This window comes from Chrysemys picta, chromosome 1 (genome assembly GCF_011386835.1).
Source record: "Chrysemys picta bellii isolate R12L10 chromosome 1, ASM1138683v2, whole genome shotgun sequence".
NCBI lineage: Eukaryota > Metazoa > Chordata > Testudines > Emydidae > Chrysemys > Chrysemys picta.
The window spans coordinates 65890534-66034712 of record NC_088791.1 but is presented as its reverse complement, the minus strand read 5'-3'; the positions used below and the strand labels follow the sequence as shown (position 1 = coordinate 66034712).

The 144179-nt window shown below is 41.8% G+C and overlaps 2 protein-coding genes across 4 annotated transcripts; both read left to right on the top strand.

Moving 5' to 3' along the window:
- The first annotated feature begins 57849 nt into the window (after positions 1–57849).
- RAP1B (RAP1B, member of RAS oncogene family) lies at positions 57850–135829 on the top strand. 3 transcript variants are annotated; one of them, XM_005280021.5, is made up of 8 exons: positions 57850–58503; positions 98222–98308; positions 110473–110541; positions 113688–113744; positions 119991–120131; positions 129465–129608; positions 131430–131545; positions 134590–135829. In XM_005280021.5, exons 2-7 carry the CDS (start codon positions 98252–98254, stop codon positions 131514–131516), a joined length of 555 nt encoding a protein of 184 aa, XP_005280078.1. In that variant the 5' UTR covers positions 57850–58503; positions 98222–98251; the 3' UTR covers positions 131517–131545; positions 134590–135829. The 3 variants fall into 3 exon arrangements, with proteins under 3 accessions (XP_005280078.1, XP_065426872.1, XP_065426821.1); XM_065570800.1 differs by having other exon boundaries at positions 57855–57929; XM_065570749.1 differs by lacking the exon at positions 57850–58503 and adding an exon at positions 74288–74336.
- Positions 135830–139440: 3611 nt separating this feature from the next.
- On the top strand, positions 139441–141614 carry LOC135976115 (uncharacterized). Its single transcript, XM_065570673.1, has 2 exons — positions 139441–140123; positions 141003–141614. The coding sequence occupies exons 1-2, from the start codon at positions 139586–139588 to the stop codon at positions 141503–141505; spliced, it is 1041 nt and encodes a 346-aa protein (XP_065426745.1). The 5' UTR covers positions 139441–139585; the 3' UTR covers positions 141506–141614.
- The last annotated feature ends 2565 nt before the right edge of the window (positions 141615–144179 follow it).

The following is a 144179-nucleotide window of genomic DNA, read 5'->3' as shown; positions in this document are numbered from 1 at the left end:
AGATGTTTCACTAAGTTGGCTGTGTCCCAGTATTATTCCCTCTTGGATATGGAGTACTTATAATAGCCATGAAACTTCTATGTAACTCTCGTCACCAGTTTTTATTAATTTTATAATCGAATTCCTTTCTGCTATGATTCCTCTACTTAGATAATAATACATTATGATGTGTGAAAACTAGTAGATATTTAGATATTTATATGGCCACCATCACCATAGTATATGAGCAGCACCTCCTAGTCTTTAATGTAGTTATCCTCACAACCCTCCTGTGAGATAGGGTTGTTATCCCCATTTTACAGATGGGGAACTGAGGCTCTCAGAGGCTAAGTGACCTGCCTAAAGTCGGACAGGAATAGAATAAATATGTTTACAGCGTCCCCTATGGTATGTGGAGGCCTCTCCTGGCTGCTGCTCTTTGCTGTCCTGTATTTTGCCACTGAGGGAGCATACCTGATGAAGTAGCAGTCTACTGGCCTTCTCCAGTGCTCCCCCAAACTTCTTCTGCTGATAACCATGAAGTCTCTTTCCTCATTGGTCCTACATGAGTAAAATATAATCTAAGGGTAAGTTGGGATCTGAAGAATGAATGGGGAGCTAAGGGATTTGACACAAACTAGACACACAATGTTTTCCGAACAGGTCAGTCAGTTGGAATTTTGAAGGCCCAGAAGTTTTTTGCCTGGGACTGTCCTGAAGTCTTGCCCCTCCATTTCAGGAGACACAGAAATAGCTTATGCAGCTCTCCATTTTCTTGGCTTATCTGTAGGGACAGAACTAAATTAATTGTTAAACTGTCCAATTTCTTGATCCCACCCTCCAACTAGCCACAACCCTTTCTGGTGAATCGGTTTTTCCTTTTACCTACTGTCCAGTGAAAAGATATTTGAGGGATCTTCTGATTAGAACTGGTAGGGAATTTTTTGATAGGTTCGTTTTTTTATCACAAACAGTGTAGATTTGGCAAAACCAAATCTTTCCAAGGGAATGCACCAGTTTTGATTGAATCTTCATCAGGAAAGGTTTCTCGGGTCCAGGATGGAATTTCTGCTCAGAATGAGAAAACTACATATCTTCCCCAGAATAGCTCAATCGAGAGGGCACTGGGTTGTGAGGATGGGAGAGCAGTTTCAAGTCTCTGCTCTGCCTCATTCAGAGACTTGAACCTGGCTCTTCTCTTTCCAGTGGTGCCCTGCCTATTCTGAGCTTTTCTTTCTCTTGAAAGGTCTCTGTTTCAGCTCAATGCAGAATGAGAAAAAAAAATTGAAATCTCAAATGTTCCTGGGACAGAAAAAATGTTTCCTACTTTACTTCTCAGGTTAGTAGAATTTTTCTGTGCATTTATCAGTCAGCACTTATTTTGAATCCTCTAATTATCCCTTTGACTTGTTTCGACTCATTTTTATACAACTCCCAGTCCTCGTCCATACAACAGTGTTTATATTTGCTAGAATCCAGTATCTACTACTTGTTTCTATTATGCTTTTTTATATCTACTTAAGCACTTTTCCTGTGGTATCGTGGCTTCTGTTCCCCATTTCCTACTTTAGACTAAACAAGGAGGAACTGTAATTGTTGCACCAACAGTTTCTTGATTATACCCAACTTGGGTGCTGCAGACTTAGCTACTTGCAAACTGTTGAAAGTTTTAGTGGGATTAGTGTAATTGTGGGTGCTTACTTCTAGTGACCTATATAAAGCAAAAGTGGTGCAAGAAGCCATCATTATTGTGCAACCTTCTGTCTTTAGTCAATTTTGCTCCACTTTCACTAGAATTTATTAAATCATTCGTCTTTGCTCTCTGATTATTGGTTGCCAGAAGAGTAGCCACTAAGAAAGCCTGCAATAACCAGGTGAAAGAGAGGGTGTAATAGCCCCTCTCTAGCTCCACGAATGCATAGCTTGATATCCAGAACCACGATCAGCCACCAGGATAAAAGAGAGTATACGATAAGACATGTGCTTCATTTTTTCCTGTCTTTGATCTTTTAATTCTAATATTCCATTTCAAAGCAGTACTGGAATAAGAAACAACAACTGAGCAGTCATTAAAATCTGTTCTTTGTAGGACTCTTCTGGACTAGCTGACCCTAACATTTCCATTTCCTAAGAATATTGTAACTATGGTAATACGTAGACTGAACCAACATCATGCATCAGAACACACCAGATTTCTGAGAAATTCCAGTCAAGGTATTAATTTTGTGGTTTGAGACAAGTACATGGAATATGTCTGTAGCTGTGATAAGCCATCTGAGGAGTTTATTTGTGCTCAGCTATATTAAATATTGCATTATGTACATTATAGGTAATGTTGCCTCCTTTTCCCTTCCTTTAATTTCCTGTGGTGTGGCCATGGGGGACTGCCCGTCACAGACACGGTGAGATGAGATAGGTCACTAGGAATTGTTTCAGGAGGTATGTTGGTAGTGTTAGCTGTCCTCTGTTGCCTCAAATAAAGGGTAACCTCTGAGACTTACGTTTAACATTTGTTAACACTCCAGATAAACACTAGTATGGAGTTCTTAATAGACGATTCATGGTTCTGAACCAGGGATCTGGGGCCCTCTGGGGGCTGGGAGCAGGTTTCAGGGGGTCCACCAAGCAAGGCCGGCATTAGACTTGGTGAGGCCCAGGGTAGAAAGCCAAAGCCCTATCACATGGGGCTGAAACTTGGGGCCCCAAGCCCTGCCATCCAGGGCTGAAGCTGAAGCCTGAGCAACTTAGCTTTGCAGGGCCCCCCTGTGGAATGGGCCCCTGGGCAATTTCCCTGCTTGCTACCCCCTAACACTCACTGGCTCTGGCTTTTATATGCAGAAAAACAGTTGTGGCACAGGTAGGCCGTGCAGTTTTTTTAGCATGTTGAGAGGGCCTCAGAAAGAAAAAGTTTGAGAACACCATGTCTAATTGATGCTATATTTGGGGTCGGAAAGGAATTTTCCCCAGGTCAGATTGACAGAGACCCTGGAGATCTTTTGCCTTCATCTGCAGCCTAGGGCATGGGTCACTTGCTGGTTTGAACTAGAGTAAATGGTGGAATCTTTGTAATTTGAAGTCTTTAAATCATGATTTGAGGACTTCAGTAACTCTGCCAGAGGTTATGGGCCGATTACAGGAGTGGGTGGGTGAGGTTCTGTGGCATGTGATGTGCAGGATGTCAGACTGGATGATCATGATGGTCCCTTCTGGCCTTTAAGTCTACAAGTCTAAGAAAGTTGTAACCATCTGTGTTAAAAAAAAATTGTCTCTCATTTTTTCTTTAATGGTTAAATATCCTGGTATCACATTGTCCTTTCCCCTTCCCATTATTCTTCACATATGTGCTAGTGGAGAAAACTCAGGTCTCAGAAGAAGAGAATGAGTGAGATCCTCATCCCCATTCCAAACACTTTATGATGGGTAAAACAGCCAGAGCAGAATAAAGGGGCCCTAAAAGCCCTGGTACTAGCCGGAGGAAAATTCACTTCTGAAAACAGCTGTAAATCTGCCTTCCAGTGACACCCTTACCAGTCTTGGCATGGTGGGGGAGGAGCAGTAATTCTGGGCAGCACTGCAGCCCCTAGGGCAGCGGGGTATATAACGTAGGCTTCCCCCATGCATGTCTATATTATGGCTGTAAAGCAGTCCAGGATTGGGACCGTCTTGCCCCTTGCCTCTGAGTGTTATGCTGTCCTCTTAGAGGCACAGCACAGAATCTTACCCATTATGTTTCTAGACACACGGTGGTGAAGGATTGATTGTTTTAAAAATATTTATTGAGAAGGCAGGGGAAAGAATGGGATCAAGGGTTGATAGGAGGTGGCTGGGAATCAGGACTCCTGGGTTCTAGTCTGGCTTGACCACTGATTTGCTATGTGAGCATGGATAAATCACTTAACACCATGTATATCTATTAAATGGGTATAATCCTTAACTCCCATGCAGAGGTGCTGTGAGGCTTATTTAATTTTATAAAAATTATTTTAGATTCTCAGATGAAAGTGGCTATGTTCCTACACAGCAGTATTAATAGCCCACATCAGGCTATTCTGATCTTAACACTAAGTAATGAGCTAATTATCGTAAATAATGTGAGGGGCCAAATTCTACTCTAGAGTGCACACACTGACTTCAGTGGGAGCCTCACTGCAAATCTGAGATCAAAACTTGGCTTGCAGTTGGGGAACATCTAGGGTCTAATGCTAGCATGTCATTGGTTTTTAACTAATTTTATATCTTTAGAAATTGCTTACAATTTATACCGCTGAAAATAATTGCAAAGAATTGCATAGGTTCTCTTGTTGAATAAATCTAAATGATCTGTTTTTTTGGCTCTCCAAAATTCGCTTTTTAATTTTTACTTGTTTTGACATATTTGTACTGCTGAAGTTATTATTGCTGAACGTTCTTGGGTGTCATAAATAGTCAGCAGGCAACTTAATTAGTCATGAGTGTACATTTCTGAATGTCACATGAATTCCTCCTTTAGAGCGCCTGGACTATCAAGTTAGCAGCTTCAGGAAAACTTTTCCCTAAACCACACAGAACGTTAATAAAAGATAAAGGTTCTCTCCACTTAAAAACAGAAAACCCTAGATAATCATACTGCCCATGTGTTAAAGGGCCTGTGCCTTGTCATTTCCTTATACTTGTTTAGATTATATGTCCATACATGCAATATGTGGATAGATTATGGATTGTTTCCTGATTTTCTGGGACCCTGCAGCTTCTCCTAGAATTGGAAAGGAAATGTTAAATTCCTTTAAATAGCAAGAGATGATACTGATACAGAGTCAGGGTCAGTAAATGCAAAAAATGCTAGATAGCCATTGTTAATATTGGGCAAATACAAATAAGCTACTTCTTGATCTGGAAATTCACAGTGATCACATAAAAGTAGTAAAATAGGCTTCATATTCTTTTTTTTTTAATAATAATTTTGCTACAAAAAAACCCCCCATGGTTCAGGTGATACACAGAATCTGAAAAAGTCTGTTCCTGCAATCTTCCTGACTGTGGAGTTTCCACTGAAGGAATGGGAGTTCTGCTCACGGAAGTCTTGCAGGATTGAGACCTATCTTTGTCCCTGCATCATTCAAACTATCTCTCATGACAGAAGAAAGACGTACATTTTTGTTTTCCAGTATTCTTTCACTGAGCTATTAATATATTTGGTACATAAAAATTATTGGAAACTGCAACTTTGTGTACCCAGTGTCACATAAAATCCCTTACATCAGGATACATGAAATCCTGGTTTCAAATTGAAATTCCATTGTCTTCCCCAGCACAATGGCTTTGATCCTGCTTCCATTGAAGTTTTGTTACTGAGTTCAACAGAAGCAAGAACAGACCCAGATTCGTCACTCATTATTACAATTAAAACCACCAGAGAGGAGCCTGCAATAGAGAAATGGGGAGTTCCAATTCTGTAACCTGTTTCTTCCCTCCAGTCCATGGAAGTCTTCTCTGTGTATAAACTCCCCTCTCCTCTGTGCATAGGTGCTGGAAGTAGGGGTGCATGGGGTGTTGCTGTGTGACTTGACATGGTTTCCATCATATATAGAGTTTACAGTTTGGTTCACCCCCACTATACAAATTGTTCCAGCATCCCTGCCCCTGTATAGGTTATTGTTGGCTACGGGAAAATGAAGACCTTAGTTTCTCTCAGCTAAGTTTCTCTAAACTAACTTACCAAGAAAATAGAACATTCTCTCCAGTATTAAGTCCTACTCTAAATATATGAAAGAAGAGATCAAGATAAAGCAGACAGTACAGGATTTTCTTAATTTAACAATTGTCTTTATATCTTAAGATGTTATACAGGGCCGGCTTTAGGCCAATTCAGCCCGGCCCGGCCCCCGCGGCGCGGCCCGGGTCGGCTTCGGCCCGGCCCGGTCAGCGCGGCTCGGGTCGGCTCCGGCCCGGGTCCCCCCCCCGGCGTGGCCCCCGCGGCGCGGCTCGGGTCCCCCCCCTGGCGCGGCCCCCGCGGCGCGGCTCCGGGTCGGACCCAAGCCCGGCAACCCCGGCCGGAGCGCGGCTCGATTCCTGGGGGCGGGGCTTGCAGCAAGCTCCACCCCCAGGAATCAGGCCCCGCTCTTGCTAAAGCCGGCCCTGATGTTATATAGCATATTTTGTAATGCATTTTATAAATCCCTCTTCCTTCTAGCTTGTAACTTACGTTGAATTTTGAATAATCAAATGTCTAGTGCTAAAATACATGTTTAATCTCATTGTTCTTGTGTTTCGTAAAAGTAGGAAACTGAACAATACGCTGGATTTCTTGGAACAAACGAGCATAGCTCTTGGGGCCCGCTCCAGCTCCTATTGTTGTCAATGACTCTAGTTTCAATCAATGCTCCATTAGGCCCTTATGTTCAATAAAAACTACTTATTGCTGAGGGCCTGATCCAGCTCCCTTTAACTTTAGCGGAAGCTGGACATACCCTAATGGTGTACCTGTGCTCATTCAGAATCCAGACTTTGTATTTCTTTATACTTACTCTATCCTTTGTTTCTTACTTGTTGCTGGGTTAAATACAAAGCTTTTAAAAACCCCAACCTATGGCCAGATCGTGCTAGTGATTTAGAATTAGAACTCTCTGTTGAGAGCAATGGGAAGTTCTGATTAAAAATCAGTGGTACAATATGACCACAGGAAATCTGCTTTTTGAGCTGGTAGGCCTAACTGGGCATAGCACACAGTCAAAATAAGAACATCCTTCACCAAAACCCACTAATTCTTAATAAATGTGTTGATTTCATAAAGCACCTAACATACTTCTGGCTCTATATAAATTTGTGTTTAGATGATCTATTGTTGAAAGTCTGAGCACTGTGTTAAGGCGCTGATTCAACTCCTTTAAAGCTATGAATTTTTTTACACACAGATGGATATTAAAGATGCAAGTTCACTGTAGCTGATGTGGTCAGCTACAATCTCCTCTGTTCTCTGTTTGTTCTCTGTCTTTTGAATGATTTTCATTTGTTACTTTTAATTATTTTGCTGTCCCAGGAGAAAGAGTAAATAATCTATTGGCCATCAGCTTCTCCTCTGGCTCTAAACTCTATGCCCCCTGAGGCTTGGATAATGTGAGCAGATGCCCCATGCCATGAGGGCTAGAGAATAATATGATCAGAAGAGGTAGGAGGGAATGAGGTGGAACAAGGCTGCTCTCTTGCCCATGATCATACAAATGTCTGCGCCAGCATTCTTCTGGACAAATTCCCACACTTATTAGGTTAGAGGGGGCAGGAGGATTAGAGCCATTTCACTGGTCAGCCTATAGGTGAAATGACAATAGGGACCAGGTCCAGAAGAAAAAAGGTGGTTTAAGTGTCCCTTGTTTCTCTTTTTTAAATGAGAGTTGTACACATATGCGAACAGCACTCCCTGCATAACACAATATAAATATTAACAAAGCTGATCACTTCCATATCCTTGTACTGTACCCTTCCCGTAATGTCGTTTTCACAGTTTTCTGCAGACTGACTTAGCACCCCCATATATTTGTGTTAAGGAAGTCACAGCTGCAGGGTTTTCACTCCACACAGCTTTTAGTTTCAGACAAGGAACTAAAATAGTGTTCGCGTGGCAGCATTGCTGCTGACTCACTGAAGCACTGCAGCGATGCTTCCTAAAATCATCTGAATCTTAATGACCTGTTTCACATTCCGTTTGACCTTCTTGCCTACGAAGATGTAAATGAACCTTTTCATTTCTAACACCTACCAGCTATAAAGCTGAACAAAAAACTCTTCTCTAGCGTCAAGAAGCTACTAAAAATTCACCTGCTTCTTCAGGAAGCTATGCTCCATAGGCCACCCCCAGCGCGGTATGTGCTCTCTAATATCATACTGTCTTTTTCTTTTCTTCTTTTGTGCTTGTGTTGCAGACTGTAAGCCCTTTGGGGAAGGAGTTGTTATCTATTAGGCACTGACCTCTTCCTGTACAGCATAATGTACATTTCCAGCTCTATAAAAAATTTTTTAAAAGTGCTGCTTTCATTTCAGCTATACACTGAGTTAACTCCCTAGCCTTTGGGTAATTTGCAGCAAATGTACTTTTCTTCCCCAGTGTTTTATGAGTTGCTTCCTGCTCTGTAGCCCTTGTTACTATTAGGTAACAGAGATCAGGTAGAGTATTATTACTAGACTTAAATATTTTGAGGGTTACAGTTTTAATTTTTCAAAAAATTCAAATGTGCCTGCATGTGAAGGGAAACCCATCCCTATCCCCAGAGAGGCCTTGACTTGATTAGCACTTGCATTTAGCGCAGACAACTCATTATTAATAGTATTACCTATTTCTAGTGAATCTGACTGAGAGATCTGCAAGGTTACTAGAGTTAATTACTACAAAACAATATCGAAAATTGTCCAGAAAATTGTATGGATTAATATTCTGGAGGATAATACATTACTTTGAGAGTGATTGTTCAGGTGAACGTCTGAGCACTGTCAAATATCCAGTGTCTCTCTTCAGTGGTAAAAACAATGTTCATAGCTATAGCCTGACCTTGTAGAGTACATTTCAATTACAGGGCCTACGTGAGTTGATCTGTCCCACATAGGTAAAGCTGCATAAATAAAGTATTTGCAGGATTTGGGCCCATACTTGGATCCATTTCTTCTCCCTTGAGAAGCTGTTCTAGATACTGTACTATCTTTCCAATTGAGATTAACAAACCTTTCCAAAAATAAAATCTGCAAGTTTAGTGATGTGTTATCAAATTCAGGGCTGTAAAATAATTTTCCCCTTAAGCATAATGAAAGGGATTTGAGATTGGAGGTGGGCATGATCCTCTGGAAAAGTGAGGCGCCATCATCTCTCATGGTCAGATGGCTGTATCCGAAATAATGAGTTTCCTATGACTGCCAGGAGTGGATGATGGTGGCCCTCATTCCTGGTCATCCTCTTCATGGATTCATCTAAGCTTCTGTGTGTCATTCCTTTAATGTCATCCGTTTAAAAGAGTGGAAAATGCTTATGTAGAAAGCTGCTTTTTAATTTTTGAAAAAATTAAAACAAACTATGCTGTGCTTTTTTTGGGGGGGGGGGGTAAACTTTTTCATTATAAACTTTCTTGGAAATAGCTTGGCATACTACAGTCTGAGTCATATAGGATTTGATCTCCCTAATATGGTAGTAAACCAGGAGTAACTCCACTAAGTCACTGGAATTAAACTGGTGTAAGCAGAATCAGAATCGGGCTCATAGAACCTAATATCTTTCTCTGAACCATATGAGAGTAGCTTTTGTCCGTGTGTGTCTTTTGGAATTAATTCTGATTTTATGACTAATGCCCAGCACAATGACTATAACAATCCTTGGAATCAAACAGCAGTCTAAATCCATATATGAGTATTAACTGCCACATCAACCACAGATTGGGAAACAGGTTTTGTTGTATTACATTAAGTCTGAGACTCTTTCAGGCACACACTTAACACACGGTGGGCTTGATTCTGTTAATGGTACTAAGAGCAAGTAAAGGTTGCAGGATCAGGCCTGGTGTTATTTCACTAATGTCTCAGTCTCATATCTTTCCTAGCCTCTACGCTGTCACACAACCGAGTGTTAAAGACTACCAGGAGACTCTTTATGCCATCGCTGTAAATGTCTGTTCACCAATCCTGTGATCTGACTAGCTTAAAAGAATGGTCATTCCCGGATAAGTAAACATAGGTACTGCAGAACATTAAACAGTAAATTACCCTATTCCCAGTCAATTCCTGAACATCTCTTATCATTTGCCTACAGTATTGGTAGGTAGTACTGTACCAACTTGCTTTCATTATTCAGTCATTTCCATCAGGTTTATTGCAGCCCCTGCTGTTCTTCTTCATTATCTCTTATCCTCTGTGGGCCCATGTATCATTTTGCAGGATCCAAGGTCGGTTCTTAAAAGCCAGTTTTCCTCCCTGAGCTGTTACTTCTTTTTTTTCTTTTTTTCTGCCAGATTTGATGCCTTTCTGCAGGTTCCCTGTGCATCTTCAAAAACTCCAATTCATTTCAAACTTTCTCTGCTCTTAGTGGCTGCACTCTGATGTACTGACACATCAGGAAACGGGACAGCAGGATGATTTCTTTAATTTGAATGTTTCATGTAGTAATAAGATATATATTAAATACACCTAGTATTGCCAATCCAGTGTGCATAAAAGAGATGCGTTTACCCTAAGTCCCCTCCTCAGCTGCTTCCAGATTTTACTTCTCACTGGTATCCTCATGCTCTAAACTTAAAGGGAGAGAGGGAGGAAGAGATATGCAGTTTTTTAAACAAACAAAAGGAAAAAGCAAGGAATCTGAAATCATGACAACGGAGTTTAGCAATAATGCTGATATAATCACTTTTTAAAAATACAGAATAGCAGTTCTAAATTTCTAGCCATAATAGATTCATAGAGCTTAAGGCCAGAAGGGACCGTTGGGATCGTCTAGTCTGACCTCCTGTATAACACAGGCCACAGAATTACCCCCAAAATAATTCCTAGAGCAGATCTTTCAGAAAGACATCCAATCTTGATTTTAAGAATTGTCAGTGATGGAGAATCCACCACAACCCTTGGTAAACTGTTCAGATGGTTAATTTAGCTCCCTGTTAAAAATTTACACCTTATTTCCAGTCTGAATTTGTCTATCTTCAACTTCCAGCCATTAGATTATGTTATACTTTTCTCTGTTAGATTGAAGAACCCATTATTGAGGGGCGGCATGTCTAATAGGCAGGGGAACGCTGAGCCTGCCCAAAAAAGCCCCGTGTGGCCCTGCCCCCGCTCTGTCCGGAGGCTCCCTCCCCTCTTGGTTCTAGTTGGCCCCAGCCCAGGTAGGCTACTCCTCTTCCAAGAAGGGAAGCCTGTTGGGGCTGGGGCTAGGCTGGGTGGGACTTGGGGCTGCCCAATGCTGGGGGGGCCCTGGCACTGGGGCCACACCGCCCAGCACTCCAGGGCTGGGGGGGAGGCTGTGCGCCGCCCGCTACTCCAGGGTTGCAGGGAAGATCCACGCGCCACCCACCCGCCCAGGGCTGGGGGCCATGCTGTCTGGTGCTCTGAGGCTCAGGGGGGGTCGGACACCCACCCAGTGCTTTGGGGGTCTGGGCCACATGTCACCCGGTGCTCTGGGGCTGGGAGGGGCCCACCTGTCTGCCTAATGCTCTGAGGAGCCATGTGCTGCCCTCCCGCCCAGTGCTCTGGGAGGCTGGGCCACGTGCCACCTGCCCCCTGGTGCTCTAGGGTTGGGGGAGCCCCCCAGCACTCTAAGGGTGGGGGGGCTCACGGCTGTAGGGAGGAGGATCTGGCCTTGGGGGGAAAGGGTGGGGTGAGGCCTCAGGCAAGGGGGGGCTTGGGGCTAGCCTCTATGAGTCGGTGGTTCAACCAGTGCCCACGCCATTATCAAATATTTATTCCCCATGTAGGGGCAGGTCTACACTGGGGGGGGGATCGATCTAAGATAGCAACTTCAGCTACGTGAATAGCGTAGCTGAAGTCAAAGTATCTTAGATCGATTTACCTTGTGTCCTTACGGCGCGGGATCGACGGCCGCGGCTCCCCCGTTGACTCCGCTACCGCCGCTCGCTCCGGTGGAGTTCTGGAGTCAACAGGAAGCGCATTCAGGGATCGATATATCGCGTCTTAATGAGACGCAATATATCGATCCCCGATAAATCGATCGCTACCCGCCAATACGGCGGGTAGTCTGGACGTACCCTAGGTACTTATATACTGTAGTCAAGTCACCCCTTAACATTTTCTTTCTTAAGCTAAATAGATTGAGCTCCTTGAGTCTATCCCTATAAGAAATGTTTTCTAATCCTTTAATCATTCTCATGACTCTTCTCTGAACCATCTCCAATTTAGCAACATCTGTCTTGAATTGAGGGCACCAGAACTGACACAATATTCCAGCTGTGGTCACACCACAGCCAAATAAAGATGTCAGATAAGCTCTCTACTCACTTGAGATTCTCCTGTTTATGCATGCCAAGACTCCATTAGTTCTTTTGAGCCACAGCATCACATTGGATTCTTATGTTCATCTGATTATCCACTAGGACCCCCCAAATCTTTCCCAGAGTCACTACTTCCCAGGATAGAGTCCTCCATGCTGTAAAGTATGGCCAATATTCTTTGTTCCTAAATGTATACATTTACATTTAACCATATTAAAATGCATATTGTTTGCTTGCACACAGTTTATCAGTCACCTAGATTGCTCCGAATCAATGTGTTGTCCTCTTCATTATTTACCACTCCCCTAATTTTTGAGTTATTTGCAAACTTTATAAATGATGATTTTATGTTTTCTTCCAAGTCAATGATAAAAATGTTAAATAGCATAAGGCAAAGAACCCACTGAAAACACACCCACTCTATGATGATTCCCAGTTTACAGTTACATTTTGACATCTATCAGCCAGTTTTTAATCCCTTTAATGTTTGTCATGTTAATTGTGTATCATGCTAGATGTTTAATCAAAATGTTGTGCGGCACCAAGTCAAACACCGTACAGAAGCATATTACATCAATGTTATTACCTTTATTAACCCCACTTGTAATCTTATAAAAAAAAAAGATATCAAGTTAGTTTGACAGGATCTGTTTTCCATGTTTTGTGCATTAATTACATTGCCCTTCTTTAGTTCTCTATTAATTGAGTCCCGTAACAGCCACTCTATTACCTTGCCCTGGATCAGTGTCAGGCTGACAGGCCTATAATTATCCAGGTCATCCCTGTTTACCCATTCTAAAAATTGGCACTCCATTCGCTACATTCACTACATTTCTTCCAGTCTCCATTGAACTTCCCTAGTATGCCAAAATTTATTGAAAATCAACATTAACAGTCCAACTTGCTCCTCAGCCAGCTCTCTTAAAATTCTTGGAAGCAAGTTATCTGAACTTGCTGATTTAAAAATATCAAATTTTAGTAGCTTTAGTGAAATATCCTCCAGAGATACTAGTGGAATGGAAAGAGATTTATCATCACCATAGGATGAGACTATCTCATCTGTTTTTTCCTCAGATACAGAACAGAAATATTTATTGAACACTTCCACCTTTTCTGAATTATTATGGATAATTCTACATTTCCACCTAGTAATAGACAAATACCATTGTCTGGATTCTTTTTGTTTCTATTGTATTTTAAAAACTGCTTCTTATTGTCCTTAACTCTGCGAGCCATAGATTTCTCTTTGTGTCCCTTTGCTTCCCTATCAATTTTCTACAATTGCTAACTTTTGATTTATACTAATTACTATCAATTTTCTCTTTCTTCCATTTGTTGTATATTATTTTTTATTTTATTTTATTTTTAACAGCTCCCTTCACTTCCCCTCTAAACCAGGCTGTATTTTTAACCAGAACAGCCATCTTCCTTAATTGTGACAGGTTTCAGAGTAGCAGCTGTGGAAGGTGTTCTTAAATGATTCCCAATTATCATTCAGATGTTTCTGATTGAAGTCTTCCTCCCAGGTGATTTGGCTGATAACTGTTCTCAGCATTGTGAAATTGGCTCTGCTAAAGCACCAAATATATATGTTACTGGTCTGAATTTTACACAGCTTGCACATTATGAATGTGTACGCTGGTACCTAAGCTATCATTAGGCGCTTTAAGCTTGCTTTCAGAAGTGGCTTAAAAGGTGAATTGCAAAGAAGTGCTTGAAGCTCTTCTTGCTCCCTTCTGATTTGGAAACATGGCCCCAGCACTTTATTTATTATTTCAGCTTGTTTTTACATTAGAAATATCAAATTCTCACTATCCTTTTTCAGGGAGAATTTCTGCAAGCTCTTCAGAAGACCCCTGGTGTGACCTCACTACAGGCTGAAACCTGAGCTACAGCTGTCTGAGAGGTGATTCTGCAAACACTTATGCACATGTGCAACTTTCCTCATACAAATAATCCTATTGTCTTCAATGAGATTACACACGGGAGCAAAGCAACTCATTTGCAAAGGTGTTTACAGAATCAGGGCTCAGGCCCTCATTTAAGGAAAGGGGGACAATGTTGAATCTGGAATATTATCTATCTTTTGGTTTCATACTGTCACTCCTCACTGTAGTGTCTGAGTGCCTTTACATAAAATCAATAGCAATAGAGAAGTCCTTAATGGACTTCATGGACTGCTGGCGTTTGAGAGATCAAATTGTGAGTAGCATTTATGGTGGAAAAACTTTCTCAAAGAGGAAGTTTTGGCAATGTTTCCTAAAGTTGGTCAGGGTCTGAATTTGCCTAGTAGCCTCTAGAAGATTGTTCCATAGCCAGATTCCCTCCACCAAGATTCTATAACTCAGCATCCTTAAGACTTGCTGTAGGAAAGAACAACATTCCTATCCCATTCACCTTTGTCCTGGGAGGTTACATTTGCAGTATGATAAAAGGCCAGCGGCACAGCTGCAGCTTGTGGGGCTTGGGCTGTGGGGCTATAAAATAGCAGCATAGATGTCCAGACTTGGGTTCTGGAAACCTCGCCTCCCCATGGGATCCCAGATTCTGGGTGCCAGCCCGAGCCCAAACATCTACACTTCAATTTTATAGACCTGCACCCCAAGCCCTGGGAGCCTGAGTCAGATGACCCAAGTCAGGCATGGTTCTTTTATTGTAGTGCAGACATACCAGGAGACATCTGGATCAGATATCAACATCTTATGAAGTCAATTCCAGGTCCTCCAAAGATCTTACTGAGATCCTCTAACATTTCAGATGTTTCTAAAATGAGATTTTTGTTGCATAGATCACAATGGAGCATTAGAAGGCACAAAACATAAAACTAATTTTAGTTTTACAGCTGCCCTTTAGAGCTCTAGTCACCTGAAGTTTAATTCCTTGAATAGTCCAGACATATAGAAACATTTTGCCTGTTTCATGTTGATACTGTCTATAAATGCAGTGTTTTCTGTATGTGGTAAAGCAAAGAATTGGGAATTTGTGCAAACCTTGAGCCAAAGACAAAAATTCATTGAATGTACTTCTAAAGAAAAATAATAATTTGACATCAGACTTCACTTTCCTCCCCATAGTCATAAAGTTGCTCATTCCTCTCTGACTGCTTTTAAGTTCAAAACATTCTCTGGGTTTTTTTAGTAAATGACACAAAGGAGAAATGGTGAAAATATAGTTTCTCAATAGACAAATATCAGAGGGGTAGCCATGTTAGTCTGAATCTGTAAAAAGCAACAGAAGGTCAGACTTGCATCTGAAGAAGTGAGGTTCTTACCCACGAAAGCTTATGCTCGCAATACTTCTGTTAGTCTTAAAGGTGCCACAGGACCCTCTGTTGCTTTCAATAGACAAAAGATTTCACAATTCTTAGAAAGTTTGAACATTTCAAAACATTAGAGAAGTAAAAGCATTTTCCCTTACATGTGTGTACCTTTCTGTTTTGCGAATTTATACACATAGTGCAAAAGCCAGATGAAGAAATTCTTTTCAAGCAGTAAGCAAGAGAAATCCTTAAATTAGCTCTTCCCTTGGCAGACATTGGTCACTTCCTTCTCAGGATATTTTGAAAGGTTTCCTGTCCATTTTAAATGGTGTGGCATTTGCTTTCTGTATAGCCTTGCCCTTGTTCAATGCTTTGGGGGGGTTGTTGTTGTTTTTAATTCTGTCACTGTTCATGAACAAGTGGAAAAATTGAGCAGAGAGAACTAAGTACAATAATTTAAACAGGGTCCCAGATTTTTTTCTCCACACTGGACCAGGAATGTTCTAGAAGCTTTAAGAATGATCTGGAAGCTTTACAAATGATCTATAAAGCAAACAAAGTGTGGTCTGAGCACAGGAATAGGAGTCAAAATGCCTAGTTTTCATCTCCAACCTTGATTCACTCTGTGACCATGGGCAGGTAACTTAACTTCTCTGCCTCGGTTTTCTCACCTGGCTTGTAGAGAGGCTCCATACATTTGTAGGTATTTGTAAAGCCCTTTGAAGATGTAAAAGCACTATGTGTAATATTAAGGCAACTCAACAAAACTGTAAGGCATGGACTGGATTTGCTACTAAGGGTTTACTAGACCACCTCTTGCAATAATGGTGGTATCTATCTATATACCTAGTGAGACAAAAGAATCAGAAATTCGGAAACAATTTCATACATCACCTTAGGTCTTAGAGCAGAGATGGAAACCAAAGGTCTGAAGGGAAAACTAAAATGCGGTCTTAGTTTCTGGTTAGGTAGCCCCCAGCCTGGATGTTGGGGGAATGATCCCATTCTCCTCACCTCCCACATGCTACCTCCTCTAACCCCGTCTGGAATAGAATTCTGTACCGATTTCATCATCCATAATAGAAACAAATAGTGCTTAAAGATTTATAAAACTCAGCTTTCAGGAAATTGCAACTTGGCATTGGTGTGTAATTTGCCAGTATTAAGGCTAGCCCCATATACAAGCTATTACCTATACAGAAGAGAGAAAAGTTACAAGCTCCTGACTGCTGTGTCTAAGTCTCCACATGACATTCTATTATCATGGGTTATTTGCATTTAATAAAACCAAAACTGAATCTAGAAAATATGCTAAGAGCAGAGCGGGAAATGCTGAGCTGTTGAAAGTCAATATGGGGTGGTACATAATGATGGATTGAGAGCAGTAACAGGAATTTAACATAATGAGGAATATCTTCTTTTTTTTTTTTTTACTTAATCCTGCTCATATTTAATAAGTATAAACTTTCTGATGACTTTCACTGTTCATCTCCTGAGAGATTGGACCGTAGTGCTAATAACGAAAACCTGTGGTGTTTAGCTGCCTAGGGCTTCTATTGTTTAATATTGTTTAGGATTCCATTCAACAGCAGTTCCCCTTTTGTCTGCTAACTTCATAAATAATGGATACATCTTGCATTAGAGATTAGCAAAGATTGTAAAGCTACCTTTTTTGGCATGTGTAAGATTTGGGTAGCTTCTAAAATATTGATATAGTTGTGCAAGTTAGTGCACTCATATTTTTAAGCAAGGCTAAAAAAATTCTAATGGTTCAATTATATAATAGAAAAGGCATGGATCTGAAAGCAGACTTCTGCCACTCAAAAACTTCAGAAAATGTGATCCTTTCATCTGAAGTCTATGGGGAAAATAGTTAAATTACTAATTTTGTGATATTCTTATAAGAAGAATCTACAGAGATCATTGTGGGTTTCAAAGCAATTATGGTTGGAGGTCATGAAAAGCCTTCAGGAAACATTACCAAGGTACTGCACCATCTGAAGAGAACGCTACCATGCCAGAAATTTACAGAATTCAATGAGAACAGAGGCAGGAAGAGGAATTTTCAAAGTTCCTCTTAGCCCTGATCTACACTGGGCGGGGGGATTGATCTAAGTTACTCAACTTCAGCTACATGAATAACGTAGCTGATGTCAACGTACTTAGATCGACTTACCGTGGTGTCTTCACCGCGGTGAGTTAACTGCTGCCGCTCCCCCATCGACTCTGCCTGAGCCTCTCGCAGAGCTGGAGTACAGGAGTCAACAGGAGAGCGCTCAGGGGTTGATTTATCGTGTCTAGACTAGACACGATAAATCAATCCCCACTGGATTGATCGCTGCCTGCCAATCAGGCCGGTAGTGAAGACATTACCTTACTCTTTTCATTCTTTTTTATTTTTGTTTGTTTCCTTGTTTGGTTTTGGGTTTTTTTGTTTATTTACATAATACTTTGTACTTACGCAGCACCTTTTATCTCAAAGCAGTCGTCAATTAAGTCTCAATACTCCTGTAAAGAAAGCTTTTAGAAAAATCATGGATGATTCATTGCACATTTTGATAGTCACCAAGTTTATCAAAATGTGTGACATCTGGGTTTTTTCTCCCCTTGTCCGCCATGCCACTTTATTTAGTTGTCTGTCTAGGCATTTGTATTGCACTTCTCATCATGGTTTCTGAGAGCACTCTGTTCCCTGCCTGACATAAGAACATAAGAATGGCCATAGTGAGTCAGACCAAAGGTCCATCTAGCCCAGTTTCCTGTCTTCCGACAGCAGCCAATGCCAGGTGCCCCAGAGGGAATGAACAGAACAGGTAATCATAAAGTGATCCATCCCCTGTTGCCCATTCACAGCTTCTGGCAAACAGAGGCTAGGGACACCATTCCTGCCCATCCTGGCTAATAGCCATTAATGGACCTATCCTCCATGAACTTACCTAGTTCTTTTTTGAACCCTGTTATGGTCTTGACCTTCACAATGTCCTCTGGCAAAGAGTTCCACAGGTTTACTGTGCATTGTGTGCACATACTTCCTTTTGTTTGTTTTAAACCTGCTGCCTATTAATTTCATTTGGTGACCTCTAGTTCGTGTGTTATGAGAAGGAGTAAATAACACTTCCTTATTTACTTTCTCCACACCCGTCATGATTTTATAGACCTCTATTATATCTCCCCTTAGTCATCTCTTTTCCAAGCTGAAAAGTCCCAGTCTTATTAATCTCTCCTTATATGGCAGCCGTCCCATATCCCTAATCATTTTTGTTGCCCTTTTCTGAACCTTTTCCAATTCCAATATATCTTTTTTGAGGTGGGGCAACAAATCTGCATGCAGTGTTCAAGATGTGGGTGTACCGTGGATTTATATAGAGGCAATATGATATTTTCTGCATTATTATCTATCCCTTTCTTAATGATTCCCAACATTCTGTTCACTTTTTTGAATGCCGCTGCACACTGAGTGGAACTATCCACAGTGACTCCAAGATCTCTTTCTTAAGTGGTAACAGCTAATTTAGACCCCATTATTTTATATGTATAGTTGGGATTATGTTTTCCAATGTGCATTACTTTGCATTTATCAATATTAAATTTCATCTGCCATTTTGTGCCCAGTCACCCAGTTTTGAGAGAAACTTTTGTAGAGAGGAGAGATCCTTTTGAAAGATCCTTGCCTACTGCAAGGTTCTCTTCTAAGCTTTCTCACCCCTGCCTATATCTTCACTGTATTCCAGAGAAGGGAAACTTGAGTGCAGCTTGTTCCCGTGGGCTGGCCATTTTGCAAAGCCACACAGTATTTTTCACTCTGTCCTGGGGTGGGAGTGTGGCATGCAGGCTGACCAGCCAGAGAAGAGGTTGGATTAAATAACCTACCAGTCATAGAGTTTGACAAGAAGTCGCAGCTATGGCAAAATCCCTGCTCTAATTATACCTGTTTTAGAGATGGATAAACTGAGGCACCGATAAATTAAGTGATTTGCTCACAGTCTTCACAGCATGTCATTGGCAGAGCTGCAACTACAACCCACAAGTCCTGATTTCTAAGCTCCTATTTTAGGTACTAGTCCAGATGACCTCTCAATTCAACCTTGCATTTCATTATATTTTCCACTATCTCCTGCAGGCAGAGTGGTCTGGAATTTCTAACTTGTGAATAGATGGTTCTGTGTTGATAAATGTAGAACTGTTTGTTCGACATATTGATTATGTGAATAACAGGACTTTGAGCAGTAAGTATGTTTACTTTCCTTATTATTGAAATAGACTTCAGAGGCACTTTTCTGTGGTTACCAAAAGGTTCTGTCTGGACTTTGTCATTAAATAATGAGACAGACCTGGCTGGCTAAATGTGTATTGAGTGCAATGAATGAGGAGAGAGGTATTGAAAGATCCAGCCTGCCAAGGTATATGATGCTGCTACCAAATAATCAGGTGTTCAATTCCCAAAATGTTTTGCACCTGATATTATCTTGCAACACATTCAGCACCATTTCTAGAGTGAGGAGAAAAACAAAAAACAGAGAAGATAAAAGAGCAGTAAGCAGGACAAAATGGTACTAAATCCACTGTGCACTTTCTCTCCTTAATAGTTCCCCTCCCAGACTGCCTCAAATCAGTCAACATGCTTGATCAGCATGGCACAAATATAGCTTTATCTTTTGGCCACAGAGATGTGGCTTGTTAGAAAACTAGCCAGTCAGACCAATTTTTAGGGAGCTTCCCCAGAACCATTTCAGAGAGAGGATATTGTCTGCGTCCACTAGCATTTAATCAGATATTGCTTTTCCTTTATAACATGCTCATTACTTGAGCCAGAGTCACCGCTGACACGGTATTTCTTTTGACTCTGTAGGAATAGCCTAAAGTAATCTGGCTATTTGGGATGAAGTTAGACCAGTTTGTTACAAGTTTGTTACTCTTTTAAGCCTTATCATGTTATCTCTTCTCGGGCCTGACATTTTCGCAGTTCTCTGATTGGAAGGAGAAGAATTACACTGTAGATGGCACCAGCTTGTTCCACTGAAGAGGTTTTTCATAATAATACTCCAGTAAATGTGGGAAGAGCAGTATCGGTGTGGGAAAGTAGAGGGCGTTGTTAAGTGTAGTTTGCCTTGCTCCTGCTAGCTCAATATTGATTGATCAAATTAAAATGCAGACTCTGTGGAAGAACATAGTGTGGATTAAGAAGAAATGAGCCTAAATGCACCCAGACATTAAGCCTTCTTAATATGGTCCCCAAAATAACTGGTTCTCCCTATCCTGTGGGCTCCGATACTAAGGTGATGGAGGCCATATTAGTACCTAAAGAGTTTACCTTGTCCTGAACTTCCCTCTCACTGAATTTTTCCCTTCTCAAGTTCTTTCACTCTGCTCTGAGATGTCACCTGCTCTCTCCCTCCCCCCAGCTTTCCCCCTCAAGAACTGGGAGCCATAGGAATCACTGTCATCAGTTTTCCTATCTAAGATTCTTCTTTTTAATGTTTAAAAGAAAATTTTTGTGATGGAATTTACAGACTGGGCTGCAGAGAGGAGACTTAACTAACCTCTAATTAGAACAGCAAATCAAAGTGTAACTTTAAACCAGGGACAGAAATGGCATTGCTGTATTAACAAGTGGACTTCAAGTGTAACAAAAGTGTTCTTACCAAACTGGTTTTGGTCACAAGGCTTTCTGCATGTCTAGGCTAATTTATCAGGAAAATCCTGAATAAGTAACCTTAACTTTGGGGGAGGGATAGCTCAGTGGTTTGAGCATTGGCCTGCTAAACCCAGCATTGTAAGTTCAATCCTTGAGTGGGTCACTTGGGGATCTGGGGCAAAATCAGTACTTGGTCCTGCTAGAGAAGGCAGGGGGCTGGATTTGATGACCTTTCAAGGTCCTTCCAGTTCTAGGAGATAGGAATCTCCATTAATTTTATTTTTATTTATTTAACTTGACAGTACAGTAGAATACAGAATTGTAGGTAGTTTCTTTGTAGACAGTGAAATAACATCATGGTCTAGTGTTGTTTGTCAGTATCACAACCATGCAACTTCAGAACCAGAATGCTCTTTTTTTTTTTTTTCTTTCCTTTGGTGATATAAGGGATTATATCACCAAAGATATGCAAGAGATTTCTATGTGCATTCCCAATAGCATTCGGAGGAATCTGTAACATAAGTCCATTGTGTACTGATGACACAGGAGATCCCATGTATTGAAAGAGATCCCTTGTAATGAAGCAAATCTAAAACTATCCAACACATATATTGAAAAGAGTGAGCTAGATTCTACTGTCAATTACTAAAACTCTGTTGACTTCAATGGTAACAGCAGAACTTGTCCCAGTGTGCTTGGCTGGTCACTTTCTATATTCTCTTATATCTGATATGTGTTTGAACAAGGGCCACCTCCCTCCCTCACAACCCCGCCTTGCCTAATGTTTGATCCAGAGAAGAAGTCATAATCTAGTGCTGGTGACTTCACAATCTGTTCCCATGGAAACATGATTATTAATTGTGTATTACTGTAGTGCCTAGGAACCCTAGTCATGTGCTAGGCACTATGCAAATGCAGAAAAAAGATAAGTCCCTACCCCCGAAGAGTTTTCAATCTCAGATAAGACAACAGAGGGATAGACTGATGGAGGAGTATAGGGAAACAGTAAAAGAATGTTGGTCTGAATGGTAGGCAGTGGTCTCTGCACACCAGCTGCCTAACTGTTGTCAAGTTTTTGTAAAAAGCCGACAAAGAGTCCTGTGGCACCTTATAGACTAACAGAAGTATTGGAGCATAAGCTTTCATGGGTGAATACCCACTTTGTCAGACGCATGTGGTGGAAGTTTTTGTAGGCATCCCAGAAAAGGAGGGATCTGAATGTGAATAATGAGACTAGTGAAGGCAAATCTTCAGATTTGCAGATGTCATTGGGGAGCTTCTTCCAAGCGTGAGGGGCAGCATGGGAGAAACCATGTAGGTGCATCTTTGAAAATTTAACAAAGGGGCAAGGGAGGCTGGCATTGTGGGTCAATCAGAGATGGCTTTGACAGCAGTGTTGCCAGTTCTCATGATCTCATAGGATTTCAGCTGGGCCAGGAGCTAGTCTCACTGTGACACAAGAAGCTCCAGCCCACTCACAAATTTTAGCTCTGCCTGGGAGAAACCCCCTCTGATTGGCTGCCTTCCCCACTAGCCTGCCTCCTTGGGAAGAGCAGCCATTTGCAGGAGCAGGCAGAGCTCTCTCCCCCATCCCTCAGGAGCTAGCACCATTCTCACAGGAGGGGAGGGAGCAGAAAGGGCTCAGCATCAGTGCAGCTCCACTCCCTCCTGTGAGGAATGGGATACAACCTCTCTGCTCCTCTCCCCCCCACATCGTCCAGCCGGGAATGTGGAGAAGGGAATCTTTCTGCAGCTGTCCCTCAGGGCTGGGAGAGGGGTCTGAGGAACCCCTAGAGCTGCAGCAGGAGCTAAGGTGGGGTTGGGGGAACAGAACTGATGTGGGTACTAGAGGGGAAGAATTGATGTGGGGGCAGAATTAATTGCTGGGCAGGGAGATGGTGGGATATAGGGGTGAGAGCTCCTGAAGCAGGGGCCAAGTCACCTTACTTATGGAACTTGGTAACACACACACACACACGTGGGGAAGTTCAAAAAAATCAAGACAAACCAAAAGAAACAATCTTTTTAAAAAACCCATGATCTGGGGGGGTCTGACTCATGATTTTTTAACCTTTAAGGTTGGCGATAATATGACAGTGAATGAGAGAAGATAGGTAGGGAATGTGGAGGGCCTGAAAGTGAAGACAAGCAGCTTATGTTTGAAGCAATAGAGAAGGGGGATCCAGTGGAGGGCTTCAATGAGAGGATGACATAGTCAAAGCAATAAGCTAGGAAAATTATCTTTGCAGTACCATTGGAATTGATATGAGCAGGGCAAGACTGTATTTGTCAAGGCAAGAGAAAAAGCTGGAATTGTAGCTATGTACATGGATAGGAAAGACTGTATCTTAACATGTTATATAGAAAGAATCTGCAAGATTTAGACATAGGCTGGATGTGATGAGCTAGAGGGAGGTCCGAGTCAAAGATAACACCCAGGTTATGGGGCTGAGTGATGGGCAGGATGGTGGGGTTGTCTACAGGGATTGAGAAAGGAGGCACTGGGGAAGGCATCTAGGAAGGAGGAGACAATGTGATGATGTATAGTCAGCATTATAACTTCACCACAGGACTAAGCAGGAAGAGAAAGTGACTGGGAAGAAGTCCAAAGCCTTGTTCAAACCTAAATGCTTTCAATAATTAGCAGACATGAGGCAAGAAATGCTATGAAAAACAAGTGAAAAGATGAAGGGTTTATGCTTTAGGTCTAATATGTGCAATTTTGTCTTCCTCAGTATGAAAGGTCTCTTTACAGTTTACCACTGATTTCCAGTATGCTGCAGTGATTAGGCTAAATGATGAATGAAGTGAAAAATCTCTCCTTACCCAATACACATAAAGTAAAAGCTTCCTTCTATGTGTGCAGAGGGCGCCAGGCACAGTAAAACCTTGAAGAGACTTACATTGATGTACTAGGCAGGGGAGAGTGGGCGGAGGGGTGCAGAAGATTACATAGTAGGCACAATTCCATAGGGGCTCCCTCATCCCAGTGTGTAGGAGTTTGTGCAGGAGGGAGAGTGCATCTGTAACTCTACTGTACTGTTCATTTCCCAGAGAGAAGTGAGATGGGGGCATGCAAATAGCCATGGGGAGTACGGCAGGCCTGAGAGAACACCCCGAGCCCTGAAGCTCCTCTGTTATTTTGTGGCATAGATTGAGATGAGGGGAGAAAATTCCTTCACCTGTCTGATCTTCAAAGGATCCCACCAGTTCTTCCCTAGGTACAGCCCATGTCTGTAGACTGAGTGCCAGAATTAGGGTTTGGCCATAAAGAATACAAGCAGGGTGCTGTGTTGTACTGTGCTATTAGCTGTCCTAAACTCTAACAGAGTTGGATTCCTGAACTTGAATCCCCTAGGGCAGTAGAACTGTTTTGTGAATAGCAAACCTCTCAGGATGTGGTGCACATTAGCAGTCGCTGGACTGCTACTGAGATGCGATTGTGATCGCAGTCACCAATTCGCCTGGAATGAATTTTAGATTCCTGAATATTTCACTAGTTCATTCAGATATATCCATGGTGAAAAATCTGCTTTCCTCTTTTCATGGTCAAAGCTCAAGTCTCACTCCATATTTCACATTGACATGTCTGCCTAGCAATCAGTGTTTCCCTCAGGTAGTAGTATGTGGATGTCCTACAAAAACAGATAAGCACATGTGAAAGCTGCTCCATTTCCTGACACAATTTGGGAGGGATTTTTCTACATTAGGCTTTTTAAAAATTAGAAAGTGATATTACAAGTATCATGCCATATAATCATGGTATTTATAGCCCTTATCATCACTTTCAGTGCAATTCAGAGTATTAAATTATACTTCAGATGTACCTCAGTACTGTACAGTCTTCAGAGTTACGGTTCCCACAGTAACTGCAACTCACCCGTCTTGAATATGTCCTACTTTGAGTATTAGTGTTAATTATAATTGCTTTAATATTTGTGTTTAATGTGGCAGAATTCAATAGCTGTACGAAATGTGACTCTGAATTTCCTGACTTTTGTGCATAATATTGCATTAATACACTCATTGCAGGTAATGTCCTTGTGCTTTACAAGGAAATAGAAATAATAAGTGGTCACCAGGTATTGTCCTGGCTATTAAATCACTAGGGACCCAACTCCTGCAAACTCTTACTACCAAGCACAGTGCTCACTACGCTGAGCTGTACATTTCCTCGGATGTTCAGAAGCAATGGTCCCAAGCAGCTCTGTACCACAGGATCTACAAACTGAGATAATAGATGAAAATCATATCCCCGAGGCATTGCTTTCTCCTGCCCTAAAACAGCCTGTAATGAAAAAGTAGACATAATGAAACAAAACTTGCCTGCTTAGACTTAGATCCTTTATTATTTAGGTAACAGTGCTAACTACTGTAGTATTTAGATTTAAATAGCTGTACATTTTAAGTTTTACCTTTTTAAAAGTTGCAAATGTGCTGGGAACAAGTGATTCAGAATAAAATCAGTATAATATTGTGGCATGAAACACTGTTACATACATTCCCATCTACCCTACAAACTGAAATCTGAGAATACTGAGTTAGTACCACCCTGTTGTAACTCAGTCCTCTCATTCAGTTGCATTGTAGAGTATACAGTCCCTGTGGAAAACTGTTAATTGCTGGAGTTCAGGTTTCACTTTAGTTAATTGCTTAGTTACCCAATTTGTGTGCAGAAAAACATGTACCACAAGGTTTCCCTGAAAAATTTGGTCTTGAAAAGATAGCCTTAGCAATCTACCAATGTGCCTACACTTGCACAAAAGAATTATGAAAATTATGAATTATGTGTGTTTCCAACAAAACTCAACCCATACATTGAAATTCTTTCACTGGGATGCAGTGTGATCCAGTGGTTATCCCCAGTTCTGACAATGACCTACTGTGTTACCTTGAGCAAGTCACATCTCTGCTCCCTGCCTCAGTTTCCCCAGTCTCTGTAATGTGGGGATAGTGACACTTCCTTCCTTTTTGTAAGGTGCTTTAAGATCTGTAGATAAAAGTACTATATAAAAGAGCTAAGTATTATTATTCTGATAACCCCATTGCTGTGTTTTAAGCTGATATATCTGCATTTCATGAGTGAGTTGGGACATAGATTTAGTTTAGGTGATAGGAAGTCAGTGTTTCTTTTTTTATTTATATTTTTATGTAGGTACACAACTTAGCAGGGAAGGAGACCTAATAAAGGACAACATCAAGGAGGCTGAAGTGTTTAATGCCTATTTTGCTTCAGTCTTCACTAAAAACAGTTAATGGTGACCAGATGCTTAATACAATATTAACAACTAGGAGGAAGAAATACAAGACAGAATATGGAAAGAACAGTTTAAAGAATATTTATATAAATTAGATGTATTTGAGTTAGCAGGGCCTGACAAATTTCATCCTAGGGTATTTAAGGAATTAGTTGATGCATTCTTAGAACCATTAGCAATTATCTTCAAAAAGTCATGGAGAACTGGAGAAAGATACTATGTTTGCCCATTTTTAGAAAGAGCAACAGAGAGGACCCAGGGTATTATAAACCAGTAAGCCTAACTTCAATACCTAGAAAGATACTGAAGCAGATTATTAAACTATCAATATAGAAGCATCTAGAAGAACATTAGATGATAAGTAATAGCCAACATGGATTGGTCAAGAACAAATCATCCCAAACCAACCTACTTTCCTTCTTTGACAGGGTTACTGACCACATGTATAGGAGGGAAGCAATAGACAAGATATATCTTCATTTTATTAAGGCTGTAATTTAGTAATTTTTAGTTTAGGAATGCCCACAGGACATTCTCATAAGCAAACTAAGGAAATGTGCTCTAAGTGAAATTATTGTAAGGTGGGTACATAACTGGTAAAAAAAAAACATACTCAAGGAGTAGTTACCAATGATTTGCTGTCAAACTGGGAAGACATATATAGTGGGGCCCCGCAGGAATCAGTTCTTGGTCTGGTCTGAGTCAATATTTTCATTAATGACTTTGATAATGGAGTGGAGAGTATGCTTATAAATTTTAAGGGTGACACCAACCTGGGAGGGGTTGCTAGCACTTTGGAGGAAGTATTAGAATTCAAAATGTCTTTGATAAATTGGAGAATTGGTATGAAATCAACAAGATAAATTTCAATAAAAGTAAATGCAAAATACTACACTTATGAAAGAAAATCAAATGCACAACTATAAAATGGGAAATAACTGACTAGGCGGTAGTACTGCTGAAAAGGATCTGGGGATTATAGTGGATCACAGATTGAATATGAGCCAACAATGTAATGTAGTTGCAAAAAAGGCTAATATCATTCTTGGGTGTATTAAAAGGAGTATTAGATGTAAGATATGGAAGGTAATTGTCCCGCTCTAGTCGGCACTGGTGAGGCTACAGCTAATAAGCACTGTGTCCAGTTTTGGGCACCACACTTTAAGAAAGATGTGGACAAATTGGAGAGAGTTCAGAGGAGAACAAAAATGATAAAAGGTTTAGAAAAGGTGACCTATGAGGAAAGGCTAAAAAAATTGGGCATGTTTAGCCTTGAGAAAAGGAAACCAAGGGGGACCTGATCATCATCATCATCATGTTCCCATTACACCTCCTGCATTTAGGGCAGTGATGAAGCTCCTCCACTCCTGTCCGTTTCTGGCAAGTCTTTCAATGGTTCCCCAACTGTGCGCCAGGTTTTTCAGCTCAGCTTCCACAGCTCTTCACCATGTTGTTTTCGGGCGGGCTCGTTTTCGCTTGCCTTCAGGTGTTCATCTTATTGCTACTCTGGTGATGGAATCAGTTTCCATCTGAAGCACATGACCGATCCATCTCCAGGCAATGATGATGCTCAGATCTTCTTGGCTGCACTGTGTCAATAAATCTTGGTTTGAGATTGTTCTGGGCCAAAAGATATGGAGGATTTTTCTAAGGCACGTTATATGGAATGAAGACAGTTTGGACATTTCATACTTTCTCATTCCCCAGCATTCTGCACTATAAAGTAGTGTTGAAAGTATGCAGCTCTGATAAAGCTTAAGTTTGGTTTTGGTGTTGTATTTTGATGATTTCCAGACTGTATTTAAACTCCTGAAAGTGTTCCTGGCTTTATTGATTTTATTCCAGATGTCCTGGCTTGTTCCACCATCCTGGTTGATGGTGCTGCCCAAATATGTGAATGTTTCTACACTGGTGAGAACATAATCTTCTATCCGTACTGGTGATGGTGAGGCAATATTAAAGATCATGATATCTGTCTTATTGCGGTTGATTTTCAGTCCAATTTGCTGGCTGAATGCGTTGAGTCAAGTTGTTTTTTCTTGTATATGATGTTGGGTATGTGATAGGAGAGCGACATCATCTGTGAAGTCCAGGTCTTCAAGGGATGAGAAGAGCATCCATTTAATGCCTCTTGGCATGTCTTCTGTTGTACACTGCATTACCCAGTCAATGGCAATGTTGAAGAGGATTGCAGACATGACACACCTCTGACATACTCTTGTTTTGACTTCAAAACTGAGCTCACTGTGATCAACACTGCATGTAAAGTTGAAATAGAAGCTTTTGATGACATTGATTGTACAGAAAGGAATTCCATATGCCCACAGAATACACCATAGGTTGGTCCTGTGAATGCTATCAAAAGCCTTCTCAAAGTCTATGAAACTGATGTAGAGTTGCCATTGCCATTCTAAGAACTGTTCTATTATGTTTTGTAAAGTGAAGATCTAGTCTGTGCATCCATGCCCTTTCCGAAAACCAGCTTGCTCTTTTCTGAGAACACTCTCAACTGCCTCTGATATACGCTGGACTATGATCTTACACATTACTTTGCTTGGCACAGATAAAGCGTGATACCACGCCAGTTATAACAATCACTGAGAGTTCCTTTATTTGGTATCTTCACTATAACCCCATTGGTCCACTCATCTAGCACTTTTTCCCTTTCCCAGACTGATGTAAATAGAGGGGCCAGGATAGATGCTGCTAATTTAGGATTTACCTTGAACAATTCTGCATTCAAATTATCTTTGCCAGGAGCTTTCCCATTTTTAAGGATCTGATGGCTTGAATGATCTCTTCCTTAGTTGGGGTGTCTGTGTTGATAACAAGATCTTCTGCTTCCTGGATGTTTGCTTCCTCTTTAGGTGGCTCCCTGTTCAGCAATTCTTTGAAATGCTCTGTCCAGCGCATTTCTTGTTCTTTTTCGGTTGTTAATAGGTGTCCTTGTTTGTTCCTGATGAGAGTCTTTGTTGGTGTCTGCGTTTACCACCGATAATACCTTGTGGCTGAATCCACGGGTGTAAATGTGGGAGAACTTCATTGAAATCAATGCGACTGCTCTGGATTTACCCCACTGAGATAGGAGTCATTTTGTAGACTGTTCCTTGTTCACCACGAGCAGCTGCATCCTCTGCTTGTGTTACCAGATTATCAATATAATGCCGTTTGTCTGCTCTCACAAGGCGTTTGACCTCCCGGTGTGCCTTGCTATACTGCTCGTGGTATTTGTCCTTTAGCTTCTGGGATTTTGTGTCTAAAAAATTTTTCTTCAAGGCTCGTCTGGTTTCTATGACATTCCATGTGCTGGGTGTAATCCACTCCTTCCTTCTCTTCTGCCTGTAGCCTAGACAGGCTTCACTGCTCTATTTATAAATTGCTGTTACTTTGTCCCTCTTCTTGTTGATCTCCTAATCTGCATTCCCCTCCTCTTCATCAAGGTCTGCAAGTGCTTGAAACCTGTTCTTTAACTGCAGAATGAAGGCTTTCTGTATTTCAAGGGACTTTAACTTATCAATATCATAACATTTATTATCCCTTGTTTGGGATCTCAGTTTTAGCTTGACGGAGGCTGTCACAAGGTGGTGGTCGCGGCCAACATCTGCACCCCTTCTCACTTTCACATCTGTCAGTGAGCATCGCCATTTGCCATTGATCATGATATGGTCAATCTGGTTCTTATCTCTGCCATTTGGAGAACACCATGTCAGCTTGTGAATTTCACAAAGTTCAAATAGGGTTCCGCCGATGACTAGGTCATTCATATTACAGAAATCAACAAGCCTTTCTCCATTTTAATTCATGGTGCCACACCCATGTCTTCCCATTGCTCTGTCATTGTTTGTGTTGTCCTTACCAACCTTGGCATTCAGGTCTCCCATGACGATAGGTCATGGCGCAGTACTTTCTCTAACTCCGCCTGTAGTGTAAGGTAGAATTTGTCCTTTACTTCTTCATCACTGTCATTTGTCAGAGCGTAGCACTGAATCAGGGTGATATTATTATGTTTCCCTTTCAGTCTGGCTCTCATAAGTCTGCTGCTGATGGATTTCTATTCAAGCAGGGAATGCTCCACTCCCTTCTTCAAAAGGATGGCAACACCCTCATGGTGTTGTCCATCATCCCATCCAGAAAACAGCAAAGTTTCTCCCAAGGCTGTTATTAATCTTCCGGATCCCGTCCATCTGCTCTCGCTGACACCCAGGATATGTAAGCTATAGCGTTTCATCTCTGCTGTGACCTGAGCTAGCTTCCCTGTTTCGTACATTGTCCGTACGTTCCAAAAACCAAGTCTGGTTTTTGTCTTGGTGTTGAGCACTTCAGTCTTCATGCCAGTGGCTTCCTTTTGGCTTTCACCACTGGCAGCCATACAGGTCATTGACTCCTGAAGGCCCTCACACAGAGTAATAGTCGATTTCTCCATTGCTGTTTCCGTAACATATTTTGTTTTTTATGGGACAGGGTTGTAAGCCCTGGGCCTAACTCCCAACCTGGAGGACCAGGGTGTCTGTTTTTTCTGGCCTCTCCTGCATAGACCAATCCAGCGACACAGACTCTGGGGATCATTAGAGCACGCAAGCTGTCCCACCATGACAAGACACGGACACCAGAGGACGGGGGGACCTGATAACAGCCTTCAAATATCTTAAGGGCTGCTATAAAGAGGACAGTGATCAACTGTCCTCCATGTCCACTGAAGGTAGGACAAGAAGTCATAATTAATCTGCAACAAGGGAGATTTAGGCTAGATATTAGGGGAAACTTTCTAAATATAAGGATAGATAAGTACTGGAATATGTTACTAAGGAGGTTGTGGAATCCCCATCATTGGCGCTTTTAAGAGTAGGTTCAACAAATACCTATCAGGGATGGTCTAGGTATACTTGGTCCTGCCTCAGTGCCAGGGAGCAGATGACCTCTTGAGATCCCTTCCAGCCTTACATTTCTATGATATTTCCCTTATGGTTGCAATGATAACCTTTAAAATATGAATCCTTTGTAAACGTATTCAGTGTTGCCTGCCTGAGTCTGTAGGCAGCCTGAAAAATAGCTCTGAGAAGTACAAACTGTCTTCTTCACACTCTGCAATTCCATGGCCAAAGCTTTTTTCCATGAGCCACAGCTGTGGGGGTGGGATTGGGTTTTGTAGGATGGGAATGAAGGTTAAAGTTCCATCCACCCTAGAAATTGCATTGCATGGAGCTGGAGTATATTTCTGTTACCAGAATGTCAGGACTGTGGGTGTGCAGTTGGGTCCCATTGTGCTATGGGGTGCACAGGACCCTGCCTTTTGCTTCCTGGTGATTTGAGAGAGATGAGACTAAACCAAAATCCTGAATCCATGAACTTTGTTATGGTTGAAATCTGGATTCATATTTTGTGGCTTGAGCTCATTTCATTGACTGATACTTACTTTGTTGGGAGAGAAGTTTTTCACTCATTAGTAGTACAGTCTTACCTCTCTGATCTCTAGAGTAGGTTGTCACCTCAGTTGCTGTAGGAAGCCTATGCCTGCTGTACATTACTTCTCATTCCAAGCTGTGCATATAATTAAATCAATAACACATTTTAGCTATTTTAAATAAACTATGTTTTCATTAACTTTCATCACACTCTTGTCAGCGCTATACCACAGAACCTTCCTTTTTATAATTGGTTCTTCCAAAACCACTAAATATGAACGGTTCTAAATGCGTACAGTAACTGACACTAAAGCCTTAAAATACCGCCAAACTGACTAGAGTAATGAGCAAATGAGTATTGAGAGGAAGATATGGAAAACATTATAAAAGTTAATTCCTGACTTCACAAAATGCAATATCATCTAATAGGATGTATCAATGGTACCCCACTTATTAGCCTAGATACCTTATGCATTGTGACTTATTATTCATATGAAATGAGAGTAGCTAAGTGTCTAAAGCCATATGGTGTGAGGATGCAGCATAATGATGGCTTCAGTGATTTCTTGCCTGTAAGCCCATTTTTCATACTACTGAACACCTTTAAAAAGAATGATTTCTGGTTGGTTTTGCCTCAGGGTCCCCTTACTCTGATAGTATCTCTCTCCCCCTTCCTTCCTCATTTTATTTTGACCTTTGCATTTACTTTTGAGTTTGTTACATTATTTTTTCTTTCTCTCCTCTTCACTTCTTCTGTTGGTTTAGTCTTCTCCTCTTTTCTGTTTATTTTCCTTACGTTAGTTTCAGGTTTTCATACTAAGTTTTCAGGTGCCGCTAGTTCTTGTGCTGTCACAGTAACACCTGCATGTGTAATTAGCTACCAAGCTCTTTTGAATACCCTTAGATGCATGAGTGTGAGTTTTCCTATGCTGCCGCTAACTCTAATGCCAGACCAAAGAGGACCTTTGTTCTCCCCTTTCCTTTATTCCAGTGGCCACCATTGTCCTCCTGAACTTTTCTCTTTACCAAACCACGAATATCACTGTATTTTCCTTTTGGATAGGAAGGCTAATAAGCAGCTGATGTGGCCCTGATGTCAGCAGATGCCACTTGTTTGTCTTCAGTACCATTGACTTTGATGAGTGCTACCCACATACACCAGAACTATGGCCTTTTCTTACCAAAATCTTAGGGGGAAAAAGTAAATGGAAAGAACTAAAGCAGAGGAAAAAACAGCAAGTGGTTCTCAGTGTTTGCCAAGAGAGAGACTGTGGTTCAATCTGCTTTATAAGCATTAGCTTACAAAGTGGCACTCCTCAACCAGGGCCGTCTCTAACTTTTTTGCCGCCCTAAGCAGCAAAAAAAAGCGCCGCCCTGCCGTAACACCCCCCCCCCCACTGAGTGCCGCACCGCCAAAACCCCCCCCCCGCCGAGCGCCACGCCGCTGAACAACCCCCGCTCCCTGCCGCGTTGCCAAACACCCCCGCCCCCCGCCGCCCTGCTGAACCCCCCCACGCGGAGCGCCGCCAAACACCCCCCTGCCGCTGAAACCCCGCCGAGCGCTGTGCCGCCGAACAGCCCCCGCACCCTGCTGCACTGTCGAACAGCTCCCGCCCCCACCGCACTGCTGAACACCCCTCGCCCCCCGCAGAGCACCGCGCCGCCAAACACCCTGCCGAGCGCTGCGCTGCCGAACCCCTCCCCGCGGAGCGCCGCGCCACCGAACACCCTCCACTGAGCGCTGTGCCGCCAGAACCCCCCCCCCCCCCGCCGAGCGCCGCGCCACGCTGCCCCCCCGCCACCCCAAGATTGGCCGCCCCTTACCAGGTGCTGCCCCAAGCACGTGCTTGGTTGCCTGGTGCCTGGAGCCGGCCCTGTCCTCAACTGCGCTTTGTAATATTACTGCGGAGCTAATGTTGTCAGTTGGGAAGGGTTTGTATACTACCTACTGTAACCAATCAAATAGTGTGTTTGATATTTTTCCTCTAGGTATTGCCACACATAAAAATATCCCAGATTCTTTACCTCCATTAAAGAAAGTAATTATTTTGTCTTCATGCAGTTGGGTTGGCAGCTCTGCATCTGTGTGTGAGAAATTCATCTCCACTATCTGAAAATGACAGCACTTGCTTCTCCACACAGTAAAGCTTATTGCAGCAGTCCTAGCCGCAGTACTTTTTGTTACTTACTGTACAATGTTGTGTTACTTGATATTTCTCTGAGTAACATTTAAATTTAAGTCAAGAGAAAAGCTTTGTCATTTTCTATAAAAACATTTCATGAGAATTTCAGATTCTTACATCATCCGTCTTTATTGACTCTGTATTAAAGGCACCTAAACTATCTTAAGCCACCCTAAGGGCTATAATTTGGTGTGATTATTGCTCAGCCACTTATGTATGATCATGATATACATCCTCTCCTAGAATTAGTCCATTTTAAAAGCACAGTTCCATGATCACCTCATCTTCCTAGAACTTCTTGACCTCCCACTTGGTAATTTCTTCTACATCGCTTTAATCATGTTTTATCATTATCTGGCTTCTTACTAGGGCAGTCTAGTCTTCCCTTCTCACTGAATGATACGTTCCTGCTGGGGCTTGATTAGCATGATCTAAATGATTTCTGCAATCAGTGTTTTCCAGTTGGTTGTCCTGGATGGATAGTGAAGGATTACACTGTTTTAAAAGCATTTCTATTCAGCAAATATCTCAACATTTACCATATTTATAGTGCAACTGACCCTCCTAATACATTTCATTTTGGCTTCAATTTCATAGAAAGACCAGAGATGAAGATTTTATTATTAAGATCAGGAAGAGGGCAGCCATTAGCCCCTCAATTTTTAAACTGTAAACTGTTCAAAATGTCTAATCAGCAGCTGGCAGCCTCCACCTCGAGCACTTAGATCTGGTGTGGGGACCACCATCATTCTGACCAAAGAAGGGTGGAAAAGGCTCTCTCCTTTGAAACCTTGCAGTCCTGCTCATTTTGCAACTCTTCATTTCTGCTTCAATGTACCTACTTGGGAAAAAGTCAGAGACGACACTTATTAATATGAATACTTAGAAAGACAGATTACAAGCAATATCCTGCTCTTAAGTATCGGGGTTAGCCATGTTAGTCTGTATCCACAAAAACAACAACTTCTGGGTCGAGACGGGTACCCAGAAGTCACCTACTACAGTACAGGCCCAACAAGGAAAATAATAGAACACCACTGGCCATCACATACAGGCCCCAGCTAAGACCTCTCCAGCACATCATCAACAATCTACAACCTATCCTGGAAAATGATCCCTCACTCTCACAGACCTTGGGTTCACTACAAAAGCAACTTTACCTCTCCTGGTGTCAAGTATCAGGATGTAGCCGTGTTAGTCTGTATCCACAAAAACAACAAAGAGTCCGGTGGCACTTAAAGACGAACAGATTTATTTCGGCATAAGCTTTTGTGAGTAAAAAACCTCACTTCTTCAGATGCATGGAGGCCAGGTCTACACTACCCCCCTAATTCGAACTAAGGTACGCAACTTCAGCTACGTGAATAACGTAGCTGAAGTTCGAAGTACCTTAGTTCGAACTTACCTTGGTCCACACTCGGCAGGCAGGCTCCCCCGTCGACTCCGCGGTACTCCTCTCGCCGAGCTGGAGTACCGCAGTCGACGGCGAGCACTTCCGGGTTCGACTTATCGCGTCCAGACTAGACGCGATAAGTCGAACCCAGAAGTTCGATCGCTCGCCGCCGAACTACCGGGTAAGTGTAGCCAAGGCCGGAGTGAAAATTACAGATGCAGGCATTATATAATGACACATGAAGGGAAGGGAGTTACCTCACAAGTGGAGAACCAGTGTGGACAGGTCCAATTCGATCAGGATGGATGTAGTCCACTCCCAATAGTAGATGAGGAGGTGTCAATTCCAGGAGAGGCAAAGCTGCTTTTGTAATGATATTTTGTACTGGGAGTGGACTACATCCACCCTGATCAAATTGGCCCTGTCAACACTGGTTCTCCACTTGTGAAGTAACTCCCTTCATGTGTCATTATATAATGCCTGCATCTGTAATTTTCACTCCATACATCTGAAGAAGTGAGGTTTTTTACCCACAAAAGCTCATGCCCAAATAAATCTGTTCGTCTTTAAGGTGCCACCGGACTCCTTGTTATCCTGCTCTTGTCTCTCTGAGGACTGGATACAATGCCCACTGAAGTCATTGACTTTAATCTGTGCTAGTTTTCACTCTTTGGCAGGGTAGGTGGGAACAAGCAATAGTGTCCAAGTGGAGGGCCCATGAGTCATCCTGGTTTAGAGCCTTCATGGACAACATGCTCTGCAGAACCTCTTACAACAGAGGGATGCTGCTCCTAGCGCCTGCTGCCAATAGTGGCCAATTATGGGGCTATATCTGCCAGATCCCACAACACAGAGTTAATGAAATATTAGGCCTACTCCTGTGTATGAACACAGGAGAGAAATGAAGTGAAGGGAATAAAGTCTCTGCAACTATGCAACATTCAAGGCATTCTTTCATCTAACTGTGAGCCAAATGCAAGTGTGGGTTGTTTAATGACCGTATCCTCTGTCCCTATCATAACAACTCCTAATACAAATTCAGGGGGTGGGGTTAAAGCATTGCTATTTATCCTATTCATAACTATATTTTTCTTAAATAAAATATAATAGGCAAAATTCAGCCCTGGTGCAAGAAAGAATAAATGTACTAACTTCACTGAAGGGGTAGCTATTTGTCTCAAGGCTGAATTTGGATAATGGATGGCACCTATCAATGGCATGTACAGTAATATAGTTTCAGAATTCAGACAAGCATATTCATCTGCGGAAATACTGTGGAAGAGACAAGCCATGTAATGTGGTCTTCAGTGGCATCTGCAACATAAATCAGTTGTTTTAGTCTGCATGATAAATGTTGTGATAAAAACCAAGATAATTTGGTCATTCCTTATAATATGATCTTTACTGGGGAATTTTCCAAAGTTGTTACCACAGTTCATTTTAAAGTATAATGCAACCATGCCATAAACAAAGGAAAACAAATACTTAGAATTCTTCCCTTAGCCAAAGAAGTGTCAATAGTGTTTGTCCACGTGGTTAGTTATATACAGTCCTACAGCCATTGCAGACGCAGATTTCAGTGGCAGTTGTGTGTACATGAGAGCTGCAGAACTGAGCCCAAAATGGTGAATTTTATAGCTGCTTAATCATTTAATGAGCTAAGTACTGCTCTGTGTTGCACAAGGTGGGGACAAGGACATAGGAGGCCTCTTCCTTCCCACCTGCTCATTTAAGCAATCGAGCCCCAAGAAAGATTGGCCCTTCTGCCTCCCACATTCTGTTCCTTTTGAAGTAGCTAACAGTACTAACCAGGAAAAGTCCTGGTTACAGAGATTGTCCCGGGCTGTCCTGTATGGGATGGGGAGGAAGGAAGACCTCATGGGTCCTTCTTCTCAGCACACTCATGCCAGGGTCAGCCAGAGATGACCTCCCGAATTAGAAGGGACAATTACACTTCTGGAAGGTGAACGCAAGAAATGGGAAATTTAGACAAACTCATCAGGAACCAACAGACCGTGCTACAAAAAGAGAGAGAGAAACAAATGAGATACTACAGAAATATTTTCTGAATATGGAAATAGAGCAGGTGAACTCTTGGTCTAGCAACTCAGGAAATAGAATGTTAGCAGTAAAATCAAGAAAATTATGCCCTCCCTATGGATGAAGAACAAATAGTAAAGTCATAGTGAAAGTAAGTCACTGTATACCTGCATAACCTGTAAAAGACATAGGGTTTTAAATTACTCCATGCAGTGTTTGCTATTATTATGTTATTGATTTTATTTATTCCTGCAGGTCTCTGTACTATATTCACCAACCGTCATGTCAAGAACAGGAATTTTAGATTTCCTCCTTTTCTTGAATTAAGTATGTCTTTCTTGAGGCAGGGAATGCCATTTTGCACCAGGTTTTTACAACAAACTAGCACAATGGGGATCCAACTGGGGCCTCTTGATGCTACCATAGTACAGATCATTAATAATAATAGTGTGATCAAAAGATGTTTTCTTTCTAACTGCAGCCATTGTATTCAGATGATATAACAGAGCCAGGTTCCACAGTCCATCCCACAAATAGCAGAAGCCCCTTTTCTGGCACAGAAGCAAAACCTCCTTTGGGAAAGAGGCCGGGTTATTTCTTTTAGAGCAAACACAAAGTAAAGCCCCTTCCTAAAAGCCTACAGTGCCCCTGACTGTTTATCCAAAACAAGTTTAAAACAAACTAAACTAACAAAAATACAGACATCTGGAATGGAGAGTGGTTTTCTCCGTTATTATAACAGCCCCCTTCCTGGAGTAGATGTGAGTTTGAACATGTGTCCAACTCTCCTGCCTTCGAGTTTCTGAGGAAACTCCTGTGTGTCCTAGATTCCCAGCTCCCAGGTAGACAGTTGCTTCCCTTTGTTAGGAAAACTGGACTGAAAGGAAACTATGGCAATATGGGCCACCTTTTGAGTCCTGAAAGATCTGTATCACCCATTACAGATGGGACTCCTCTAACTAAATCAACAGTATAAGAGACCTAATAACAAAGGAGACTATAATAGAATCTATCAAGTCACTAAAAAATAATAAGGCACCAGCGGACAGATAGCTAGCTAAGACAATTTTATAAGACTCTCGGACACTTTAATACCATTGTACCAAGCAGCAATAATCTATATGTTAACAAACAGACAATTCCCCACAACGTGGCAAAGGGTCACAATCTTGATAATATCAAACCAAAGACCCACTGCTAGCCACCAACAGTATTTCCCTACTAAATCTGGATTACAAGATGTTCAGAAAGATGTTGGTAAGAAAGATTAGCAGCTCCAACAAAGCAGATAATGCTCAGAACAAGTGGGATTTACAATGAGATGATACAGCTTAGATAACATCAGAGACCATTAGATATCATTTGCAAATAATGAAGATCAAGCCGTCAACTCTTATACTGTCAATTGATGTGGAAAAGCAATCAACACATGTTGGAAATATTTACCTATTTGCAGTACTGTCAGATATGAATTTGCAGAAATGTATCAGCTGGCTAGGACTGATCTATGACTTTGTCTTTTCACAAAAACAAGTAAATGGCCTAAGATTAGAATAATTTACATAGAGAGAGAGAGGTAACAGGAATGCCCAAGGTCACCCTTATTATTTGCTGTAACCATAAGAATCGCTGGCTGTAAAAATTAGGTCAGAGATAATTTTCTAAGGGATTAAGGTAGATTCATGATAGAATCTCAATATACTCTGATAACATCATGCTATGTCCCAGAATCCATAACCTTTCTGCCTGGAATAAATACTCAGGCATTTGGAATTTGGAGTAGCTATTTGGAATTTAAAGTTAATGAACCCAAATCATATTTATTCTCTATTTCTATCTATCCATCCATCTGTGGACTTTCTAGTGCATCCCTCACCATGATACGTATCTAAGCACTGATAATGTTACATGGCCAGCTGCCAGTGGACACTAAGGAAGAGCCTCTACCCTGTGCAGAGGCTAAACACAGTCACTCTTTGCACTCACCTGAGCACAAAGGCCCAGACCTACAAAGGTCTGTAGGCACTTAACTCACACTGAAATCCATGAGAGTTAGGAGCCTAAATGCCTTTGTGGATCTGGCCAAAGACTGAGAAAGTAGCATCACTAGCCTTGCCAAAAGGGATAGCATGGAGACAGGACTATGACCAGGGGCAGCTCTAGCTTTTTTGCCGTCCCAAGCACGGCAGGCAGGCTGCCTTCGGCGGCATGCCTGTGGGAGGTCCCCAGTCCCGCAGATTCGGTGGGATGCCTGCGGGCGGTCCGCCGGTCCTGTGGCTTCAGCGTACCCGCGGCCGAATTGCTGCTGAATCCACGGAATCGGCGGACCTCCCGCAGGCAAGCCGCCGAAGGCTGCCTGACTGCCGCCCTTGCAGGGACCGGCAGGGCACCCTCCACGGCTTGCCACCTCAAGCACACGCAGGGAGCGCTGGTGCCTGGAGCCGCTGCTGACTATGACTCCTTGCTGTAAAACAACCTCTAATTCATAGGGGTTAGGAAAAAACTTTTTCTTTAGGCACATTATTGCATAATGGGGTTTCATTTTGGGGTTTCATGCATCATTCTCTGAAGAATTCAGTAACTATTATAAAACACAGAATACAGGTGGATAATCTAGCATGACAATTCCTATATCCTTTTCCTCTCCCTCCTCTGCAACAACCCACAGACCTGGCCAGCTGCAGAGTGAAGCATATGCTGCTCCCTGTTGAAGTGTGGGACAGCCGATACACTCTCCATGCACACACAGGTATATCTGGGAGGCCTAGTGCAGGCCTGTGGCTACAAGGTACAATAGAGCCCTCTTGCAAGAAAAAGTGAGCCAATCAACATTTGTATTTATTTTAACTCAGCAGCTATCAGTCTGTGAGTGCTACAAAAATTACATTAAAAGAGCAAATAATTCTTAAAAACACTCTCCAAAGAGATCACTACACAAAAAGTGTTACTAAACTTTCCCCACTCAATCCACCTCCTCCAAAAAAGGCCCAGCTAAATAGATGACCTTTGCAACGTGTCTTGAAGGTCAACAGACTCAGGCGATGAGCTGGACATTGTACTTCATCTTCTTTTATCTCTTCTGATCCCAAGAAAAAGTTTGACACTCTTTGAAAGTGAATAGCCAGGTTCATGTGGAAGAGCAAACACATCAGGGGTAAGCTAGCCTTTTTAATGTTACAAGGGAAATATAAGGGATGGCCTTCTCTAACTTTCATACAGCCCCCCTAAAATATGTAATTAACACAGATAGAAATCATGGAAATGCTAACTTGAACAAGGGCTTATATTAACATACCATTTGCATTTCAGAAAGAAATAAGAAAATTGTAATATGAAATCTGTCTGACATTTCTACGTTAAAGGCTAATTTCATGCCCCTTCCCCCAGATTCATGATACAACTCCCATTGAAATCACTATCCTGAGGGGCAGTTTGGCCCTATATCTTTCTAAAGGACCCAGAATTTTTACCTGGCTTCCCAGAAGCTATTTAACTGTGATGAGTATTTTGAGATAGTTTGTATGAAAGATGCTACACAAAAGCATGGGTGAAGTTTGAAGTGGGGCAGGGGGGTGTTGCCCCCCTCCCAAACTACAAGCCTGGGGCAGGTGCAAAATTTGCCCCTCCACACACACATGGCCTCATTGTCCTGACTGGAGCTGCCCCCCGCCCCCAAATATAGAAGTCAAACTACACCTATGCACGAAAGATGAGTTAAATATAATACTACAGGGCTAGATTTATCTCTCACTCTTCTGTGGTGTGTTGGTGGAGGGCACAAGGAACAACCCTGTGCAGTGACCAAAGACAACAGCATTCCCTGACGCGATGAAGCACAAGTTGCCCTTTCTGTGTGTATCTGAGGAGAGAGAAAAGAAGCAGGACCATGCCTCAACCCCTTTTCTACATTGAGGAAACAGGCTAAACCATCTTAAAGGTTTGTTCAGCCTGCACACTCCCCCTGTACAGTGGTAGGCTCTAGGAAGACTAATAACTAAGGTACAATCTCTCTCTCAAAGAGCAAGCCTATCAAAGGAATGTGGCTCTGTATGCCCACTTCTTAAGACTGTGCCAAGCTGGTACCATTGAGTCCATAATTGTATTTTAAAAAGGCATGTGGAAAGGGTTGCAGTAAGATCATCTCTTTGAGAAGAGAGAGAATTTAACATTTTGAATAACTAAGAGCTTAATTTAGTCTGTGAACACACAATTTTTTACCCCAAGCTCCTACAATTCTATCACTATATCATCTTACACTCCAATTATCTCTTAATGACAAACCTGCTCAGACCCTTGGAGGACTATTTTCAAGACATACTGAACAATGGGCAACATGCCTAAAATGATCTCCAAATTACCCTTAGCTTTTTGAAAGAAATTCAGCTAGAAATGAGTTCTGTGAGACAGCAATGCAAAGCACATCTGCAGAATAATAATAATAATAATTAATAATAAGTTAATGTTTACAAAGATTTTGAAGATGTTGTATGATTATGATGGAAAATAAGGCGTTTCTGAGGTGATCTATTCTTTGCTACTTTTTATTTACAGAGCACTGCAGGTGTACATGTTGCTGTACAAACACAGGGGAAATCAATTTCCTGCACTGTATTTATAAAGTAATGTTTCAGTCCTGAAAAGGAATACATGCAGTCAATTCCTTTACCAGATCAGAGTCTAAATCCCACAATAGGTGCAACCAAGCTTTACTCAGTGCAGGAACTGAAGGAGGGTGAAAGTGCAAAAGTACCTGCAGGCTGCAGAAGTTCTAGAAGGCTGGAAGAAAGCTAATGTTGTGCCAATATTTAAAAAGGGCAAACAGGGCAACTCGGGTAATTATAGGCCTGTCAGCCTGACACTGATCCCAGGAAAAATAATGGAATGACTGATATTGGACTCAATTAATAAAAAATTAAGGGAAGATAATATAATTAATACCAATCAACATGGATTCATGGAAAATAGATCCTGTCAAACGAATTTAATTTTTTTAAGGTATTACATGTTAGGTTGATAAAGGTAATAGATATGATGCAAAAGATTTCTGTAAGGTATTTGACATGGTGCCACATGACATTTTGATTAAAAAAGTCAAATGATACAATATTAATGTGGCACAAATTAAATGGATTAAAAAACTGACTGACAGTTCTCAAAATGTAACTGTAAACAGCAAATCATCATTGAGCAGGTGTCTTTCTAATGGGGTCTTGAAAAGATTGCTTCTTGGCCCTACACTATAAAATATTTTTATCAATGACCTAGAAGAAAACATAAAGTCATAACTTATCAAATCTGCAGAAGAGACAAAAATTGGGGAATAGTAAATAATGAAGAGGACAAACCACAGATACAAAGCAATCTGGATCGCATAGTAAACTAGGCGCAAGCGAACAATATGTGTTTTAATATAGGTAAATGCAAATGTATGCATCTAGGAACAAAGGCCACACTTGCAGGATGGTTGACTCTATCTTTGGAAGCAGTGACTATGAAAAAAGACTTGGGGTTCAAGGTGGATAATCAGATGAACATGAGCTCCCAGTGCAATGCTGTGACCAAAAGAGTTCATGCAATCCTTGGATGCATAAACAGGAATATCGAATAAAAGTAGGGCGGTCATGTTACCTCTGTGTTGGGCATTAGGGTGACCGTTACTGGAATACTGTGTCCAGTTCTACTGTTCACAGTTCTAGAAGGATGTTGATAAATTGGAGAAGGTTCAAAGAAGAGCTATCAGAATTATTAGATTGGAAAACATACCATATAGTGATAGGCTCAAGGAGCTCAATCTATTCAGTTTAACAAAAAGAAAGTTAAGGGGTGACTTGATCACAGTCTCTAGTACCTACATGGGTAACAAATATTTAATAATGGGCTCTTCAATCTAGCAGACAAAGCTATAGCAAGATCCAATGGCTAGAAGTTGACGCTAGACAAGTTCAGACTGGAAATAAGGTACACATTTCTAACAGTGAGGGTAAATAACCATTGGAACAAATTACCAAGGGTTTTGGTGGATTCCCCATCAATGGAAATTTTTAAATCAAAATTGGATATTTTTCTAAAAGATATGCTCTAGTTCAAACACCAGGATACTTCTATGGTCTGTGTAATGCAGAAGGTCAGATGAGATGACCACAGTGGTCCCTTCTGGCCCTATCATCTATGCATTTACTGCTCTTCATTGCTGATAAGAAAAAAAAAATGGATCAAATCCTTAGTTGGTATAAACTGGCATAGCTCCTCTGAAGTTACACTTCTGGCTGTTACCAGAACTGGAGAAAAACTTGAGGAATAAATTTTGTTCAAGGACTTTTGAGAGAACTGTGAACTGAAGAGTCCAATGTCTTGCATACTCAAAATTCAGTGAGAGTTGTGGTGAGGAATTCAGGACTGGGTCCTTAATTTTTATGTAGCTAGGAATATCTGTCACATGTAATATTAGTACTGGTTAAACTAACAACTGTACATTGATACAGAAATTTAAAAAAGAGTTAATTCAGTGATCTTGGACTTTAAGACCAAGTATGTCATATCTAAAGCTCAAAAGTACTTAGCATACCATCTCTGTAATTTTAATTATTGTAATTATAGTGGATTCTTATACAGTATCTTTAACCAATCCACATATTACCTTATTGCAACTATGTACTGCCAGTGGTACACGTACCACAGTTTGAGAACTGTTGAGTTAATTTTTAATAACCCCTCTTTCTCTGTTTAACTAACTATGACCTGTTTCTTTCTTACTATTGGAATATTCTGTCACTTCCCATTGTGACAGTGGACCTGCAAGTATGGTAGCCTACAGTGGGACTGGGGAATTTGTATCCCGACTTCATTCTAGTAGTGGAAGCCACAGAATAAAACTTCTATAGAGCTCAGTGTTTGAGGTGGGAGGAGTGTGGTGTCAAGATGGGAGTTGAGTAGAATGAGAGAGTCTGGGCTTGTATATGTTTTTCTAGAGTAGATTTATGAATGCTCTAGGGAAAAAAAAGGAACCTCACAATGAGCCACAAATGTTGAAGCAAAAATATTTTTGTTTTTCTGTGAGAAACAAGGTGGGTGAGCCTGTATAAAGGGGAAACAGAGGCACTTTTAGGACCTCTGAGGGCTGAGAGGCAAAGAGTACAGTTTGCAAAACATGTCTACAGGGTCTTCTACAGAGCTTGTAAGCACCACGTAGACAGAGGCAGCTCCATTCCAGTCCCTTAGAAGCTTCATAATGGCCCTGTAGAGCCTGCTTCCCCCATCTGGGTCCAGCCGCAACAGGGCTAGACCTCACCCCGGACAGTGGGTCTGAGGAAGATTGCTTATTCATAAAGGCTGCTTAGTCAGGATGAGAAGCCATCTACTGGGATGTCTTCATTAAACAGTTTCTACTATATTACATATTCTCAATGTCTCCTATGGGCAGCTGGCACTAACCAACTCTTGTTTATAAATGAGTGCCCTTTATAGTCTGTGGATGAACTATTCAAACAGAAAAAGTAGTAGGTAACACTTACAGTCTATAAAATCTCTGTGCATATATTGACATTTAAGTATTGTAGTTTAATCAAGATTTGTAAATACAGAGAGTGGATAAGTGATAAAGTCATTGTCAATTAAAATGAGAGGATGACACAGCACCTAGCGTATACTTCTTGATTATATCCATATATCATCCATATATAGCATATACATCAATATTTCTTGATGATATCCATAAACCACACTTAACCACAGCTGCTGTGTGAGGCCAATTACTCTTGTATGCTCAAACAATTAGAGATATTTCTTCTGAATGATTTTTATCTAATGCTGCTTTTGTCATTATAAAGACCATTAATGCTGGCAGCTGAGCAACTCCAGGAAGGTGCATTTGCCCTGAGGTAATCAGAGGCATTCAGATGGTTCCTGTGTCCCAATTTAATCTGTATATTAAATTTTTTTAAAATACTGTATGTTAATACATTGTAAAAGTTGAGGCTTTAATCATATAGAAGTGAGAAAATTCAGAGTTAGATTCCCACAGCACATCAAAGTGTGTCTTTGAACATACATCCACAGTAAGAGCACAGTAGAGCCACTGAAAATATCCGTAGAAAATTTTAGCAAGTTCTAAGAAAACTTGTTACTCAAAAACTGCACAATTTTTTGTAAAACCTGTAGGTAAGTGGAGGAAGGTACGTGAATTTCACTGTGGATATGTATTAAAAATACACTGTTCTATAATGAACTTCTCTTTCCTTCTCCTTCCCAGAGACCAGCAGCCTCCCTGTTTCTCCTACCCCAAATTTTTCCACCTAAAACCCTGGAGAAATATTCCTCTTCTCCAGAGATCTTCTTATGACGCCCTCCTCCTCCTCCCAGAGGAATTCTACCTCCTCCATCCACACCCATCACCCAAGAGATTTTTCATCTTTTTCTACTTTTTTCCCCTATAGACAAGGGAAAAGAAAATGATACCTCAGGACTTTTCTTTGCTAAAGGAAATTTTCCTTGGATACCCATAATTTTTGAAGGATTTATGAAACTTTATGAGAAGGCAGACATAATCTAATGAGACCTTATTCATCTGGAAATAATTTTTTTTAGAGTTTTTGGCTGAAAATGACTGACAATGGAAAACCACCAAAATCAGGATACAATAAAAATATATAGAAAAACAGAAAAAAAATGCATTAATTGGTTAACCTTTATGTAGTCTGTTCTTCCAACAAATTTGTGTGAATAAATTGAATTGTATATTGTTTATGTTTAAACTGCACATTTTTCTATGTGTACATATGTATTATTATGTATGATTGCATACATACTGTGTGATTGTACATATAAGGAAGGCAGGATTTTGGCAGTTCTGTGAACCTTAGACAGTGAACTGCAGATATTTTATGACAGATAAGCTAAATGTATTTTATAGGTTGATTTTGCCAAACAAGGGACATTCAGCACTTAACATATTTTAAACTAACCTTTCAAGAAATGGCAGGTTCCCCACAAGTTCTGCTGGCTGGCTCTTGATACCCCTCTGTATCAATGACCTATCCTCTTAATTATTTACCACTCCCCCAATTTTTGTGTCATATACAAACTTTATCAGTGACAATTTTATGTTATCTTCCAGGTCATTAATAAAAATGCTAAATAGCATGGAGCCCAGAACTGATCTCTGTGGCACCCCACTAGAAACACATCTGTTTGAAGATGATTCCCCATTTACAATCACATTTTGAGTCCTATCAATTATTCAGTTTTTAATCCACTTAATGTGATGCCATATTAATTTTATAACTTTCTAGTTTTGTTATCAAAATGTCATGCAGTACCAAGTCAACTGCCTTACAGAATTTCTAGTGCATTACATCAGCAAGATTACCTTTATCGAGCATACTTGTAATTTCATCCAAAAAAGATAGTTTGCCAGGATTTATTTTCCATAAATGTTGATTTGCATACATTACATATGGCACATGGCGCTTTTTACCTCTAGGTTACTCTTTAGAAGTTAGTACTGATTGAATGTTGTTACTACCCAGTATCCTCTGTAAAATAAGATTGGTGATTTCCATTCATTTTCTAGTGGATAAGTGTCCAGATCACACAAACTATCTATATGAGCATCACTAATTAGCAGTTTAATCATAGAAGTCAAGGATAGAATGGTCATGAGAATTAAAGTATTTGTTTATCCCTAGAACTGGTCTGAAACATATGCCAGGAGGTGGTGCATCATGGTGAAGTTTTAACTGCCACAAAATGTATTCTGTAAATGGAAGGCTTGCATTTTCAGGGCTTTCACTCCAGCACTAAATCCACAAAGTAAAAGTAAAAAACAAAGTGTTACTCATGAGAATAATTTACAAATTGGCTTATAAATTAGAGGCTCTAATCTTTCCTGGAACTCTATACTACGTAGGAAGACTCTGGAATAAAGTGGTGTTTGACAAGGGTGTCTTCAAAAAGCAGCTAGAGTCCCTTTTTGTTTTCTGCCATGGAACGGGCATAAATGAATAAAATAAGATCAAGTGCTGATTTCAGAGAATAGGTTTCAGTTTTATGGAGGCTACAGTAGAACTTTAAAATTATCTTAAAGTTGATTATATCACAAAACCACACTCCTGCGCTAACTTGAAAGCTTTTCTTCCAATTGCTGCATTGAAATGAAAGGGAGACAACATAAAAGATACAGAAAAAGAAAAGGGAGAAAGTTTACTATATTATAAAATAATGGAATTAAATATAATGGAATCTGGAATAAATTACAATATATGCATTAGAGAAAAAAATAATAAATTACTGCAGCTAACGTGTTCATTTTGGAACCAGTCTTGCAGTTCTTAGTCAAAGTTGCCATGAAAGTCAATTGGTTCGTTTTTAACAAAAAGAGAATTATGTAGAAGATAGCAAGAATAGTTAAGAAAAGCAGGATCAAATAAAGCTTTAAAGCAATACTGAGAAGCAAAAAATAAAAACACAACACAATTTTTTAAAGATGAGTTTAATGTTAGGTTATGTGATCAAGATCATGGCCCAGATTCTTTTCTGCTGGCATAAAGCAGCTTTAAAGCCAGTACAGCTTTTATCACCCCAGCACAGATGATACAGATCCAGTGTAACAGCTCCTACGCTATTCCTTTCCCTGTGGCTGATGTAGGGAACATGGCCCTGGCTTCCCTTCATCCTAGCAATCCTTGGAATTGTAATAGCACCTTGGCAATGGGCACAAGTTAGAACAGCCTTCAGGCTACTGCAGGTTACACAAGGAGATTCTCCTGATACACCTCTGCCACAGAGTCAGTGTAATTAGGGTTACCATATTTCAACAAGCAAAAAAGAGGACGGGAGGAGCCCCGCCCCGTCCTGCACTGGCCCCGCCCCATCCTGCCCTAGCCCCGCCCCTGCCACTTTCCCCCCCTCAGAACCCCCAACCCTCCCCCCTCTCCTTGTCCCCTGACTGCCCCCTCCTAAGACCCCCCCCAAATGCCCCCCAGGACCGTACCCCCTACCTGTACCCTGACTGCCCCAACCCTTATCCACACCCACACCCCCAGACAGACCCCTGGGACTCCCACGCCCCATCCAATCATTCTCCACCCCCTGACAGCCCCCCCCCAGAACTCCCGACCCATCTAAACCCCTCTGCTCCCTGTCCCCTGACTGCTCCGATCCCTCTCCCCACTCCTGCCCCATGACAGCCCCGCCCCCAGAACTCCCAACCCCCCCCCGCTCCTTGTCCCCTGACTGCCTCCTCCTGGGACCCCTGCTCCTAACTGCCCCCCAGAACCCCACCCCTACCTAAGCCTCCCTGTTCCTTGTCCCCTAACTGCCCCCTCCTAAGACCCCTCCCAAATCCCCCCCCAGCACCCTACCCCCTACCTGTACCCTGACTGCCCAAAACCTTATCCACACCCCCACCCCCATAAAGCCTCCCCCGAACTCCCGACCCCCCTGTCTCTTGACTGCCCCCTCCAAAACCTCCCTGTCCCTTCTCCAACCCCCTGGCCCCCTTGTTGTTGGCCTTCGCCTAATGTCTCTGTGAGCTTGCTCAGGAAGGCCTGAGCCTCTTGTCCCGGCACACTGGGCAGGAGGAGCGGGGGAGGAGCTCCAGACTGCTGGAGGCGATCTGCGAATGCAGGGAGGGAGGGAGTGAGCTCTGCTGCAGGGGGGAGGAGGGGCTCTGTCTGGCTGTCGGAGCCCCATGTAAGTGGCACCATCCGGCCGGCTGCCCTGTTAGCCGCACACGCTCTGCATGGGGGGAAGTCCGGACATTTACAAATTCCCCCCGGACGCTATTTTTAGCTCAAAAAGCCGACATGTCTGGGGGAATCCGGACGAATGGTAACCCTAGTGTAATGCAAAGGTAGGGTGACCAGACAGCAAGTATGAAAAATAGGGACTGGGGGTAGGGGGTAATAGGAGCCTATATAAGAAAAAGACCCCAAAATCGGGACTGTCCCTATAAAATCGGGACATCTGGTCACCCTATGCAAAGGTGATGTAAAATCCTCACCCAGCTTGAAGATACCTTTGAATCCATCCACGCCCTCCTGAGCTGTATTTATACTTTCCTCATTTGCAGCTGAGGATTTGGGCCTATATTTTGTGTTGAATATGATTACATTTACATTAAATATCAGGTTTTTACTAATCTTAGAAAACCAGGCCCAGTAATACTTGCCAACCGCTCATGAAGTAAACTAGGTGCTTGCCTGCACCTTCTCCCATTGAAATCAATAGCAAATTGGAATATGTAGATCGTTACAATCTCCTGCTTTACCTTCTTGAAACCAGGGTGACAGGCCACTGCTGATAATCTCAGAACATTTTGGTGTTCATGGTTCTTTCATGCTTGAAGCCATGTGAAATGTGTGTTAGTCCGCTGGAAAGAAGCACTGGAAGGCTAGCATTTTATTTATTTATTTATTTGTTTGTGTACTTACTTAGTTTTGTAAATAATACAAAGCCAAGAAGTATAACAAAGTAGAAACATCATCCTCAAATAAAAGAAATAAAACACAATAGGCACATGATATTAACAAGGATTTCAAGCGGCCTGAAAAAAGGGGGAGGGACTATCATAATCTGGGAATAACAGCTTTGGTAAAACAGTGTTTAAAGTGCACCCTTCAGCAACCCAGCTTGATTTAAAAAAAAAAATTGCTGGGTCTGCAACATCGAATCACATTGTACCTGGAGGGAGAAGGAAGAATTATTTCCATTGATTATAATACAATGTGAAAAAGTCTTTAAACCTTCAAAAACCAGATCATGGGCCAAATCCTGGAACAATGGTCCCAAAGTGTCATATATACGCTGCAAAAATAGTAGAGCTGATGAAAACTTTCGAAATTTAGATTATTTTTTAATAAATGTTTTCACTGAAATTTTAAATTTCAACTAAAAAGTTGACTAAATTCTTGGCAAACATCTTCATGAAAAATCATCCTGGTTTTGATTGACTATAAAGTTGGTCAAAATATTGAATTTTTTATATAACATATTGAAATTTTGACGAAAAAAAGGATTCATTTTTGTGAAAACTGTTCACAAACAATTTTCCCATATTTTTTTACTAACCCTAAAAAATAACAAGGTATGCCCTTATTCTAGACACCCACATGTCTCCTCTGGATTATGTCTGATGGGAATATCTCTCCCAGCCAGAGGAAATATATGGCAATGCAGAGCTTAACTACAAGGAAAGCTAAGAATTAATCAAGGAAAAAATCACCCTAATGAGGGTATAAAATAAATTCTGCTGACCAGGTTCTACATTTTGTTCTGCTGATCAAACTGGGCACTAAAACAAAACAAAAATGTGCCTAATTAATTCCTAATGGAGCTCCAGTGATTTCAAGTTATTTCAGTGGAGTTACATCAGGAGTGCTTTTGGCCCATTGGGTTACTTAGAGTTGGATTCTGAAGCCGGCAAGAGTAAAAAAAATCACATTTATATTTTAATATAAGCCAATTTGTTAATTGAGATAGAATTCTGCAGTTGGGAGCAGGGAGAGGACAAAAGAACTAGAGAATATTTTTAGACCAGTCATTATTAAATATACTAACTTTTGGATCAAACCAGAAATAAAGCTATTTTAGAATATCAGCTTTGTTAAATGTTCCATAACTTTGGAAGGTCAATGAATTTAAGGTCTCGTCCATACACTGTTAAAGTCAATGGGAGTTTTTCCACTGACTTCAATGGGCTTTGAATTTGGCCTTTAGAGGCTATTTCAAGTATGAAGGGGAAAAAAAGTTGCTAACATTTTGAAATTGACATACAAATCAAAGTATAGTTTTTAAGGTTCAAGAATATTGGTTTTTCAAGTTTAAACCCTGCCCTTTTTTGGTGAAGTAAGATTATTTTTCTCTTTCCAAGGGAAAGAGTGGTCTCAGAGTTACAAGGACACCATCTCTGTATCAGACTGATTGCCTTGACCTTCTGATCAAGTTGGGCTGGACACAGATGCCTCCTGAGCCCATCAACATTATTCCTGCATCTCAGTTCTAACTCAGACAAAACTGTCATTTACTTCACTGCAGAACTTAGCCAAAGTGCTCTCTTTACCTGCACTCTTTAGGTTTTATTTTAGATGCAATGTTCTACAAAGTATATAAAAGCAGAGCGGGGATAGGCTTTGTGTCAATTTCCAGTAGTATGCAACTCAGAGTCACATGGGAGAAACTGAGTTTTGGTTTGTTAAACTCTATGCAGTCCTAATATCTTGAAATGTGGTTTCATAAGCTCTCATAAGTTAAGTGGGGTTGTGCCTTTGATGGGAGACTTCTAAGAAAAATCCAGGTACTGCAGGAAGTGGAGTTGGTGATTCAGGAGGCAGTAATCCTCTTTCTGAGTCAGTACTGAACTAGTTACTCATGATGCGCATTGCTGGAAGTGCTGTCTCTTGAAAGAGAAGTAAAGTCCTAACACTTGAAATCATTAAAATACCATGAGATATTTTGCGATGGTAGGAGTGCTAGCTCAGATCCTGGCTACATTCCACCTCAGGTAATTACATTCCCTCTCTAGTTCCAATTGGATACATTTATTCCTAATTTTGTCCTCCCAAAACATTGTTGTTGTGGTGACAATCTTGTTCCTTATCTGATTAGCTGACTGCCCAATGCAATTTGGCAGATCTTTTCAACAGAGAATAAAATAAAGAAACCTTTTCTGTTTCCAAATTAACTCTTATTTTTAAGAGTTTAAGTTTCAAGGCTAATGGCATCTTCTTGAATCCGTCTATGATACTGAGAAGTATGCTTTGAAAGCAGTCATGCTGGACCTTATTCCACACTTTTTACACGTACTGATGTTATCGCAGACAAAATAGTCTCCACCAAGTAGAGGAAAACAGACTCTGTAAGTAATGTTGTGTTTGTTATTGTTTAGATTGCAGTAGAGCCCAGCATGTTCTAGGTTCTTCCCCAATTCAGAAAAAGAGACAGTCCAGACCCTGAAGACCATATAGAATAAAAAAACAAATGTAAAGTAAGGAAAAGCAATAGATTATACAGGCAGAGCTCAAGGTGATGATAAACAAATGTCTTGTTAGTTAGGTAAGGTTTATTTTTGAGTGAAACATGAACAATACCTTGTCTCTGCCTCCATTATCCTTCCACAATTCAGCCCCCTTGTTTCCCCCCATTCCAATTTCCGCATGAATCTAGTTCCCTTTTACACTTTCCTCCTAGCACTGACCACCTTCCTCATTTAAACAAACTGGTCACTTAGAAGATAAATACATGAAATAGAGAAGCAAGGGACTTAATAGTAAACAAGTTTCTTGAAGGTGTTTCAGAAAAAGTTCAGGGGGGACTTAAGTGAAGGGTAGAAACACTGCAGACTATCTAAAGAAAATGTTCCATGCACAGAGGGCAATATGGGAAAAAGCGGCACCGTGGGAATGTTTGTGGGAGATGTAAACCATAGGACTTCAAGAATGGCAACACGGACCGAATGGAGGGGATGAAGACAGCACAATAAGAGATGGGTAGATAAGCAGGGAGGAGTAAAGTTATATAGGGACTTTAAGGAGATCACAAGAAAGTTGACCTTGATACAGTGCTGAAGGGAGGGAGAATCAGTGAAATGATTGAGGATGTGAAGAAGATTTCAGAAGAAAAATCAGGAGTTCAGTTTTACCCATTTTAAGTTGGCAAGAGGGCCAGACAAGATGGCAAGACAACTGGAAGATGTCAGTGAGATAGGCTAGGAATGGATGCAGGGTTGCATGGAGGTAGTGAAGTCAGGAGTGTAAAGGTAGAATTGAGAATCATCAGTGTAAAAATGGTAGTTAAAGTAGTATGAGCAGATGAGGTCACACAGAGATAGTGTGTAGAGAATTAATAGCCCTAGTAAAGGCCTATATGCAAATATACAAAAATAGGGAAAGGAAAATTCAGCTTGGCTTGAGCAAATAACAAGACAAAGTATTATTAAAGCCAACACTTTAGTATATGCAGAAATATCAAATGGAAATTGTTGAATTATAAATAATATCCATGTCACTATCTAAACTCACACAAAATATGCCCAACCACTTTTTGAGAATTCAAGAAGCTGTCCCTTTATCATTTAAGCCATCACAACCATGATCTGATACGGTAAAACTTCCCTGGAAGAAACAGCTGTGGCTTCAAGCCATTCAGTCCACTCACCAGATGAGACAAGGACTTTGCTTCCTCTAAAAGTAAAGCATCCAACCAAACTGGCCAAGTGACATTTCTATTCCCTTTGGGACAAATGTCTAGAAAAGCACACAGTAGTTAATTGGCATGCAGCCAGCATAACATTCTCTGGCACATGTTCATTAAATTTCTGAGTTGCTGGCACAGAGCAGCTGCTGAAATCTACCTCAGAGATAGCTGTGTTTCAGTGGTAATAATTAAACTGAAATATACATACAGAGCTAAATTTTGCCCTGTTACACCCAGGTAACCCCACTGAAGACAATGGGAGTAAACTTAGAGAGTTTGCATGGGTGCTATCCAGTAGTGTGCTGCCAGCCTTTTATCAAGGAGCTCTTTAAAAATAATTTCCTTACTTCCCCAGAAAATCCATCAATTCCATAATCCTCTTGCCCCTCATAAAACAACCCAACTCCATAGTTTTCTCCCACAAGACCACCATTCCTTCATTATACCTCAAATCTATCAGTCCTTTCATCCTCCCCACACTCAACTCCATACATCCTGCCCAGGATTCCTCCTCTCTAGCACATCCCTAAGTGGCTCCCTTGTAACTGTGCCTCACAATAGCAGCTGTATTTTGTCCTGCAGCCTCTACTAGCAATAGTGGTAGATAGGGTGTCCTGCTACCTCTGGGTGAGGGTTGGTTGTTTGGTTAGGTGGGAAACAGATCCTCTCTAAACACAGAGAGTGGTCAGTTGGGAAACAGGGTTTAAGGGCCTTGGGTGAGCGGGACTCATGTGACTTGCTGGTACAGCGGATTGTGTAAAGAAGCAAGTCTCTCTTGCAGGAGCGACACCAGGATTTTTGCCGCCCTAGGCAGCAGCGCTCCTCCTCTGAGCATTCAGGGGGCCTGGGGTCTTCGGCAGAGGGGTCCTTCCACTCCGCGTCTTCGGGGCACTTCGGCGGCGGGTCCCGGAGCAAGTGAAAGCCGCCAAATTTCCACCGAAGATCCGGAGCGGAAGGACCCCCCACCGCCGAATTTCTGCCGAGGGTGGCAAAATGCCACCCCCCAAATCCTGCTGCCCTAGGCAAGCGCCTAGGGTCGCCTAGTGGAAGCGCCGGCCCTGATCTCTTGGCATGGGAGTTCCTGGTATGAGCAGATCTCTACTGGCATGTGTGTGGTATCTAGGATACATGGGGCTCCAGTTTCCTGCCCAGTACCTTTCTTTAAACTCCAGACTGGGGCTGGCTAGATAGGCCAGCCAGCAAGTGAGGGATAAGACTGCAGTGGCTGTAGGACTCCCCCATCTCTTTTCTTCCTCATGCACTCCTAGAACAACTGGCAAGGTTGGGAGTAGAGACTATGCATGGTGCATCTTCCCCCTTCCCCCCCCCCCTCCCCCCGCAGTAGGACCTGATGGAAGACACAGATGGGAAGTACATTGGGAGGTACACCTGCACTGGAGCAGTTGCCTTAGGGACCACCAGCTGACTCAGGCCATGTCTACACTAGCCAGTTTGCAGCGGCACAGCTGTACTGATGCAGCTGTGCTGCTGTAAGATCGCTCATGTAGCTGCTCTTTGCTGATAGGAGAGAGCTCTCCCGTCAACATAATTAAAACACCTCCAACAAGCGGCGGTAGCTATATCAGCAGGAAAGTGTCTTCTGCCGACATAGCGCTGTCCACACTGGCATTTCTATCAGTATAACTTATGTCGCTCGGAAGGGTGGTTTTTTCACACCCCTGCGCGACATAAGTTATACTGACAAAAGTGCTAGTGTAGACATAGCCTCCATTAAATCCAAAACATTTTAACAAGCAGGGTGGGTCTGTGAATCAATATTTTGCCTCCTCCCTCCCCAAACATAACTAATTCCTGTTCGCCACAGTCACATCATTATGAGTATGACTGGCCTGAGGATTTTGGTGAGGGTTAGCAAGGTGATTCTTCGACTTACACCTCAAAATTAAGAACTCATGTTACATTAAAAGGGAGGAAGGTGGAAGACCCAGCCTCGTACTGCAGAAATGAATCCTAACTGCCTGTTTCTTTTGAGCCTAGTTATCAATTTGCAGCAATTTACATTTTCAAGGCCACCCTCACAGGGGTATTGGAACCATTTTTATAGGGGGGTGCTGATGATGGAAACTATGTGTTTGGTGTTTTTTATTACTATGTCAAGCCAGGGGGTGAGGCAGCACCCCTAGTTCCAGCACAACTGACCTTCACTAATACAAAGGCTAATTTTTTAAACAAATTCTGATTTTCCCCTTTGTGGAAGCATTCTCTGACACCTTCATGAAGCTCAAAGGCCAAGCTCTGTTAACAAAAGGCTCACATAAACTCCCATCAACCGCCTCCAGTTGATCACTGGTATGACAAAGGACAAAATTTGGCCCACTGTCTTTAAAGCACTTGGTAACGAAAGGCACTGTGTAAAATATTTTCATAATGGAAACTAACTTGAAATCTTAATGATTGTGGTTGCTATCACTCCTGTTATAATTAACAGCATGTGTATTAGCGCTTAATACTGTACGTGATTAAACTAGCTCACAGAGGAAAGCTGTGTATGGGGTTTTTTTTACCAGAGGGCAGAGGATATGTCTTCCAATTTGTTCTTTTAATCTCTATATTTAATTTTTGAGGGAGCTGACAAAAATATATACAAACAGAAAGAAAACAATACTGAGACAAATATTCTCACATTTTTTCAGTAAATGCACTGTGAAGATAATAGTTACAAGAAACATCATGAATATAATTTTACTTAAAATATACCATTGCAAATTTACCTAGATTAGCAACTAACGTTTCCCAGATTAATTATTTTTACCTTAAAAGGGGGTCTAAAAAAAGAACTAAACCTCTATGTACTAGATTTCTTGCAACCTGAGCTCTCTTGAATTATCTGTCACTTACAAGGGTTCATTATCGAAGTACTGTACAGGGTTTTAGCTGTAAAACATCAAGACATTTGTCTGGACTTTGGAAGAGATTTTATGATGTTTTGGATTTTATTTTAGTGCAATGCTGTGAAGAAAAATATTTTTAAAGGGGAAAATAAGAACTTTGGTGTCACTTTCTTAGTGCCTTGGATCTAGATGGATCATCTAATGCTGTGATCTGTTTGCTCTTTTGGCTGCATCTCTCGTCTAACATTCTGAGGTATAGTATTTACTATATATTTATCATGAGCTACATGGACTCCAAGCAGCATACCAAATAATTTTCCACTATCATGCAATTTGGGGAAATTTAATCTTTTTTTCTTGTCTATCTTTGTGCTGCAAACAGAAAGCCTGTGCTTCCTCCACACCCACTCCCTTTGCCAATAACCTCATTGTAACTTCCTGTCAGTTTCACACACTCAGTGTTGAACTTCCTCTGAGCAAGAGCTTTATCTGAACACCATATTAACCATTTGCTTACTTAGTATTTCCCATAAATATAAATAATTTATTCTTAACATTTAAGCCTTTAAATACATTTTTATTCAAAGAGAGAACACTTGTGGCTTTAGGAAAAAAAGGCATTTTATATTATTCAGTATAAAACTAATATGAATGGGGAGAGAAGGCTCAAGAAAGGTCATAGTTCCTTCAACTTTAATGTGTCCACTGCCTGGAGGGTAATGATAGGTTGTAAGGGTTGGGAGGCTTAATAAGGCATGTCCAGAGTAATAATATTTTGTGTTTATATGATACCAATTGTCCAAGGATCTCAAAGCACTTTACAAATGTGGGTAACAATTAGGGGTCTATGCATTTGTTTTAATTTGTAATTTAATTAATGGAGATATCCCATCTCCTAGAACTGGAAGGGACCTTGAAAGGTCATCGAGTCCAGCCCCCTGCCTTCACTAGCAGGACCAAGTACTGATTTTGCCCCAGATCCCCAAGTGGCCCCCTCAAGGATTGAACTCACAACCCTGGTTTTAGCAGGCCAGTGCTCAAACCACTGAGCTATCCCTCCTAGTTTTCTCCTAGTTTTTTAAATAATTTAAGAAGTTCTTTATAGGTTAAGATCAGGATTAAACCAATCTCATGGTTTTAACTGATCTGTAACTATTAGGAATTAGGATGAGACCTTAGTGGGAAAATAGATTCTTCCTTGTCTGCCTGTTGTGGGGTTTCTTGCACCTCTTTTTGAAGCATCTGGTGCTTCTCTGGGGTGGAGACAGGATACAAGCCTAGACAGACCATAACTCTGATCCAGTATGGCAATTCCTATGTTCCTAGAGTTAGCCTTCTCATATTTCAGTTCCTGGCTGATAGCAATACCACAGGAAGACTAGATCTTGCTTTATTTCATTCCCCAAACTCTCTCTGAGGCAGTACCTGACAAGCATGAACATAAGAGATGCCAATCATGAAGTGTTTGCGATTATGCAAATCCTAACACAGAGATTGTGGAACTGGGCTCAACAACCATCCTTGACCTCCCTGATCTGGACTTGCTAAGAGTGACCCTGAGTGGGGCTGTCAAGGGTAAGAGGGTAGTATGTTCAAGGGTCTGACCACTCAGAGGGCATGCTGATAGTGGTTGTGGCGTAACAGACCAAGTCAGTGAGAATCCATTGGCATGACAAACTACACACGTTGTCACAGGCTAAAACTGACTCAGATCCTTAAGAGACAAGGCGGGCGAGGTAATAACTTTTATTGGACCAACTTCTATGGATGTTAAAAGTGTCTGTCACAGGTAGGTACAAACCACACAGTGTTGAGCAGTAGCGGGTGTCCCCGCTGTCCCCGAGCACCCACCCCCTTGCTCTAGAGCACCCGCCAGTACACCCACCCCGGGCCCACCCGTGCAACCTCCCGCCCCTGCTCCGACCAGCCGCCTCGTTGCCCTGTGTGCGAGAGACTCCCCCAGCCCAGCTCCCCGAGGCCTGGCTGCACCACCGGGACTCTGGCGGTGAGACGTGCCCCGTCCTCGCTCGGGCGCGGCTCCGCTACCACTCGAGGGGGATGAGGGAGTCACCCTGAGCGAGCGCGAGGCGGAGGTCGGTTCTATCTGAGGCGGGGGAGGGGCCGTGGTGCCAGGGCTCCGCGCGTGCGCAGTTTGGGAGCAGGGTGGCGAGGACACCGCTCCCCAACCCCCAACCCCACCGCCGGAACGAGCTAGGAAAACCAAAGCGAGGCTCGGCGTGCAGCGTCCGCGTCACGACGACGGCTTCAAGCCTCGCCCAGGCAGCGGCAGCGAGAGAGGGAGCGGGCGTGCGGAGCAGGCTCGGCCGGGGAGGAGGCGACAGGGGGAGCGGCGGCGCCGTCCGGTAGGTGGAGGCGGCGGCTGAGAGGGGAGCGGGGCGGGGGCACTCCGGTACCGGGCGGGGGCTGCGGCAGCGGCGGGTGTCTGGTACAGGTGGCCCCGCGGCAGAGGGGGCCGGGGCGGCGGCCGCGCCGGCGGGAAGAGCGCGCTGTGCGGAAAGGGGGCAAGTGTCTGAATATGGCGGAGCAGGAACCGAGAGCGGCCGCCGCCTCCTGCCACCGGCAGCGGGGACACCCCGGGGGGCGCGAGTCTGGGGCTTGGCTGCCACTCGCTCCCCCGCCCCTCGAGCTGGGGGCGACCGGCCCGGCGCCCGCCTGCCCGCCCCGAAGTTAGAGCGGAAGCGGAAAGTTGTAACCCCACAGCTCTGAGCTGCTCCCCAGCCCGCGCCTGGGCCAGCCGGGGCGGGGGTCAGGGGCCGCTCGGCTCCGGGCGGTGAAGAAAGTTCTCACCCCCGCGTTGTCAGCCCGTTGTGGGAAGTCTGAGTTCAGCCCCACCTAGTCCGGCAGTATCAGCCGCTGGAGAGAAGCTGCTCACAGTTTCCATCACCCTCCCCCGGCGTGGGGCGAGAGTGTCCAGCCCATAGGCCTCGTCCGTTTCACTTGCATTGGACTGAGGCGATCCCCTGCTATAGTGTCGGCCCCCAGAGCACGGGCATCACGGGTAACACGTTGAGCCTGCGCTGGCTCTTACCTCGCTAAACGGTCTCTCTTCATCCCTTCATGCTGGGATGGGTTTGTTGGGGGGGGGGGGTTGCCCTTTTTTTTTTTTTTTTTTGCTTTTAAACTTCTGGTTTCTGTGCTATTTATACAGTGCCTCAAATGTGCTGAGCACTTCGGTAGTGGGGGTAGGAAGGCGCAGTCCTGCCCAGAAAGAGCTTGCGATGTAAATAGACAACACTGCAGTCATTTAATGTTCATGAATCTTCTGACCCTTATCTGAATAAAAAAGGAAAAGAAACCTGGGGAATTTGTAGGTCTTAAGTCCAGAAGGGGCAATTATGATCATCTAGTCTGAGTTCCTACATAATACTGGCAGAGAAACCTCACCCAATAAGATCTGTATCAAGCCCACAATTTTGAGGTTTAATATATTTTAGAAAGAGATCAATGGTGGCATGACTAAAAGCTGTCAGAATTTATGCCACAGAAGAATAAAATAAGGCTTTGCAGGATGTGATCACTGTTCTGTATTCCAAATTGCAACATTTATTGAAATCCTGTTATTCTTTTCCTTTTTTAAAAGGAATGGTTAATAAATGCTACTTAGGAAATATGAATCTTCATTTTGAAAAAAGTTTCTATATTACTTGTGGTATAAATGTGTAACTTTGTGTGGCTCCAAAAAGGAATATTTAGGCAACATCACAAACCATGTATTTTTAATGCAGTTGGGACTCACTCATCTAGATTTTTTGGTAGCGTATTTAATTAAATATAGCAACCAGTTCTTGTATAGTATCAGAGGGGTAGCTGTGTTAGTCTGGATCGGTAAAAAGCAACAAAGAGTCCTGTGACACCTTATAGACTAACAAATGTATTGGGGCATAAGCTTTCGTGGGTGAATACCCACATGTGTCTGACGAAGTGGGTATTCACCCACGAAAACTTATGCTCGAATACATTTGTTAGTCTGTGAGGTGCCACAGGACTCTTTGTTGCTTTTTACAGTTCTTGTATAGGAACTCTGAGACTTGTGAGTTCAAGCATATAATAGGAGGGCGTTAAATAGTCAGACAAAGCTAGTGGAATTGATGTTTTCCAAGGCTCTTTCATGGCACGTGTACAACAAATTCCAAGTTATTAAAAAAATCAAACATTTTTCAGTTGGAACTATGCTTCTTGACTGTCCTACTTAGTTTTACCAACATATGTCACGTGTACTGCACAACAACCACTCAAAAGAGACAAAGTTCTTTATACTAGGTCATACTTTGATACTGGAAAGGGGTTTTTCTATTCTTTGGTAAACTTAAAATAACTTTAACTAAGCATTAAGAGTTTGTGGCTGTCTTGTACCTTTGTTAGATGGAAAGCTAAGTAAAGGGCTGAATTCAGTGCTTCTAAATGTCTTCACTTATCTTGTTCAGGTTTCTAGTTCCTTATTTCTCCGTCCACTGCCAATAGCCTGCAACATACTGTATCCATCTTTCTGGCTAGAAACAAGCTCACTGACTGCTCAGTGAGGGTTATGTCTACACAGTGCACTTTCCAGTGAGAGTAGACACAATGTGACTGTGGTGGCTTGTGCAGGCTGCCTGAGTACAATCCTGCCTGACCCCCTCAGTATGTACTCAATAGTTAGCCTGAGCCGCCGCCACCACCCCTGCTGTCATAGCCACACTACTATTTCAGGCAGATGATGTCTGTCTACCTGTGGTGGGAAGCCACCCTCCCAGTTGCTATGTAGACATACCCTAAAGAAAGAGGCTGGCAGCAGAGTAGTAGACTCTTTCAGCTTTGAGATGGAAAAACTGTTCTGCCAAACTGTAGTTAAGTCTTAGAGGTATTTACAAATCTCTGGTCTGCTGTTATATATGATAGTGTCTCTACTTAGTCAGTTAAGGCCATTTATCATCTCTAGGTACCTGCCCGTTACATGGACATCTCATCTACTGAAGCCGTGAGATTGCTAGACTACAATTGTTAAGTGCAAGGTTTAAGATTAAGCAAACTTGCTTCTTCAGACTATTGATAAACTGCTGTATACCATCTAAATGTTAAATACTACTTATAACAAAACTCCTCGTGCTTAGAGTGTCCTCCCTACTGAGGATGTAGTAACTCCGAAATAATAATCTTTCACCCGTAGGTTTTTTACCAAGGTAGACTAGAATTAAAGTTAAAGGCACACCAGCTTTTGACTGTCAATTTAAATTAAGTGAGTTGTGTGTCCTAGGCTTATCCTTATGTCTGTCTACCAATTTTCATGGTTTTATATACACCTCTACCCTGTTAAAACGCGGTAAAGCAGTGCTCCAGGGGGGCAGGGCTGCGCACTCCGGCGGATCAAAGCAAGTTCGATATCATGCGGTTTCACCTATAACGCGGTAAGATTTTTTTGGGGGGCTCCCAAGGACAGCGTTATATCGGGGCAGAGGTGTATTTTTATATTGTTTACATGTTCGTTTTCTCCCCTGTGAAAAAGACCCAACAAAAGGGGAAGGTGACTATACAGAGGGTATGGTGAAATTGACTATCACAAATCGCTGTAAAATATACAAAGTAAAGAAACTATGAGGGTAAACAAAACTTTTATTTTAGGTGTGCTAATTTTGTTAGTGCTCCTCTGAGTGGGTGGAGTACTCAATACAGTAGAATCTCCGTTACAAACACCTTGGGAATGGAGGTCGCTTGTAACTCTGAACAAAACATTATGGAGTTTCTTTCAAAGTTTACCACAGAACATTGATTAAATACAGCTTTGAAACTTTACTTGTGTAGAAGAAAATGCTGCCTTTAACCATCTTAATTTAAATGAAACAAGCAGCAAAAACAGTTTCCTTAATTTTGTTAAATCTTTTTACATGTAACAGTACTGTACAGTATTTGATTCTTTGGTCTCTACTGGTTGATTGCATACTTCTGGTTCCAAATGAGGTGTGTGGTTGACCCTCAGAGTTACAAACTTACTGTTCTACTGTACTATTGCAGTGTGGGGTATATAATACCCTGGATATAATTTGTGCTATCTTGATTGAAAACCCGACTCTGAGGACAATTCAAAACCAGGAGTAAAACTGAGCCTGTATGAGCTAATTTTTGATTCGTGCTGTGCTGGAGAAAAGGTTGGGACCAAGTAAAACTGACATTTTAGTTTTGATGGAGCTTTGCTAGAGTAGCAGCACAGGTATAAATCTGGGGGAGAGTAGGTCCACAAAATGGAAAATAGAAATTCCTAAGTGGATAGAGAGAGGGAGCAAGTGTACTGGAGTTTAACTAACAGTTTAACACAGTGGTGGGCAACCTGCAGGCCGCATGTGGCCCATCAGGGTAATCTGATTGCGGGCCGCGAGACATTTGGCTGACGTTGATCGTCCGCAGGCAAGGCCCCTCACAGCTCCCAGTAGCCACGGTTCATTGTTCCCGGCCAATGGGAGCTGTGGGAAGCAGCAGGCACTGGTTCAACTTGTTAGGTTGTTTATCTCTAAATACATAATAGTGTACAGTATTGTCTATTTACACACTTGTATAAGCTAAAATGATGTAAACATAATGACAAAATGCTAATTAATCTGCCATTAGTATATTTTGTTGAAGCATGGGCCTTATGAAGTGCTCTGGTGGGCTGCAGGTTGGGCACCCCTGTTGGAGGACTCTCAGTTCACTTTCCACTAAAACTAAATTCATTTGCTCAAACAAAATTGTCACAACTGCTGATGATACTTGCCTCCTTTTTCAAACTTACAATATAGTTATGGTTAAGGCTATGGTTTAGTCACGGGTATCTTTAGTAAAAGTCACAGACGGGCAATGAGCAATAAACAGAAAGGATGGCCAGTGACTTGTCCGTGACTTTTACTAAAAATATACCTAACTAAATCTTGGGTGGTGGGGGAGGAGGAGCGCTCCAGCAGACGCTGCTGTTGTCGGGGGAGTGTGCGCGCTCCAGCGGTTGCTACTGCTCCTGGGCAGGCGGCTGGGGGCACCGGAGCACCCCAGCTGCTTGAGTGGCCCTAGGGTCAGCTGCACCAGCAGCTGCGGAAGTTAGAGATGCCAGAAAATCACAGAATCCGTGACCTCCGTGAAAGCCTCCGCCTTAGCTATGGTAACATCAGAATCTTAAAGTTCAGTGCATGGCTGTGGGCAGTGGCACTTTTCAGTCTGCTTTGGTGTGTATTTTGAAGCAGGAGATGCGTGTCCTGTAATGTTAGATACAGAACCTTGTGTTTGCTCAGCTGTGTTGCATCTTGAAAGAGGAAGGGATGTTTTGGACATACTCTTTCATCCATTAGGAAGAAGAGGATCAGAAGTAACTAACACAACCCTGACGTGCACATACACATACCGGTTTACCGTCCTTGACCATATAGCTGACTAGAGAGAGTAGTTTCTCTCAGGCCTTGTCAAGAGCTAGAAAAAGTCAAGTTTCATTATTTTTTAAAAAGTTAGCTGAGATGTCTTGTGCTGTTTTTTTAAAAAACAAAAAAAAAACCCAAAACCAACTCTGGTAGAGTTGACAAGGAGTTGCACATGTTTTCAAAGGTGTCTAAGTGCTAATACACTTTAAACAGCACTAATTAAAACATCTAGCAAAATATTCTTTAAAAAGCACCTCTCATCCTAGCACTTGTCCTACATGGGGCAATGACTGGCATAGCAATAGTGGAATAGCTAGTCCCTCTTAATCCAGAATAGTGTCCGCATAGGGAAGTTATACTGGCACCACTCTAGTGGAATAGCTGTTCTGCTGTAGCTACGCTGTTCAGTTTCCCCATGTTGACAAGTCCCAAGTCTAGACAAGCACTACCTGGTGGCCACCATACAGAGCAGATCAATATCCTTCCCTCTAGCATTGTTGTGGTAAAATTCTTCTTCCAGAAATGAAATTAGTCCTGTGAATTATTTTTTAGCTGTAGACTACCATGTCTCCTCCACATAAAAAAACCTATAAAATATTTAAGGCTACTGAAATAAGGGTGATTTAAGTTTTACACTAGTTTATATACTGTTAAGTGGTTCTCAACCACCTCCATGCTGTGACCACATATTATTACAGAAAAAGTTTTTAGGTACTTTCTTCCTTCTAGCCATAAACAAAGGGAGGAGGGTTGTGACTGTCAAGGTTGAGAACCTATAAAGTAGTTAACTTTGGGTATAAAATGAAACTGCTGCTGATATAGCTCCATCATTCCAGAGATACTTCTCCTTAATGTCACCATATTTTGACTTCTGGTTCTTCTGTGGTGGTTTTCACCAAATATACACTATTCATTCGTGAGACCTTACAGAGTTCCTCTGACAGCACCCCAAACTACTGTTACAATGGAACTGGGAAAAGCCACTCTGCAACATCACTTTATGCTTAGTCCATAGATTCTCAACTGGAAAGCCAAATGGGAGTGGACAGTACTTGAAGCAACTGCTGCTATGCGACTCTGCCAGGGCAGAAAGGCCAGGCAGCAGCACAGAGACATAGATCCGGCCCCTCTGTTGAAAGGGTTTCTTCCCTGGAAACCATGTGGCTAGGAGGCCGCATCCCTGGTCTCTTCTGCAAGCTTCTAATTTTTAATCCTGTGAGGGGATTCTCAGTTTCCGGGGTCACTTGTACCTCTCCTGCAAGCATTAAAACATCAAGAGTGAATGATTTGAACCTTATTGGCATCCAGTTCCTCTGAACAAGTATATTATGTGCCAGTGTTACTAGTATCTCCAAAACTACTACATGGACAAGTAATCTTAGAACAGCTGTTATAAAATAGAAAGTTCCTGTAAATTGCAGACAATGTTAAAGGTGATCAATAAAAAAAATATTTCAAGGACTTGTCCTTTTTTGCTTTATGGTATATCTGCTAGGGCTGAATGTCCCCTTGTTTTGTAACCTTGGAAATATCCGTAATTGCAATTCTGGCCTTCCCTTATTTTCCTGGGGGGCTTGTTGGGAATGTATTGCTAGTTCTCACCTAAATAAAGGGTAGAGAGATTTGAATGTTAAACAGACTTGTTTGAGTACTTAGTCGCTGAAACTAAGTTTTTAAACAGTTTAACAGTCTGGATTTCTCTAGATTAAGAGGAGAGGTCTGGATTAACCATGCAATTTTCCCCTAGTGTAAGCCAAGTTTAGCACTCTTTCCTTGATTTAGCGGGTCAGGATTGGCCATAGGGGCTATCCTTTTGTTGACCACTGAGGTAGTGTGTGGTAGCCAACCCTGACCTGACCTAATCCTTCCTACCAATCTGGACTGTTCCTGACTAAAGCTCTTTCCTCTCTATTGCTCAGTGTTAATCTCTTGGCTTTTGATGTCACTTTAATACAGTAGGACCTCAGAGTTACGAACACCAGATTTATGAACTGACCAGTCAACAACACCACCTCATTTGGAACTGGAAGTACACAATCAGGCAGCAGCAGAGACAAAAAAAAGCAGTACAATATTTTTAGTAGTTTATATTTAACACAGTAAATGGAAAGCAGCATTTTTCTTTTGCATAGTAAAGTTTCATAGCTGTATTAAATTAATGTTCAGTTGTAAAGATTTGGAAGACCATAATGTTTTGTTCAGAGTTACAAACATCCTCCATTCCTGAGGTGTTCGTAACTCTGAGGTTCTACTGTAGTTCTCCAGTTCTCAGAGAGGCTTCTAATTTAGATTGCATCTGAGTTTCTAATGTATGAAGTTTTTAAAAAGCTTTATATATCATGAAGAAGCAAGAAAACTGCACCTGTTTTCTTTAAAGATGACCTGCAAATGAACAGTTTGTCAGCAAGCTGTATGGAGGAGTGTGGGGAAGTGGAGGAGGGAAAACTAAATGTTTCAGAATTGTTTCTCTGCACATGTAAACCCCATTAAAGTCTAAGTTGTGTGTTGAGCAGCTGCTGGATCAGGCCCACCCTGTCATATTTCTGTTTTTTAAAAAGGATTGATGGAAAATTAATTTGCTCATTTAAGATGAAGCTTAATTGCAAAATGTATTCTTGTGTATAAACTTGGGTTGCTTGGGCACTTATCGCAGGAGCAATAGTGACAGCTAAGTAAGCTTGTGTAATGATATCCATTTTAATCCCCCTGTGTGCAATTAAACACACACTTACGAATTTTTTTGATTGGTTATCTTCCAGGCTTTGTCCATAAAAGGCAAAGTGCCTTATGGAAATCCTAAGAGAGAGTTACTTTTCTATCTAAATATGGGGAAAGAAAGGAATGATCTTTTACCTATTTAAAAATATTGCAAACACTTTAAAATGACATAAAGCTTAAATATTTGAGATTAAAAATTATTTTTCTTGACTTCCAGTTATGACTCTTTGAAAATCTCATTCTTCACATTTAGCAATAAAATCCCATTTGAAACGCACTAAGCTTGTAGCACTTGCAGCTGCAACTAAACTGCTGTTGCATGCATGGACAGTTCAGCTGAGTAGTGAAGCAAGTGTTTTAGGCATGCATGTGGTCTGATGCAGCTACTCTGCACGTGCTCTTTGCTCAATCCCTGTGACCTTACTAAATGTGAAAGAGTTCAAATGGATTTCTGGTCACTTTGTAAGATACACAGGGAAGAGCCCTCCCTCCTCTAAGCTTTCCTCCGATATGAAGCTCTTCCTGTTATCAGGAGAACAGCTTCTTGCTAAGTAGATGAGAAAAGATGAGCCAATAGAGTGTAGCTAAAATAGTGCCTATGTGAGGCTTACACAAGTTGCGAATTATAAACAAAAAAAATACATTAGAAGAATGAAAAGGTTGCAAAGTCCAGCACTCGAACATTAGGAAATGCCAGAATTAAGCTTGCCTGTAGGACCTTAATTTGGTTGGGCGTGGGTGGGGGTGCTGTTACAGTCTTTAATTCATTGATTCATACCCTTTAAGGTCACAAGGGACCATTATGATCATCTAGTCTGACCTCCTGCATGATGCAGGCCACAGAATCTCACCCACCCACTCCTGTAACAAACCCCTAACCTATGTCTGAGTTATTGAAATCCTCAAATCGTGGTTTAAGGACCTCAAGGTGCAGAGAATCCTCCAGCAAGTGACCTGTGCCCCACGCTGCAGAAGAAGGCGAAAAACCTAATTACGTGATATAGTATTTTTTTCCACAGGTTCCCTGTCACATTCAGTGTGCAGGATGAATGGTGAATTCAGCATTTTTTTTTTCATCCTCATTCAGTGTGTGGCCCCATGCCTTTTTTGCTGCATGTTGTTTAAAACCTCAATTGATCACTGTATTAATTTATGCATGGGTTTTTCTACGCTACCACTCATTACCATACCATCTGTTTCATGTTTCACAAACATTAATGAATTTATCTCTTGAGGTAAGACCGTATTATTCCCAGCTCTCAGATGGAGAGCTGAGGCACCCAGACTAAAGCTAAAAATATTCACTAATTTTGATGCCCAAGTTGATATAACTAAGGCCTGACTTCTCAGTACTTAGCACTTTTATAGTGCTTCATATGTTCAAAGCACAGCTCTCCCATTAACTTGAATTGCATTTTTAAGCATTTGTCACATCTGCAAATCAAGCCTGGGGTGGCTCAAGGTAGGCACAGAGAAAATGAACACACATTGGCCGGCCACCTGTAAAGTTAGGTTCTCGTGCCTTGCTCAACATTGCGTGAGAACTTTGTGGCAGAGGCAGGGATAGAATCCAATTGAGAGTGGCATTCTGCTGCCTTAACTGTAAGATCATCCTTTCTCTGCCTGCATCCTTTTGCTTCCTTTACCGCATTCCTTCCAACTTCTTCAACAAGTGATGGCAACAGCCTCATTCTCTACACAACACTGACTCATTCCCTGCGCACAGGTCGGTTCTGTGCATTGAATGAGGCAGGGGTCCTGATGAAAAATAGTATGTAATCATGTAATAAAACCACAGGCAACAGTAATTTTGGAACTTCCTATAAGATTATTTGTATTCTTTTTGGGTTAACTTTTTTAAAAACACAAATTCCATTATTTAGAACTATACTGACTCTTACATGTCATCAGAGTTGGAACTTTCAGATCCGCAGCACAGACTTCTGTCATTCAAAAAGGGGTAACTAGTAAAAGTGGTGGGCTGTTATCCTCCATATGGACCAACCACTAGAAATGTTGGGACTCTGGAATCCTGGATTCAATTCCAGGTTCTGCAGAGGATTATGCTCTAATACAGGGGAGGGCCAACTATGGGCCAGATTTGGCCCGTTAGGGCTTTCAATCCAGCCCGCGGGGTTGCCAGCCCTGTGGCAAAGCGGGGCTAAGGCAGGCTCCCTGCCTTCCCTGACCCTGCGCCACTCCTGGAAGCGGGCGGCACCACATCCCTGCAGCCCCTAGGGGATGGGGGCGGGGCAGAGGACTCCATGTGCTGCCCTCGCCTGCAAGCACCGACCCCCCGCAGCTCCCATTGGCCGGGAATGCGGAACCGCGGCCAATGGGAGCTTCAGGAGGCGGTGCATGGTGAAGCTTCCTGTCCAGCCCCCACCCCCAGGAGCCACTGCTAGACATGCTGGCCATTTCTGGGAGCAGCGGGGTGCCAGGGCAAGCAGGGATCCTGCCTTAGCCCTGCTGCATGCCACTGCCGGGCCAAAGCCCACACCCAAAACCCCTCCTGTACTCTGCCCCCTAGCCCCCTGCCCTGAGCCCCCTCCTGCACTCCAACCCCCTGCACTGGGCTCCCTCCTGCACCCAACCCCTTGCCCTGAGCCCCTTCCTGCACACCGCACTCCCTCCCACACCCCATCCCCCTGTCCCAGCCCTACATTCATGGCCCTGCATACAATTTTCCCCACCCAGATGTGGTGCTCGGGCCACAAAGTTTGCACACCCCTGCTCTAATAGATGCAGCAGAATCTAACTTGTGTGTCCTTCCCCAGCCTACCCTTGGCCCCTCTCCTTTCATTTATACCTCTGCATTTGAGCAAATCAGGCAGCTTCTTTATACTTCACACTGTCTGTGTGTCAGGAAGGAGAGCAAGAGTACAAGAATGTCTCTCTTGCTAGTTCTAGTGCTTGGAGGAACAAATGTAGAAAGTCTTACTTAGCCCTGGAGTAGAACATGTTCAGTCATTTTGTGGGAATCTGTTGCATTCTCAGTTTGGTCAGCATATAGGAACAGTGGGGATGGAATAATATCAATGCAGATGGAATCTTTGGCGAATAATGCTTCTAACATCTCTACTGGGCATAAGATCTACTGATAAAAAGTGCCATATAAGGGATAGGGTATTATATGTGAACTGAGATTTTTCAGGAACTAATAACTTAGCTAAATTTGGGTAGATTGTTGTGTCCAAGACACATCCTTGACTGCAGGTGTGATTCCTTTGACAAATTAAGTCTCTGATCTAAAATATGAGGGAGCAAGAGCTCAGTGATATGGTTGCAAGAAAATGTTAACATTGTCAAAACTCCCTTTCCCCTTGTTTTGGAGGAAATGCCTGAACTGAAATTCAGCTTGAGGCAAAGGTCCTACTTGGAAAACTTCAGCCTAAGTGGTTGAAATTTAGCAAATTTTTGAGTAAATGAAAGCAGGGTCTTATACTGGGAAGTGTTAGCCACTATAAAGGCATTGCTACAAGCACCATCTGTATTTCTCCTGCAAGTTAGCAAAGCTTAGAAGTTCTACTTAAACATTTTAGTGCAAGATTAGGAAAAAAAGAACTAGTATAGAATCTTAAGTTAAATTTGTGTGGTTAAGAACTTGAATCAGGAAGTGACAGAATATGTTGTACGTGCAGCCTTAAAGGTGACTTTCAAAGGAAGAAAAAAGGTGTTTGTACCCTTTAATCTTTTCGTGATGTATAAAGAAGTTCTAGTGCATTAGAAATTTGGGTCCTGTGTAGCCTGGAAGATTAACTGGAGAATTAATGCATTGACATTAGAAGAACAAAGGGAAAATTGAGAGCGGGAAAGATTAGTCTTCTTAAAATCTTGCTTTATAGTAAAATTTTGAAGAAAGGATGTCTTAAAATTGAAGACGCAACCATTTTAGGTAAGGTGTAAGCGCTAACGGTACAAATTCTGAGACTTCCCAAGCACCGATTGAAACCAAATATGATGAGTTAGTATTTCTGATTTTTCCAAAGATTAAAAAATAGACAAACTTTCTTAAAAGGAACTAAACTTCTAGATCTCCTTCATATGTTGTAAAGAAGCAAACGTGCACAAGCTCAGTTTAAAAAAATAAAAATAAAAAAAATATATACACTCACACACACTTTGGCTTTTACCTTTTAACTCTTGTGTATATCGAATAGCCTTTTACTGCAAGATACTATTTTAGAGCTGGTCAAAAGTTTTCTGACAAATGTTAAGTTTAATTGGAAAATACCAATTTGCTGAAGTGAAATGTTTTGGCAAGTCTTTAATGGTTTCATGGAATCTGCCAAGGAGCCCATGTTCCAGACAGTCAGTCAGCCTTGCTCTCAGCACTGCTGGATGACCCACTCTATGGCAGCGCTGTTGGGCTTCGTGCTCCGCAGCAAGGAGCCCAGAACTCTGAGATCCTGGGCTTCAGCTGGGGCTCCTTGGCAGCCCTGGCATGTCAGGATTTCCGGGCTCCCTGCTTGGAGCCAGGAACCTGAAAGTTCCAAGTGCCCCAGCTGTAGCCACTGTTCAACTCTTGGATCCATAATAGGGAGCTGGAAGTCCTGTGACCAACTCTCAGGGACCATGCCTCTGGGGCAGCCATGCAATGCAGATTGCCCCAGGCTGGGGATCTCAAGGTTGCCAGACTCCTGGTCTGGCTGTCTCCCTGTGTTGCCTCACTGGGAGTCTATTCAAAACGAGATGCCAAAATATTGAAACCAAGAACTCTGAATTTTGGTCAGTTCTAACTACTGTATTTCTGAAACATAGTATTCTAACTCTGACAGAATTCTTAACTTTGCCATTTCTTCATTTGAGTGTTTAACTCTGCTCAGGTAGCAAAAAAGTACACGATGGAAGAAACAATGGCAACATTTTTAATGTGCAGCAAGTTGAGGTATGTATCTGCCACATGCATGCCTGCCACAGACTAACTGTCCATACGTGGACCTTGCTGACATGCATTAACAGTTCATTAATGCAGTGCAATCTGGCCCTCTTTGAAATGGGGCTAAATCAGATCGCATTAACAAACTGTTCATGTGCATCAGCAGCGTCCACCCAAACAGTTTATCTCACACTCACCTGCCAAGGACCGACCCACACACCAGCTGAGAACTAATTGTTCCTGCAGACAAACCCTGACAAAACTTAACTAAAATATTATTCCTTAGAACATAGGTATAAAAAGAAGACAACTTCAGCAGAGACTGAACTGATTGATTAAACTTGGGATGGTTTAAAATTTTCATATTGAAAGTTGGTTAAAATTTTAAAATAGTGACTCTTCGACTCAATTTCTGCCCCTAGTACTAAGCTTCCCCCAGAATATCGGAATAATTCTGCTGAAATGATTTGCATGAAATTAACAAAGTTGTACTCTTAACTAGTGAGGTTAGGTGTCAGCAGCAGTAAGGGATCCTCAGATACTTTTATGGTCACAGTATAAACAGCTGTCAGTTCCTCATACTGAGGAAGACTGAGAGGCATTGGCTCACATTTAGAGGGTTCATTTCAGCCACAAGAATTGGGTTTTCTTAATCTGATAGCAGAACTTTTCTGGAGGCTCTAACAGTGTTCCATAGAACACAGGTTTAGTATGACTTATTAAAGTAAATTGACGTTGTCTCTCGAGTAAAGGCAATGCCACTATAATTCAGACAAGTATCTGTTCTTACTGGAAGACCAAGGGAACAAAAAACCCAACTTTATATTTGTTTTAAAACAATTTTGTTAAACTGTTTACAGTAAAAGATTTTTTTTAATCTGGCATGTTGAGAGAATGGGGGGCTGTTAGTAAGTGAAAAATTCCGGTTAACTAAGAAGCAGGGGGTTGGGGTGCAGGAGGGGTTTCAGAGTGCTGGATCTGGAGTGAGGAGCGCTCCCCTCCGGAGGCTCCCTGCAAGCGGCAACCTGTCTCTGCTTTTCCTAGGCGGAGGCGCAACTAGACAGCTCTGCGTGCAGCCTCTGCCTGCAGGCGCCACCCCTGCAGCTCCCATTGGCTGCAGTTCCCGCTCGGGGCAGTTAATGTGGAGAGCAGGATAACAGAGGACCGGATAAAGCGGGTTCTACTGTGTTTTTACATTTTGTGAAAAAATAAAAACTAAAGAGTCTGTATAAAAATGTGAATTCTATGGTTTTCTGTGGCAACTGTTTTCTAGGATCCCTGGTGATAATTCATCCAAAATCACCAGTTGCTAAAATTTTAATGATTTTTATCTCCCTGCTTGTTTATGGCAAACAAAGGATTTGTCACATCAGGATAACAGCAGGGTTCCTGAATTGGGCAGAGCATCATCTAATGTCAATAAAGGCCAGTCACATCAAGGGAACCAAACACATAGGCTGACTGGCTCAGCAGGCAATCAATATAACAAGCAGAATTGAGTTAGAATCAGCAACTATAAGTAGATATCATGGATAACGCAAGCTTGATCTTATTTTTTTTCTGCAGATAATGTTAAAATACCCTTTTTCTTCTTCTTCTTCTTCTTCACAGGAAAAATGTTAGTGAATGATTTCATGTAGTAAAAATAGATTTCCATGTGCTGTCACTTCTGCTAAGTGAGCATTGTCTTCCAAAGAGCCCAATAAGTGTACTTTCAGTGAAAATTGTCATCCATGATTTTTCTTAAGTCTTACTGTGGAAGTTTCAATGTTAACGTGGTCCTTTTCTAACTCGGCTTTCCTGACATTAAAATTATAGTATTAAAAAAGGGGGGAGGGAAGAGATCATCAAACTTAATTTTAGCTTCAAAACATTGTACCACCTCTAGGAATTGTCGCGCTATGGTTTAGCTTTAAGCAACGATTTTTGTAATTTATGAAAGAAAGGAAAGTATCCCAAATATACTGTATTAGATCTCTTTCCAAGACAGGATTTCCATTAGTTAAATGTCACCAAACTAACTTTCTCATGAACTTATCAGTTCGTTTAGGTTGTGGGGTGTTTTTTTTTTGTTTGTTTGTTTGTTTTTTAATATGTAGCTCCATTTGGGATTTTGTCAATTCTCAAACCCTAGCTTCTTGATTGAGACCAGCTAGAGGTCAAATAGACCTGTACAGACAGGTTAAGAGACTTCTGTAAAGTGCACTTCAGCATACACAAACCCTCCTCAGTAGCTCATGAGACCTAAACTTTATAGAAAAGCACAAGTGGCTATAGTAAAGCTGAATTTGTAGCAGTTCAGTATTTCTGCCTGACTAAAATACAGAGCATATAACTTTATTTTTCAAAATGCATCATACAGTTTGTATGCAACTTGTACCTCACAAGGCATTCAAATACCAAAGTACACCTCTACCCCGATATAACGCTATCCTCAGGAGCCAAAAATCTTACTGTGTTATAGGTGAAACTCTGTTATATCGAACCTGCTTTGATCCGCCAGAGCACGCAGCCCCTCCCCCCGGAGCGCTGCTTTACCGTGTTATATCCGAATTCGTGTTATATCGGGTCGCGTTATATTGGGGTAGAGGTGTAGTTATATTTCATTTACATAAAATTTTCTGTTCATACTGTGACCGGTTGGACCCCCCCCCCCCTTTCCAGGGTGCCACCTGATGTGCTGGGATCCCACTGAGCTTGCCCGTTCCACCACCCTGGGCTCCCTCACCCTGTCCTGCTGCACATGCACATATACACACATGCTCCCAGCTGTAGAATCTGATTCTGCAATCAGTTCTGTGTGGGAAGACTCAGCTCAGGGATTGCCCAGCACTCTGGTGCACGCACCTTCTGGAATGTAAACCCAAAATTATATTGTCTTGCACGGTATAAAGATCTATACAGCATAAGCTCATGAAATTGGCCTCTTCCCTCAATGTGGAGGAAGCTATGCACAGCTTCCCCTCCCTCCCGGTTATGAATTGCACAAACAGGGTTTTAGAATAAACAAAAAAACAAGTTTAACAACCACAAACCCTACATTTTAAGAGATAGCAAACCGAGCAAAGCAGATTACTGAGCAAATAAAACAAAACATGCAAACTAAACTTAATACACTACAGAATACTGGCTACAAATAATAATTTCTCACCCTAAATGTTTTAAACAGGTTGCAGAATTTCTTTGTGGACAGACAGCACTTGCTTGCAGCTTAAAACTCCAGGTATATCCTTCACACGCCAGACACCATTCCCAGTCCAGGCTCAGCTCCTGTCCTCGCCTCCCCCCAGCTTAGTTCCTTTGTTTCTTCAAGTATATTCAGCAATCATCTTCCTTGGGCAGGGAGGTGGTATCAAAGCAGCAGCGCAGGAAACTTCTCAGGAAGGAGGGAGATTAGTATCTTCAAAGTCCTATTGTCCTTCCTAATGGCCCATCCAGGCTGTTCGCATGCTGTCTGGTGGGCGTTCCCCAGGTGAAAACACAAATGTAATTATTACATCAGATACAGAAATGATACATGCATACAAATTGGATAATTACATTCAGTAAATCATAACCTTTCCAATGATACCTAAATGACCCATATTGCATAAAACACAGCTTAGTTATGCCAGATTCATATCATAAGCGCATATCTATGAAGAATATGGAGCGTAGGGTCCCACATACTTCATAAATGAATTGTAGTTGGAAGTTACTAGTGTAATTTCTGGCTAACTATATTAAACGGGTGTCATGTGATGGTCAGTTTGAATTCACTATAGAGAAGATGGGCTCTGTATCATTAGTTAAAATTCTTCATTACAAAACTTATAGTAAACATTTTGAAGATAGGCTGAGACATTAGTTTAGATATTAGAGATGGTGATTTGAGTAGAAAACGTTGTGTAAAGATCTTTTTGCACTTTGAGATTATTTTTGAGGAACTAGTTCGCATCTGAACAAATGTTTAATTTTGCCTGCTTTGATAGCTTTTTGTGGTTACAGAGGGAAGGAATAAAACAAGTGTCAGCTTTTCTCATTTGCCAAAATAGGTTCACTTGCAGAGTTGGTAGTCCTATTGCTGGCTATAAACACAGCAGTCCTTTTTATTCTCCTCTTTTTGATTTAAAAAAAAAAAAGTGGTAAAACTCCCACTGACTTGATTAGAGCCCGGATTTCACCCCTAATGCAGATGCATGTAATAGGCTAAATCATCATTGTTGACATAATATAAAATCTTGGTTGCTGACATGTAAAATAAAAAGGGTCATGGAGGAGTTTTTAACCAAAGGGTGGCGGAAAGCTGACAAGTATAGAGGAGTGCGCTGTTGGGACAGAGACATCCTTCAGGGAGGATTTATTGGGGAGATGCTCTGTATCAGGGGCAGGCAAACTATGGCATGCGTGCCAAAGGTGGCACCCGAGCTGATTTTTCAGTGGCACTCACGCTGCCTGGGTCCTGGACACCGGTCTGGGGGGGCTCTGCATTTTAATTTAATTTTAAATGAAGCGTCTTAAACATTTTAAAGACCTTATTTACTTTACATATAACAATAGTTTAGTTATACATCTCTACCCTGATATAACGCTGTCCTCGGGAGCCAAAAAATCTTACCGGATTATAGGTGAAACTCTGTTATATTGAACGTGCTTTGATCCACCGGAGTGTGCAGCCCCGCCCCCCAGAGCTCTGCTTTACCACGTTATATCCAAATTCGTGTTATATCGGGTCGCGTTATATCTGGGTAGAGGTGTATATTATAGACTTATAGAAAGACACCTTCTGAAAAAGTTAAAATGTATTACTGGTACGCGAAACCTTAAATCAGAGTGAATAAATGAAGACTCGGCACACCACTTCTGAAAGGTTGCCGACTTCTGCTCTATATCCTAGTAAAGAGGGGAGGAGTTGCTAGAGTACAGATATGAACTGAAGAGAACCAGTCAAATGAGTCGCATTCAACTATATAACGTGGAAGCAGACAGCTACATATTGACAAATTTTATACGTGCTTGTATACAAATACAATAAGTCTAAATACTAAGATGGGTGAACTTGAATGCCTGGTATTAAATGAGGATATTTTATAATGGGCATCAATGGGGGACATAATAATACCAGGTACGAAATATACAGGAATGATAGAGTAGGTTGTGCTGGTCACGGAGTGGCACTGTGTGTCAGAGAGCACAGTCAGCCATCGTTTAAAAAAAAAAAAAAAAAAAAAGAATCAAACAATACTATACAATCTCTATGGATAGAAATTCCATGCTTGAATAATAAGAGTATCGCCATAAGAATATACTACTGATGATGGAGATTTTGAAATGCTCAGGGAGATTAGAGAGGCTACAAAAACAGAAACCCCAGTAATAATGGGGGGATTTCAGCTATGCTCATATTGACTGGAAACATGTCTCCTCAGGATAAGATGTAGAAATGAAATTTCTAAATACCATTAATGACTGCTTCTTGGAGCAGCTAATCCTGGAACCCACAAAGAGAGAGGCAATTCTTGAGTTAGTCCTAAGTGGCGTACAAGAACTAGTTCAAGAGGTGAATATAGCTGAACAGCTTAGAAATAGCGGCCATAACGTAATTAAATTTGACATTCTTGCGGGTGGGAAGGAATACCCAAAAAAACCCACCATAGTAGCATTGAACTTCAAAAAGGCAAACTATTAAAGAATCAGGAGGCTAGTCAAATGGAAATTAAAAGGAACAGTCACACGAGTGAGATGCATGGAAACTATTAAAAAAATTATAGTAGAGGCTCAAATTAAATGTATACCCCAATTTTTTTTTAAGCTGACCCCCCCCCCCCCCCCCCCAAGCCATCATGGCTAATCGGAGTAAAAGAAGCAGTTAGAGACAAAAATACATCCTTTAAAAATTGAATGTCAGAGTCTACTGAGGAAAATAGAAAGGAACATTTACATTGGACTTGCCAGAGTGTAAGTACAATTAGGCAGGCCAAAAAAAGAAACAGAATAACTGGGAAACTTTTTTAAGTACATCAGAAGCAGGAAACCTGCCAAACAGTCAGTGAGGCCACTGGATGGTTGAGGTGCTAAAAGAGAAGCTAAGTTAATTCTTTGCATCCATCTTAACTGCCAAGGATGATGGAGATTCCTATTCCGGAGCCATTCTTTTTAGGTGATAAAAAGAATGTCCCAGATTGAGGTGTCAATAGAGGCAGGTTTAGAACAAATTGATAAGTCAAACAGTAATTTTGTCATTAGGACCAGATGGTATTCACCCAAGAGTTCTGAAGGAACTCAGTTGTGAAATTGCTGAACTACTAACTGTGGTTTGTAATCTGTTGTTTAAATCAGCCTCTGTACCAGATGACTGGAGGATAGCCAATAGAACGCCAGTTGTGTGGGGGGGAGAGGTTTTTTTTTTTTTTAATATAAAAGGCTCACAGGCTGATAATCCTATGATCATCTTTGAACTGATAGATTCAGTACTAGGCAAATTGGTTGAAACTATAGTAAAGAACAGAATTATCAGACAGATGAACATATGTTTTTGTGGAAGAGGCAACACTGCTTTCTTATGAAGGAAAATAATGCCTCATCAATCTATTAGAATTCTTTGAAGGTGTCAACAAACGTGGACAAGGTGATCCAGTGGATGCTTGGACTTTCATAGACTTTAAGGTCAGAAGGGACCATTATGATCATCTAGTCTGACCTCCCGCATGATGCGGGCCACAAAGCCGTCCCAACCCCTTTCCCTTGACTCTGCTGTTGAAGTCCCCAAATCCTGTGGTTTGGAGACTTCAAGTAGCAGAGAGTCCTCCAGCTAGCGACCCCCGCCCCATGCTGCGGAGGAAGGCGAAAAACCTCCAGGGCCTCTGCCAATCTACCCTGGAGGAAAATTCCTTCCCGACCCCAAATATGGCGATCAGTAGAACCCCGAGCATGTAGGCAAGATTCTCCAGCCAGACCCTCATTGGCCATTGATACTATTTACCAGCGATGGCACGCTGTTCATTTGACTAGAATCATGTTATCCCATTAAACCATTCCCTCCATAAACTTATCTAGCTTAATCTTAAAACCAGACAGGTCCTTCGCCCCCACCGTTTCCCTCGGAAGGCTGTTCCAATATTTCACCCCTCTAACGGTCAGAAACCTTCGTCTAATTTCAAGCCTAAACTTCCCCACGGCCAGTTTATACCCATTCGTTCTCGTGTCCACATTAGTACTGAGCTGAAATAATTCCTCTCCCTCCCTGGTATTTATTCCTCTGATATATTTAAAGAGAGCAATCATATCCCTCCTCAGCCTTCGTTTGGTTAGGCTAAACAACCCGAGCTCCTTCAGAAAGACTTTAACAAGGTCTCTCACCAAAAGGCTCTTAAGCAAACTAAGCAGTCATGGGATAGGATGGAAGGTCCTCTCATGGATCAGTAACTAGTAAAAAGATAGGAAACAAAGGGTAGGAATAAATGGTCAGCTTTCACAATGGAAAGAGGTCAATAACCGAGCCCCTCAAGGATCTGTACTGGGACCAGTGCTATTCAGTGTATTCACAAATGATCTGGAAAAAGTGGTAAACAGTGAGGTGGCAAAGTTTAGAAATAGTACAGAATTACTCAAGATAGTTAAAACACTGAAATTCATCTGCCATTTTGTTATCCAGTGTTGATAAATGCATAGAAATGAACATTGGGAAGCAAACAATCCCAACTACACATACAAAATGATGTCTAAACTAGATGTTACCACTCAAGAAAGAGTTCAAGTCACCGTTGTGAATAGTTCTCTGAAAACATCTTAATGTGCCATAGCAGTCAAAAAAGCTAACAATGTTATGAACCATTGCAAAAGGGATAGATAAAACATTAAATATCATAATGCCACCATGTAAATCCATGGTACATCCATACCTTGAATACATGCATGCAGTTTTGATTGTCCTAATCCAAAAAAGATATATTAGGATTGGGGGAGTGCAGAGAAGGGCAAAAAAAAATGATACGGGGATATGGAACAGATTCCATATGACTAAAGATTAAAAAGCTGGATTGCTTAACTTGGAAAAGAGCTGGGGGAGGGGTGTGTTACAACACAAGAACCAGGGGTCACCCAACTAAATTAATAGGAAGCAGGTCTAAAATAAACAAAAGGAAGTACTACTTCACACAACATGTAGTCAATTTGTGGAACTCATTGAGGATGTTGTGAAGGCCAAAAGTATAACTGGGTTCAAAAATAATTGATAAGTTCATGGAGAATAAGGTGATGAATGGCTATTAGCCAAGATGGTCAGGGATGCAACCTCATGCTCTAGGTGTCCCTAAACCGCTGACTGCCAAAAACTGGGACTACGTGACTGGGGATTGATCACTCAGTAAATTGACCTGTTCACTCCCTCTGAAACATCTGGGACCGGCCACTGTCGGAAGACAGGATACTGGGCTGGAAGGGACCATTGGCCATATTGGGTCAGTCCATCTGTACTAACAAGGCTTCAGCTGACTAAATAGTGGAGGTTTTTTTTTTTCTATACTTCAAATATACACAAATCTGTAGAATGTTTGAGGCCTCTCCTGGGACTTGATAAATAGAAAGTACATTTCTTAAATCCAAAACTAAAGGTGATCAGATAATTCTTTAGTTGAAAGTAATTGGTACTGATGAAATATTCTTCATTCTCACTCTTAATTGTTTGGCCGTGATTACTAAATCCCCTACCTTTTTCTAATCTCAATAAGAGCAAAATAGTGTCTTTCTGTAAAATATAGTACGAATAGATTGGGGATAAGAATTTCATTGAAATGTGCTGCTTTTTAGTTTTTTTTTTTGGGTGGCTTGATTCTGTGATTATCCTATGAAGTCAATTTAGTTGATCTTAAGACAAACCCTAATTAACTAGTCTTATAAAAAGTAGTTGATAACAAATAAAGAAAAATTTGTGTATATTAGTGTGCACATTTCCTAATACTTTTTTCTGTGCCTTGTATATTTTTAGAAGAATAAAGTGTTTCATAAACTTAAACTTGAAGACTCAAAATAAAATGAATTCTGTTGTTCACAAATTAGTACTTAATTGATTATAACATTACAAGACTTCTTTTTTAAAACCTTCCTTGGAGCCATCACTAATCAAATAAGTTACAAGTTAAAATAGTGTAGTGTAGATTGCAAAAATTAGTCTGTCCTCGTAGACAGGAATTGGTGAATGGACAAAGTCAAGGCCAAGACTTTTCAAAAACGACTGATTTTTTGGGTGACATAAATATTGGATGCTGAATTTGAAACCAAATAAAGAGCCCTACTTTTCTAGAAAGTATGGAGTCTTCTAATATTGGGCCATCATGGATGTGATAAAAATGCTCCCAAAAGGGAGCGTTTGCTTGCTTGCCTTAGTGACTAGTTTCTCACTTAAGTCCCAACAGATTGTTCTTCAGATGTTGCATGTCTCTACAGTTCCTTTAGTTATTTCACCTGGATATGAACAAAAAGTAGCTTACTCACTCCTTAGTATCTTGTCATTTGGGAGGGATTGTGGACGCAATTACTGGGTAAGCCTTTCCATCTCCCAATAAGATCCCAAAATTTGAAGTTGAAGGAGTTGAGCAAAATTTTTCCTTTTTTTTTTTTTTTTTTTTTTAATTCACTTTTTATTTCATTTCCTCCTGAAACTGATGGAGAGCTTAATATTTTGACAGAATCTGGTTCCTTGATCAAGTATCACTTTAGACCTCAAATGATTACTCCAGAGTGGCTGAGGAGCGTTTGGCAACCTCAGAACTACTTCCACACCTATCAGTGAGTCTGGAAGGGCCCTTCTTCAACCCTGCCCTTACCATTAGCAAGCACTGACATGGTTGATGAGAAGAGCTCTTTTCTTTAATAATAATTAATAATAAAAAACCCTAGCACAAGAATAGCAGTATTAAAGATTTTCAGAACCATTTTAATATCAACACCGCTTACTACAGAGCATAGGCGGTCTTCTCAGTCTGATGCTAATCCCACTGAAGTTTGGCGACTACTTCCCTTTCAAACATTCTGGATTTGTTCCAGAATGGCTTTGATAAATGTTTCTCAACTCCTTGTGGACCTAGACTTTGTCCTCTACTGCTTTTGAAATCAAATGGCCCACCCAGTGGGGACCCATCCCATTGTGACTAAAGAGCCATGTCCTACTGTAGGTCTCTCCTCAAATCACCGGTTCCTCCAGGGAGCCTCAACATGATATTCAGATCTTGAAACCTCTCTCTGTACCCCCTCAGTGTACCACTATTTTCTCGAAAAGTTCTCCCTGTTGGTAGTCTGCAATTTCTCTTCCTTACCACCTCATTCTTCTTGAAATAGTACTTTTCACTTTTCCTAGCTTTCTTACTAAAGTAATCTCTCTTCATTATGGTCAGAAGACCTTCCTTCAGCTTCTGCACTAATCACAGGGTATGGAAGGCAGTCTTCTTGATGGTGGTTCAACACTTGTAGGTCCCTATAGACCTACTTGTTGTGGACACAGACATTAGGGAAGTTCCATTCTTCCCTATTCTCTGTGGGTCCTTGAAGGGTCTTGACACTTCTTAGAGGGTCTTCTCCCACTGGATCTTAAGTTTTGGTGAACCCAGGGCCAGCTCTAGGCACCAGCAAAACAAGCTGGTGCTTGGGGCGGCACATTTTTAGGGGCGGCATGGCCGGCGCAGAATGCCGCCCCTAAAAATGTGCCCCGGCCACCCTAGTTCACCTCCGCTGCTGCTGCCACGGCGCGTGAAACAGCTGATTCGCGCGCCGCTACTCGCCCTCCCTCCCAGGCTCTGAAGCTGTTTCGCGCGCCGCGGCGGCTCAGGGTCTCCTCCTCCCTCCCAGGCTCTCAAGGTTTGAGAGCCTGGGAGGGAGGGGGAGAAGCGACGCCCGCGCCGCGGCCACTCGGAGTCTCCCCCTCCCTCCCAGGCTCTCAAACCTGGGAGGGGGGGGGAGACTCCAAGTGGCCGCGGCGCGGGCGCCGCTTCTCCCCCTCCCTCCCTCCCTCCTAGGCTTGAGAGCCTGGGGGGAGGAGGCAGGGCTGAGGATTTGGGGAAGGGGTGGAGTTGAGGCGGGGTCGGGGGCTGGGGTAATTAAAGAACCGGGGTGGGGGGGGGCGGCCAAAATTGTTTTTGCTTTGGGCGGCAAAAATCCTAGAGCCGGCCCTGGGTGAACCACCTTGTTTGATCTTAACAACATGTTAGAGCCATGACCAGTTGTAGGGCAGAGGGATGCATTAATAGATGGGGCACAGAATGGGCACTTGGATCTCCATCCACACCTTTACCATGCACTTCTGTTTGCATCAGCAAGTGCAACGTTCAGATATAGAATCTTCCAAGCAGTCATTCTGATGCATCCTTAAAGATTCTTACCAGGGGAAAGGAGTTGGTTTATTCAACAATGCACTTCCTCTTCCACCTCACACTCAGCGTCTTTTATTCTTGTCACTTCAACCCCTTCAGTTCACTGGTCACTAATTTCCTGGCCTCTGCGTACATTTGTACTGTTAGATCCATCCTCTGCCCTGAGGAATTGAGCCACAAAGCCATCAAGAAGCTAAGAAGTCTTGTTGAAATTGGGTATAGAAAAATTCCTGTTTGTAATGAACCTGGAGGGGATTGGGTGTTCATCTATGTTTTCTATTTCTTCTCTTGTCTCTCTACCCCCGTGACCAGGAAATAGGAAGCATTCTGTGATTTGGAGAGGCCATCCTCAGTCATATCTGTGCATGTATGCACAATCATGGTGTTAGTAGTATTAAGGGCAATTATCACAGCACCATGACACAGAGCTAATTTGTGAATTCTCTACTGAATTATTTGAGAAAGCAATTTGTCAGTTTGTGGGCAATATTGGTAAGGTTTGTTTGGATGATATTTGTTCCTGCAAGGGAAGTTCCTGCTTCTATTTTTAGACTTCAAAACATAGGTCTAGTGCTAGCAGAATCCGCAACTATATTAAACTTGTCTAATCTCAACATGTAAATCCTGTTCGTGAACGTAATGGGTGTTGGACTTTAACAGCCAGGATGTAGAGGTTTGACTTGTAAGCTCTCTAGGTTTTTTTTCTTCACTCCCTTTTCTTGTTGCTGTTCTGCCCTGCTGTGGTAATGATGGTCCCTTCCCTCTCCAAGTCTACTCATTATTCCCTGCCTGGAACTTTCTTTCCTAGTGCTGCTGTGGTGCAGAAGTGGCAGGGCTATGAGGGAAGGGGAAATGTCAGTGGCTACCAAATTAGTTGAGAGCAGCCAGTAGTGAAGAAAACAAGATCAAGGCTCCATTGAGTGAGTAAACTAAGGGCAGAGGAAGATTGAATATATAACTTAAATTGATACCTGTGCCAGTTGGTAAAAGTGTTCTGGAAATGCTACTTCTCTCCCCTTTCTGAATCCAAAAGGTGAATTTAAAGCTCTATTTTTTATATATAGGTGTTAGAATAAAAGGTTCTGTGAATCCTTTGAATAACTAATGAAGTGTCTTTATGAAAACAAATTAATGTGTGTTTACATTATGAAGTAACACAGCCACCTGCTGGTCACCCCTCTTCCTCCCTCTCCCCCTCTCCCCGCACTTCCTGCATTTTTTTTTCTTTAACCCACAATTTAGGGATTAGTTATACCTATACTTATTTGTGCAGAAACACAATTTATGAGCTTAAAAAAGTATATCTGTGTAAACTCTTTGGAAATTGAAGCCAATAGAATAGTTCAAACTTGAATATTGAATAACAGTTAGGAAATATAGTTATAAAATACCCAGTTTTATTCACTGATTAGCTGTCAAGATTTCAGTCATTTATCAAAAGATAAATTTGTCAATGAGATGCCACAATTTTAACTTCCTGATACTCCTTAAATTCCTAGACTGTCATCAGTGAAGTACAGCTAGTGTAAATTAATAAATTAAAAAATAAATTTAAGGTACTACACCCACTTCAGGTCATTTGACAATATTTGTAGTTTTGCAATTAAATATTCCTTCTTTATCATCCTATGCCAGCACAGAATGTGTAATGCATTCTCTTTCAGCAGGTAAAGAGAAGAAAACTGGTTTTTGGTGATGTCACCATTTATGGGTCTTGCTCACTGCCAGGGTCCAGTTGTTTCCAATCTCTAGGAGGTGGAACAAACCTCTGCCGGCTGTTCTATGACTTGGGCATCCTTTTTTTTTTTTTTTTTTTTTTTGCCCCCCCCTTCTTGACTAACCTAAAACTAGGGCCTACAAGATTGCAGCTCTCTTGGTACTAGTCAGTGTTCCCAAGCTTGTCTTTGTTCCTTCCCCCACTCTGGCTCAACCTTCCTTAAGGGTTGATGAGCTGGCTTGGTCAGTATCCTGTCTGCATCCTTGAAGTGGAGCAGCAAGGGTGATCTGGCAGCCTTGCCAGGAATGGTCAGCCCCATCCACTCTGAGAGAAATGTGATGGTTTTTCTCTGTTGGCAGCTCTTGCTAGTGAAGGTGTGACCTATTGTGCCAGGGATCCTTTTCCCATCCTCAATACCTCCCATCCACACCTCCACAACTGGAACCTGGAAAAGAGGGTGTGACTGTCACCGTCTTTTTCCACCTGTTCCAAGAATGCACTATGGAATGATGTGGGGGAATGTGGGTTTCTTCCTTTCTGGGAGAGGAAGGGTTTTTGGGGGGGCCTCTTGCTTCCTCATTTCTCCTCACTATCTGGACAGCTATTTAAACCCCTTTAGGCTCTACAGGAGTTTCTCTTATGGCTGACAAAATCTTGTTTCCCAGTACAAATACAAGTTATCTGGCCAAGTGTTAGGTTTCCTGGGTCGTACAAGAACAGAGGAAGCTGAGGTTGGAATGAGTCCCAAGATACTGGGACGACAGCACTGAGCTTTCCAGGTGACTGGTAGGCCTGAAAGAGTGTGGAATAAGGTTAACTGAATTAGTGGGAGGAAGACTGGTTGAGCAGGTGACAAAAAGCAGAGTTGTCAGAGGAAAGGGAAGATGGCCCTAGTGCCTGGCTTTCCTGGTGTGGCTGACAGGCAGGTGTCAGGGAGAAGCTTTCTTCACAGGCTGCTTGAGACTGAGTTTGAATGTGAGTGGAGAGGAGATTGGAGAAGTCCGGTATTTCCTTCAGTTATATTTCTACAGTGGCTTATATTTACCAGAAAAGCAAGTGACTGTGTAATTTCCCAATCAAGTCAGAGTAGCATATGTAGTAGAATTGATTATTTGCTGGTGCTAAATATGAGTTGACTTAATATTGGGAGGGAAATGGCTTCTCATATAATGTTACAGCCTGGCAATTGGACATTTATGCCAAGAATCTTCCAGTCTTGAGTGCCAAAAATTAGGCATCTAAATAAGTAAACTGATTCCCCCCTCCCTTGCCCCTCCCCCCCCCCCAAAATGTTGTACCTCCAGTGGTTTTCCATTTCAGCACTGGTTGCCAGGTTGGGTGCTAACACTTCAAAAACTGGGAGTGTTGCCAGCTCTCATCAGTGGTCTGTCTTGAAACCCCAGTTCCTGGAGTTACGTGACTGAGAATCTCGGCTTTTACTTAAAAAGGTAAGCTCAAAAAACAAGTAAAGAAAAATATTTTGCTGTTAAAACTTCATGATTCTTAAACCAGTCTCAAGTATTTTGAATGCTTGAGGTTGGCAATGCTACGTCACCTGACTTCAGGAAGCCAGATTTGAAAAATCTTGGTTTATCTTCTACTGCCAGGACATGTTAGTGACTCTTGTTCTTCCACCCTACTGTCTTGCAAGCCCACTACTGCAACTCATCAAGCCTCTTCAGAATATACCCTCATTACTCTCCCGCTAAACTTGCAACCTTGTTCTAATGGCATAATCTCAACAAAAAGAATCAACGAAAACTGGATAAGCACACCATTTGGATGTATCTGCAAAAGTGACAAATTGCACATTTTTAACTTGTCATTGGGTTTTGGCGTCTACACTTCACTGAGATGAATTGGTGATAGTTCATATTTCTTAGCTATTGAGGACATTAAAGTCTCCTACATTACAAAGCTAGGGACCTAGTTACAATACAGCTTAAAATATGTAGTGAGGATGGGTCTTAACAGTATAGTGACTAGGTTCTGCTGTCTAGCAGCCACCAAAATTCAAGGGCAGGCTGGGGAGGTGGCAGAAGACCAGTTCTCAGAGATAGGGAGGCTGGAAAGAAGGTGGGTTTTGTGTGGTTGGATTTTTTTAACCTACAACAGGGATTGGCAACCTTTGGCACGCGGCTTGCCAAGGTAAGCCCCCTGGCGGGCTGGGCTGGCTTGTTTACCTGCCGCATCTGCAGGTTCAGCCGATCGCGGCTCCCACTGGCTGCGGTTCGCTGCTCCAGGCCAAGGGGGGCTGTGGGAAGCGGCGCGGGCTGAGGGATGTGCTGACCGCCGCTTCCCGCAGGGGGCTTACCCTGGTGAACCGCGTGCCAAAGGTTGCCGATCCCTGACCTACAACTATATCCGCTTTAAAAGCGTCTTAACCTCCACATGAAATTCACTGAAAGTACTAATGTTGCTTATCATTAACTTACCAGTCTGGAGGAGTTCCTTCTATGTTGAAGCAATGTTGAACATCTAGTCAGTATTATTCCACTGCTGCCACCTCCCTACGCTTCCAACTGTTGCTTGCTGAAGGTGTGAGAATTTGTGTGATGAGTAACTCTGATCTCCCACATGGCAATGTGTTACACAAGAACAGAATCAACTAGCAGCTGGCTTTTTGTTTCTCATTCTACAGCTAGTATGCTGTTGAAAATGTCTGTTCAGTCTGTTGACTATTCTTAAAATTATTTAGACTAGGGGAGAGACTGTAGTATGCACATACCTGGCATTATGCTGGTTCTTGAAGTGGATAATTTTGACTACAGTTTAGTTACTAACTGAATTTGAAGGCTGATTAAATAATTCTGTCAGACTGGGTTTTTGGAAAACTTCCTTTTAACCTTGCAAGGAAGAAGTTGGTTGATCCTGTTCTGGGAGCCTTATAGTTCAGAACAGTTATACCGTACTCCCAAGCACTTCCTTCCCAGAGGATTTTGTTGCTGAAGCTTTCTGGCACTGCTTCTGTTCCCAGGCTGTTCTGTATATTTTAAAAATGCAGTAATATGAACTCCAAAGTATTATCTCATTAAAACAGATACTGTGCCAGAGGATTGGAGGGTAGCAAATGTTTTACCTATACTTAGGGATAATCTAGGGAATTGCACTCCAGTAAGCCTTACCTCTGTACCTGGCAAATTGGTTGAAACTAATAAGTAGAATAAAACACCTGGAAGACCATGTGATAAGGGTTTAACCTGCACAGTTACTGCAAAGGAAAATCCTGTCTCGCTAATTACTTCAAACTTGAACATGTCAGAGTAGTGTATATTAGAGAAGTGGTTGACACGACTTATTTAGACTTGCAAAAGTCTTCTGACAAGGACTTTCAGGAGAGGCTGTTAAGTAGTCATGGACTGAGAGGCATAGTTTTGTCATGGATCAAACACTGACTAGAAGGAGAAAAAACAGTTTAATAGTCCATTTTTATCATGGCAAAAGGCGAACAGTGGAGTGTCTCAAGGTTCCTTACTAGGCCCCATATTGTTTAATGATCTGGAAAGGAAGGCTGAGTAGTCAGGTAGCAAAATTTTCAAATGCCATAACAGGTTATTTAAGACTGGAGGACTGTGAGGAACTTGAGTGATCTAAACAAACTAGATGAACGAGCAACATAATGGCAAATGTTCCGTGTTGATGCATGCAGGGCAATGCAAGTAGGAGGGAAAAACTTAACCTTACAATTTGCAAGGTTCTAAATTAATTGATCAACTTGGAAGGGACCTGGGCATCCTCTTGCAGAGGTCTTCACTGAGCTGTTCACAATACTGTTTGGTTTTTTTGATCAAAACTATACAAGATGGGGCTACATAAGGAATGTGATGAAGAATATGGGAAACATTAAGCCACTGTATACATTAATGATGCAGAAACCTCTAGAATACTATGTGAACCACTACTCATAGTGTATCCCAAAAGGATATTGCAGAATTGGGGGGGTGGGGGCATGGCGGGGGTAGAGAAGGGTGACACAGATTAGGAGCATGGGAAAAACACATGAAGAGATTGAAAAAAATGGTTGTTTACCTTTAAAAAAGAGATGACAAGGTATGATATAGAGAAGATGGATCGGGAGCTTCAGTTCTCCTTGTTTCTTAACACGAGAACAGGATGACATTCAATAAAATTACAAGGTGCAAAATTAAAACTGATAGGAAATTACTTTTCACACATTGTGTAATTAAACTAGAACTCAATTGTAGTAAGTCATTGAGGCCAAGAACTTATCAAGAATCGCAAAAAAATTGATATTCTTGATACAGGATCATTAAATCGTAGAAATGTAGGCCAGGAAGGGACCCCAGTAGGTCTAGTCCAGTCCCCTGAATTGAGTCAGGACTGTAAGCATTACCTAGGTCAGTGTTTCTCAATGACCAGTCCGTGGACCGGCGCAGGTCCCAGAGATCTCCCTGACACAGTTTAGGAAGTCAGCAATCCAGCCCCTGGTTTCAAAAAGGTTGAGAAACGCTGATCTAGACATCCCTGACAGATGGTCTTCAAAACCTCCAAACAGGTTAGACAATGACCGATTCCACAACTACCAGAAGTGTTGTTCCTGTGCTTAACTGCCCTTAGAGTTAAGTGTTTTTCCTAATGTTTAACCTAAATCTCTCTTGCTGCAATTTCAACCAAGGACTTCTTGTCCTGTCCTCAGTGGTTAAGGAGAACAATTTATCATCCTCTTTATAACTACCTTTTACATACTTGACTGTTTATATTCCCTTTCAGTCTTCTCCTGACTAAATAAACCCAATTTTTTCAGTCTTTCCTCATAGGTCATGTTTTCTAGACCTCTAATCGCTTTTGTTGTTCTTCGAGTGATTGCTCATATCGATTCCAATTAGGGGTGTGTGCACCGCATGCATGGTCGTTGGAAAGATTTCCCTTAGCAGCTCCCGTCAGCTCGGCTGTGGAGCCCTCTGCAGTGGTGCCTTCATGGTGCTCAATATGTCACCCTGCCAACCCGACCCCCCTTCAGTTCCTTCTTACCATCCAGGACAGCCGTTGAAACAGCATTTGCTTGCTCAGCAAGGACTTTCATTAGCGTTTCTCCCTAGTTCTAGTTACTCGTTTTAGTTTACATAGTAAACAGTTTAGATAGTGAGGTTTGGGAGCAGGATCTCTCCCCAATCCCTAACCTCTCCTCGGGCTCCGGGGCATTCCGTGAGCCCAGGGCTTGCTTAAAGTGTCTGGGGGAAGCACGCCAGACTGAGGTGCAAAGACTCTGTGGCAGACTCCGGTCTCAATTCTGCCAACCGCCAGGGGTGTGGAACGCAAATACTTCGTCCCTTCCGAGGGCTCCAAATATCTGTTCTCACACCCGCAGCCTTGCTCTCTGGTCTTGTTGGTGGTTAACAAGAGAGAGCATCAGGAACAGCAAGGCCTGGCCCGCAAATCTAAGGGGGCAAAAAGGATGGACCTTTTCAGTAGGAAGGTCTATGCCCCCGAGGGACTTCAGCTGAGGATAGCTAACCAGCAAGCTATCCTCAGTAGATACAACTTCAACTCATGGGCCTCCATGTTAAAGTTTAAAGAGCTGATCCCTGCAAACTCTAGGACTGAATTCTCCGCCATTGTCGAGGAAGGGAAGGCGGTGGCCTGGATCTCGCTGCAGGCATCCCTAGACTCAGCGGACTCAGCAGTCCGTACCCTCTCCTCAGGCATAGCCATGAGGAGGACATCCTGGCTTCTGGCATCCAGGTTACCCCCGGAGGTGCAGCAAACCCTGCAGGACCTTGCCTTTGAGGGCGCGGGGTTATTCATCGAGCAGACAGACTCTAAGTTGCACAGCTTGAAAGACTCCATGGCTACCATGAAGTCATTGGGGATGCACATGCCGGCAACCCAATGCAAGCACTTCAAGCCCCAGCCGCAACAACAGCAACCATATCTTTCTCAGCCGAGGCAGGATTTCTATAGACGAAGGGGCAAGAACGACATGTGCAAGCCTTCCAACCCCCCTTTGGGGCAGGGCCAAGGCCAGTCCAAACCTTAATCCGCTTCTAAACAGGCCTTTTTGAAGGTGCAACTGAGGACGGTGCACCTGTCTCTCCACCAGATCCTTACCCGTGTTTCCTGAACTGACTGTCCCACTTCTGCTGTGCTTGGTCCCAAATAAATCAGGCCACTGGGTTCTTTACACAGTAGAAGTGGGATATTCTCTCCAATTCTGCTCCTTCCCTCCCTCCCACCCACCTTCCCCATCTGTCTTCAGGGACCCTTCTCATAAGCAGCTCCTTATCCAGGAGGTGTAGTCGCTCCTTGCCATAAGGGCAGTGGAGGAGGTTCCTCAGGAGCTATGGGGCAAGGGATTCTACTCCCACTATTTCCTACCCCCCCCCCAAGGCAAAGGGGGGGGTCTCAGACCCATTTTAGACCTGCGAGGGCTCAACCAGTTCATGGTAAAATTGAAGTTCCGCATGGCCTCCCTGAGCTCTGTTATCCCGTCCTTGGATCCGGGAGACTGGTACGCCATCCTCAACATGAAAGACATATACCTTCACATAGCCATTCGACCTGCGCACAGACGATTCCTGCGGTTTGTAGTCTACCATGAACACTACCAGTTCACGGTCCTCCCCTTCAGCCTGTCGACATCCCTCTGAGTGTTTACCAAGTGCATGTTAGTTGTAGCAGACTCTTTTGGAGGGAGGTGCAGGTATACCCACACTTAGACAACTGGCTTTCAGGTAGCAGGTGGAATCTCAGGTCTGCTTAGTCAGATCCACTTCTGAGAGACCAGGGGGGCTCCTCACCATGAACAAGTCAACCTTATCACCGACCCAAAATATAGAATTCATCAGAGCAGTGCTGGACTCGGTACAGGCAAGGGCGTTCCTGCCAGAGACCCGGTTCCAAGCCATAACAGACATTATGCAAAACTTCAGGCAGTATCTGACCGCTACCACAAGGGGATGCCTGAGTCTCCTTAGCCACATGGCAGCCTGCACTTACATGGTCCAGCATGCCAGACTGAGGATCAGGCCCCTCCAAGTGTGGCTCGTGTTAGTATACCACCCAGAACGTGACACCCTGGACTCGGTAGTAACAGTGCCAGGACACATACTTGAGTCCCAAAATGGTGGTCAACCAACCCTCAGATGATTGATGCGAAGGTGTTCCCTTCAGCAGCCCACAGCCCTTCTTGTCCCTAGTAACGGACACGTCAGCTCTGGGTTGTGGGGGTGCATCTGGGCCTGTGATCACAGGACGAGCTCTCCTTCCATATCAATATCAGTGGTTTGAGCATTGACCTGCTAAACCCAGGATTGGGAGCTCAATCCTTGAGGGGGCCATTTAGGGATTTGGGGATTTAGTTAGGGATTGGTCCTGCTTTGAGCAGGGGGTTGGGCTAGATGACCTCCTGAAGTCCCTTCCAACCCTGATATTCTGTGACTAGAATGCCAAACTTTCCAGTCCTGGGTGCAAGGCCAGTGCGTGGCAGTGATGATGGACAACACCACTGTTATGTTTTACATCAACAAGCAGGGTGGAGCCCGTTCCTCCCCTCCTATGTCAGGAAGCCCTCCAGCTATGAGAATTCTGCATAGGATGCCTCCAGGTGAATGGAGTGGGCTATCTCCAGGAGTGCAGAACAAACTAGTCGATCACCTCAGCACATCGTTCTGCAACCACGAGTGATCCGGATGTTCTTCAATCCATCTTTCAAAGGTGGGGGTTTCCCCAGGTCAATATCTTTGCCACCCGGAGCAACAGAAAGTGCCCAATGTTCTGCTCCTTCCAGAAACACAGCTCGGGTTCAATCACAGAGGTGTTCCTGCTACCCTGGGGAGATTGCCTCATGTATGCCTTCCCACCGGTCCCACTTGTTCACAAGGTGCTGCTGAAGATCCGCACGGACAAAGTGGAGGTAATTGTGCTGCTGTTCTTCAAGATGTGTTGCTCATCCATTCCAATACCCACCCTCCTTCCCCTCTGTCCGAGTAGCCGGCAAGAAGGAACTGAAGGGGAGTTGGGTCGGCAGGTCATATATTGAGTGCCATGAAGGTGCCATTCCAGGGGCCTCCCTAGCTGCCCGACGGGAGCTGCTAAGGGAAAACTTTCCGATGACCATGCACACGCACACCTAATTGGAATGGATATGAGCAGCACATCTCGAAGAACGAGTTACGAGAAGATGAGTAACCGTTTTTACTTTCCTCTGGACTTTATGCAATTTGTCCACATCTTTCCTGAAGTGTGGTGCCCAGAACTGGACACAGTACTCCAGTTGAGCGCTTATCAGTGCTGAGTAGAGTGGAAGAATTACTTTTCACATCTTGCTTACAACAATCCTGCTAATATATCCCAGAATGTCTGCTTTTTTTTCCTCTCTCTCAACGGTATTACATGGTTGACTCAGACTGTTTGTGATCTATTATAATCCCCAGATCCTTTTCTGCAGAACTCCTTCCTAGGCAGTCATTTCCCACTTTGTATTTGTGCAATTGATTATTCCTTCCTAAAGATACTATCAATTGTACTTACTGAATTTCATATTTTGGACCTTTTCTCCAGTTTGTCCAGATCATTTTGAATTCTAATCCTGTCCTCCAAAGTGCTTGCAACCCTTCTGTTTAGTATTGTCTGCAAATTTTATAAGTGTACTCCCTGTCATTTTAGCCAAATCCTTTATGGAGGTATTGAATAGAACCAGAACCAGGGCAGATCCTTCTGGGATTCTACTCAATATGCCATTCCAGCTTGATGATTGACCCATTGATAACTACTCTCTGAGTATGCTTTTCCAACCAGTTGTGCACCCACCTTATAGAATGTTAATCTAGGCCAGTGATACTCAGACCTTCAAGAGTCAAATTAACAATCAGCATTACCCAAAAGAACCACAGTAATGTGAATTCATTGTTTCATAAGGATAATTAGGTTGGTTTGACATGATTTGTACTTGACAAATACATGCTCTTATAACCTTATTTTCTTGTAGGTGCTTACAAATTGCTTATTTGCTCACTTACCTTTCTGGGTACCAAAGTTAAGATGACTGGTCTATAATTCCCTTGATTGTCTTTATTCCCCTTTTTATAAATAGGTACTATATTTGCCCTCTTCCGATCATCTGGGATCTTTTCCATCCTCCATGTGTTCTCAAAGATAATCCGTAATAGCTCAGATCTTTTCGGCTAGTTCCTTAAGTATTCTAGGATGTATTTCATCAGGCCTTGCCGACTTGAAGACTTCTAACTTGTCTAAGTCATTCTTAATATGTTCTTTTCCTATTTTAGCCTTCGATCCTATCTCAGTTAAAATCAGTGTAAATATGTTGTCCAATCACTGTTAACTTTTTTGGTGAAAACTGAAACAAAAAAGGCATTTAACGCTTCAGCGATTGCTGCATTTTCTGTTGTCTTTCCCTTGTCATAGAGTAATGGGCCTACCTTGTCCTTGGTCTTCCACTTGCTTCCCATGTTAATAAAGAGAAAAAAATGTTGCCATTTATGTCCCTAGCTAGTTCAATCTCATTTTTTGCCTTGACCTTTCTAATTTTGTCCATACATGCTTGTTGGGTTTTTGTATTCATCCTTTGTATTTTGACTTAGTTTCCACTTTTGTTATGACTCCTTCTTGAGTTTCAGGATTTGAATTTGTTTATAGGTATTTACATGTCTAGAGTTTTTTTATAAATAATGGTAACATTTTTGGAAGGGATATTAAACTTTAATAGCTAGAGATTGGTTTAAGACTTGAAGCCTAGCAACTTATTATGGGAAGCAGATTATCTCACATCTGCTTACTAAAGGGTTCTTACATATTCTGAAGCATCTGGAAATAGCCACTGTTAGAGACAGGATTTTTGACTATATGAATCTCAGGTGTGTTCTAGGATGGCAGTTCCTTTACCAGTGTACTTATTTTAGCTTTGACACCTGTTAGCACTTATCCAAAAAATAGCAAAACTTTCTCATCTTCTCTCTGGGGAAAAAAGAAAACGTATGCTGTCTTCACTGTCATTCCTTGTACCATACATTACTATTTTCTCATAGAAGTTATTACATAAATTCTTCTACACTAAAACTCATTAGTTCACCCAGAACAATTGTTTTTTTTCTCTTACTTAATTGGCCTCTCAGAGTTGGTAAGACAACTCCCACCTGTTCATACTCTCTGCATATGTGTGTGTATATATCTCCTCAATATATGTTCCACTCTATATGCATCCGAAGAAGTGGTCTGCAGTCCACGAAAGCTTATGCTCTAATAAATTTGTTAGTCTCTAAGGTGCCACAAGTACTCTTGTTCTTTTTCCAGAACAATTGTTCACTTCCTAATTTGCAACATCCACTCTTTTTTTTTTTTTTTTTTTTTACAAACGTTGCTTTTAAAAAGCAGGGCTAGGACTTTGACAATATAAATTAGTTTTTAATTAATCATTCTAATTGTTCTATAGTCATTTTGTAAAAATAAAAACTGAATGAAACATTGCTATATAAATACTTTGACACATGGAGTACCATTTTGTACCTATAAAATGTGCTAACTAGCAATGTCCAATTCTGTGTACTTCCTATATTTTGATGTTTTACATTCAGAAACAAATTCTGGGCATTACTTCATCAAGTAAAGTTAAAATGACAATCCTGCAGCTATAGTTGTATACATGCTTAGTCAGATCAAAGTAATTCTTAAGTCTCTCATGTCTTGTGTATTTTTTGTCAGTATTACTTCTGTTATGCTGATGCTCTGTGGAGCAAGTGTACAATGGGAAATTTTATCTGGAGCGCAATTAAAACATGGGTATTTGTCAAGCATCTGTAGGGTGACTGTCGTAATACCTCAGAGAGACAATGTGAGTGAGGTAATATCTTTTAGTGGATTAACTTCTGTTGGTGGAAGAGAAAAGCTTTTTCAACATACAGAGCACAAAAGTTTCTCTTCCAAGTTGAAAAAGCTTGTCTCTTTCACCAACAGAAGTTGATCCACTAAAAGATATTACCTCACTCACACATTCTAATATCCTGGAATGAACACTGCCACAATAACTGTGTATGTAACTACATAGTCTTACTAACAATGATGGTACATGGTAGATGACTTGTATAGTATGAAATGAGGTTTTGGGGAGCATGGATAGACAGTATAGCAGCAAAGAGGTGAAGAACCATGGTAGTATTGATACAACTATTCCAAACACAAGCACAGCAATGGATGTTCGTGTAGTAGTCAATCGCCAGATCAGCCTATTAGTGAACTTCAAAAATGAGTATTATGTAATTTCCATGCCATCAGGCATGCATTTCCTGAAAAATGACATTGTGATCCCCCCCCCCCCCCCCCAGGTCACAGGGCATTTTGACTGTGTGTGAAAGGAAGGTCTTTTGTAGAACATCTTAATCTTGCTCTGACTGTTGTTGGAAGACATCTATAGATAATATATGCATTCCTGTTTAGAACTCCCTCAAGCTTTTAGAACACTGAGTAAGGGGAGGATAAAATTGTATCTGCTTTCTAAACTGTTATAACTGCTAGTTGGAATGCTTCTTTTCTTCTCTCCCCCTCCCCCCCTCCTCCAGGCAAGAAGTGAAAGCTAACTACTCTTAAAGATATTTCCTTTAGTCACACTAACTGGGGGTATGCCCAAAGCATTTTTACTAAATTGCGTCTCCAGACTTAGTGGAGGGCGGAGGCAAAATACTTTGGGTACAGAATAAAAAAAACACAGTGGGTATGTGCTACAGATTCCTCAGGACTGGACAGCAAAATTCCTAGATGGGTTTTCAAGGACTTTTTAATATGTGTTGCCATTTTCAACTAGTTTAGTTTAGAAGGCCTTTGGGGTGGGGCTTAAGGAGCTACGTGCACTCTGTGCTATAAAATATTACCATCACACTTCATGCGTAACAGTTTAAATATGGGTTATCGGAAGTTCCTATGTTAAGGGCAGCTTTCTGAACCAGAACTTTAGAATTCAAGGGATCTCTTCTGTACCCAATGCCATTCAATATTTTTATCAATAGTCTGGAAGTAAATATAAAATAGCTGCTGAATTTAAAATCTTGTGATATACAGACTGGTGGAGTCGTAAATATTGATGACCGGGTAGTTGCAATGATTTGGATCACTTGGTAAGCTGGGCCTATTTGATCAAAGACAACTTACTATCGCCAAATGCAAGGTGATTAAATCTAGAAGCAAATAATGAAGGCCATACTTGCAGAACTGAAGACTCTCTATCTTGGAGAGCAGTGACTGTGAAAAGGATTTAAGGACCATTAGTGGAGTAACAACTGAACATGAGCTCCCTGTGCAATGATTAGGGCCCTATCAAATTCACGGCCATGCAAAATGCGTCACAGACCGTGAAATCTGCTCTTTTGTGTGCTTTTTTTTTTTTATAAAGATTTCATGGGGGCGACCAGTGTTTCTCAAACTGGGGGTCCTGACCCAAAAAGCAGTTGCGGGGAGGGGGTTGCAAAGTTATTTTGGGGGGTGGTCACGGTATTGCCACCCTTATTTCTGCGCTGCCTTCGAAGTTGGGCAATCAGAGAGCGGTGGCTTTTGGCCAGGCACCCAACTCTGAACGCAGCACCCCACCAGCAGCAGCACAGAGGTAAGGGTAGCAGTATCACAACCCCTCCCTACAATAACCTTGCAACACTACACCCCCTAACTCCTTTTTGGGTCAGGATCCCCTGCAGTTACAACACCATGAAATTTCAGATTTAAATAGCTGAAATAATGAAATTTACAATTTTTAAAATCCTATGACCATGAAACTGAATGGACCATGAATTTGGTAGGACCCTAGCAATGCAGTAGCAAAACAGGCTAATGTGGTCCTTGGATGTATAAGTAGGGAAGTAGTTAAAAGTAACCTTCCTTATTCCTATTGTCTCTGCATATGGTAATGGTGAGAGAGATCCTAAATATTGAATCTAGTTCTGGTGTCAACATTTTTTATAAGGATGTTGAAAAACTGGAGAGGGTGCAGAGAAGAACCACATTTTTTTTAAGGGCTGAAAAAAGTCTTACAGTGAGAGACTGAAGATGCTCAGTCTGTTTAGCTCCTTCCCCCCCCCCCCCCCCCCCAAAAAAAAATAAGGAAGTGACTTGATTATGGTGTGCAGGTACCCTCACAGAGAGAAAATACCAGGTACTAGAGGGCTGCTTTATTTATCAGAAAGGTATAACAAGACCAATATCTAAAGTTAAAGGCAGACAAATTCAAATTAGAAGTAAGATACCAATTTTTGATTAATCATTGGAACAAACTGCCATGGGAAGTTATTTGGTTCACAGGAGTAACTGGATGAAATTCTGTGGCTTGTGTTGTACAGGATCAGACTAAATGATCTAATGGTCCCTTCTGACTTAGTCTGTGAATAGTGGAAAGCCTGTGTGTAGGTAAAGAAAATTGCTGGCTACTTTCAAATACTTAGGAGAGAATCTAACTGTTCAGTAAATCAGTGGACACAATGGTGGAGACCTTGGGCAAGATAAAGACATTCTAACCCTAGGCAGTGCAGTAAAAGCTACAAGCTGTTTTGCAGAGTGGAAAAACTAGTTATTGATATATATACTTGTACTCACAAGGCTGAAATATTTTGTAATGGATCTTACTGCATGCAGAGATACATAGTGTAATCCTTTTGGTATTGAACTAGAAACAGTTTTTTTTTTTTTAAAGGTATAACTTTAACTGTTCTGGCAGCGAGGAAAATATTCTGGAGGCATCCTTTTTTAAGTTGGTGGATAAGTAGAATTACTACTATTAATAGTAATTCTGAGTACAGGTTATGACTGCCAGTTAGGGTCTGTAGTTTCCATGTTGTATAGTAAATCAAGAGGCAGCTTGCTTAGATTATGCCTGCTTTAGTTCATGTAGTGGTAGGTATCCTGGAGTTATCAGCCATATAAAATTAGTGTTAAAATTAGTTTTTTCAAATAGTGAACATCACTATAGTGAACACTATAGGTACATAGCTATAGGTACAGTTACAATGCATTAACACTGTAATATACTTAAGTTCATGTAATGCGGTTGTCCTTTAGTAGAAATTTGGGATCTCATTTTTTTATTGTGTATTTTAGGTATCAAGGGGGTGACTTAACACTTTCATCATGCGTGAATACAAGCTAGTTGTTCTTGGCTCAGGAGGTGTTGGAAAGTCTGCTCTGGTAAGTAGTATTCCTTTAACTACTGTAACTAATAGATCTCTTTTGAAGCAGTTTAGACATTTCTTTTTCTACTGACTTGCCTTATTTTTAGTTAGTAGGTAGGTGTACTTTCATGCATACTTCCATATGTGCATGGAAACTAATGACTTGAGTGTGAATGGCTAGATATAGACACTTACCTCCCCATATTATATATGCAAACTTGGGCTTTGTGCCTGCACATTCAATATCAGGTGTCCATTCGTGTGCATGAATGTACGCTTGCCAAACTGCTGGAAATCAGACCCTCAGTACTAAAAGGATGCTTAACTTAACCTTAGGAACACATTATTGCTGATCTCATCAACTTGAAGGTTAAGATTGAAATATGTCTGAGATCAAAGTTTGACTTTATCCATGTCTGGTTTTGCTACTACCTCACAGTCATAGTGCTTCTCAGCCATAGGTCTCAATGTTTTGCAAAGGAAGGAAAGTGCATCCCTACTGCACTGGTGAGAAACTAGGCTATCAAGGTGAAATAACTTATCAAAGATCACTCATATATTGGGGTCCGTTACAGGGGTGGAAGTGGAACAGATCCCGGTCAGGTCAGCTCAGCTCCCAGTTCATTGGATGACTGTGCCAGCTACTGAGACAATGGTGGTGGGGGTTTTTTGTTTTGTTTTCCCCCACCCTGTATTTGCTTGGTTACATTCACCAGTATAGTGAGGATATATACTGCTCTGGAAAATGTACTGAGGAATTCATGCCTGATTGTGCACTGGTACCAAAGCCATTCCACCCACCACTCCATCTCACTACCACCATAGCTGAGCCTGCAGGGTTGGGCTCCTGCTCTCTCTTGGCTCTCACTGCTGCTGCCACCATTGAGCCTCATGAACCCAGGCGGAGGAAAGAGGATGCTTCTGTTCATTACTTTCTCTCCCCAGATGTGCAGAGAGTGGAGGAATGAAGGGAATTCTCCAGTGGTAGGGAAATTGGAATATATTTCCCCGAAGGTGGGAGAAGGGGAAGTGTTGAAATAGTGATGGGATTCCCAAAGTGTTTGGGGGTAGGGAGGAGCAGGAGGGTTGCACAGAGGGTGAGTTAATGGACAGAGGAAGGAAGGTTTCAAATGTTTAACTAAATGTGATACTTAACCTGGCTAAGAAGGCACATTCTGAAGTTGGGCAAGACCACAAAAATTGCCTTTTGCCAGTCCACCCTATTCCTGGACTCTTAAATGAAAAAGTAACTTGGCCCTTGCCACAGACTGCATAACACCACTGATTTAGTCAGTGTTTTTGTTGCTGCAATTTCATTTGAATTACTAATTGGAGAAACATAATAAATAATCTTTATGGTCAACAGTTCTAAGGGCAACAAATACAAAAGAAAGTACAGCAAAGTTGAAACCGCATAACTTGGGTTACAGTACGTATACATACTGGTTTTGTAAAATTTAATCACTTAATTTTGCCCACATTTGCTCAGTTGTTAATCTGATAAAAGTAGTAAGTCTCTCCACTTCCTAACTTATTCTGGCCAACCATATTTTTGTAGTTAGTATGGATGTTGCAGCCATACTGTTTTAGCCGTAGTGGAGAATGAGGCCATTTGCAGGGACTTCATTTGTTATGCATCTGAGTGTAGAAATTGTCCTGGTTTGCTCTCAGTTTGGGTTAAATTAATGTTAAATAATGTTATACAAGTGGGACAATGCAGAATATGTAAGTCTGGGGCAATATACAGTTTTGTAAAATGAGATTTGTTTTTACCATTAGTGTAGAAATCGCTTCCTGGCTCTTTGAGCTCTGGTCAAGTGAAAAATTCTCTAAGTTATATCTCTTGGATTTATGCCTGTCAATAAATGACGTGATTGACTTTTTGTTGGTGAATCTACACATGCACTTAATTTGCCTAAAATGTTCTAATACTCTTAACTTTGAAGCCATTTTTAAACCAACTTTGTGAAGAAATTTTCATCTTCACGCTCCCATCAAATTAGATGCTCCGAAAAACTGTAGACCACCTTCTCCCACTGTGTACAGGAGGGTAGGGCGCTTAACACTAACCACCACGCCTTATGGCAAATTTCAGACTTTCAGGGTTCATACCCTGCCTGTCCTGTGACTGACTGATCCCTGTCAAGGATGGACATAGCCAGTGTCTTTGCTTCTGGGAGAGCCACATCCCAGAGAGTCCTCTGTGTGCAAGCGTTTTCTCCAGCACCTGCAAATCCAGGGATGTGCAGCTCAAGCTATATCTGCTAGGGTAGTCTATGTGGGTCACTTGAGACCTAGAGATGACTGTTACTCCCAGAGTGACACCAGATAAGCCAACATCAGCCAGTGCTCTTTCAAGTCAGGCACACGTTATACATTGGAATTGGGCGGTGGAAAGGATGCCATTAGAGCTGGCACTAGTGACTAGCCAACCCCCTCAAAGTCACCAGCTGCCCAGGCAGCAAAGCCAGCACCTGTCACTATAAAAGTGTCACTAAATCAAAGCCAGATATTCAAACATTGCTCCAGGCACTAAGGAAAATTACAAAAAAAAAGGACACACAACATTACTCCAAGGACAGAGCCTCTAGGTCCTCAATCAGAACTGGAATGGCATAGTGGAAAAAAGATCCCATGGTGACCTCTTTCCTGGTATTGTGACTGAGCCCAGTAAGGGCCTGAGATTTGTCCTGGAGGGATCCATATCACTTCTGGAGACATTCCATTTCCACTAGGCCTCGGTGGCCATCATAGCTGACAAATGGGCATTGAACATCTCCCAAGGCTACCCTATACCTTTCCACTCCTTAACCCTGTACCTATCCCCTTCCCTTTTCAGGGACCCTTCTCACAAGAGCCTGTTACAATTAGAAGTGGTGTCATTGCTTTGTCTGGGAGCTCTGAGAGGTACCTATGAAGTACAGGGGAAGAGGCTTCTACTCAAATATTTCCTTGTCTCAGCGAAAAAGGGGGTTCTCTGTCCTGTCCTAGAGCTGAGAGACTCAAATACTTACACATCTCAGATTGAGAATGGAAACGCTTGTCTCTATCAGTCTGTCTCTTCCAGCTCAATATTGGTTCAAGGACAGATCTCAGCAGGAGATGGCAGCAAACCTAGCCTGTTCTTTCAACTGGGTTTTTTAGTGAACTAAGAAAAATAAGCCTTTAGCCTGTTACAGATAAGACTGAATGCTGATCGATTCCAGGGCAGTGAGTGTACCTTGCCAAAGATGGTCTTGTGAATGCATTGGCTATTACTCTAGATAAAAGTAAACCCAACAATGATCGTAGATGTGTTTGGGGCTGCTAAGCCATGTGTCAGCATGCTCATACATAATGTTGCTTGCTAGACTTCACCTATGGCAGTGGTCACCAACCGGTTGATCCTAGAGTATCTCCCAGTTGATCACGATCTCCGGCGGTGCAGCGTGGCTGCCACTAAGGCAGACTCGCTGCCTACCCTGGTCCCACGCCACTCCTGGAAATGGCCACCACAGCCCAGGGGGGAGGGGCAGGGACAGGGGTCTCCCTCCGTGCTCTGCTCCTGCCTGCAAGTACCATCCACACAGTTCCCATTGGCCGAGAGAGCTGGGGGGGCGGTGCTTGAAGAGGGGGACACACACACACAGCATGAAACACTATACACACTATAAGGAGAGTGATCAGTTAAGGTGAGCTTTTATCAGCAGGAGAGAAAAAAACACTGTTTGTAGTGGTAATGAAAATGGCCCATTTCCAGCAATTGACAAGGAGATATGAGGAACTGTAGGGGGGAAATAGTTTTACTTTGTGTAATGGCCCATCCACTACCAGTCTTTGTTCAAGCCTAATTTAACGGTGTCCAATTTGTAAATTAATTCCAATTCAGCAGTTTCTCATTGGAGTCTGTTTTTGAAGTTTTTTGTTGGAAAATTGCGACTTTTAGGTCTGTAATTGAGTGGCCAGGGACATTGAAGTGTTCTCCAACTGGTTTTTGAATGTTATAATTCTTGACGTCTGATTTGTGTGCATTTATTCTTTTACGTAGAGACTGTCCGGTTTGGCCAATGTACATGGCAGAGGGGCTGGCACATGATGGCATATATCACATTGCCAACTCTGTCCACATATCTATTCAGGGGATACCATCATAGGGACCTAACCACATCAGCCACACTATCAGAGGCTCGTTCACCTGCACATCTATCAATGTGATACATGCCATCATGTGCCAGCAATGCCCCTCTGCCATGTATATGCTTATTTTCCTCCCCCTCCTCCCCCCCAGTTTCTCACATCTGTCAATTGCTGGAAATGGTCCATTTTCATTACCACTACAAACAGTGTTTTTTTCTCTCCTGCTGATAAAAGCTCACCTTAACTGATCACTCTCCTTATAGTGTGTATAGTAACACCCGTTGTTTCATGTTCTCTGTGTATATACATATACATACACATATCTTCCTACTGTATTTTCCACTACATGCATCCGATGAAGTAGGCTGTAGCCCACAAAAGCTTATGCTCAAATAAATTTGTTAGTCTCTAAGATGCCACAAGTACTCCTGTTCTTTTTGCGGATACAGACTAACACGGCTGCTACTCTGTCCAGGTGGGCTCCCTGTCGTATTTTTCAATCTGCATATGCAAGGGAACTGGTCCCCAGAAAACCTGGGACTCCACATCAGTGTCTTGGAGCTCTAAACCATCAGGCTAATCTGCATAGCTTTCCTGCCTATTTTTCAAAAATCCACCATGCAGATTCTGGCTGTCAACATGCAAGGAAGCATACACTCCTTCCCTTATGTCTGGAAGCTATCTAGCTCCTAGCGTGATGCCACCAAAACAGAATAACTGGACAACTTTTCACCTCCTGGGAGTCAGCAACAACCTGGCAGATTTCCTGAACAGACAATCTGTTACTACTCAAGTGGTCACTGTAGAGATCAGTCATAGCGCCAATATTCCTGTGTTGGCAGATCCTGGTGGTATACTTGTTCAGCACTAGGTGTCAGAATTCTTGTTCAGAGGAGGTGTGAGGCTGCAGTCATTACTTGACACCTTCTTTCTGTAATAGTCACAAGATCTTCTATATGTCTTTCCATCGATTTCCAGGGTAAAGTCTAAATCAAATGACACAACCACAATCATGCTTATACTTCCCTACTGGTAGAGTTTCGTTTGACAGATCTACAACTATCAACAGGTTCAGCAAACTGTCTCACTCACAGACTGCCCGGATCTAATCTCTCAGCACTGTGGCCAGATACTCCATCCAGACCTGAAGTCAGTGCCCCCGTCAGTGAGGTTGTTTGCTGAATACCACAAACCATGACTGCTGCCTACATATCCTAAGATGAAAAACGTTCTATGATAAAAAAGCATCCCAACATAGACTGGGTCCAGACCAAACCTCGATAAGATTCTGTACTACCTATTGCACGTAAAACAGTCTTCCATTAAGTTTTGCTAAGGTCAGGAACTTCAGCTTCCCATCCTCCTGTATAGTCATGCTCTCTTTTCTCACCTAATGGTATCTGTTTCTCAAAGACCTATTGCATGCTTACCCACCAAAGACCCTCTTCCCACCAGGAACCTCAACAAAGTCTTCCTTAGACTCATGGAGCCTCCCTCTGAATCTCTTTTGGAATGTTCTTTTGAAGGCTGTTCTAGTGGCTATCACTTTAGTCAGAAAAGTGAGCAAACTTGAAGCACTTATGGCTGAAACTCCCCATGCGACATTCCAGAGGACCGGTATAAGGTAGCACTAAGTTCTCATTTATCTATCACACTCTACATCAGGAGAAAAAATTGTGCGCCCATTCAGTGTCTTCAGGACTTTGTGCTATTACGTTGACAAGACTAAATCGTTCAGACTGTCCCCATCTATTTCTGGCTTTAGCTATGTATTTAGGCCATCTCTTCACAGAGACTATTGAAATAGATAACACGTGTCACGTATTCCTAGCTGGCTACTACACCTCTCCCATCGAACATTAAGGCTCACTCCACCAAAGCTCAAGTGGCATCCTTCTGCTTCAGAAATGTGCTGACCAAAATCTGCAAAGCTCTCTCCTTGGCATGGAGTAACTCACTGACTGTCAAGCATTAGGCTTTGGACCTGGCTGCTAAGTTCAGGAGAGCAGTTCTGAAATCACTTTTTGACTGACGTAGCTGGTACTCCTCACATGAGCAGGATACTGCTTGTTACCCATCTACAGTGGGATCTACACTGACACATTCAGGAAGAAGAGACCTGCTACTTCCCTACAGTAATTGTGGTTCTTCAAGATTGTCAGTGCAGATTCCGCCTTCCCCCAATCCACGTTCCATTTCCACTTTAGGAGTCTTCAGCTATCAATCTCACACGTAAGGGATTCTACTTTATCACAGCTGGAGGAAAAAACCTGTAGGACCAAGGGTGGGACACAATGATGGATCTGCTTTCTGGAGTTGCAGGCCACCGGTAGATTGCTCTTTGGGGCAGCAATTACTTGCAAGCAAGTTTTGTTCTGTCAAACTCTGCCATTCACACAATCATTTGCTGAAAAATATTTAGGTTTTACATAGCTCTTTTCACCTGAATATCAGAGCAAACGTCATTATCCCCATTTTACAGATGGAGAAACTGAGTTACAGAGAGGGGAAGATCAGTAAAAGTCAAAGTAGAACCGAGGTCTCCAGATTCCTGTAAATTGGACTGTTTCAAATGTGACCCCCTTCTTGGTAGGGAGACATGCACATTTATGTTCAAGTTCTAGGTAAAAAATGATTACGAACGGTGGCTTCATCTTGCTAGCAAGTCTAAACTCAGTCAAGATCTAATATCTGAATGTTCTGACATTGTCGTTGCATACTTTAATACAGGTGTTTGACACTTTTTAAAAAATCCATCCTGAAGTGCTTAGTCTTTATTACCCAAACTATTGAAAGTTGAATTTCCCCTCCAGGGAAATCAGTTGTTCATGCAGCATCTTGTCCAGTGTCAGCCAAAGTTAATAAACTTGATATGAAAATGAGTAATACAATTGATACTTTGGCTTTTCAATTTAAAATAAAGCTTTTGCAGAATCTTCAGTCTCCTGCATCAGAGCACCACAGAATTTAGGTCTAGCATCCCCTGCATTATGTGGGTCTCAAACCTAGAAAGCAAAGCAATGAGATGAGATTGAGAAGAAAATAGAGTAAAAGATAATGAACAGACAATGTAATGGAGACAAGATTATGCAGGAAATCAGACATAGAATTAGTTCTTGAGGAAAGCTGGAGGAAGAAATTGACTACAGAGCAGGTTGGAGAAAATATTGGATGTGTCATACAAATTCATTGAATACTGGTGAAACTTTTTGAAAAATATATTCACTCTACAATATTTGCAGCCCTGTGACGGATATCGCGACTGCATGCAGTAACTTTAAGGCAACATATTATGCTAAATTTATTAATCTGTTATATATCACGGTACGCCTGGATTGTATGCAACTCCGTGGGGGGGTTGCTACAGCATTATTAGTAACTAAGAACAGTGGAAGGCGATAACCTGAGTGACTCATCTTAAACACTTTCAGATAGCTATTGCCTTGTGGGGGAAGCTTACATATACTGATTTAAACTGGGTTTTCTGGAGACCGATGGGGGGAGAGAGCTTTTGGCATGTAAAGGCTGTGTTTAAACTGTCTCAGGACCTTCTTTTTGATACAGCAAACAGACAGGGCCTTCTGTCTGGGGGAGGGGCACCCTTGCAAAAGGGTTGGAAAGACTTTGGCTTCTAGGGCCCCATAACACTGGTGGGTGACTCCTGGTATGTTTAGTGTGTGGTTTTAAGTCTGTTTGTTTTTATTATGTTTTCTGTAATGTTTTTACCTTAAGAATAAATGTGCTTGTTTAGAGCTGTGTGGTAACTTGTAACTGCTGGCAATACACTGTTCAGAGTGTGGCAGGAAAGGGAGTATAGGTGTGGTTACCCTGAAACTCCTACATGCATTGATTATACCTTATTTCTTTGCTGTGCTCCCATTTCTTTATCTATGATGCATCATTCTGCACCTTTCCGTGGGCTGTCTCTTGATGTTCCATAAAGCTCAGTATACTTTACTTTTTCTGTTCTCTGTCCTTTTATGCCTGCTTATGCATGCATGCCCAGATCTTGGAAATTGTACAAGACATCTTCTAGCCAGAGGACAAACTTAGTCTATAGATGGTAATACGAAAGAGGTTACCACTTTGTCTGTCCAGGAGCCAAAGTGAGGAACTCTTGCTTTTCTTCCGCACACCCTAGCTTCTGGGAAAGCAGAAAGTTCTGGGGTTCCTGCTGGACTGCTGTCCTTGAATGTGTTGAAATGAAGGTCTGGATTCTACAGAATTTGATGTTACTCTTCCTACTCTTCACGCTGTGTGCTGTGTGGTTTTGTTTTGTTTTTGTTTGTTTGTTTTTTAGATTTATTTGTCCTAGTGTTACCTATGATAACTTCCTAGTACAGACTAAGTTTCGATGGGCAACTAAGGCATTTCTTAGAGCAGAAGTCTATTCATTATGGATAGGCTTTACCTGAATACCAGCATACAAAGAAACCCTGCTGTTCAAAGAGGCAGTTTGGAAAGGTATTTAAACAAGAATAAGGGACCAAGGATGAAGGTTTTGACACTACATAAGTGAGTCCTAGAATTGAAGTGTGTAAACTGAATAGCAAATTGGTTAAATGGTTGTATATATAATTAAATTATAGATCTTGATGGTGAGAACTTCCTCAAGAGGAACATTTAGGGTGTTGCTTTTCAGTATATTTAAGTTAAAGTAGGCCTGTTACTGAAGTTGTAAAACTTGCTACTGATAATACTGGAAACATACCTTGAGTGACTTCCTCTTCAGAAATAAATCTAAATGTGCTAGGAGGGTGGATTGTGGAATGGTAGGTGGGTTTTAATACTAGCAAATATAGTCTTGAATTTATAAATCCTAAACAAGGCTAAGACTTTTGTCATGGTTATTTTTAGTAAAAGTCACGGACAGATCACAGGCAATAAACAAAAATTCATGAAAGCTGTGACCTGTCTGACTTTTGCTGCTGCAGCTCCATGGTTTTCCCCCGCCACTGCATGGTTGGGAGCTGTGGGGTTCCCCCTCTGCCTGCGGCAGCTGGAAGCTGCAGGGGGACACCCCCAGCCACTCGCCCAAGGCGTTCCCCTCCCTCCCTGCCCAAGGCGTTCCCCTCCCTCCCTGCGTGAGGCTATTGACCGTTGCTGGAACCTTTCAGAGGGACCCCTATCGCTGGAACTCTGCCAGAGCCCTGCTGGGTGCCAGCTCCAGAGTCCTGCAGCCCTTTGGGCTGAAGCAGAGAATGTCAGAGGTCTCTGGAAGTCATGGATTCCGTGACTTCCAGAATCTGACATAAACAAACATAGCCTTAATCATAAAGCAACAACTGCAGCAGCCACATACTGTCCAAAATGCAAAATTTCTACCATTCTTTGACGTGACCTTTCTGACTGTCAATAGCTACAAGGACTCTTTCCAAATATTCTCTATGGGGTAGTCATTTGTTGGTGCCCTAAAACATGAGTCCTCTTCCTTCCCTTCTCTTCCCAATATGCATGAGAACAAGGAGTAGATCAGATCTGTATGTTTTGGGGGGGCAGAATTGTGAACTGGTTTCACCAGTCTCGGGTCCCTACCAGACAAAATGTGGTCCGCCATTATCGTACTACCAAACAGAATCAAAAGGTACATGTAAAAAACTTGCAATATTACATTAAAAGCTATATTTGCAAAGAAGGGAATAAAATCTAAGCATTTCTGGGGCCACCAAATTGGAAGTTCTGTGATTGTGGTTCTCATGGGGCCCCAAACAACCTTAGTTTTTGGTTTTATCACAGCTGGTATCAGCAAGCTTGCCTTCAGTTAGTCCCTTATGCGAGTGGCTCTCAGATCTCCCAACTGAAACTATTCCCTCTTGCTCCTGTTCGTCATCACACCCTTCCTTTTGACATTTACTTGTGATAAACTCAACATCTTTCATATTGTCAGAATCTTAAGCTTTTGAACTCAGTCCTTGCCCAAGTATTTTTTTGTTTTAATATCTAGTACAATGGGAGACTTAATCCCATTTGGGTCCTTAAATGCTAATAAATAATGTGCAAAAACACTAGAAAGAAGAAACTAGAAGTGTATTTGTTTCTACAGAGGAATTGTTCAGTTGTCTTACAGCAACCTATAATATTCCAAAACAGAAGTCTCATAGCACTTGCTGGTGGTCTGTGGGAAACTGGGTTTTTCACCAACGCTTGTCTCCTTTCCAGCTGTTAAATGGCATCTGAGAGATCTTCTGTGTAAGCAATTTGTGTAATTGCCATGGGTGCTATGACCATGAATTTGAGGGGGAGGTAGTCCATGAGACCATGCCTTAATTAAAATAGGCTTGTGCTATGGAAAAATTTAGGAACCTTGAGCCATAACTCTCCCAGCATGCATGGGAGCTGTGAATGTTCTGGGCTCCAGGATTTCAACTTTTTTATACGTGCTTTAGCTTACATCCATGGACTACTGACCAAAGTAAAACCTTTTTCCCTGCAAAAAGACACTAAAGGGCAAATTTTGCACCAAGCCTGTCTTAAATTGGCTTTGACATAGAAGGAATCCAGAGTTTATGGTAAAAGATAATGGAATCTTCTTGCATTGGTACACCTCTACCTCGATGTAACGCTGTCCTCGGGAGCCAAAAAAATCTTACCGCGTTATAAGTGAAACCGCGTTATATCGAACTTGCTTTGATCCACCAGTGTGTGCAGCTTCCTCCCTCTTCTCCCCCCCCCCCCCCCCCCCGGAGCACTGCTTTACTGCATTATATCCGAATTCACGTTATATCGGGGTAGAGGTGTATTGCAGTTTTGATGTTGAGTGGTAGTCCCTATGCTCTTAGCCACTGGACTTTAGTCAAAGATCCACAAATCCCACACCGAAGTATGCCAGCTTCTGTAATTCTCCCTAGCCAGTTTACAGAACACTCCTTTTTCTCTCTCCCCTCTACCCCCCCAAAGGCAGATGCGGGGAGCAAGACTTGGCCTGAAGTTCAGTGTTCTAGAAAATATTGATAGCCATTTAGTAGTCCAGGATACACATTTTGAATTTATAGTACTAATAAAATAAGTTGTAGACAATACAAAACGGCTCTTAAATTTTGTGTTGAAAGCTGTACAGTAACTCCTCACTTAACATTGTAGTTACGTTCCTGAAAAATGTAACTTTAAGCGAAACGATGTTAAGCGAATTCAATTTCCCCATAAGAATTAATGTAAAGGGGGGGTGGGGTGGGAATGTTCTTCACCAGACAAACACACACTATAAGTTTAATACTGTTCAGTTATGATGATTGTGAAGCTTGGTTGAGGTGGTGAAGTAAGAAGGTGGGATATTTCCCAGGGAATGCCTTGCTGCTAAATCAGTGGTTCTCAAACTTTTGTACTGGTGATCCCTTTCACATAGAAAGCCCCTGAGTGCGCCCCCCCCCCCCCCCCATAAATTAAAAATACTTTTTTTATATATATATTTAACACCATTATAAATGCTGGAGGCAAAGCAGGGTTTGGGGTGGAGGCTGACAGCTCGTGACACCCCATGTAATAACCTCATGACCCCCTGAGGGGTCCTGACCCCCAGTTTGAGAACCCCTGTGCTAAATGATGAACTAGCACTGGGCTGAGCCCTCAAGGGTTAATACATTGTTGTTAATGTAGCCTCACATTCTACAAGTCAGCAGGAATGGAGGGGAGGGGAGATAGCATAGCAGACAGAGACAAACATACACCTTGTGTGTGGGGGGGAGGGGGGGGGAGAGAAATGCACACTGCCCCTTTAAGTAAGCTGGCCCACTCTTAAGTGCATTGTCTTTTTAAGTGGATCAGGAAGTTGAGAGAGCAGCTGCTGCACCAGGCTCTCTCTGTCTCTCTCCCTCAGTGTCCCCACCCTGCTCTATATGGAGAAGGTGTAAGCAGAGGGGGAGGGGGATACCCTGACATTAACTCCCCCCCACACACACAGCTCGCAGGAGGCTCGAGGAGCAGCTCCAAGGCAGAGGGTAGGAGCAGAACATGGCAGTGTGGGGAGGGATAGCTGCATTTGCTAGCAGCTGCTGCTGCACAGGAAACTTATGTTTATATAATGTCAAAATATATAAAGTTGTATAAGGGAACTTTTTTGTGTTGCAGACTGTACAGTTTGTTCAAGGAATATTTGTTGAAAAATATGATCCTACGATAGAAGACTCCTACAGAAAGGTAATGCAATAAATTGTGATACTACACTAATGGTACAAGACACTGATCATTTTTGAAACTCTAAAATGAACACTATTTTTTAAAAAATTAGCAAGTACTTGACCGTAAAATCTGAATGGCAAGAGCATTAAACACATCTAACATCACTAACTCATTTAGCATCTATGAAGCGTGAATATTCATGAGACAATGAACAAGAGTAAGTGATTATCAATATGGCTTCTGTTGATGACATAGCCACCTTTTGAAGAGCCTACCTAAAAAGATAATTGCAATTTAAGCTTAAATGTTTTACTGTCTATAAATAAGTTAATGTGCAATATTGGGGTGTTAAGGTTGATGTTATGATACTGTGCATCAACGATAACACCAATTCAGTCATAAATTCCTTCATAAAATCCGAATGCTCTAAACATGTCTAAAAGTTTAGGCAATTATTACACCCTACAGTAACACATTTAGAAGTACTTGATCAAGATACTTACAGTGGACTAGACCTGAGGTGTTCAAACCCATGTTGGCTGGCTCCAACTTGGTAAGGCGGGTACTAACAATGAACCCTCTAAGAGCTCACTTTTTTTTTTTTTTTTAAATAGTCTCCTAATAAACAAGTAATGTCATTGCCAGTTGCTAACTTTAGCTAAGAGCCAGTTTGGGGTTGACCCCTTTCCTGTCCTTGAGTAGATACAATTTTAGGACTGGGCCCCCTTCAAGATAATATTGGTATATTAAAGATTACTTTCAGTTTTTATCATATATCACAAAACATCATCTATTTGTCTGTTAGATGAAGTTATAAACTGGTTCTATAATTTAGAGACCCCTTTTCACAGAAATCTTTTCTCATTAACCACATTCTAAGCTTAGCCTTCTCCCCAAAACTTGTCTTGTTCTAGATGCCACATTTGTTCTAACTTTTGAACCTAATATTTTCAAGGCCTTGTTAAATTTCCCCCTCCCCCCCATACTTTCAAAGCCCTTCTATGACTGCTAAAACCCCTTTATTTTACTTAACTACAAAGCATACATTTTCCTTAATTTCTACATGGGAGGCATTGAATAGAGTAGGATTTGATTCCTACTGAAAGCTGTCTACAAAGGTGGGTTGGTGCCTAGTGTTGAAGTTGGGGTAAGTCCGGCTTGAGTCAGTAGTTAGTGCAGGGTGCATTAGTGAACTCAGAAAACAGTGGTTCTCAAACTCTCTATACCATAATGAACCACTTGAGACAATTCATTTATATATACTTCGAATGAAATATTAAAATAGCCTTACCTTGATATGCTTTTAATAGGGTGGATGAACTTGTGTGTATAGCTTATCCAGTTGTGGTAAGACTGACCCAGACAAACTGCAGTGACACAAGTATCGCTTGTCCTGTCTTCAGCTGGAGAGGGGGGGTAGGCCCACCTCTGACCTGTTCCCCGTTGTTGTCTACCTCAACTCCCTATTGTCAAGGCACTGAAGCAGCTAGCTGGCGGCTTTGTGCTGGCTCGGTGATAGAAGGGGAATCACTGAGAGCGAAGAATATCCCAGACTTACTACTTTCCTGATGACCAGGTAGAGTCACTGTAGTGGAAAATTTTACTCATGTGAGATTTGTTCTAGCTCTAACTATACAGGAAATCTAAAAGAATCTGTTTTTTAAAAAAAAAATTGATTGTACTCTTTTTAATCTTAGCCTTGAAAGTAAGGGGCAAGAATTTCAAGTCCTGTCCAGTAATTGTTGGATCCTCACCACTTCAAAGTGCCTGCAGTAAATTACACCAAAAATACTAGCAAGCATTATGAAAGTGGTGAAATGTTCCTTACTGCATGTATTTAGATTATTCAGTAGATCTCACCTTAGACTTGACATTTTGCAAATATTTGAAAGATCCGCTTTCAAAAGAAACTAAAGCCGCTAGTTATTCTTATGAAATATGAAAAGGTTAAATGGTCTCAAGAAACAAATTAATCTCTGCTTCTGTTAATGAGGGCTTTCAACTAGGATTCATAACAAAAATTAACATGTGTCTGACTACATGTGGTCCTGGAATGACTCCGAATCCCATGGATTTCTTGTTCTCTAAATTGATCTGATTCTGGAAGTCATACTTAGTGTGAACAATATCAATACACTTCCCTCAAGCAAGGGCAATAGCAATGACATTCTAACTTGTTTTGTGGTTTCTGTGCTTCTGAAAGCATTCTTTTGGCAACTGCTGTACAAGAAGTTCAGATTGTAATCGGCTTTAAGTATTAAACTGCTTTTTAAAACTTCAGAATTCAATTACTACAATATCTAAATTATTTCAACATACTGTTGACTTGAGATTTCAAGCCAAGGTGTCTTATAAAGGAAATAGTGTTGAATACACCACTTAACAGCATCCTTCGTAGTACAATAGTGGCTACTGAAGAGTCCTTATACTCTTCAGAGGGAGAAGAAAATGGAGGAAATGTGAAAAAACAGTCTTTCCTTCTTAGAGTTTTAAATTGGTTCAGAAAGCAAGCCTAAACTTAAACTGTCAATCATACATTTAAAAAACTAAGTAGCAAGCTCCCTTAAAGGTATCAATTTGCAAAACAACTCTGCCAATCCTCCTTCATGGGTGGAGTGACATGAGATGGACCCATATACCTTGAAAGAGAGAGATGCTGTCATATTATTGCACACTTAAAGCAAACTGATGAGCGATTACATCAGGGACTTTCTGCCACCTCTCCATTGATGCAATTTGCCCTTTTAACGATCATCAACATGCCACTTTAACTTTCTAGCTTTTGATCTGTGCTTTTCCTCGCAAATATCAAGTGTATGTGCTTGCTGAGAGTGCCCATTGAAGCAAGTACAGCTGTGTTCTCTGCTTATGGTAGACTGTAAAGATTTATAATACTCTTTAGTATATGGGTAACATTTTCAAAAGTCCCCAAGTACTGCTTTCAAGATATTTAGGCTCCTAAATCACTTAGGGGCTTCTGAAAACTTTTACCTTTATTCCCTGCTTTCAGAGTACATGCACAAACTTATTAAAAGCCAGGATCTTATTTTCCCTTACTTTGTCTTGTGTATTATAAGATTAATTGTAAAGGGAAACTAGTTGCCTATTTGACAGTCTTTCTTGTTTTGAGAAAAATTTTAACCTCATCTTTGTTTTCTTGGCAGCAAGTTGAAGTAGATGCACAACAGTGTATGCTTGAAATCTTAGATACTGCAGGAACGGTATGTACAACTAATTATCCTCTGTATATATGGATCACACTCGGGCACTTTTAAAAAATACTTCCAATCAGTGGTGGTACACTAGTTTTTAATCATCCACTGTACAACACCGAACACATTTACCCTCCCCTTCACCTAGCTCTTCACTGACCAGTATTTAAGCAGAATTGGAAATAACACGGCAGAAAGCAAATTGTATGCTGCCTATGATTCTTGCTTTACCTCGTGATAGGAAAACCTAAAATTTAGTAGTAGTAGTATTCTGAGGGATAATTCACCTCTAGGCGTCTTAAATTTAGCCCAGAAGGTGGTAATCCTGATTTCTGTTGGGGAATTCCCTATACCTTGCCCTCCCCTGAGGTATGGTATTCTTGTTTTATTCTAGTCTCTTCTTGACAGCCAAAGTTGGGCTTAAGTGGGGACTTGTGAGATGTATAGGCTTTGTGCTGACCCTCTACACAGGAGTGAATTTCCCCTTTATGGCCTGATCCAAAAACCGTTTTAGTGGACTCCCATTGACTTCAATGGGTTTTGGATCAAGACCCTTAGAGCAGACCTTCTCTTCTCTCCCCCCCCCCCCACCCCCCCCCCAACAACACCAACCGTAACAGCAGACTGGTCCAGTAACGCTTCAGTGGGAATTTAGCAGCAAAGTTCTCCTTAAATGTGTAAAATGATAGACGGATTGAGTGGCTTTTTTTTTTTCCAAAACAGGTAACGCTTTTATCAAGTGCTGTGATCAAATGTGGTTGTAGCAGGATGATATGAAAAGGCAGAGGCATCACACAGTTGCATTGGCCTTCTTTTGCTTTCGTTTTTCAACATTACTCAGAGTTTTATTCCCCTTAAATTATTTCTCTTTAGCTATATTGTTTCATTTTTCCAATGTTGAATCAAGTTTAACACTTTCCCCAGGTTTTTCATTCTGATTCTTTACTATTTCTGTCCACTGGTGTGTTTTCCCTGTAATTATGAAAGCTTTGAATGTTGTCTAATATACAAATTGTCCAAAATTTATGCCCTACTGCTTCCCTCATTGCATCATCTTTATTCACTTCAACAGGGAACTTAACATCCTATTCATGTCACCTAGCTCCTATTAGGTCTCAACTTATGGTTATGTCAATCACAAGGTTTTGGCACATGCTGCAGTCTTAGCACTACAATCTGTGTATTGTGCGGTAAAGCCTTACCATTATACAAGTTTTTCTCTACTATGGGGTTTTGGCTTCTACTTTAGTTAAATGGTTACCTCTTAAATACTCAGTTGTCAATTATAATGTAAATGGAGTATAATACATTCATTTATGAACCAAAACTTTAGGTTTAGGCACTTTTTTAAAACACATCCTTTAGCATAACTAACTTGGTTTCATTGCTAAAATTGAGTTGAATACATTTGGCCGTCTTTTCTACTTTATCTACCTAAACCATGGCTTAAATATGGAACTCTGCTAACTCAACACTTGTGTTGGGTGGTTAATATTATGGTACCAGAAACAGGGTTTTTACCTGAATCTGCGAATAAAAACTCTTAACCTTTTAGAATAAAGGGAGGAATGAGACCATCAAAAAGCTTGTTATGGCTGTTAATAAATTAAAGAACTGTTAACAAGCATAGAATGGATGGTGAGTGGAGAAGCTAGTGAGTGAAATATGCTGTCTTTTAGATATTGAATAGAGGGGTGTGGATGGAGTTGTGAACTATCCTGGGTAGATTGGGTTGTAGGTATCTGAAATATTTCGATTATCTGTCTATATTGGGCCTATTTGAAGCTGTCTGAGACAACTTGTTCAGTGTTGAGTTCATGAAGGTGGCTGATTCTCAGGGCTTGTCCTCACGGACAGTGGTGTAGCTGCACCGCTTTAGTGAACCAGCTACTATGCCGACGGGAGAGCTTCTTCCATCAGTATAGTTAATCCACCTCCCTAAGAGGCAGCAGTCTACACCAGGAGTTTTCCACACCCCTGAGCAACATAATTATACAGAAGTAAGTACCAAGTCTCATTCTAACAGAACTAAATGTGAAAAGCTGTAATTGCGGGTATAGGAATTGTCAATCAGTATGAATTTAACTAAAGTTGAAGGAAGTGGAAGGAAACAGGTGATTTGAATGGACCAAAGTAATGAAAGACATTTAAAAGTAAAATGTATAAGTGAAGTATCCACATGGAAAGGATTCAGTCCTCTCAAAAGATGTGGAATAGCACCAAGGTTTTTCAAGATCAAATGTATAGTTGAATGTAGCTTCCACTGTTGAAGTGGAAGAACAAAAGATTGAGTTGAATCCTCCAAGTGAGATACTTCTGATGCCAATCTTGTTGAAATGAGCCATGATATACTGGAAGGCCTCAAACAGGAACTTATCTTCAGTATCCGCTTAATTCAGAAACACACGCTATTCATTTTCAGCACCCCCAAAATTGTAAAGATCATTGGTGTTAATTCCATAAAAGTGAAAACTTGAACTTTATAAGAAAAGTTCCAACCTATTAGGTAAACATTTGACTTCAAAGTGGTACAAAATTAGCAGTTTAAAGAAATGACTGAAGCATTTCACCTTGGGTATACGTCTCCACACGTTTCGGCTTGCAGGTCCCACGCTGGATGCTGCAAGGGAAGAAAGCTAAAATTAGAGGAAGACCTCAATTGTAACATTGTGTAAGATGGTTGGTTTAGTGTATGAAATGACCCAATAATGTCTACAAGCATCCACACAGGGAAAAATGCACTCCTTGTTACTGCTATTGATACTAACCTGAAAAAAGGACAGAACGTTGTTCAAGTAGCTGATGATGACATCCAGTAATGCAGATAAGTGTGACAGATCTTTTGCCACTTGCTCAGACAATGAAAATAAAACGAGAGATTTCTCAGGTACAGTCATTCTGAACTTCTGGTATATGGACGTTTAGCACACTATCCAAACCACCATGGAGAAAGAAACATTTAATGTAGTCCTAAAGTATGCAGCAGTTGTAGAATGACTTAAACTTCCACAGTGTGCCTCATACATGATGGCCCCTATTTCCTGTTGGTATTTGGGACTCTCTGGAAGGCTATATTTCCAGTCAACTACCAAGTGGTGTCAGTTTACATGGAGTATGAGGACTCTGATAAAAAATCCACACATGTTTTACATGAGACTACAGAGAGCAAAGTTACAAAAAGAACAAAGTTCTGCAGGTGCCAGATGCGTGTTGTTGGGTGTGGGTTTTTTTGGGGGGGGGAGGAAGGGGTGAGTGCATCTCAAAAGAAATCTCTGGATCTAATTAACAAAATTGGAACAATGCAAGCAAGAAAAAAATTGTAGAAACTATGGAACCTCTCCATTATTTAGCCAACATGAATGATAAATACCAATGTACTCAGTTTATAAAAATTACTGATACAAGAATCAACTGCACAGAGTAATCAAAACTACTGGGACAAAATCATTCCCATGCTAAATACTCTGCTTATAAGAATCATTTTGGGACAAGCGGACTACATGCAATATGATAATCAAGTGCAATGACTTGTAATAAGCCAATAAAGCTGTCTTGAATCTGATCACATCTCGCATTATTAGGCATTTAGTGTGTATAAAGTTTAATCCCAGTGGCGGGGGGGGGGGGGGGGAATCAAGTTTGTGTGAGTTGACATAGCAGGAAAAGGCACTTTCTATAGATGGAAAAACACCACTTTCTGGAGTCCTATGATAGTTTTCCCAAGACCAGCCAGAGATGCATCTCAGAAATTGGGCATTCCGTGGCCTATATTGTCTAAGATTTTCAAAGATCGGGAGAGAGGGAAAAAATACCATCAGGCAAAGCATGTAGGGTTGAGGCGGCACTTATAAAGTGGATCAAAAATGCCAGAGAGAGAAATGCCCCCCTAAGTGGACTGTTGGGGATGCAGAAGAACAGGCAGTGGCACTGGGCGTTACCATCTTCAAGACCAGCTCTGGCTGGTTTGAGCACTTAAAAACAATCTCCTCTCATTTTTTAAAGAAAATGCAAGGAGAATTCAAAGACGCAGACATTGGGTCACATGAAGAATGGTTAGAAAACAAGTGGATTGAAATGAGACATGGCTTTGCTGAAGACATTTGGAATGCAGATGAAAGTTGAATTCATTTTCAAGCCCTGCCTGATGGCACACTCACCTTTAAATCAATAAAAAGAGGAAAGAAGTTTAGAGAGAATTACTGTTCTGTTCATCTGTTCCTTGACTGGTAAGAAAATGGACCTTTTCATCATCTGGAAAAGTCAAAACTCAATGTTTTAAAAATGTGAGACATCCTCCAGTCTTTTCTGTTGCCAGTGTAGCTGCCTGGATGATGAGGTATCTATTTGGTGAGTGGCTGAAGGAACTGGGATTGAAAGTTGGGCCAGGAAAGGAAAAAGATTTTTGCCACTAGTGGACAACTGCACAGCCCATGTGACAACAAATGTAGCCCTGAGGAATATCCGACTTGAATTCTTCCCAAAGAACAGAATTTCACCCTTCAACCATGTGATCAGGGTATTATCAGAACTGCCAAGGCATACTTTCTCAAGCAAATGGTTTGCATAGTATTGCACCACATTGATGATGACGAGAAAGCTACTGCTGTGGAAATTGCCAGGAAGATGTCTTTTAGATGCCATTCTAATGCTTGCAAACGCCTGGTCTGACGTCGATCCTTCAACAGTCTGGAATTGGAGGTCTGGCCATAGCACCCATGGAGAAAGCAATTGTTGAGCCACCAAGAGAACTCAGTGCACACACATTTGGAAGAATGGATAGACATCGATGACAATGCTTTTGTTACACAACCTGTCTGATGAGGACATTGCAACTGAGATCAAAGACCAATTTGAAGTGAAACCCGAAAACAATGCAGAGGCAGACGATGAGGTAATCGTCCCATCCTTGACACAAATGAAGAATGTGTTGAAAACTTTGACAAATGGCCTATTGTACAGGAGCTTCAAAGATTTTTAACCTCCTACATCACCTTGAAAAGGAGGTTAATGTTGTGGGTCGTGCATTGATCCAGAGAACACTGGACCAGTTTGTAATCACAGTGACGGTCTCTGCATTGTGCATTCACAGTGCCAGACATGCCACTCTGGTGACAGATGGTGACACTCCAAAATAAATATTTGTGAGTGAATACTATTACAGTCCATTTTGTTTTTACATTTTATATTTATGCTATGAAAGTCAGTGTAATGTAATTTCAAACTGCAAAAAACATAACATACAAAATTTTTAAATTCTATCTTTGGATCTTTAAGAGGTGTATATAGCTCTGCTAACTTACACTTTGTGTAAAGTTGTAACATGCTGTAGAGTATTAATTGCCTTGAATAAAAGCATCAGCTAAATAATTGGATAATAATAATAGCATATTGCTCAGTTAGAATGTTGGTATGGTTTTGTTTCCATATTGTATATGTTTAAACTCTAAAGAATTTAGTTATGGTAAATGAGATGTTTTTCCTCACAGGACTGCAGGCTTTCCTTTTGGACAATTTCCCTTTTTGGACTAATATATTATGAAATGAATAACACAGTACAGTAGAACCTCAGAGTTGTGAACATCAGAGATACTTTATAACTGACCAGTCAACCACACACCTCATTTGGAACTGGAAGTACGCAATCAGGCAGTAGCAGAGACAAAAATAAAAAAGTAAATACAGTATAGTACTGTGTTAAATGTAAATTTCTTTAAAAAAGGAAAGCAGCATTTTTCTTCTGCATAGTAAAGTTTCAAAGCTGTATTAAGTCAATGTTCGGTTGTAAACTTTTTTTAAACAACCATAATGTTTTGTTCAGAGTTACAAACATTTCAAAGTTACGTACAACCTCCATAACTCTGAGATTCTACTGTATGTGTTTATTTTTTTCATTTAATAAAATCTTAGTGGGTTTCTTTAACTCTGTTTTTTGGTATGAGAAATTACAATAGCTCTGATTTGTCACTTTCCTGGCATTATAGAGACCTAGAACTGTTATCAAATACTACAATCTGCAGGTTATTTCCGTGTGTGTGTGTATATATAATAAAAAAAAATAGTCAGATCTATAAGAATATCTAAGGGCTATAATATTATGGTTACAATGCACAGGATAAACTTTTTAAAGTGCAATTTGTGTTCCAAAAACTTAAAACTTCACCACTTGTGATCCTTGTCTGGCTTTGTGGATATTGGTGATCTGGCAGCTTCTGTAAGGAAATTCAAATTAACCACTGTATGCCTTTTTCATTACAGGAACAGTTTACAGCAATGAGAGACCTCTACATGAAAAATGGACAAGGCTTTGCATTAGTATATTCCATCACAGCACAGTCCACATTTAACGACTTACAAGACCTAAGAGAACAGATTCTTCGGGTCAAAGACACTGATGATGTGAGCAGTCCCCTGTTGTAGAAAAAACTGATATTTAAAGTCCTCATTATAAATGCTTTTTAAAGCTGTACTTGCTTTAATCAGATACATCATTGAATTCATTTCAAGCTTTAATTTGAAAGGCAAATTGACCAGTATGTGCATTGTACTGAAAATGTGTCTTCTGCAACAAGCAGTCAGGAAAAAAAAATCATATGCACTTTTGTATGGTGTCGCTGTCACATGGTCTGTTAATCTTTTTGCTTTTAAATACTCCATAAGTGTGTGTGTATATATAGCTTATTTTGACTAGTACATCTAAAACAAAAGTACTGCAGAAGACCCCATCTTTAAAGCTGCTGAGTTTGGTCTAACAATTTCAGTCTTCATTGTTGTTCTGTGAGTGCTTATAACAGTTAGCTATAGCCCAATTTTGCTTTCAACAGTATTGTTATAAAATGAGTATTTTAGCTGTAGACACATCTTTGAATTTCTTGCTTACTGAAAGATGTACTGTAATTGTTAAGCAAAATGGGTCATTTTGACAGTTTTCTTTTTTGAGATAGTACTTGCAAGACTAAGCTTAGTATTACTTTCACACAATCTTAATTTGTATCCCTCTTTTACTAATGACTGGTCTTGAAAATCTTAATGAGACTGAGCCTTTCAGCATTTAATTGGGGCTATATTACTACAGTACAGGAAGTACATGGATAATTTATCACTTGAGTGAGGGATAACTTTCAAAAGTTTGAGTTTTATTGTTGCTTAAACTTGTGTTGAAGAGCAAAAGAAATTATTGCATAAAGGAAAAAAGAGGTAGATTTAATGTGAACAGCTGAGTAACAAAAGTCTTAGAAGTATTTTAAAGGGGGTGATATCATTAATTTATTTAATGTTCATGAGTAACACCCTGTTCCACTTCCTTCTTAGAATCATTTGTTGGCTTCTGAAGATCATAATCTTGTTTACAGTAACAGACATTAACGGGGGGCGGAGGGACGCTACTTCCAGTTTTTAGTTAATCTATTTAATGTTCATGAGGGATCTTGATTAATCTCCCTGAATAGATATAGCTACATCTGCTACCACTACTGTAGGGACACAGGAGACATTGAACTTTTAAATTTCAGGAAAGTTTGTTGTGGGTGTACTAGTACATGCACAAGATCGGTGCATGTCTTCACCTCAGTTAATTCTCTTCTCTCTAATGGAACCCTAAGAGCAAGTATCATTCCAGTGTCATGAATGGAGGAAGAACTTCATTTCTAGATAATGTGAATCTTTTATTTTCATCCAAACCCGAACAAGTTGTTTTTCTATTTAGCAACAAATGAGCATTGCAAGGAATTGGATGAAAACCAAGGCAACTCTTAAGATTTTTAAACGGAGTCTTAATTCAAAGTGTCATGCTTTTATGGGCAAATAGGAAACATCCAAAGGCTGCCTGAGTGGTGTATTTAGAATGACTTGGTACTGAAACATGTATACTGCTTTTATAAACTCAAATCTGAAAGTCATTCAAAAGAAGTGGAGGGAAAAGAGCACTAATATAGAGGATGAGAGTTCCAGGTTGCCACTTTGGCTAAAAACTAATCCTCTTTACATGGTTTCATAGTTTTTTCCTGTTTAAATCAAGATTGGAAATAAGGTGTAAATTTTTAACAGAGTAACTAACCATTGGAACAACTTACCAACAGTTGTGGATTCTCCATCACTGACAAATTTTAAATCTAGACTGGATGTTTTTCTAAAATATATGTTCTAGGAATTATTTTGATGAATTTCGGTGCCCTGTGTTTTATACAGGACGTCTGACTAGATCAGTGGTTTTCAACTGTTTTTCATTTGCAGAACCCTAAAATATTTCAAATGGCGGTGCAGATCTATTTGGGAATTGTAGACATAGATCACAGCTTGAAAACCCCTGGACTAGATCACAATGATCCTTTCTGGCCTTGGAATCTATGAAGTGGGCGAGCTAGGTCTGGGTAAACTCCCCAAGGCCAGATCATCCAATCTGTATTCAAGTAATAAAACTCAATGAAGGCTTGCCTGGCAAACTATAGGGTTTGTCCTTAAAGTGCAGTTCCGCTTTGAAAAGTGACTGGTAAAATGAAGTTAAAAGATTTTGTGGGGCTGTTTCAGTGCCATCCAGGTCAAATGTTAGCACTAGCAACTAGAAAAAAACCTGTCAGCTGGCTTCTTTCCTCTTGTGCATCATCTCAGCCCTGTGAACTAAATTGTGTCCGCTGTGATATCTTGTGTAACCCTGTATTTGGGTTTTCAGAGTAACTTGCCTGTCAATGGAGCTAAAGTAAACAATTCTACTGAGGCACTGCAGAAGAAGGAATGGAATCCAGCTTGCTCTCCTCTATTCTTGTTAGCTCTGCAGAACTAACTGCTTACGTCAGTAAGCGGGTCTGATTTTGAATAGAAGGAGCAAATCTCTGCATTTTAGAAAGAGGTTACTGTACATAAAATCTCACTTTAAATGAATAGCTGTATTTCAGGGCTTTTCCAAGTGTATTTGAAGGTACCTCAGGAAATCTAGTGGTAAAGCAGCTTCCAGTCTATACCAACCATATTTTAAAATGTGACATGGAACCTGCTACACTGATCAGCTTAGTTTCCACCACCACCCCCTTTAATTCTTAGCCTCGTAACCTTGTCATCAGTGTGTTTATGGGTTACTGCTTTTTATTCCACAAGAAATGGGATGTGTGGAGGAAAAATCTGGGTTACTTATTAGGAACTGAAGTTCTTCAAATAGCTAATCCTAACACATTCATCCTATCTTCTCTACTTGCCATTCCCAAATCACTTCAAATTATTTACATCTAACAGATAATGGAAACTGAAGCGGGAACATGTCCCGTGTGTTTCTATATAGGTGTGGGGTGGCTGGCACTCAGTGTGCATCAAACTTTCCTGAAACTTAGTTCCCAGCAACTCCTGGGTCCAATGGCAGTGTACACAGGCAAAGAGTGGGGATTATGGACATTACCCACTTTGAAAACTCCAGTTACAGGTAAGTAACTCAGCTATTTGTCATTAATTCAAGGTCAGAAACTAAGCTTGGTTTCACTTCAGTTATTTGAATAACACAGCCTTCTCTGAGTGTTTGCCCCATAATGAATTATTGCAGTCTTTTAGGAAAGAGATACTTGGGAGAAGATAGAGCAGTGCAGAAGCAAATTTTCTCTGACAAGGTTAAAAGAATTTGGCAAACAGCTTTGAGTAAACTGCATCAAAACTGTTCTCTCCACCAAATCAGTTGGAAAGCTTAGAATGCTATAGCTAAGTTCCACAGCCATGTATTTTCTACCAAATGATGATATAAACTACTTTTTAGGGCTGTCAAGCAATTAAAAAAAATTAATCATGATTAATCCTACAATTAATAGAACTGTTAAACAATACTAGGATACCATTTATTGAAATAGTTTTTGATGTTTTCTACATTTTCAAATGTGTTGATTTCACTTACAACACAGAATACAAAGTGTACAGTGCTCACTTTATATTTTTGATTACAAATTTGCACTGTAAAAAACGAGAGTATTTTGCAATTCACCTAATACAAGTACAGTAGTGCAATCTCAATCATGAAAATTGAACTTGCAGATGTAGAATTATGTACAAAAAAACCTGCATTCAAAAACAAAACCATGTCAAACTTTGGAGCCTACAAGTCCGTTCAGTCTTATTTCTTGTTCAGCCAATCACTCAAACAAGTTTGTTTACATTTGCAGGAGATAATGCTGCTCGCTTCTTGTTTACAGTATCACCTAAAAGTGAGAATGTGTTCGCATGGCACTGTTGTAGCTGGCATCGCAAAATATTTATGTGCCAGATGCACTAAAGATTCAGATGTCCCTTCATGCTTCAATCACCATTTGAGAGGACATGCGTCCATGTTCATAAGGGGTTCTGTTCGTTAACCATCCAAAGCAGTGCTGACCAACGCATGTTCATTTTCATCATCTGAGTCAGTCAGATGCCACTAGCCGAAGGTTGATTTTCTTTTTTGGTGGTTCGGGTTCTGTAGCTTCTGCATCGGAGTGTTACTCTTTTAAGACTTCTAAAAGCATGCTCTACACCTTATCCTGCTCAGATTTTGGAAGCCCTTCAGATTCTTAAACCTTGGATCGACTGATCTAGCTATCTTTAGAAATCTCACATTGGTATCTTCTTTCCTTTTTGTCAAATCTGCAGTGAAATTGTTCACTTTAAGAACATGTGCTGGGTCATCATCTGAGACTGCTATAACATGAAATATATGGCAGAATGTGGGTAAAATAGAGTAGGAGACGTACAATTCTCCCCCAAGAAGTTGTTAAAAAAACAATGTGTTAATTAAATTTGTGACAAATGTCATCAGTTATGGAAGCATGTCCTCTGGAATGAAGCATGAAGGGATATATGAATGTTTAGCATAGCTGGCACGTAAAGACCTTGCAATGCCAACTACAAAAATGCTATGCGCGCTCCTGTTCTCACTTTCAGGTGACATTGTAAATAAGAAGAGGGCAGCATTATGTCCCATAAATGTAAACAAACTTGTTTGTTTCAGCGATTGGCTGAACAAGAAATAGGACTGAGTGGACTTCTAGGCGCTAAAGTTTTACATTTTGTTTTTGAGTGAAGTTATGTAACACACACAAATCTACATTTGTAAGTTGCACTTTAACAATAGAGATTTCACTACAGAACTTGTATGAGGTGAATTAAAAAATACTATTTCTTTTGTTTGCCATTTTTCAAGTGCAAATATTTGTAATAAAAAATAAGCATATAAAGTGAGCATTGTATACTTTGAATACTTGTAATTGAAATCAATATTTGAAAATGTAGAAAAACATCCAAAAATATTTAATAAATTTAAATTGGTATTGTTTAACAGTACATTTAAAAATTGCGATTAAGCGTGATTAATTTTTTGAGTTAATCGTGTGAGTTAACTGCCATTAATCAGCAGCCCTACTTCTTTTGTATTTTCCAAGGACACTCCTAATTTTCTGTTTTACAGTTAGTCTTTTGCGGTGGGGGGGCAAATAAGCCTGCAAAAAAAAAAAAAAAATTGGGTACAGTTGTCATGGGATAAGAGGGAAGATCCTTTCACGGATTGAGAACTGGTTAAAAGACAGGGAACAAAGGGTAGGAGTAAATGGTAAATTTTCAGAATGGAGAGGGGTAACGAGTAGTGTTCCCTAAGGGTCAGTCCTACGACCAATCCTGTTCAACTTATTCATAAATGATCTGTAGAAAGGGGTAAACAGTGAGGTGGCAAAGTTTGCAGATGATACTAAACTCCTCAAGATAGTTAAGACCAAAGCAGACTGTGAAGAACGTCAAAAAGATCTCACAAAACTAAGTGATTGGGCAACAAAATGGCAAATTAAATTTAATGTGGATAAATGTAAAGTAATGCACACTGGAAAAAATAACCCAAATTATACATACAATATGATGGGGGCTAATTTAGCTACAGCTAATCAGGAAAGAGATCTTGGAGTCATCGTGGCTAGTTTTCTGAAGACGTCCATGCAGTGTGCAGCGGCAGTCAAAAAAGCAAACAGGATGTTAGGAATCATTAAAAAATGGATAGAGAATAAGACTGAGAATATCTTACTGCCCTTATATAAATCCATGGTACACCCACATCTTGAATACTGCATACAGATGTGGTCTCCTCATCTCCAAAAAGATATACTGGCATTAAAAAAGGTTCAGAGAAGGGCAACTAAAATGATTAGGGGTTTGGAACGGGTCCCATATGAGGAGAGATTAAAGAGGCTAGGACTTTTCAGCTTGGAAAAGAGGAGACTAAGGGAGGATATGATAGAGGTATATAAAATCATGAGTGGTGTGGAGAAAGTGAATAAAGAAAAGTTATTTACTTGTTCCCATAATATAAGAACTAGGGGCCACCAAATGAAATTAATGGGCAGCGGGTTTAAAACAAATAAAAGAAAGTTCTTCACGCAGTGCACAGTCAACCTGTGGAACTCCTTGCCTGAGGAGGTTGTGAAGGCTAGGGCCTGGTCTACACTAGGGGGGATCAATCTAAGTTACGCAACCTCAGCTCTGTGAATAACGGAGCTGAAGTCAACATACTTAGGTCAACTTACCGTGGTGTCTTCACGTTGGTGAGTCGACGGGAGATCGCTTGGGGTCAATTTATCGTGTCTGGACTAGACGCGATAAATCGACCTCCGCTGGATCGATCGCTGCCTGCTGATCTGGCAGGTAGTGTAGACATACCCTAGGACTATAACAGGGTTTAAAAGAGAACTAGATAAATTCATGGAGGTTAAGCCCATTAATGGCTATTAGCCAGGATGGGTAAGGAATGGTGTCCCTAGCCTGTTTGTCAGAGGGTGGAGATGGATGGCAGGAGAGAGATCTCTTGATCATTACCTGTAAGGTTCACTCCCTCTGGGGCACCTGGCATTGGCCACTGTCTGAGACAGGATATTGGGCTGGATGGACCTTTGGTCTGACCCAGTATGGCTATTCTTATGTTTGTTCACTGTTCTGACTGAGGCCACAGCTCTTGTTGGACAGTTAGAGGTTGCCTGTTGTCTTATTCCCAGACTACCTTTGCTGCTGTTCTTGTCATGTTGCAGCTCTGTCTCCAATGTAAAAGTCACAAGATAGCAGGTCAGAGGAGATGTGAGCAAAAAAAAGTGCATCACAGCATCTTAATTCTGGGGTCTTAATGAGTTCCTTTAATTGCTTTTGCGACTGCCTTATTAGTAGAGCAAAACAAAGGCATTTACTGGTACAGTAACTAACAGCTAAACATTATGGTTCTGGGCATTAAACAAAATATTCTAATTGGCTGGTTTCAGAGGCTTGATGTTTTAACCATGTTTAAATTGATTAAAAAATGCATGACACATCACTAACCTTGTCATGGGTTCTGGCTTATTATAATGGTTAACATAGACTTATGTAAATAAGGTGTCAAAGGAAATAGTGAATCTCTCCTCTACTCCCTCCTTTTGTTAATGTATAAAACACACACAGGTCTTGGGTTTTTCTGCCTTTGCTTCTACCTTCTCCCTTTTCCTGTTCAGTTGTTAAACGTTGCAGGCATCTGGATAACTGATAGATTATATCTTCAGAAGGTAAATCAGCTCCTAATTTTACTGAGCTGTCTGAAAAATATTGCAGCTGCTGGAGAGGGGTAGCTCACTTGTCCTCTAGCTGTCTTGCTTGAAATACTTCAGAGGCACCTGGAATGCTATTCTTAGTTCAATGTAAAGCTAACTTTTGGAGGATTAGAGTAGAAAATTTTGACACTTTCAGAAGTTCCTTTCTGAGGGAGAAATAGAGGGATGCAGATCAATATTTCTTACAGATTTTCTTTTTTCCTTTTGAGCACAATCGTGGCTTTTGAGCACATGGGAGAAACCTTTGAGTGTTCAGTTCGCAGTCCCAGCAACATCTGTGAAATTAGAGGGCCGTATAGGTCTCACAGTGCACAGGTTATAGAGTCAGAGCCCAATCTACTTCTCCCTCTTGGCTGCTTAGAGTGGAGGGGTCTTTCTGAATGTTGATGAGGGCTGGGAAAGAAGAATGAATATCTTTCCCTACCCTATGAAGCAGGTTCTCTTTGGTGTGCAGATATTATGGGGCGAGAGATACTTCTGAGGTACTTTTTTTTTTTTTTTTTTTTTTTTTATTTTATTTCATTTCACTGGTGTTTTCTTTGAATTTGGCTATTCCACACAGCAAAATATGTTCTCACTCCTACTTCTGAGTAAGGCATGCTGCTGCGATTACTGCTGCACTTAATCTACCTTGGCAGTAGTTGAAAGGTATGAATAGGTATGTATGCAGGTGAGAGGGAGCATTGGTGGGTTAGGGAAATGAACTTAAATTCAATATCAAAACCAAAAATTTGGCTATACATTTGGCCTTATCCTTGTGCTTTAACACTATTCGACTGAACTTTTAAGACACTTTAATGCTTTTAAAAATAAATGCTTTTAAGAAATGGTGCAGTGTTCATTGACTTCTTGGATAGATGAGGTATTGAATGTGTTCACTGACAAAACATGACTGGCTGTGTTCATGCTGTATCTGTAAACATTCTGGTAAATGTGAAATTTGGGAATTGAATTTCTGTTGAATTTCTTGTAAAGTAAATACTGCACACTGCTGATAGCCATTCAGGTAAGTGCAGTGAAGGAGTCTTACACAGGGATACAAACTAGACAACACAGATACTTTCTAAAGAATCCTGGTCCAACAGGACCTGGAGGATTCATAGACTCCAAGGCCAGAAGGGACCACTCTGATAATCTAACCCAACCCTCCTGTATAATACAGGCCATAGAACTTCTCCAAAATTCCTGTTGTAAAGCATACCTTCTAGAAAAGCATCCAATCTTCATTTAAATGTTGTGATGGGGAATCCACCACAAACCTTAAGTTGTTCCAGTGGTTAATTATGCTAATTGTTATTTTTTTTAAAAAAATCCCTCTTTCAGAGTATCATGGTCCAGAGAATTCCAGGTAGCCCTTTCATTAAGAGCAGTTGCTCATTAAGAAGCTTCCATATATAGATGGAGTTTCAGTCAAGTAGTGACATCACTCCTTTCAGAACAAAGATCCACCTAGTTAGAGAACTTATGTAAGGTCCGCACCAGAAGGGGTGAATTCTCTTGATGTGGGCATCCGATTAGAGCAAAACGCTAATACTGTGGCTATCCGTTTATACATGGTTGACTGTGCAAGAGCAACCTTTCCACCATAACATGGCTGAAAACAAGGTTCTGGGGGCTTGGAAGAATTATTTTTTTTTTTGGTGTTTGCTCTTTATGAAAAATATAACTATTGTGTACACTTAAAAAAATTGTAACTACAATGTAGTAAAACATGTCAAATAAACCCATATAACTGCTGCCCTCCACCTCTTCACATGCCCTTCTGAAGGCAGAGTTCAAGTTGAGTAAGGGTGGGAAACTTGAACAGGAGTTGTGTGGTCTCAACTTGTAATTTAACCTGTCAGGTAGTTTTTTCACTAGCTGAATACAGCTGGCAGTCTTCAGTTAGGAGAGGCCTTGGAGTGAATAGCTTGAGCTGACTTAATAAAACAAACTCTCTTGAAGTATTTTGCACATGTGACCAGATCCTGGGATAATCAACAGTTTAGTTTACAGTTCTGTAACCCGATCATCTTCAAATCAAAATGACTTGATGTTAACAAGTAGCACAAAAAATCTGCTTCATGTAAGATACCAGGTTTCTCTTGTGCTGCCCTTTTTTTCCCCATCAGTTGTAATGATTCAGCTTCTGGCTTCAACTTTATGTATAAATTAAAATATCTGTCCTATTTAGGTGCCAATGATTCTAGTTGGCAACAAGTGTGACTTGGAAGATGAAAGAGTTGTGGGAAAGGAGCAAGGACAGAATCTAGCAAGGCAATGGAATAACTGTGCATTCTTAGAGTCTTCTGCAAAATCAAAAATAAATGTTAATGAGGTAAGGCTTTTAATACCTTATGAAAAAACAAATGAAAGCTTTTCTAACAACTTGCTGCTTCTTGCTATCTAAAAACAAAATTCTGAACTTCATGTTAAATTCCCTTAGATTTCAGTGGGCAGAATTGTACCCTGTAAGAAATTTTACATTATCAGATGCCTGTAATCAAGACTTACCTAGCTGTTTACAGCTAGCTTCCTAATTATAAACTTACGGCTTTGGGCTTGCAACTGCTTTTGTTTCTACTTGTTACAGATTTTTCACTGAACATGCAAGCATTTCATTATTGTACTCAATTGTTCATTGAAAACACATTGGACAGAACACTTGTTCTTGCTTTTTCAAGTTTTTTTTTTTTACTCTTGTGATAGAGATGGAACTACAGGATAGCTTCTTGGAGACCAGTAGGGAGTATCCCTGCCACAAGAAATGTCTTGTACAAATGTTGTTACAAATTGTGTTAATATAAATGATCTTTTGGGGTCTTGTAGGCCTTAAGCATGTCTAATTTTAAACTATATCATAGCTAATGTGTATTTTCCAATTTAGAATTTCTGGAGACTACCTGTTAGCCAATAGATAAATCCATTTGGTTAATGGTAAAAGTAATATATTTTATTGGATTAGAACATAGGTTCTCAAACTGGGGGTTGGGACCCCTCAGGGGGTCGTGAGGTATTTACATGGAGGGGGGTCGCGAGCTGTCAGCCTCCACCCCAACCCCACTTTGCTTCAAGCATTTATAATGGTGTTAAATATATAAAGAAGTGTTTTTAATTTATAAGGAGGATTGCACTCAGAGGCTTGTTATGTGAAAGAGGTCACCAGTACAAAAGTTTGAGAATCACTGGATTAGACTTCATGCAGTAGAAATAGGTTGGAATAGAATATTCCAATGTGGAAAATGCCCGGGAAATAACTACTAGTGCAGCTACAACCTATGAACTTGTTGCAAGACATTCAGAGATTGAGAGGAGATGATATTGGGGGGAGACAGAACCTTATTTATAAGTGAAGCACATGCTATTTAATTGTAGTATTTAGAACTGATTGACTTGCATCTAAATTAGTGTTCTCACGAAATTCCAGTCCTCGTACAATTCCAATTAGATATGTATTCCTACGCTTTCCATCCCAGTTTATGTACTTGTTTGCTATGAGCTTTTCAATTATTGCCACATTTTATCCCTTAGGAAGCTGCTGAATTAAACTTTTATTTTGATTAAAAATCAGGATAGTACTCAGATATTAAACGAGTTATTAAATTAGACTGATTTTTTTTCATATATTTAAACACTAAATTGATCTTATCAAATGTGTAACTTATACCTGACTGGTTACAAAGCATGTAACATTCTAAAATATACAATAGAATTCTACTAGAATCCTCTTAAAGAAATATTATCTCTTTAGGAGGAGTAATTCTATAAAAAGTACATAAACTGCTTATGGCTCAATTTTGTCCACTGTATTTGACCTGAACACTTAATTACAAATCAAAACGATGCATATAGTTAATCATGTTGGAGTGTGAAATACAGTTCAAATATATGTGGATACTGGAAACTTTGTCTGCAAGACCAGCTGCTCTTGATGCTTAGGGAGGTATTCTACCTCACTTCCAGTTAAACTGAAAAAACCTTGGCAGCTTTAACTAGAGGAGGAGGTAGAAAACAAATAGGTATCTGCTAATATTTTAAATAGGTCTCAAAACATGAAGGTTAAATGTGCACATTTAAGTGAACAATGCATGAAAAGCTTAGAGGCTAAAAGTCAGAAGTGGCTTAAATTGCCTAAACTAGGAACTTCTTGTGTTCACAGATCTTTTATGACCTTGTGCGGCAAATTAACAGAAAAACTCCAGTGCCTGGAAAAGCACGCAAAAAGTCATCGTGTCAGCTACTTTAATTCATAGATGTGCTGTAGCTCTGAGCCAGGTAAGCTCGCTCACTTATTTTCTTAATTTTCTCTGCTTTTTTGTTGTTGTTGACCTACCACTAACTGTTTTTCAAAGGTTCAATTTAGCTATTCAAGTAATAGGAGTGCAAAATAGGATCAGAGACTTTATTTGTTTTAACATAGAAATAAACGTATTTGAAATAGGTTTTTTGGGCTCTGCCATTCCAGAGTCAAATGCAAAGGCATGCATAAGATGTGCCTCTCGCACTGATGGACCAAAATCTTTTGACGGACTAAAGAAACAACCTTGCATAGACATCAGAAAATGTAAATATCATATGAGATATCTTAAAGCATTAAATGTAACTAGCCAAAAATAGGCAGGCTTGTATGAAGTCTGATTAAACAAAATGTATCTTACTGACAAAATAATTGCAGTTTTGGAAGACTGTAGTGTACCACTGTACAGCTAAAATGTCATCTTTTGCTTTGTGATCTGCTATAAATATGTGCATAGGCTTATAGAATGTGTGTTAAGCTATTGTGTTTTTTGTTTTGTTTTGTTTTTTGTTTTTAAACAACTTGCTCTGGACTGTAAGAGCCTTTTGTAGGTTTCCGTAACTTAAAAACATACGTTGTCCTGATAGAGGAGTTAGTCTTTTTTTAAAAGAAAGATGTTGCAACGTGTATATTTGGAAGTGAGCTATTGGACAATCCATGTTTCATATGTATCACTCCTTGAAACTTTTTTTTACCTAGAGCTGTTGGTTTACTAGATTAACTTTTTTTAGTGTGACAATTAACTAATGCCTTATATATTTTAAGAAGGCTAAGAGCAAGCTTAAGCCTGCACTTTTTTTGGCAAGATTTTTGAGAAATTGGTGAGTCACTGACATCACAGGGTGTCCTCGGATTTCCTTTTTCCTGGTCACTTGCATTTTCAGCCTGGGTATGGAGACAATGCTATACTCTCATGGTTGTCCTGTCATTGGACAACTGTCACCTGTTCATCTTGATTCTTTCATGTCTGTTGTCCCCCTTCAGTAGCCTGTTCAAATGGATAGGATTGCATTTCAGTATTTCTATTCTTTCTCAGAGTTCTGGTACAGGATTGTCTCATCCCTCCCACTCAGTGTATTTGAAGCTTGTGCGGGAGGAGGGAGTTTTGCTCTCTGAGCTATGGTATCATTAGTACAGTGATAACACGCAGACCTGTCTTAAAATTCAGACAGTGCATTGTCTTTTCTTTTCCAGTATCTGGCCAAAAAACAGTCTAGGCTGAGTGAAGGGTCTGAATCCAAATAAAATTTGAGATTGTTTGGTTCCAGAAGCATCTGGAGAGATTGGCAAGAAAAAAGTAAACTGATGGGTCTGGACCAAAACCCCAGATAGATGCCCCTGAACACTGGTAGAAGTGGCAGTATTCTATGCACTACTAATAATCCAAACCCTAACTGCATGGTTTGGGCTCATCACCAGTGTAGATATCCAGGAATCAAGCAAATGGGAAAGATTGTTTTTTTTCATGGCTGAGTTACTGAAATTTTAAACCTGGTGCTACAAATTGGGGTTTTGATACTTTGCTGCTGCATAGTCTCACCACGTCAATCACTCTACATCAGAATCCCAGGGTTTACAAAGTTGTTATAGCAAATGATTGATGCTAGTGTTTAAGGTCATTTAAATGCATTCTGCCTATATTAACCCTAATCTCATTAAATTCACACTGACTAATGGTGTGCCTATGGGGGCATCAGCATCCACCTGTTTTTTTGGGGGGTGGGGTTTTTTTTGCCTGTCAGATTAATGTCTTTACAAATCCAAGTGTCAGAGATTGTAGTTCTTCACATGACTGCACTAGTGACTCAACACAATAGGCAGAGCACATTGAAATAAGTGTTTAAAGGAAAACTTAAACTCCTGGTTTTCATTGCTTCTTAATATTTGACAAGGAAGGTATAAAGGTAGAAACTATACTTAATTTACACTTTTATTTTGTAATAAACCTGAGGTACCTCTTTGGGTAGGTTTTTTTGTTTTGTTTTTTTTTCTCTTGCCCATATAATGCTACATTCCCATTTCTAAATTTATCATAAATTCTCCATCTGATTAGTTTTCTGAAACTTTCTTTTAAAGAGGCAGCTTCCAGGGCTGTTTTCATTGAAAGGGTAAAAGTGAAAGGTGTCCAATTACAGTGAATACCCACATAACTTTGGAGTATTGAGGTAAAAAGGTCAGGTAATACACTTGTACACAAGTAATAAAAATACACTTATAAAAATGTAGTACTGTTTTTTAAATAAAACTTCAGTTTTGGTGACACATTGGCTGATTGGCCCATAAAGCTAGTCCCCCTTTCTCACAATATCCTCATCAACCAATCTGACTTCCTTTTCTAAGGTTCCTTTTATAACTAAATTGTGTTTAATGTACTTGTAAAATTTTGCTTCTGACCAAAATCATTTGGAAAAAATCTTTAAAATCCATTTTGTTGGGCTTTTGAATGAACCGATTTAGTATAAGTGTGCTATAAAAATGTTAGGAAAGTTTAAAAAAACTTAATTCTCAGAGCCCTTTTAACAATTTTTATAATAGTCTTCTATTATATCTGATCCAAAATCTGTCAAATGCATCGTTTCACATGACTTAAAGAAAAAATAAGTTGCTGGAATAAATGTCTGTCACAACTTTTAACTTTCCAGCATGAAAGCTGAGTCCTGTGTTTCCTAAGCATGTGCATGAGCTGTTTCAGACAAAAGGCAGAACTTTTGAGATCTGATTTGGAGGGGGGAAGAGAGATGTTAGTACTAGGTAATGGATATTTATAATTTTTAAAAGGGACATAATTTAAATCAAACTTTTTACCTATTGTTGCAAGTTGCACCTAAAATTATTACTGTATTTCACTTTTAAATTTCATTAAATTTCAAGTTGATGTCACTGGGTCTATATATACTACTGATTTAGGGTCTTAGTAAATTTTGAAAGTAGCATTTAATTCACCTTAGTTACACTGAGATGCAGAACTCTTCAGTCCTAGAAAACTGTGCTTTAATACTAATCTCCTGTTTCATCGTTACAGGTCTGAAGAACTGTTGCCCAATTCAACAGTGCCAGCATTCCAACTTTATTAAACCTACCAACATTTTAAATGGACTTTCCTGTGGTGGTACCCTTTAAGAAGTGGATGAAAGCTACTACATCAGTTTGCACATTCTAATCACTTTCCAGTGTCACGAGAGATTTTTACTTATAAATATTCTAAGTGTATGCAACTGGTAAAACCAGAGCCTACATCCAGTATTACTGATAAGAGACATTCATCCACCAATGTTATACATGTATGAAAACTGTGTACTGTATACTTCAATAATCCCCATACTTTCTATTGGAGAGTACAATAATGTAAATCCTGAAAGCACCACTATTTTAGCATAATAAAAGAAAGTCCAAAGAGCTCCTATATAGACTACTCCAGATAACTTTGCTTCATCGGTATTTGTAGCTTATTGTAACTTTTTTTAAAGAAATACAGGATCATCATCATCATATTATACAAAACCGCTTTGATTAACACAACAGCTTTAGTTTTTTAATTTTAGGAAAAACCTGTGGAGACAGTGATCTAGTCTTTAAAATAAGAGTCCTTTCATATGTCTGACTAAAGACATTGCCTTTAATATCTGTTGGGAGGGAAATGTCCAGACTTTTCAACCTTTTATTGTATGTTTCCTTTTCCTTGTTTACATAGGGAACAATGTTTATAGTTGTGTGTACAGTGGGGGTCTACAACAAGAAGTGTATATTTTAAAATGATTTTTTTAATGATTTAACAATTTTGTAAATCATTTTCAGGCTTCTGCAGCTGTAGATTCTCACTGTTAATTCCCTTGCTTGCTCATGCATAAGTGTATTTGCAATACCAAATATACAGGTTTTAGTACTTTTGCCTGTTAGTGATTGTTTTACATGTGTAACGTTTTGGTTGAGATGTTAAATGGTGGAAGAGTACTGTGGATGTGAATGTGGGAAGTAATTTTAATCATGTGTAATTGGTCACAGGGCCTAAGTTGCAGTAATTAACTTTTGCTGATTTATTTAACAATGCCTTGTTGCTTTGTATGAATTAACGTTTGGGTGTAAAGATTGTGTGTATATCCAACAGGGAGCCACAGTATTTAAATTGACCAACCTAATGTTACAACTGCTTTGAGGTGGCCAAATGTAAACTAAAAGCCTTAATTAAAAGTGGTGCAATTTTGTATGACTTAGCATCAGTAGTTCAATAAATTTGGATTGCCATGCAAGGGCTTGCATTACAATTATCTACTACTTGAATGTTTTGTGTAGTGTTTTAACAATGCCAGTAAATATGGGTTTAACAAGTTTAAACATAATGTGCATTTTGCACTGTGAGACTTCATAGATCTTATGACCAAAAGGGATCATTATGATCATACAGTCTGGCATCCTGCATAACACAGGCCATAGGAATTCATCCAGTTTAATATGGGTGAGTAAATGCCCGTTGATGACCAGGACTACAAATATTGTCTAGTGTTACCTAGACGTGGTGGGAGAGAGTGGCGAGGAGGTGTTCTTTTTTTTCAGAGCGCTAGTGGTACCACATTGAATTTTTTTCTTTCCCTGTGGAAAAAACACTTACTAAAGGAAGCGATCTATAAAAAGGGATTTTGATGTTCAATGGCTGTTTTGGGGTACTTGAAAGTGTTATCTGTAACTATTGTTTGACTTTTTATACAATGATCTTATCTCTAAAATCAGCATGTTATGGCTATAAAGTCTCTCTGAATGAAGTGGACTAACATACTGCTTCTTTCTAGATTAAAACATACTTCTATTTGATCTTGGGCAAACTTATTGTAATGAAATTATCTATGCCATGCTAGGTCCAGAATTAGAGCTCGCTCGCTCTCTCTCTCTCTCTCTCTCTCTCTCTCTCTCTCTCTCTCTCAAAACTGTAAGGTTGCAAAGTCAAGCACTCAGGAAATAATAGAATTGAGGTTGCTTGTGCCACCTTAATTCAGTGCTTTGTTTCCATATGCATTATGATAATCTTTTACATGACAATCACATACTGCTTTTTCCACAAGACCCCTGCCTCAGTCAGTACACAGAATAGATAGTGCTCACTAAATGAGCATAGAATCATAGAATATCAGGGTTGGAAGGGACCTCAGGAGGTCATCTAGCCCAGCCCCCTGCTCAAAGCAGGACCAACTCCAACTAAATCATCCCAGCCAGGGCTTTGTCAAGCCTGACCTTAAAAACCTTTAAGGAAGGAGATTCCACCACCTCCCTAGGTAACCCATTCCAGTGCTTCACCATCCTCCTAGTAAAGTTTTTCCTAATATCCAACCTAAATCTTCCCCCACTGCAACTTTAGACCATTACTCCTTGTTCTGTCATCTAATACCACTGAGAGCAGTCTAGATCCATCCTCTTTAGAACACCCTTTCAGGTAGTTGAAAGCAGCTATCAAATCCCCCCCTCATTCTTCTCTTCTGCAGACTAAACAATCCCAGTTCCCTCAGCCTCTCCTCATAAATCATGTGCTCCAGCCCCCTAATCATTTTTGTTGCCCTCCGCTGGACTGTTTCCAATTTTTCCACATCCTTCTTATACTGTGGGGCCCAAAACTGGACATAGTACTCCAGATGAGGCCTCACCAATGTCGAATAGAGGGGAATGATCACGTCCCTCAATCTGCTGGCAATGCCCCTACTTATACAGCCCAAAATGCCATTAGCCTTCTTGTCAACAAGGGCACACTGTCGACTCATATCCAGCTTCTTGTCCACTGTAACCCCTAGGTCCTTTTCTGCAGAACTGCTGCCTAGCCATTCAGTCCCTAGTCTGTAGCAGTGCATGAGATTCTTCCATCCTAAGTGCAGGACTCAATATTTTGTTTTATCCTCATTGTTCAATGTGTGTGGCCTCATGCCATAAGTACTGCAGATTATTCAAACTTAACTGAAGACTGAATTATTTCCTCATGGGCTTTTCTATGGCACTCATCACTGTAATATGAATGCTTCACAAACATACATTAATTTTATAACATCTCTGTGGGGTGAGGGAGTGATATCACCACCATCTGTAAAATGGGGAGCTGAGGCACATATTAAGATCAAAAATTTCTGCTAATTGTGGGTGCCCAGCTTGAGATGACCAGGATCTAATTTTTCAGAGTACTTAGCACTGTGAGGCACTTTGTATGTTCAAAGTCCAGCTCTAATTGTCTTCAGTTGCAACTGTGAATTTCAGCATGTCTGCCAATCAGAACCTCTGGATATCAAGTTGGGCACCCAGAGCTTATGCCCAGGTGACTGCACTCCGGTCTGCTGCCCCCTCGCCATTTGCCCCTGCTGCCACTGCCTCATCCAACATCAACAGGGGCCAGGCCCCCTGCCCCACCCTGACCAGAAGGCACAGCATCCATTGCTTCCTGGGGATTGCCTTGCCTCACATCAAAACTTGTGTGGGCATTGGCATGGGTGGTGGGGCCCTTGGCCATTGAAGCAGCCTCCAAGATGTATGGGAAGGTCATTTGCCTGACATCAGAGGCTGCTGCCCAGGAGGTGGTGGAGAAAAGCATCTCGGGGTGACCCTTTTGTGCCCCTCAAGCTCCTGGAGGCCCTAGGTGCACATGAACACTGACCTTCAGTGCTCTCTTGCTGAGCCATAAAGACCCCATTCTCTGCCATGTCATCTTGTTCTGCTGGCAGACTGCACAGCAAGGGGAGCTTGGAGGGGTCATTCCTGGTGCCCTGTACCAGGTCCATTCACTGGGGGAGGCTTGGTGCTTCCTCTGATGGGTTTTGGGGAACATCCAGAGGGACACTTGGCCTGGTGAGGAGGGCTGTCCATAGGGTGACCAGACAGCAAGTGTGAAAAATCAGGACAGGGGGTGGGAGGGTAATAGGAGCCTATATAAGAAAAAGCCCCTAAAATCGGGACATCTGGTCACCCTAGCTGTCCAGCATCCCCACTGCTCAGGAGGGTGTAGGATCTGCTGCTGCTGCCGCCATCCACCCAGTTCCCCCATCTCCTCCACCAGCTGATGATCCTGCTTGGATGCAGGGGTTGCCCTCCCTCTCATGATCACCCAAGGAGACAGACGCTGCTGCTGTTTGGGGGGGGGGGGTCTATAGAGAAGAAGGTTGTGGTGATGTTGGATAGGTCCTCTCCTGGGCTATCTCAGGGGGAGACCATCCCTGCTTCCCCAAGCTCTGAGCCCATCTCTCTTGCACCTCCTCCCCCTCTGGTCAGCCTTCCAAGGACACCCTGGAGGCCTGGGTACTGGCTATATGGAGAGGAAGTGCAGCAAGCATAAGTTGTGGGTCCAGCCTCTCCCTGTCAAGAAGCAGGAGGATGCCTCCTGTAAGGCACCTGGAGAGGCTGTAGCTGGGCCTACTTTTGTGCCCCCTCAGAAAGCCCAGCTACTAGAGCTGCCTCACAAAGCTCTGGCAGCAGAAGAGGGCAGAGATGTTCCTCCCCAGTGGAACTCACCTCAATCTCTCCTGGAGAGGACCTCCTCAGGCAGGGGTCTCCCTGTGATCTTCCAGGAGATTGAGGCCCTGGATCTAACTCCTTTAGTCCAGGTGGAGGATGACACTCTGAAGCAGGTCTGGGCCCCAAGTCCATCGCAGGGCCTGCTGCTCCTTTCTCAGGCCTGGTCTACACTACGGGTTTAGGTCGACTTTAGCAGCGTTAAATCAAATTAAGCCTGGACACGTCCACACAACGAAGCCCTTTCTTTCGACTTAAAGGGCCCTTTAAACCGGTTTCTTTACACCACCTTCGACGAGGGGATTAGCGATAAAATCGGCCTTTGCGGGTCGGAATTGGGGTAGTGTGGACGGAATTCGACGTTATTGGCCTCCGGGAGCTATCCCACAGTGCTTCATTGTGACCGCTCTGGACAGCACTCTCAACTCAGATGCACTGACCAGGTAGACAGGAAAAGACCCGCGAACGTTTGAATTTCATTTCCTGTTTGCCCAGTGTGGAGAGCACAGGTGACCACGCAGAGCTCATCAGCACAGGTAACCGTGATGGAGTCCCAGGATCGCAAAAGAGCTCCAGCATGGACCAAACGGGAGGTACGGGATCTGCTCGCCATATGGGGAGATGAATCAGTGCTAGCTGAACTCCGTAGCAGTAAAAGAAATGGCAAAGTATTAGAAAAGGTCTCCAAGGCCATGAAGGACCGGGGCCATAACAGGGACACACAGCAGTGCCGCGTGAAAATTAAGGAGCTACGGCAAGCCTACCACAAAGCCAGAGAAGCAAATGGAAGGTCCGGGGCAGAGCCGCAAACTTGCCGCTTCTACGCGGAGCTGCATGCCATTCTAGGGGGTGCAGCCACCACTACCCCAACCGTGTGCTATGACTCCGTCAATGGAGAAACACACAGGGAAGACGGTTCGGGGAACGAGGAAGATGAGGATGGAGGTACTGTAGGTAGCTCACAGCAGCAAGGAAGCGGAGAAACCCGTTTCCCCAACAGCCAGGATATGTTTGTCACCCTGGACCTGGAATCAGTAACCCCCGAACTCACCCAAGACCCTCAGGGCACACAGGAGACCTCTGGTGAGTGTACCTTTTGTAAATATTACACATGGTTTAAAAGCAAGCGTGTTTAATGATTAATTTGCCCTGGCAATCGCGGCCAGCACATCTACTGGAAAAGTCTGTTAACGTGTATGGGGATGGAGCGGAAATCCTCCAGGGACATCTCCAGAAAGCTCTCCTTCATGTACTCCCAAAGCCTTTGCAAAAGGTTTCTGGGGAGGGCTGCCTTATCCCGTCCGCCATGGTAGGACACTTTACCACGCCAGGCCAGTAGCACGTAGTCTGGAATCATTGCATAACAAAGCATGGCCGCGTATGGTCCCGGTGTTTGCTGGCTGGCATGCAGACAATATCCATTCCTTATCTCTCTTTGTTATCCTCAGGAGAGTGATATCATTCACGGTCACCTGGTTGAAATGGGGTGATTTTATTAAGGGGACATACAGAGGTGCCCGTTCCTGCTCTTCTGAACAGAAATGTTCCCCGCTGTTAACCACGCGGTGGGGGGAGGGGTGAAGTGATCATCCCAGAGAATCGGGTGTGTGTGTGGGGGGGGTGGTTTACTTGGGTTTGTGCCGCATGTTAACCGGGAAACCGCAGCCCCTCCTTTTACATTGAAAACCCATTTTCAATGGCCAACCCAATTCATCCTTGATATGGGAAATGCGCTGCTGTTTGAAACCTTTCCCGCATGTTAAGAAGGTTAAAAAAGCCAAAAGACTGTGGCCTACCATGGCTGCCTGCAAGCCGAAATATGTTGCCTGGGGCACTATGTGAGTGATCTCTCATACCAAACCGGCAGGCAGAGGAAAAATGCGACCTTGTAATGAAAGAGTGTACCCATTGTTCTCTAAAATGTGTCTTTTTTTTAACCACCTCTCCCTTCTCCTCCACCAGCTGCAAATGTTTCTCCTTCGCAGAGGCTAGTGAACATTAGAAAGAGAAAACAGAGGACGCGGGACGATATGTTCACGGAGCTGCAGATGTCCTCCCACGCTGATAGAGCACAGCAGAATGCGTGGAGGCAGTCAATGTCGGACATGAGAAAAGCACAATATGAACGAGAGGAGAGGTGGCGGGCTGAATGGCGGGATGAAAAGAGCAAGTGGTGGGCTGAAGATGATAGGTGGCGTCACCTTGCAGACAGACGGCAAGAGTCAATGCTCCGTCTGCTGGAGCATCAAACTGATATGCTCGAGCGTATGGTTGAGCTGCAGGAAAGGCAGCAGGAGCAGAGACCGCCGCTACAGCCCCTGTGTAACCAACAGCCCTCCTCCCCAAGTTCCATAGCCTCCTCACCCAGACGCCCAAGAACACGGTGGGGGGGCCTCCGGCCACCCAGTCACTCCACCCCAGATGATCGCCCAAGCATCAGAAGGCTGGCCTTCAATAAGAGTTAAAGTTTTAAAATGCAGTGTGTCCTTTTCCATCTCTCCTCCCCCACCCATCCCAGGCTACCTTGGCAATTATCCCCCTACTTCTGTGAGGAATTAATAAAGAATGCATGAATGTGAAAAAACAATGACTTTATTGCCTCTGCAAGCGGTGCTCGAATTGGGGAGGGGAGGGTGGGGTGGTTGGTTTACAGGGAAGTAGAGTGAACCGGATCGCGGGGGGGTTTGGAGGGTTCATCAAGGAGAAACAAACAGAAGTTTCACACAGTAGCCTGGCCAGTCACAAAACTCGTTTTCAAAGCTTCTCTGATGCGCACCGCGCCCTGCTGTGCTCCTCTAACCGCCCTGGTGTCTGGCTGCGTGTGATCAGCGGCCAGGCGAGTTGCCTCAACCTCCCACCCCGCCATAAATGTCTCCCCCTTACTCTCACAGATATTGTGGAGTGCACAGCAAGCAGCAATAACAATGGGGATATTCTTTTCGCTGAGGTCTGAGCGAGTCAGTAAGCTGCGCCAGCGCGCTTTTAAACGTCCAAATGCACATTCCACCACCATTCGGCACTTGCTCAGCCTGTAGTTGAACAGGTCCTGACTACTGTCCAGGCTGCCTGTGTACGGCTTCATGAGCCATGGCATTAAGGGGTAGGCTGGGTCCCCAAGGATCACGATAGGCATTTCAACATCCCCAACGGTTACTTTCTGGTCCGGGAAGAAAGTCCTTTCCTCCAGCTTTCGAAACAGACCAGAGTTCCTGAAGACGCGAGCATCATGTACCTTTCCCGGCCATCCCACGTTGATGTTGGTGAAACGTCCCTTGTGATCCACCAGGGCTTGCAGCAGCATTGAAAAGTACCCTTTGCGGTTTATGTAGTCGGTGGCTTGGTGCTCCGGTGCCAAGATAGGGATATGGGTTCCGTCTATGGCCCCGCCACAGTTTGGGAATCCCATTTCAGCAAAACCATCCACTATTGCCTGCACGTTGCCAAGAGTCACTACCCTTGATATCACCAGGTCTTTCATTGCCCTGGCAACTTGGATCACAGCAGCCCCCACCGTAGATTTGCCCACTCCAAATTGATTCCCGACTGACCGGTAGCTGTCTGGCGTTGCAAGCTTCCACAGGGCTATCGCCCCTCGCTTCTCAACTGTGAGGGCTGCTCTCATCCTGGTATCCTGGCGTTTCAGGGCAGGGGAAAGCAAGTCACAAAGTTCCATGAAAGTGCCCTTACGCATGCGAAAGTTTCGCAGCCACTGGGAATCGTCCCACACCTGCAGCACGATGCGGTCCCACCAGTCTGTGCTTGTTTCCCGGGCCCAGAATCGGTGTTCCACGCCATGAACCTGCCCCAGTGACACCATGATTTCCACATTGCTGGGGCCTGTGCCTTGTGAGAGGTCTATGTCCATGTCAATTTCCTCATCACTCTCTTCGCCGCGCTGCAATCGCCTCCTCGGCTGGTCCGGGTTTCGCCTTGGCATGTCCTGGCTCTGCATATACTCCAGGACAATGCGCGTGGTGTTCATAGTGCTCATAATTGCCGCGGTGATCTGAGCGGGCTCCATGATCCCAGTGCTAGCTATGGCGCCTGGTCAGAAAAAAGGCGTGAAACTAGTATCTGACGGACTAGGGGAAGGAGGGAGGGCGGGCCGAGTGACAACATGGCGTACAGGTACAGGGAATTAAAATCAAGAAAGGTGGCTGTGCATCAGGGAGAAACACAAAGAACTGTCACACAGAATGGTCCCCCCAAAGATTAAACTGAAAACCCTGGGCTTAGCAGGCCGTTGATTTGACGGAGGGAGGGGAAGCAAATGATAACAGAGCAAATCTATTTTTTACATCTTAAGACGACGGTGCAGCGTGACTGATAGCCCTCGGCATCTTTCTGGGTGCTTGGCAGTTAGTGTATTACGATGGCCTTCAGGCCTATTGCACAATCTGCTGCTCAGGGAAGATTCTGCTAATGTGCGATGATCCAACTTGTAATAGGACGGTTACCAGTCGTAATACACCATCTACGGCCAAAAGGCAAGGGGCTGGTGCAATGCAGCCCCACAGCTGCCAGCACCCAGATCGCCGATGAAGGCTACCAGTCTACTGCACCGTCTACCGCCAAAAGGCAGTTAGCAGCTGCTGCTGTGTAGCAATGCAGTCCCACGTCTGCCGGCACCCAGAGGACATATGGTGACGGTGAGCTCAGCTGAGGTGAGCGGGCTCCATGCTTGCCGTGGTATGTTGTCTGCACAGGTAACCCAGGTAAAAAGGCACGAATCTATTGTCTGCCGTTGCTGTGACGGAGGCGGAGGGGCCTGACGACATGTACCCAGAACCTCCCGCGACACTGTTTTGCATCATCCGGGCATTGGGATCTCAACCCAGAATTCCAATGGGCGGCGGAGGCTGTGGGATAGCTACCCATAGTGCAATGCTCCGGAAGTCGACGCTAGCCTCGGTACTGTGGATGCGGTCCGCCGACTAGAGCACTTAGAGCATTTTATGTGGGGACACACACAATCGGCTGTATACAACCGATTTCTATAAAACCGGCTTCTATAAATTCGAACTAATTTCGTAGTGTAGACATACCCTCAGTGTGCTGCATGGGAAACTGCCCCTAGCTCTAGATGATGGGAGCAGCTTTTGCTCTTTCCATGTGCCCAACTGCAGCTGGCCCATTGAG

Coding starts and splice junctions, on each gene's coding strand:
- LOC135976115 (XM_065570673.1), top strand. CDS start 139,586: ATGGAGTCCCAGGATCGCAAAAGAGCTCCAGCATGGACCAAACGGGAG. Junction 140,124..141,002: donor GGGCACACAGGAGACCTCTG/GTGAGTGTACCT, acceptor CTCCTCCACCAG/CTGCAAATGTTTCTCCTTCG.
- RAP1B (XM_005280021.5), top strand. CDS start 98,252: ATGCGTGAATACAAGCTAGTTGTTCTTGGCTCAGGAGGTGTTGGAAAG. Junction 113,745..119,990: donor TCTTAGATACTGCAGGAACG/GTATGTACAACT, acceptor TTTTCATTACAG/GAACAGTTTACAGCAATGAG. Junction 120,132..129,464: donor GGGTCAAAGACACTGATGAT/GTGAGCAGTCCC, acceptor TGTCCTATTTAG/GTGCCAATGATTCTAGTTGG.